Raw genomic sequence first — 120609 nt, 5'->3', positions numbered from 1 at the left:
ACTGCCCAGGCATTTTTACTTTCCGACCTATGTAGGCGCACATAAGCAAAGTACCCATAATGAAAAAAAAATTTTGTAAAATTTATTTTACGGAAATACACGTTTTAAGACCTCCTGATCATATTTTAATTATTGAAAAAAAAGAAATTTTTTTTACTAGTCCCATGTATGAGCGTACATATGTACATATATTATTAATACGATTTTTCAAAATCAAAATACTTTAAGATTGAAAATTAATAAATTAAAATGAGATTCCACTCTTTACCAGTATTGTGCACGCTGTGGTATTTTTCAATAAGAAGAGTTCTTACTTTTATAACATAAACAAAACAGTAGAATTAATAATTGCAGAAATTAATTAATAATGATTTTCCTCGATTGTTTTGAAATAACCGTATCAATTTGTTATGACGAACTAAAGAGAACTAACTAGAAACAAAGGAAAAGTGATCCCGTTTGCCAGTTTAATACAAAGTATGGGTTGTATCTTAAATTTTAAAAGGACATAGTCGAATATTTTTAAAGGTACAAAACATAGCGTTTCATTGTAGAACAGTAACATAAGTTAGCAGGTAATGTCATAAAACTGTTTTTCCCAGCTATATCCGTTTTTACCTGAAGTATAAGGTAAAAAGTACGAGCTACAAGGTACGACTATCCGAAAATCGTTCACATTTTATCAATGTAAATGAAGCGGCCTTTCCATCAGAGTTAGATACAAAATTTTGTTATTTCTGTGAAAACAGAACTGTCATTAGATGTAGGTGGTGCTTGAAATTGTTATGTTTTCACTGTTTTTACGAAAAGTACCATCCAGATTCATGTACTTCGTACATTGAAAGTAACATATGTTAAATTCAATTTAAAAAAAAAAATATTCGAAGGTCAGACAAAAATATAATGTCACATTTAGTGTACGATTAAAATATGATTGAAAAAATAAAAAAAAAGGATTTGTTTTGGCAGGGTTTGAACCTGCACAGCAGAAGAAGCTCGGAACTTGCAGGCAAATACCTTGTCATTCACGCCACGCTGGTTGTCGAATGTATTTCTATTTCTGAAGATAAGTATCTGTAATAACTTTATTAATATCTCAAAGTAAAACCTAACCCAAAATCGGGTACCATTCCAACTTTTCCTTATTAGAACCGAGTTTTCAATTTGTCTTAGCGAAAATCGTAATCACATTTTGCACATTATTCTAAAACATTTGTGGTATTCGTTTTCAATGCGATTTAAGTAAGCATGTAATGTATAAGATTTCATTTAATTTTTTCTTTTCTAGTGAAGATAGAGAAAAAGTTTATATAATTTTTTTTATATGTAAGGCGTCGGGAAAAGGCGAGGCCCAAGCCGAGGCGCTGGCAAGGGACCGCGCCTGGCCTTCGTCCGTCAACACTCCCACCCCTACCGATGGGGGAGAAGGCTGACGACAAAGGCGAGGGTCTAGGCCTAGGACGGGCTCATTTGTTTTTCCGACGCTGAAAGAATGGGAATAAAGCATGTATACTAATACCCTATGTATTTCTTAATTCCTAATTCCATTCTACGCGTCTGTATAACATATATAAAATTTAATTCGCCCTAAGATTTATATGAAACATTTAAAAGATTTTTTATACATTATGCCTATACATATATCGGAACAACTATGAAACAAGAGGTATAATCATTATTATCCATGGACTGATTATAGTCAAAGTCTAACCGGACTTTGAAATGAGAACATAAAACTTAAATGTAAAGTTTCATTTAAATTCATTTAGCTATTTATACTCAATCGTAATAATAATATACATATGTGTGCTCATACATGGGAATAAAAAAAATTTCTTTTTTTTCAATAATTAAAATATGATCAGGAGGTCTTAAAACGTGTATTTCCGTAAAATAAATTTTACAAAATTTTTTTTTCATTATGGGTACTTTGCTTATGTGCGCCTACATAGGTCGGAAAATAAAAATGCCTGGGCAGTCGAGAATCTCGGCTCGAGAATCCAAATCGTATGCCGTTGACGGGAGGTCGGATTTCAGTTGTTTAGAGCGAGAAGGCAAATGTGAGCCTTTCTCTCTCGACTTCCACGAGGCGATCCGAAATTACTTCGGGCAGCTTCGGAGAATCGAGAAAGAGGGCATGCGTCAGTTTGCCTTTGTCGACTTTCCGAAACTCCACGAGCTCACGTACGCGTATCTGGCATGTGTGCGTGCGCACCCGGCGGTGCTTTTCTGGCATCTCTGCTGTAACCAAATAAGTCTAGAGAAATCCTTTTTTTTCAATACCGACGAAATCCCGACGTAACATCATTCAAACAGTTTAACAAAATATTTTATTTTAAGATAATTTTAAACATTTGCAATTATAAAATATATATTATGATTATATTTGTATAATTATATTATGTTCTTTACTTTGTTAATAATTTTTTGTATAAAATGTATTAATAAAAATGTTGACTTTAATTAAAATACGTATGCGATTAAAATGTTAGTATAAAATTATTAGAAACAATTTCTACTTAAAAATATTTAAAATAAAATAATGCAATACTGTTAAAAATATAAAGGTATTTAAAGAACACTAACCGATAATAATGTTCTTTAAGAAATAATAATAGATTATAATAAAAGAGAGAAATATTTTCTACATTAAACAGTTGGTACTTCTACCTAACCGCTTCTGAGTCCTTTTCACGCGGTCCGGATATCGTCAAGGTACACGCGATTAAGATTTTGATTTTGAACTAAAAACAAGATTAAAATGAACCGCAAACCATTAAATGTTACTTTGCATGATTCTTGCAGTACTGCAATCTATTAGATGAATTAAGACTTTTTCTTGGATCGTGCTTAGAAAATTTGATAAAATTGGATTTTATATGATACAACGAACTCGAGATATTTGACAGCATATTGCAATTTGCCAAATTTGTTTCTAAAACTGTATTTTTCTGTATATTACATGTCCTAAATAAAAATTCTATTGTAATTAAAATTATTATGAAACTGAAAAATAATTTTAAATTGATGAACTACACATAAACAATATTTTAACCTCAAAAGTTTTTCTAGATGTTCACGGCTAATGCTAAAATAATAAAGAGTGGTGGAGCTGAACCAGATGCCTTCGAAGCAAGTATTTCTCAAGCTCTTTTAGAGCTAGAAATGAATAGTGATTTAAAATCACAGTTGAGAGAACTTTACATCACTAAAGCACGCGAAATAGAAACTAATAACAAAAAGGTAAAGTAGCATTCTCTTTATTTTTTAACTAATTTGTCGTTACTTATATTATTTTTTTATAACATAGCTTCCTTAAAAGATATATCATCATATTCGGTTAAAACAGGTACTCTGTGAAGTTTAAAATAATATTTGTTACAGTGCATTATTATATATGTACCTATGCCAAAGCTGAAGGCTTTCCAAAAAATTCAAACAAGACTTGTACGTGAACTGGAAAAGAAATTCTCTGGAAAACATGTAATGTTTGTTGGTGAACGTAAAATTCTACCTAAACCAACAAGGAAAACACGTACTAAAAATAAGCAAAAGAGACCAAGAAGGTATGATTTAATAGTGTGATTCATATGGATAATGTTTAATAAACATTATTTACCTATTTGTGCGTAATAATACATTGATTGACAATACATATGTGATGAAAATAATCTTCAGCCGTACTTTGACTGCTGTATATGATGCACTGTTAGAAGATTTGGTGTATCCCGTAGAGATTGTTGGAAAACGCATTCGAATTAAACTTGATGGTACACAGCTCATCAAAGTTCATTTGGACAAAAATGAACAAACAAATATTGAACATAAGGTAAATACAATTTTAGTACTTAATATAGTCTTACTGTATGTTATTTATGAAACATTCTTGCGAGTTAACATTTTTACTAATTAAATAAATAGATCAAAAGCATAGAATAATATAATACTATATATGTATATTTTTTATTTATATTCATTATACCTAATTGTGTTTTCTGTAAATATTTAAATATATTATTCTGTTCACAGGTTGACACCTTTGCTGCTGTGTATAAAAAATTAACAGGTCGGGATGTAACATTCGAGTTTCCAGAAACCTATGTATAATTTGTTAAAAAAATAAAAATATTTGAAATACACTTTTATTTTTTGTCTTTTCTTATCTTAACTATTTGCAATTGGCTGATAATCGATATTTGACAAGTAGTTTAAAAAGCTAGTCATTGTGCCAAATGTAATTAATATAGGTTTGTATGTTAATAAGTTATTTAAAATTATCTCGAATGAAAATTAATTAATTTTATATAATTTTTGAATAACTTTTTTCTCTGTAAAAATTTCCGGTTGGCACTAGCTTCCGAGATAATAATATTTCTTTCGCACCAGACATCGAATTCAGCTTATACGTACGCGTCCGTGACACTCAGCTTGCCTGCTATTTCAAATACATTGTTGCTACATTTATGTTTGTATAATGGATGAACTTAATGATCAAATTTAATTTTTCTTCATGTGTTACTCAAGCTGGTTACAGAATATAATTAAATTATTTAGTACTGCCCTGGTTTCGAGTTTGAAAAATTCTACTGTATGTAAATTTTATAAGTGAGCGCAAGCGCATATAGTCGTAGTTCGGTAACTTCTGGCAATCTGCAAAGTGTCTGAAGTATCGTTTTCGTAAGATACGTTTATAAGACATTGTAAAGAGTTATTTCACTTTAAATGGTTATAAATACAATTGTATCGAACAACTGGTTTGCTCATGATTAAGTATTTAATGTTTTACTCTACATTTGTAATCATTCAAATTTATATCTTGAATTTAACCTCGCAATAGTGTAGATAATACTAAATATTTGTTTTTGATCTCTGATTTAGAAACGTTAATTTTATCTATACAGTAAAAAGACTTTAACTAATTCGAAAAATTATCAGTATTAATAAATTATTGTCCATTAATAAATTAAAAACAAAAATTTTCGTGTATGGATTAAGGGTACCACAAATAATACTGTATAGATGATGTTAACAATAAAGTTGACTTAATTTTAAGGACATACAATTTTTAAGTACTAAATATAAAGCTTAAAAAGTGTTTATGACAAATTTGAATATTTGCTTTATGGTGAGGAGTGAATAATTTGTTATAAATGTTAAACATTTCTAAAATTAAAGATCTTGAAAAAAGTGCTTAAGAAAACCTTTGTGTTATTGTACATTCGTATCTGTCACATCATTTCTTATTCTTAAAGATAACATTGGTAAGTTTTTTTTAAATATTGAATATCATACGTGTGTGTTTGTATTATACAGTATATATTATGCAACAATTATGCAATATATGGTATTACTTATTATATAGGCACTTTTTAATACTAACCTCTTTCATTTTCAGTTCTTAATGACTGTATATACGTACATACATTTCTTTAAAATCTTATACTTTGTTTGATATTAATTATTTTACGTTGATAATAATATAAACACAAACAGCTATAAACAAATGAAATTTATTGTCAAATATAGTTAGATGTATTATAAATATCATGTTTATCTTTTACATGGTATTTAAATAAATAGTATTAGTACTAAATATAATTGGGAATCAATAATTATTATTACTTAAAATGTTTCAGTTTCTCAAAGAATTTACAGTTTAAATTTCATAAATATATATCATTTCTAGGTCAAAATGAGCTCAGGATTTATATCAGAAGCTGAAATTGCAGAACAACGAAGGATACGACAACAAGAATGGGAACGTGTTCGATCGGCAGATCAACCATTAGGTTATTATTATTTATTTTACTCTGTGATACATATCCTTCACTATTTACTTAGAAAATGTTATAATTATACTGTTTGAAAATATAATTTCATATAATTAATTGTTATTAAATACATTTTCTAATTTTTGTAGAAGCTCCAGAAGAATCGTACGATCCAAGATCTTTGTACGAACGACTGCAAGAACAAAAAACTAAAAGAGATGCAGAATATGAAGAAGCACATAAATTAAGTAAGTTAATAATCGAGAAATACAGTTATACTTATATGTAAAATTTATATGTTTCTTTGTTTTAAATAATAATTTTTTTATTTTAGAAAATATGATAAAAGGTTTAGACGATGACGAGGTAGAATTCTTGGATTTAGTAGATAGAACTAAATTAGAAGAAGAACGTAAAAAGAATCTTGAAGAAGAAAAAGAAATGCGTGATTTTAAAGCAGCTGTTGCATCATTGCAAGAAAAATCATTGAATGAAAAATTAAAGCAAGAATTAAAAAATCCCCAAATTATAAATAAAAATGTTTCTTCTGGAAGGTAAAATTTTTTTATATTTCTAATAATTACAATTTTCGTACGATTATATAGTAAAGGAAAAGTAAATTTACACGGTAATTCATAGTTATATTTTATTTATAATTATAATAATTTATAATTTTATTTTATAATTATGAATTTGCCATTATTGTGTAGTTTAGAATGTTGGAAATTGAATTTTATATTTCAGTGGTCGTACATCGCAGTTAAAATTATTGGCTGGTGTTGTAGTCAAGCGTTCTGAAAAGCAAAAACAGGGTAAGAGTATATTCTATTTTTCTTACATTGAATCTTCTATAGTATTGTAAATCATTAATTAATAATGAAAATTAAATTATATTGCAATCCAACAGAATTTGGAAATATTTTTTTGTCTCGATATAATTTCAATGTTGTGTGTCTAGGCGATGTTATACAGGGTGTTAAGAGAAAGTTATCAACTGATGATAGTAAAGATGTACTAGAAAACGAAGACTGTCAAGTAAATGAGCAGAAAGTAACAGAAAATGTTGAATCTGAAGTTAAGTTACTTAATAATGTCTCTTTAGAAAATAAGACCATAATGAATGAAATTGGAGGAATGAAATGTATTGGAATACTCCCTGGACTCGGTTCTTATGAAGATTCTAGTGATAGTGATTGTAGTTCAGATACAGATCAAGATTCAGAACCAAATCATCCCAAATATGATTTTTTAGGACGCGAAGTAAAAATTGTACAAGAAGAAATTATAAAAGAAAAAAGCTGAATACGTAATAGTTGTAAACGCTTTTTTATTACATTGTAAATTACCTTTTTGTTTTACAATTCACTATAATTGTAAAATATAAATATATTTTCTGCAACTATTTTTTAAGATTTTATGTTCATTTCATATTATAAGTAACTATTAAAATTGTTAAGTATATCTCTTACGAAACTTTAAAAAAGTGTTTTATATTGTATGATACATTTTTTTTTGTATGTTTCAAAAATTTGGTGTATTATAATTCATTGAAAGTGTCTTAGGTTTGTTTCAATTTTGCATATACTAAAATTATAGATTTCATCAAGTACAATAACTTCAAAATTAATTCGTCATCAATTTATTATTGTAACTAGAAATATGTATGTGTTTTTAAGTGGACTGTAGAAATATGGATTTAATGAGGAATGTTTTTAGTTGAAATCAGCTCATTCAATTATTACATTTATAGACGTTTGGACTCTAAATACTACGTGATCATTTTTTGCAAAAAAGGCAAAAGTTTATAAGTTTTTGAAAACTTACACAATTACAATATCTTGAAACAACTGTCAGCATATAGTATTGCTAATATTAAAAAAATAATTTCTACTGTTATAATAATTTATTCATAACTTGTATAGTATTGTAATATATGTATACGATATAAATTTCTTATAGATTATAAACATTATTTTATGGCAAGATATGTTAATAAAATCTTAACATTTATATTAATTTATAGTTCAAAAAAACAACATGGAATTTAATACGACATTATAGTTCTTAGTACAAAACTTTATTTCCATTTTTTTAGAATTATATGAAGATCAGATTATTCTTGTATTGAAATTTGTGAGATATCTAAATAAAACGGCTATACTTCGACGTGTCTGAACTGTGTTTTTTAACAGATTTAGGAACAACTTTTACTACAATAATAATTAATAGAAATAAATACATTACTGTATTTTCTGATCAGAAACTTGGTCGGACATCCTAAATATTATGTTTTATTCATGGATTTAAATTATAATAAATTTACTGAAATATATTACAAAATAAACACTGTTTAATATTGCTGTAGAAAATTAAAAATTACATTTTCAAATATTAATTCAATGTTAACTCAATAGTGAATTTATCCATTCATCATTTATATCTTCAGAAACGCTATAATCACTACTTAAAAAATCTTCTAAGACAGTATCTATATTGACACTAGTATTTATTTCTGAAGATGTTATATTTTCTTGACTTGATAAATTACTGATTATTCCAGAGTTGTTACTATTATTTGACATGAAATTTTCATTTGAAATTCCATTTTTTGCACAATTTGTGAAATCACTTTTTTCCACATCTTTTATTGCCGGATTTAACTTCATATTGATAGAATCCGTACTATTATTATTTGTATTAATGGAATTATTTGAGTCAATTTTTTTCTTAATGGCACTAAAACTGAATTTTGCATAATGTTTACCACTAGTTACATTTCGTATTCGAGATATACTTTTCACTTCTGAAATATTTGATTTTGTATTGACTATACCTTCAGTAGTATTGATTTTATAATCAGTTTGTTGTATGCTAGATGTTACTGTTTTAGGAATTGTTGTACTCGCAGGAATTTCAAAAGATAATGTTATAGGGGGTAAACCATCTATTTCCATCATAGTTATGCTCAAATTCGATTTTGTTATTGCTACTTCATTATTATGTTGAATATTTTCAGATGGCTCAGAATTTACTAATTTTTCAGATTCTATTAAATTGTTACCATTTGTTAAAGATATTAATTTTTCTTCTGCACTATCTGCTGACTTATTAACAGTTAAAACCTTTTTATCTAAGTCTTCATGAGTAGAATTTTGATTCTTTGTTATAACATTAGAAATATCAATGCTTGTTTTTTCAATACTTCTTATCTTAGGAATTCCTCTTACATTGCTATTGCATTGAATATTTTTTGTACAAAAATCTTTATCGTCTTTGATGTGTGAGTCTACTGAATTTATAAATTCATTTTCAATTTTTATATTCTTTGTGTTACTATTAAATAATTGCAAATTGTTGGCATTTATATTTGAACAAATAGTAGCTTCTTTACTTAAAATATTATTATCTGTATTACAATGCTCCGTATTGTTCTTATGCAACAGTATATAAGATTCTTTATCATCCAAAGTTTGTAAATCACAAGCTTTTGTTTCTATTGTATTTGAAGTATTATTTATATTATCGATACTTTTTAAATGCTTTGTATCTAAAATAGAACTAGAAATACATTTATTTGACGTGTCTTTAGATGTTGTAGGGATACTATATAATGCTGGTTTTGCTGATGTTGCAACAGCTTCTTTTAATTTTGGCGTTGACTTATAATCATCCCAATAGCAAGACCATATTTTTCCCACTACTCTTTGACAAATTACAAAATCTTCATAGCCAAAAGGCCATATACACTGAAATAGAAAATAAATACTCTAATTATTTAGTATAAATTTGTGGTATAAAAAATATTTATAACACGAGACTATATCGAATTTTCAAAGATATTTTTGTTGTTATATGAGGTTATATCATTAAATAATATAATTCGTAAGAGAAGTGGAAACGCTTATCAAAATACTTAAAAGCAAAATGTGTTCCAACATACAAGGGAATATGAATATTTCATACAAACATTTACCTTTTCTTCTTCACATACCCGGACACCTTCTTGTAAATTAATTTGCAGTAATTTTACTTTTTTCTTTAAGCCGTTTTTTAAACAAATTGGGCATAAATCTTGCATTTTACAAAAATTACTAAACAGCAAAATTTATTAATTTCACGAGTTTGAATATTTTCAACTTTTAAGTAATTGCTTTTTTGCGTAAAAGTCAATTTTTCAAGCAATATGTAGTACGTACCTCCTGTACACACAGGATATCGTGTAAACCAAAATCATGTGACGCGTCTGGACGAAATGGTAAAGGACTATGTTTCAAACATGTAAATACAAATATTATAACATTTATCCATTCTATAAGTTATTATCTATATATGCAAATATCAATGTACCATTTTACACTCTTACAGTGTAAGACATTAATAAGAGAAAATTGTAATGAAATCGAGGAACCGAAAAAATTATTGATAAATATAGCTAAACATATCGGTATTTTCATATAGAGGTCATATCGGTATGTCTATATTTTGGTTTCTATAAGAATCATGAAGGTAAACCGAAACATAACGGTAAAATACCGGTATTTTGTATATTAATATATGTAAGTCCTTGGTTTCATTTGATGATTCTATTGATCTATAACGTTTTAATAAAAGTTCTGGATCTGTTACGCATCGTATATCGTATTCACGGTACGGTACGCTTCTAGTAGTCCTGATCAGAGACGTAACAAACTATCGTCCTTCCATGAGAAGAAGGCAGAGCGTGTTTACATCCCCACTTTTGCTGCAGTGCGCTGATTGGCTGTCACAGATCTTCGTCACCGTTTTCGACCAATACCTGTGAGTCGGCGGACTGCAACAGGAGTGGGGATGTAAACACGCTATGCCTTCTTCTCGTGGAAGGACGATAGTAATTACTTCGTAAGCAGTTAAGCACGTGGGTTGATTTAATCATGCATTGAACGGACTATTATAGTACGTACTTACATATCAAATTTTTTCTGACTCTTTTGCATTTGATTTAAGCAAAACTGTGAAAGGGCGCACTGATTTTTTAAAAGGCGCGAAGTCCTCTCATTACTTGTTATCGCTCTTTAATAAAATTTAATACTTGTCAAATCTGTTTACAGACGACTACATATATGTTTTTTAGATATCGTCAAAAGTAAGGCAAAATTGGTTTCTGTATACCTATATAATTGCTACGAAAACGATTACAGAAAAAATAAAATAAAATTAACAAATGTTTACATTTTGGGATTCAATATGCCAATTGATCAAATACAATATTCTGAAAAATACAGCGATGATAAGTATGAATATAGGTTTGTATAAAAATATAGTTAATTGATGTTAAAATGTTAGATAAATAATTAATATATTGATTGAAAGTTAGAATATTGTAATAATGTTTTACGAATACCGATCCTAATCTGTATATACTTCACTTTTCTTTGATGCATACACATAAAATTGAAATAACTAATGTCTAAACTATGCATAACCAAATTTAATATAATCTATCCATGTTACAAATAATTTGTGTAATGTAAAGATATAAGTAATTATTATTGTATTGTTCGATACACGAATTAGAATTTTATATAATATTATAATGACAAGTATTAAAATTTTGTTTAAACCGCTGTTTGTTCATAGGCATGTTATTCTGCCAATTGATTTAGCGAGGCATGTTCCAAAAACTCATCTTATGTCGGAAACTGAATGGAGAAACTTAGGAGTCCAACAAAGTCCTGGTTGGGTCCATTACATGATGCATGTACCAGGTATACAATCCAAAAGTATTCTTTTTCATATTCTAATTATCAAATGTTAAAATTTGATACAAATGTTTTATTTTCATTTACAGTGGGTGACAAAATTATTAGCTCTGTCGTTAATGCGGCAAAGATGAATGAAATAATCAAACAGTGAAGGATTTTTAAAGCTTTTTTATTTGGATATACATAACTTAGAGTTCAATGTAACAAAATTGTAAAAAAAATTGCAAAGTTTTGATTTATAATTGCAAAAATACAAGTTATAACAAATCTTTATGCTTTTTCACGTCACAAAATTATTCGCTCATTTTATATTAATTACTATTCTAACGAAATTAATATTTAGTGGGATACTCCTTCTGTTTTATAACTTCTGCAAGTCTTTTTGGCATCGATCCCATTATTGTTTTTAAATAATTAATTTCAATGTTTTGCCATTCCTCTTGTAATCTGTTTTGTAGTTCGGTTTTATTTGTAATTGAGTGTTTACGTATTTTAACATCTAATATATTCCATATCATCTCAATAGGATTTAAATCCAGGGACCGAGGTGGAGTTTTCATTACTTTCGGGCAATTGTGTAACAACCATTCTTGCACTAATCACGATTTATGTTTGGGGTCGTTATCTTGGCAAAAGTGGAATACGTCTAAGATCTTCATCTTTCGAGCACTTTGTTTTAAATTTTCTTTTAAAATATTTAAATGCATCAGTTTGTCCATTGTATCCATAATAATCTGCAGTTTACCCACATCATGATAACTAACACAAGCCCCAACCATTATATGACCACCCCCTTGCTTAACAGTACTATGCAGGTTCTTGGGATCCAATTCAGCATTTGGTTTTCGCCTAACTTGCTTTTGCTTTCGTCGCAAAATATGACATTATGCCAAAATTCAAGAGACTTTGAAATATACAGTCAGTCACGAAAGTCTTTGTACACCTCCTAAAATGATCGTTTGATTACAAATGCTATGCTGCTTTTTCTCCATATTTTGCCTCTTCCATCCACTACAAAAATATTATATTTACTTTCGTCAGTGACGAAATTTCTCTCTTCCCAAAATTGTATATTCTCGTTTTCATGTTTTATTGCAAAATCAATTCTCTTAGAATGGTTGATGTCACTGACTAAGGGTTTCCTCCACTGCATATGACTACGATATCCAGATTTACTTAAAATTCTTAGAATATTTTCAAGGTGTACTGTTTTTCCAAAATCATTTTCTACTTCTGCAGCTATTTTTGGAGCACTTACTTTTGGATCTTGGCGAATAATTTGCAGTACATATCAAACATCTCTATTACTTAGGAGTTTAGGATGACCACTATGTGTTTTGTTTTCATATTTTCCAGCTATTTTGAATTATTTTATTATGTACTGAATAGTAGAATGTTTTCTGCCCACAATGTTAGCAATTTCACGTAGAGATTTCTTCTCCTTATACAATTTAATAATTAATTCCTGCATTTCAACGCTTGTTTTTCTCTTAGAAGCACTCATTGTTTCTAAATGATTGTTATCTTTCAACTGAATCACAACATCATGACAACGTAAACAAAACATTGTCGGGGAAGCCCAGGTATTATGTTTCAAAAATTTACTAGATTTATTAGATTTACTACCTTCGTATTTTAGTGTACGAACAATTTTGTGACATACAGATTTCGTTTTTACATTACTTACATATAGTTTTTTCCTTGCTACGCGGCCGTTGTACCCATTTTTCCGTAGTGTTCTTCTTACTGTTTCGTCGGAAACTTCTTTTTTAGCAAAATTTTGCAGAAGCGACTTTATTCGGGGAGCACTTATTTTCGGATCTTCTTTAACTTTTCTCATTACAAAACGCTTTTCTAAGCAATTTAATAATTTCTTCTTATAACGGTCTGCTTTGTTTTCTACGCGTCCCTCTTCTTCGTATCGTGTTATAACGTCAGAAACAAATGCTCATCAAATTTATAGATTACATTTGTTTTAGTTTGTTCGTAGCGTGAGCGAATAATTTTGTGACGTGAAAAAGCATAAAGATTTGTTATAACTCGTTTTTTTTCAATTATGAATCGAAACTTTTCAATTTTACTTTACGATTTTGTTACATTGAATCTAAGTTATGTATATCCAAATAAAAAAGGCATTAAAAAAATCCTTCGCTGCCTGATCATTTCGTTCATCTTTGCCGCATTATCGACTGAGCGAGTAATTTTGTGACCTACTGTACGTTTTAATCGAATAAAAATAAATATTGCTTATATTAATACAGATATAAAGGAATGGTTTAAAAAATTTATAATATGTTTATTCTTTCCAAGAAAAAAAAAATGGTTTTCTTTATATTAATCGTGTATAAATATAAAGTTTCCGTATTAATATTTTTAAATATTCTTAATTATTTGATTATGATGCAGATATTAAATATACATATATGTATAATATACATATACAGGGTGTTCGGCCACCCCTGGGAAAAATTTGAATGGAAGATTCTAGAGGCCAAAATAAGACGAAAATCAAGAATACTAATTCGTTGATGGAGGCTTCGTTAAAAAGTTATTAACGTTTAAAGTTCCGCCCGTACTGAATTTTTTTCTAAAAAGTGGGTAGGATTTCGGGGGTATGTGTATTCACCAAAAATAATTGTAATCGAGCGCCGCAACCAAAAATAATTTTTTCAGAATGATTTGAAATTTTTTAATTTAATTTTTTATTTAACTTTTTAATGAAGCCTTAGTTAATAAATTGATATTCTTGATTTTCGTCTTATTTTGGCCTCTAGAATCTTCCATTAAAATTTTTCCTAGGGGTAACCAAACACCCTGTAAAGGTTGAAAACAGTTATGATATTAATTTCAGTTATGAAATAGTTATAAGAACCAAAATGACAGTGTAATGGTTATGAATGAAAAAAATATTGATTTATAACCATGGTTCTAAAATGATTCTAAAGTGTTCTTATGTCAATTATGAATTGTTTTTGTATTCTGCATGCTCTAAAAAATATATCAATTTTTGTAAAATTTTGTATCAGATTTATTGGTATTAAATCAGTCCATTGGGTATTTTTAATTCATATTTGTTTTATTAATATTAATACTTTATTACTATATCTTATACAATAAAAAATAAATAAATTATACATAACTTTATGCTTATACAATAAGTATATATCAACAAATTTATTTATTTATTTATTAAAAATAGATAAAGTAATAAAATCAATATATGTATAACAAAATCATTTCATAATTAATATAAAACATAGAACCGTTTCAAAACCAATATGGAACGAATATAATAATGGTTTTGTAGAACCATGACCATAACCAATATAAACTACAATTTTTGGCTTGTCAAAGTGTTGTTCCCCCTTGAAGGGAACAAGTTAGATTAATATAAAATTGAAAAAAGAAAAGGTTTTTACAATATTTATGTAGTAAATTTATGATTACTAATATAATATAGAGAAAATAAAAAATATGAGAAATCAGTCTCAGTGTCTCATAACAAATATAAGTATTAAAATGAACTATTTTAATATTTGCAAGATTAAAAAATTTGTCAACACATGTAATATATTAAAAAAACTAATTCACTTATATTTATGAAATTCTCTGAAGCAAGGAGTTAAACATAAGCCAGGTTTTGATGGACAATCTGAACAGTGATAAATTGTATCCAATCTAATATTTTTTTTATCGTTACATAATTTACATCTTCTCCTCATAATTCTGTTGTTTGCTCCTTTGGGAAGTAACTCCGGTAAATGTACTTTAAATTGTGGTGTAAATGATGGAATATTTTGATCTGGCGGAGGCAGTAATGTCGAAACAATTTCAAACTGAAAATCGTGCAAATCTTTTTTTATGGTACCGCAATATTTATTATAAAGAATGTGAGCATTATTGAGCATTATATGCATTGTATGTATGCCCAGTTTTTTATACCACTGTAGAGTTTTATGTGTTAAAGGATAATACGATAGCATCTGATCTTGTCTATCGACTTTCTGCATATGTTTGTTATACTCTATAATAAGTTTAGGTTTCTTCTTCTCCTCTCCCTGTTTATTTTTAACATTCACAAGTTCTCCTCCAAACTCACTTGATATGCTATAAGTATTCTTTCTGTCTTTCCATTTACAACAACAAACTCCTTGTTTGTTATACTTATATACAAACTCTCCAATTTGTAATTTTTTCTGTATTACCTCTGGTGGATTACCTAGCTTCTTTGGTTGTAAACTTCCTGTACAATAGGTTTTATTTGTAAGAAGGTCATTAATTAATGACACGCTACTATAATAATTGTCCATAAAAATTGCATGGCCTTTCCCTGTCTTTCCACTTAATAATTTGTCAACAATTGTTTCGATATGATTCATATCTCCTGCATTTTCGTTGCTTGAACTCCCATGTACATGTAATTTATTAATTATACCAGATGGTTCAGACAAAGTATGTAATTTTATGCCATATTTATGTTTCTTATTTATCATATAATTTCTGGAATTTATTTGCCCTCCCCATAGAACCACACTTTCTTCTATCAAAAGTTCTCTAAAAGGACTATAAATTTTATCCATGTTTTGATTGAAATAATCAATTATAGTAGTTACTTTACTTAAATTATCATCAGAGTGTTGTAACCGATCAAAATGAAGACATCTTAAAAGCAATAAGAATCGGTCACGACCCATAAATTTTCCAAAAGGTAAATTGAACAAATAATGTTTCCTCCAACAATCATTCATACGATTTATTCTGATGAGTCCCATCAAAAATAGTATTCCAAGGAAGATTTTTATTTCATCTACAGTAGTGTCTTTCCAGTCAGAAATTCTTGCTCTTTCTCCACAATCTTGCAAAAATACAATTTCTGCGTATGCGTTAGTTTCTGCCACTAAAAGTTCTAAAAATGTTGATGTAAAAAAGAGGGAAAAGTAAGAAAAAGGTGTCTGTTCTTGCACTATTTCCTTTAATCCAGGATTTCCAATAAATTGTATGCAACTTCTTTGTGGTGGGTCATCTGACCATTCTTCGATGCCTAATGCAATTTCAGCAAGAAAATGAAATTCATCTTTACCAGAATTACCATCTTCTTCGATCGAATCTTCAGAAATTAATACATGTTCATCTTCAGAAAAATTACCTTCTTCTGATTCTCTTTTAATTTCGTCCTGAGAATAGACTTTGCTATCTTTTGATAACTTTCTTTTTTTTATATTTAGTTGAGAGGCACACATAAAATGTTTATCATCAAAAGACATTTTCTGAAATATTAATACATAGTACAGACATTATCACTTAAATTTTTGTAATAATCTTGAAAATTTTACAATTATATTTTAAAATAAAATTTAACTGTTAAACAATTAATAGAATAAACAATAACATCCATAATTAAAAAACAAAATTATTTGTAATCGCAAATTTTAATTTTAAATAGTAATCAAATTGTGACAACATGCAAATTGTGTAAAACTATAAATTTAAAATTTTAAATATTACGTAATTATAAAATTTAGAAATGAATTAAAATTTACAACTTTCGATTTATAAAATTATAATTAGTTAGTCAAGTTTAAACCTCTAAAATAATGTTCAATTAGTAAATCAAACAATCATATGCTTACCAACAGTAATATTGTAATAGTACAATGACATGGAAACACCGTTGCTAAGTTTTTTTCATCACTTGAAACAGTAATTGACATAAATAATATTTATTTATAAACATGTTTAAACTCGAAAAAATATACAAAAGAAAAATTTGTTTAATGATATTTTACATGGAGAATTAGTAATTTTGTCGGGAAAAATCATTAAGAATTTAACATGTAACTAAATCTGTATGTAAAATATTTTTCTCCTCAAATGGAATATTACAGTATTACGTGTAACTATAATACAAGCTCTTTTCACGGCGGGCGGTACCCCTTCTCTTTTATGGATAGTAAGGGCAGTGCTCAACGCCTCCAAGGCGTTGCCCGCCCAGCGCAATTAACAAATTTCCGTAAAACATATTTTATAGTAGATGTATTAACTCCTGCACTATTTTCACGGGTCTAATTCGTGATGAAAATTTTAGGCTAAACTTGAATATCACGAGTCAGGCTCATTGTTTAAGTTCATGTCAAACGTGAATAATTCGTGTCTAACTCGTAATCGACATTTCTGGCCAAACATGAATATCACGAGTCGAACTCGTAAATATCGATATTTCGTCGATCGACATATTGTGTTTCAAGTTTCAATATTCAGTGATTCGGGCGCGTTCCGATTTCCGATCATTCGGGCATATGGGTTAGGCACGGCTTCTTCCCAATTTCAGCGTAGTATAAGGGGTTAAATAAATTTGTAAAACATAATAATAATTACTTCAATTTGATTTCAATATACATAGTCTATTATGATGTAATATTAAATACGGAAATATATCGTAATATGTTCAAAATTGTATTAATTATATTATAATTAAACATAAATTATTTTTAGAACCTCATGTACTACTGTTTCGTAGACCAAGGACCGACATTCTAGCAACTACGAGAACCACATCTTTTCGAAGATTGTACCAAGGTGTAAACTGTATTTAAAATTAATTTATAAATAAATAATCTATAATAAACTTTGGCCAGGTTTAATGTACATATTATTAGAGTATATAGATAAAATATATATTTACAAACTGTAATAAAGTGTCAATGAAAGATAGGAACACAAACGACACATAAGTATAGACTTGTACGAAATTTATATTATTATCAACAAAATCATAAAATATCGATACAATTATTTACTCGATAAAGAAAGTCATTAATATGGAAATTTAATAAAGAAATATCACATGTGTCGCTGATTATTTATATTTATTATATATGTTATCGATTAATTTTACAAAACTTTTTTCAGAGAATCAATTATCTTTTCATAGCTTTGCTCAAACGAGATATTATATGTATTACAAGAAAATAAAATATGGAAATAGTAACCAACTAAAACATGAATTTTATTCTGTTTTTGAATTAGTTTCTAATACTTATACAAAGAAAATATTTTGAAATATTTTAAAAGAAAATGACATCTTTTTTCTGAATATCAACTATCGTACAATGCAACCTTTTTTATTTTTAATATACGTATGATGTATGTTACTCAAAAGGATTTGCTGAATCTTACAAAAGTTTAAGTAAACAGGAATAATAACTGTATTGGATTTTGCTAGAAATAAAAATACATGTAAGATTCGTAAAATTTATTTTTAATTCTATTACTAAATTTTTACCAACACTGACATATTAGTTATTTATTAATTTATAAAAGCACAATAACAGGATATGGAAGGATATAAATAAAAAGCAGTCTGTAGTGTTGTATAACATTAATTCTATGTTTTAAATAACTCACTAATTAATCTAAAGACATTAAAGAGGTGCTTTTTCAATTAGCTTAAACCAATGACCACATTCGCAACGTCGTGGAGTGCCTTCATGTAACCACATCCAATTCACGTGAGCAGCATCTTCTTCACAAACGCATCCAACAATACGACTTTTGAACACACTAGGTACTAAATTTGGATTTTCTTTTGTGCTGTCAGATGTTATTTCTAAGGCTTTCATATGATATGGATCCTACAATAAAAAATTATATAAATTAGACTATATAATCTTAAGAATTTAATATAAAAGTCTTTACATAAAATTTAAAAAAAACACTGACTAGTTTCTATTGACAACTTTGCTCGTAATACCTTATTTTAAATACACGTAGAATAAACATTTTCGTTCTTAAAAATTGAAAATACTATAATGTATGAGAATAAAAATTCATACCATACAGATACTTATCTAAACTTTCTTTTAGAAAAAGAAAACTTAATATCTTCTAATTTAAAACAATATCAAATAAATACATACAATGATATTTAAAAAATGAATATTTTTTCCCCATAAGAAATTTTATGTTGCATTAATTTAATATGTATTGAACCTTTAAAATGAAGATTCATTTTAATTAACGAATGTTGAATTTTAAAACTAATTTAAAGACAATGCAAAAGGTTTTATTATTTTATACACTAAAATTATAGAAAATTTCTATATTTCATAAATAATATAAAAGTACGATAAAAAGGTGACTGATTAAAATTTGAATAGTTTTATTCAGTGAGAGATATAGAATATTACTTAATTGTATATATTATTGTATCGAATACAACGTATATTGAATAAGAAAGAACTGTGTTATTATTTCGAATTTGTTTTACAGATTATGGAAACTTACAAAATTGCCAGCAGCTGCAGCAAGTAATTCTCGTTTCTCTTGTCCGGTTGCATGATCTAGCGGATCAGTGAAATCTATAACGAAAAATGATTATAAATAGAAATTTTACTTGTACTTAATACAAAAGTACAAATATTATGGAAACAATTGTACTATCGCATTACGTAATACAAAGGTGTAAAAAGCTAAAGTTTGACGATTTTCTAAACGTAAGAAGACCATCTATAATTTACTTGTATCGTCTCTACGCGCAATAATGTTTCGAGAAAATGTACGTCTACATGTCTGGAAAACAACACGACCGCATAACCATGCCATTTTTCAAATTGCGCCGTTAATACGCCGAACCCCAAACGTTCTTTCACGGTACAAACACGTTACACGAAAGAGACTAAAGAATGTCACCCTGATAACGCTTCACCATCGATTGATGCAGTGGCGAATTTTCATGACAATTGTGGCGACGCAACAGTAACACAATTTGCCAAGTTTATAGCAATAAAAGTGCAAAATCTTTGCGTATCACTTCTAATATTGCCATTATTTTTAATTGTATTTTTATTTTTAAAAGTATAATAAACAAAATTATTAATACTCGTTTCTTGGCTTAACCACTTTGATAATTACAGGTTCATGTATATTGCGTCCCGAATCGGCGGTCTAGGGAGACAAGGAGGTGGGTTGGTACCCATGGAGCGCTGGCCGCTCTGCTCGGCGAGACGCGCAAAATAAATAACTCGAAATGCTTCGCTGTAACTTCCACTTTCGTTTATTAAGAGTCAACTCTGGAGATGTACAGACTTGTCGGAATTTAAAATTTTGCTCTGCTTTCTCTCAAGAATTAATCTAACTCTAAATTTTTATTTTTTCTAATAAGGAAACCTCGGTTGCCCTACTAAGGTGACAGCGACGAACGTTGCTCACCGGAGAGAGCATTGGTAAAGCCAATCTTCAATGTCATCACCTTGGTACCTTTGGCTACAACAATCCCGCCACTTTGCTGTCTAGCGTCCAGGTAGGCCACGCAAGGATGAGCGAGAACGCTGCATTTTTAATAATAATTTGGGAAAAGCCGTCGTCGGCTCCCCAAGACCCCGATGTTCCGCAGCTGTACGCCAACGCGGGTTTACGATACGTCAATCGCTATTGAGGCGAGGAAGAGCCCCAAGTATTCCAAGTCCTGAGTGGAGTTTAGAGTACGGTTAATGACCGTAACGTAGTTTGCTAAAAAAAAGGTCTTGAAATTTTAATCCTCAAAAATAGCGGAGAAGTCACGACTGTATCGTAAACCCACCAATCCTGAACACAGCCGTTAAGAAAGTTTATAACCCTCGACTTTCCCCGGCTTGATTGCCGGCGTTAAATTTCATACAATAGTATTGTACATTACACATGCTAGTCCGTTTGAATTTCGCTCCTAATTTGAATGCAGCTACATGATCCTACACTCGATGGTGATTAATCGAGCTTCAATTAATTCACAATAACAAAAGTTGGTAATACTGAATGTTACTGAATAGGAATTTTTCAAAGTTGTCCATATCACATGTAATCCATGCAGAGGTGAGGTGCCAGAAAAGCATCGACGGTGCCCTACAGAGGTGCCAGAAGGCATCCACGATGCCCTATTCACACATGCCAGATCACGCGTACGTGAGCTCGTGGAGTTTCAGAAAGTCGACAAAGGCAAACTGACGCATGCCCTCTTTCTCGATTCTCCGAAGCTGCCCGAAGTAATTTCGGACCGCCTCGTGGGAGTCGAGAGAGAAAGGCTCACATTTGCCTTTTCGCTCTTGAACTACTGAAATTCGACATCACGTCAACGGCATACGATTTGGATTCTCGAGCCGAGATTCTCGATTGCCCAGGCATTTTTACTTTCCGACCTATGTAGGCGTACATAAGCAAAGTACCCATAATGAAAAAAAATTTTGTAAAATTTATTTTACGGAAATACACGTTTTAAGTCCCCCTGATCATATTTTAATTATTGAAAAAAAAGAAATTTTGTTGTATTATTCCCATGTATAAGCGTACATATGTACATATATTATTAATACGATTTTTCAAAATCAAAATACTTTAAGATTGAAAATTAATAAATTAAAATGAGAGTCCACTCTTTGCCAGTATCGTGCAAGCTGTGGCATTTTTCAATAAGAAGAGTTCTTATTTTTATAACATAAACAAAACAGTACAATTAATAGTTGCGGAAATTAATTAATAATGATTTTCCTCGATATGTTTTGAGATAACCGTATCAATTTGTTATGGCGAACTAAATATTATATGTTTGATTTGGCTTAACTTTGCATAAAAAAATAATTGTATCGATCCATCAGAATTAATAACGTGCACGATACCGCTCAATGGAAACCACGGGAAGGTGGTGGTCTCTTCCATCAGGAGGGAAATGTAAAAAACTGTTATTTAATTATGACATTGTGCAATATTGAAATGTTTAAACTAATGTAATGAAAAAAGAGCTCGTAGATACATCAATTTTCATTAATGTACATACGAGCTATAGGAACAAAAGTGTTATACAACTGTTTACATTTCTAAAGGAAAGGGTGCGTGAGAAAGGATTGTTCTAAAATTAAGTGCGGACAAGCATTTCCGGGTGAACTGTCTTCGCGCATATACTATACAGTAAGCAAAAAATAAAATACTACTAGCAAGCAACTTAAAAAAGGAGTAGCGCGAGACAGATCGAACAGTCAGTTGGCAATATCCAAAAAAATATATTTTGGACATCACCAATAGGACTGCGGTTACAATGCAATTGTTTTTATCCGATATTACGTCTTGTTGCGCCTACGTCGCGGTTCATAGGAGCGACAAGACAGGGAAATACCGCGATGTCGTGGAAAACATTTGCTCTGTAACCGCAGCCTAGCCCGCGTCATCTGAAGTAGATGAATCTTGAACATCGTCGTTGTATGACGTAGAGGGAATATTCGCGGTACCGTCATCATCTACGGCATGAATTCGTAATTGACATTTCTGCCTCTTAGCAAGTGTTGCATATAAATTTTTGGAACTCATTAGAGATAGATGTTTTTCATCTACCTCTATGGTTTGATATTTTCCCCTTGACGTCTTTAACGACGATTTCAACACACAAATGGCACTCATGGAAGTTGAACAAAGTCTACTACGCTTTCTAGTTTTCACGTCTGGTAATATGGAAAATATTCTTTCAGCTTCGGCATTCGAATTCGGTAAAGATTTAATAGAATTGATTAATTTACCCAAATTTGGGTATTTAAATTCATTGTTTTCATTTCGCGTTAACAAGATCATTTTCCATAAGCCATCAAATTTCTTATCAGAAAGCATCTCCTTTTCTTTAGTATCAAAATCCAGATGTAGGCCAAACCATTCTTTTCGCAAACTCTTTATATCGAAACCGTCGAATTTGTTTGCAATATAGAGAACAACTCTGAAGGAATTGTTTCTGTTTCTATTAATTAATGCCCATTGATGGCTGAATATACGTAGACTGCTGAAAAATTTGTCATTGATTGGCAATCGATGACGAATTTCATTTACAGCTGTAATATAAAAATCCAAACAATGTTTCCGAACGGTTTTAGCAATATCGGATTTGCCTTCCTCAATCAATTTATTGTATTGTTACTAGCGGGAGCGCGAGATCCTGGATTCGGTCGAGGGGCAGTACTCGACCGGTGGTTTTGGGTATGGTTAAGAAAAGAAAGGAGGTCCGGACGAACCAGGGGCTCTATACCCTGGAAGCCGTAGGTGGAGGTTACGTGGACGAACCAGGGGCTCTATACCCTGGGAGCCACGGGGTTAGATTTATAGGGAAAATGAATGGTTTCACGGACGAACCAGGGGCTCTATACCCTGGGAGCCGCTAGTAGGAGTGGACGAACCAGGGGCTTTATACCCTGGGAGCCACGTAGGTTTTTAGGATGTTTTAGGATCTTGCTCTCTGTCGTGATGGTATACCTCGAGCGGTAAAGGTGTACCGGGTTCGTGAGATACCCCTAGCCTTACGGTTAATATGGTTCAGGGTTGCTTTGAGTGAATAATACACGTAAGGAATAATAACTTGAATATATATTTTTGACGATGCTCAAGTACAGCTATGGATTTACAAGAAGTTGTACAATTGCTAAATTGCCTCGAAGGCGAAAGATTTGTTATCGGCTTTTACGCGGCGCGTTCGCGGGAGCTCTACTCGATTAATGGACACTCACTGATAAACCGCTAAGGTAGATAGTCGTAGATAGTTGCTTGAAGGGGATTATAGCCCGATCTTGCCCTGAGTGTCACAGTAACGTCGTGCCAAGAGTTTAGGTAAAACTGAGCTCCCCGAGTAAGAAACCGCGGCCCTTATATAGTTGAAAATGCTCAGTACTAAGGCGGGGCATTACCATAAAAGGCAATGAAAATTGGGCCGGGTGTGCGCATACGGCATGAGTCAACCCCGTTCAAAGGGTTGCTCGCTAGATGCTCGAGCCAACGCCCAAGTCACCAAACGTTTCAGCCCCATGCATGAATGATATGTAACAGTATCTATTTGCTTCAGCAAGTCTGGCTTCAAAAAGTTTCACAGCATGCATTGCAAAATAGATATTGCAGATTGTTGAAGCAAATGGATCCTGGTTTCTTGGCTTTGAAAAAATATATTAAATTTAACGAAAAAGCCAAGAGCATATTTCAAAAAATAGATATATGCTTTTGTGGCGTCGCCTCCCATGCTCGCCACCAGAGGGGTCGCGCTCTCACAAGCGCTCGACCGACCCCTCCGTTGCTATATTGTATACACTCCTCGAACGACTTCTCAATATCCCAGTCGTCTAAGGCAGGGCCTGCTAGAAAGCCTTACTGATGAGTCCACTGGCAGGCCCGGACGAAACGCGCCCCCCTCCTTTCCTTTTCTGTCCTCCTACGAATTCACACGAGATCCTCTACCCGCAGCGAAGCAGCGCCACACTTTTATTTCTAGATTTTGTAACAAGATAAGAAGACGTTCCCCAGACTTTGTTTTCTCGCTTAAGACAAATTCTCGAAGATATGATATAATACAATCCCAATTATCTAATAATGAAGTTGCAGCCGCGTGGTGGGAAAGCCAGCGCGTAGTGCACAATTTTGAAATCTTTCGGCTTTTAATTTGATAACATTCTTGAAACTCGCGGAATATTGCAGTCCGTTTTGGGCTGGAATATATGTATAAAACCTACTGCTTGATGTAAAACTTCCTCACATTCGTCTGAAAGGGTACTGCACGCTGCGCGCACTACCAATGCAGAGGAATGGCAAGGACATCTCAAAGTTAAAAAGTTATCGCCGAGAATTTTTGCAAGAGCAGTCTTAAACGAGCAATATTGCCCTACCATGACAGACGCGTTGTCGTATGATAAGGCAAGGATGTTTTTAATCGGAATTTCTTTTTTCCACATTTCATGTTTAAATGCTTCAAATATCTTTTCGGAACTACAATCCTTCGCGTTGAAATTAATTAATTTTAATAATTCCGATCGTACATCGAAAGTCGTGGGATCGACGTAACGAACTAGAAGCGTCATCCATTTTTCAGTCGTCGAGTCCGATGTCTCGTCAATAAAAATTGAAAATTTATTGTTCCGTAGAACACTAGAAAGACGATCTGTTTCGTAGGGATACAGAACCTTCGTTATAATATTGGTACACTTTGTTTGACTTATTTTCATACTGTTCAAAAGCGGTTTTGGCACAGTTTGAAAGTACTCAAGGATCCAGGCCCGCGACTTTAAACGGGAGATTCAATGTAGCTATTAAAGTTGCATACTGAATCTCCGCGCTATGCCGCTGTTCCTCGAACGACATAGCCGATCCTTCGGATTGCGTATTGAAATCATTCGATCTAGACACGTCTATTCCATTTTTTGCGCAGTTCTTAAGATGGTATTTAGAATCTGCATGGCGATTTAAAATATATAAACGCGGCTTTAATCTTATCTCACAAACTGAGCAATAACAAGAACACGGAACGCTGTCGACTTTACGCAACCATGGTTTAAATTTTTCAATGTTAGAACATTGAAATGTGACAGTCTCCGTCGGATGTTTCGTTGTATCAAGATTTAAATTAGTTAATAAAAATTTATGTCTCGCAGATTCTAAATGCCTCTTAACATTTCAAGATCGACACTTAAAAGTTCTTCTACAAACGGAACAATAAGAAACGGTATTGTCCGCTAGAACTTCGTGTAGTCATGACTTTAAATTTGGATCATTCATCCAAATAGATCGAAATCTATAGTTAAACTTTTTGTTGATTTCCTCAAATGCTGCCATTTTTATTATACAATTTAATTGCACTAATTAAAAAGCAACTATTAAAAACTTACCCAACGGCACGAAATACTGTCACTTTGCACACACACAATAAAATCAACTTTAATAAACAAACATGATAAAACACGATAAAATCAACTTTATTTCTCTGCTGGCAATCGACAACTGAACTCTTTTGCCAGGAGTCACGAGATCCTCACCATCAAACCGTTTAAAAACAAAGGAAAAGTGATCTCGTTTGCCAGTTTAATACAAAGTATGGGTTGGATTTAAAATTTTAAAAGGACATAGTCGAATATTTTTAAAGGTACAAAACATAGCGTTTCATTTTAAAATAGTAACGTGAGTTAGCAAGCAATGTCATAAAACTGTTTTACCCAGTTATATCCCCTTTTACCTGAAGTATAAGGTAAAAAGTACGAGGTACAAGGTACGACTATCCGAAAATTGTTCATATTTTATCAATGTAAATGAAGCGGCCTTTTCATCAGAGTTAAATACAAAATATTGTAATTTCTGTGAAAACAGAACTTTCAGTAGATATACGTGGTGCATGAAATTTTTATGTTTTGACATTTCGTCATTGTAAATAACATATGTTAAATGTAATTGGTTAAATTCAACTTTATAAAAAAAATACCAAAATGGTAATTATGCAGAACAGGTGTTTTCTCACCGATTTCAATTATTTTTGGATATGTTGTCGGGAGCATAATTCTGAACAACTTTTTCCTATACATGTTACCGCCGCTCGACCTTCGTTTCCGAGATATTCGCGAAAAACTGCTGCTACTACTACAATGTATTCTGCCGTATACCTATCTACAGTGCCAAAGCAAATGACGAAGCTGGCCTTTGTTTCCAAGATATTTGTGTAAAACTCCGGTTGATTTATTTCGACGCAACGCATTCCAGTTTCCAACTTGTCCCGGCACAGCCGACTCTAGTACATACTAGCCGTGCTATGAAACGTGGCAACACCGCTCATTTGCGGATCGGGAGTCCTATTTTCAATAGTGGAGTTTTGTGTTCAGGATTATAATTAACGTTATTTTGCGATATAAAATTATACTAATATACAGTATTTTTTATTAATTATGTATAAGGAATATATGAATATCATAACTATAGTAAGTAGAAGTAATACAGAAGTATATTAATATTTATAAATGTGGTATATATTTTGTGGACTGTCGGAATAGTTTGGTGTTGTGATGCATTATATTTGAAATATTTACAAAGATTTCAAGAAAATAGAAATGTGAAACAAGTTAAAACCATCTTTGAACCAAACTGAAGGATTTAAAAATTGATAAAGGTATGTATAAGTTAATAGAGACCTGAAATAGGCAAAATTATTGGTAAGAAGCCAAACAGGTTAAGTGCCCGTGGAAAAGAGGTTAGCATAATTAGCTATTGAAAGGAACAATTATGGAGTTAATTATAAAATCGTGTTAGAGGACAGTATGATAATTGTGAAAAATTTCCTCACCACCCTAGGGGTATTTTCCATGGCGCGTTACCTTTTTTTTTATTATAATGGCTGGTTCGCCAATAGCCATATCATCCCATTTTCTAAAATAAAATTAATATTTTTAAATAGAACATAACAAAAACATAACTTTTGTATTCTTAAAGAAATAAAGTATTACATTTTGAAATAATAATAAATAATTTTGAATAATATTAATAACAAAACATATCAAAACATACTTTGAAATTCTCTTGAAATACAACTAATAAAACTTTGAATCTTGTGAAATAGTATTCATAATAAAAATATACTAAGCAAGTAAATAAAACTCTATTAATGTATTAAAACATATTGAAAGGAATAAGTTACATATATATATATAAAAATTAATGTTTTAAGAAAGATGAAATTAAAAAAAATCATTGAAAATCTAGTTCCTATTAAAAGTTTTTAATTTACGATTTTTAGAAGTGATGTCTGTACGTGTTTCCAACTGACTATTATTTACAGTTTTCACATAATCGTTTAATAAAATATTTGAAAAAATTGATAATAATTTAAACCAAATACTTTGGTAAGCTCGACCACAAACGCATGTATCTGAAAATGCTAAATAATGTATGTCTGATTGAATGCTAATATATGTTAATTTACATAAAATATGTTTATGATTTCCAGATTGCAAAAATTGAGATTCTAAATTGCCATCATTTATTATGGCTTCCATTATTGCATACATATTGTTGCGCCGGGACGAGGTGTTTCGCGCACAACTCATATTAACACGGAACAGATTAACGTAGAACTGAGAACGTGAACCACCTAACAAGAACAAGCTTTATTCGAGCAGTGCACAATTCTAATGCGTCCGCTCTCTATGAGATCTCACGTAGTTCTGATCTTTCGAATCGTTGCCGGTTCCTCTGGCAACCGGAAGGAACGGGCTCTCGCTTCCGCTCGTTCGGAGGAGCTGGTTTCACATCGTTGCGGAACAGTCTTCACGTTGCCGCAGAGATGCCAGAAAAGCACCGCCGGGTGCACACGCACACATGCCAGATACGCGTACGTGAGCTCGTGGAGTTTCGGAAAGTCGACAAAGGCAAACTGACGCATGCCCTCTTTCTCGATTCTCCGAAGCCGCCCGAAGTAATTTCGGATCGCCTCGTGGGAGTCGAGAGAGAATGGCTCACATTTGCCTTCTCGCTCTAAACAACTGAAATCCGACCTCCCGTCAACGGCATACGATTTGGATTCTCGAGCCGAGATTCTCGACTGCCCAGGCATTTTTACTTTCCGACCTATGTAGGCGCACATAAGCAAAGTACCCATAATGAAAAAAAAATTTTGTAAAATTTATTTTACGGAAATACACGTTTTAAGACCTCCTGATCATATTTTAATTATTGAAAAAAAAGACATTTTTTTTTATTCCCATGTATGAGCACACATATGTATATTATTAATACGATTTTTGAAAATCAAAATACTTTAAGATTGAAAATTAATAAATTAAAATGAGATTCCACTCTTTACCAGTATTGTGCACGCTGTGGTATTTTTCAATAAGAAGAGTTCTTACTTTTATAACATAAACAAAACAGTAGAATTAATAATTGCAGAAATTAATTAATAATGATTTTCCTCGATTGTTTTGAAATAACCGTATCAATTGGTTATGACGAACTAAATAGAACTAACTAGAAACAAAGGAAAAGTGATCCCGTTTGCCAGTTTAATACAAAGTATGGGTTGTATCTTAAATTTTAAAAGCACATAGTCGAATATTTTTAAAGGTACAAAACATAGCGTTTCATTGTAGAACAGTAACATAAGTTAGCAGGTAATGTCATAAAACTGTTTTTCCCAGCTATATCCCTTTTTACCTGAAGTATAAGGTAAAAAGTACGAGCTACAAGGTACGACTATCCGAAAATCGTTCACATTTTATCAATGTAAATGAAGCGGCCTTTCCATCAGAGTTAAATACAAAATTTTGTAATTTCTGTGAAAACAAAACTTTCAGTAAATGTACGTGGTGCTTGAAATTTTTATGTTTTGACTGTTTTTGTGAAAAGTACCATCCAGATTCATGTACTTCGTACATTGAAAATAACATATGTTAAATACAATTTAAAAAAAAAAATATTCGAAGGTCAGACAAAAATATAATGTCACATTTAGTGTACGATTAAAATATGATTGAAAAAATAAAAAAAAAGGATTTGTTTTGGCAGGGTTTGAACCTGCAGAGCAGAAGAAGCTCGGAACTTGCAGGCAAATACCTTGTCATTCACGCCACGCTCGTTATTGAATGTATTTCTATTTCTGAAGATAAGTATCTGTAATAACTTTAATAATATCTCAAAGTAAAACCTAACCCAAAATCGGGTACCATTCCAACTTTTCCTTGTTAGAACCGAGTTTTCAATTTGTCTTAGCGAAAATCGTAATCACATTTTGCACATTATTCTAAAACATTTGTGGTATTCGTTTTCAATGCGATTTAAGTAAGCATGTAATGTATAAGATTTCATTTAATTTTTTCTTTTCTAGAGAAGATAGAGAAAAAGTTTATATAATTTTTTTTATATAAAATTTAATTCGTCCTAAGATTTATATGAAACATTTAAAAGATTTTTTATACATTATGCCTATATATCGGAACAACTATGAAACAAGAGGTATAATCTGTAAGGAGTGTATGTGTGTGGCTAGGAGAACCGTTATCGTTTGCGTCGATAGGAGTGTTTAGTCTAAGCTAGAGTAGGTATCGAGTGAGGTGTTTAGGTTTAAGCTGAAATACGTTTTAGAGACTGCGTCTCGAACGTGCGTTTTGTTTAGATCATTATTATAAGATAGGAATAAGGAAGGGTCGACTTTGACTGCAGGAACGTCACTCTGTATCGAACGTTAGTCGAGAGCAATCACAGTTTTACGTTTATGATCTTTTACGTTTACGTTTTATGTCTTTCTTTTATGTTCTTTATGTTAAATAGTTAGTAAATATTAAATAATATAATTACATAGTTACGATTAGTGTTCACGTATTTGAATCCGTCCACACGCCTTTGAAATGAGAACATAAAACTTAAATGTAAAGTTTCATTTAAATTCATTCAGCTATTTATATTCAATCGTATTAATAATATACATATGTGTGCTCATACATGGGAATAAAAAAAAATGTCTTTTTTTTCAATAATTAAAATATGATCAGGAGGTCTTAAAACGTGTATTTCCGTAAAATAAATTTTACAAAATTTTTTTTTCATTATGGGTACTTTGCTTATGTGCGCCTACATAGGTCGGAAAGTAAAAATGCCTGGGCATTCGAGAATCTCGGCTCGAGAATCCAAATCGTATGCCGTTGACGGGAGGTCGGATTTCAGTTGTTTAGAGCGAGAAGGCAAATGTGAGCCATTCTCTCTCGACTCCCACGAGGCGATCCGAAATTACTTCGGGCGGCTTCGGAGAATCGAGAAAGAGGGCATGCGTCAGTTTGCCTTTGTCGACTTTCCGAAACTCCACGAGCTCACGTACGCGTATCTGGCATGTGTGCGTGTGCACCCGGCGGTGCTTTTCTGGCATCTCTGCGTTGCCGCAACGATGCATCTTCAGTCCGTCGCAACAATATGAATAAATGAGGCTATCGCTTCTTCAGTGGGGACAGAAAGGCCCCCTCTTTGTAAGTGATCAAAATATACATCGCCTACAGTTTTACCTTTATCCTCCACAACTAATAAACGACATATATTGCAATTTAATTTTTTAGCAACAGAATGGGACCCATAACCAAAAATATAAATTTTAATGGAATCATCTACAACACAATCGGACAAGTATTCGGTATCGAAGATTCCTGAGAAACAAGTCACATCAGTAGGAAGATCATGAAGATCGTTATTATTGTCATCACAAATTCGAAATTTATTTTTGATTTCAGTAAGAGAAAACGAATTTGCCGATTTTGTAAATATATGTTTTAATCTAATTTTTTTTTCTGCATGAATTATTTCGTTATATGACACATGATAATTACAACCAGATAAAAGTCTATAATTTCCAAATCGTTTTTCTAATTTTTCGGTTGTAAAATGGAGGGTACTACATTCCTTATAAGCCTTGGACATCTCAACAAAACATTCTCTAGTACACCATTGGGCGATAGAATACCGTGGTACCTTTCAATATCAGTTTCTGCAAAATGCAAACTACAGACGGCAGAATATTTTGATGGTGTCCATTTCTCCCGCAATTCCTCATCTTTGGGGAATAAAAATATAGAATTGTAATTATTATCTTTTAAGGTACTATCATAATTTCCCTTGCAATTGGGAACACAGCAACGCCGTGGCATTATTAATGAATATGTGAAATTTGTAAAAAAAATGTATATAAAACAAAATGTCCAAAAATGCTATAGATTATATTAAATAAGTGTGCTACACACCAAAATCAGGATCTGTAGAGTTAATATAAATAAATGAAACACCTGGATTATTGCTCCGTTGCTCACATTTAATGGACTTCAGTACATTAATATTTGAAACATTTGAAAGATAGGCGGGAGACCGGAAGGCCGGTAGATGGAGCCTATGTAGCCCAGCGGCCGGTGGGTAGTGGGAGGCTGGGAGGCTGTTACGGTAGGTTGGGCTAGGTATATCGAAGCCGGACTCCCGCGGTGTTGCTATTTTATTACAGCACGGCTAGTACTTACTAGACAGTGTGGCCAGATCTGGCATAATTGAGTGCATCGAAATCGACAACAGTGACGACGAACTTCCTTAGCGTCTAACGGAATGGTGGGGATAGCAGGCATACACTACCGCACGAGCCACGTGTACGTGAGCTCGGCACTTCGCACAACTTCGGTAAATCGATAAAGAACGCTAGTGTGAGCCTTTCCTGCTTGCTCTTGTAAAAGAGAAACAGCTGAAATACGACCTCGCGATAATCGGCATACGATTCCAAGTCTCGACTGCCCCAGCATTTTTACTTTCCGACCTATATGTAAGGTATAAGGAAATTTATAAAGTATCATAATGAAAAAAAATTTTGAAATTGTTTTTTAGCGGAAATACACGTTTTAGGACCCCCTCATCATATTGTGACTACTACAAAAAAACATTTTTTTTTTTTGTTCCTATGCTATTGACATAATTGCGTCTAAACGGCTGAATGAATTTCAATGAAACTTAACATTGAAGTTTTATGTTCTCGTTTTAAGGTCTCATTATATTTTAAGCGTGATCAGTTCCCATATAATGATGACTATACGTCTGTAGTTTTATAATTATTTCGATACATATACATCATTTGTAACAAATTTTTAAAGCGATTTATATAAATCTTAAGAAGGATTAAGATCAAATATACTTTTCTCCTATCTTTCCTAGACAGCAAAAATTAAACGAAATCTTATTCCTTGAATACCTACCTAAACCACATAAAAAACGTATTCCACAAATATTTTAGAATAATGTTGTTCAAAGCAGTCTTACTCGTAAAGGGTTAATTAAGGGTTAATTAAAATGAAAAACTACTCTTAGCCAGTACCGTGCACGCTACAGAAATAGATTACTACTGACTTTTCCCACTATGTTTTTTAATAACCGTATCAAATTGTTACACACAATCAAATGTTATATATTTGACTTAACTTTACATAACAAAATAATTGTAACGATAGGTAAAACAATAACGTGCACGCTACCGTTCGATGGAAACCACGGGAAGGTGGTGGTCACTTCCATCAGGAGGGAAATGTAAAAAATTGTTATTTCTTTGTAACATTATCACATGCCATATATTAGAACGTCTATATTCTTCTTTCCTTTTTTTTTGATTCCCCTCTAAATTCATTTCTGCAAAATGAAATATATTAAATTGACGTCTATATACTGTTATTCATTCAATAGAACTTTATTTCTAATTATTGCCTTTTAAAAACCTATGGGAACTGGGCTATATTGTATATCTACGTCCTTTCTTCGTCCGGGCATTTCAACGGCCCATCGATGCGCGAGCAGTATAAACAAAACACTATCGCCACGTGCTCGAGCCACTGCTGTTTCTCTTGAGTCAGTTGAATTCGGTCGACGAGGACGAACATCAGGAGAAATTTAAAGGTACGTGCCGTAGGTCATTCTGAGACATTTAAATTGAAAAAAAGCTTTCGCGTAGGTATTCTGTAATTTTCTGTTCTTTTGCTTTTCTGCTTTTATATCATGGAAACGGTTGTGAAATCGAAGAATAAGTGTAAGCGCGGTTTTTTATCTTCATGGATAAATGATCATAGATTTAAATCATGGATACGTGCAATACCCCATGATAGAAGTCGTTTTTATTGTACTTTATGCAATAAGTCTTATTCTTGCGGTTCCTCAAACGTGTATAGACACGGAGAATCTGGGTGTCATAAAAAAAATAGTACTTCTAAAAGGACTTTTGTGCCTCAATGGCTTGAGAATGATTATTTCAAGCCATGGTTGCATAAAGTCGACGGCGACCCTTATTCATGGTTCTGTTCGGTTTGCAACAAACAATTTTCATGTCGATTATCGACGATTTATAATCATGCAGATTCTCAGTGTCACATTGAGAATTATAAAAAGAGTAACGATAACGCAGACAATTTGAATAATAACACTGTTCAACACGAATTTTGTTTTTCCGTACCCACTAGGTGATTCTTGTAGAGCGTTGTACCCTAAACACGAATCTGGAAACGGAATTGCTGTATCACCCTCAGTTTTCGAAAGACACGAGTGTTTGTGAAAACGTACAATTTTGGGTAAAAACGAGGTATTCCGCGAAAATTAAAAACATCAGACAGTTCCAATTAATCTTAAAAGATAGAGGAGAGATTCCTGAATATGCTAACATCGATAGTTATAATATGTTGTGCTTTTGAACGGTTGTAAATGATCGCCAAAGTTTGAAAAAGTGTCGAAGTACATACTTTATACACAATACTTTTGCATATTTACGAAAAGTTGTTTACCTGACACGAAATCTATACACAGGATCTGATTCTGCAGACATTTCTGAAGAAGAAACTGACCAACAGAAGTGTAAAAGCTGTTCTCAATTGTCACAGGTCGAGAAAATGTGTATTGGCAACACGTGCACGGCGTTTTACCGCCACGCGGCCATCGCTAGCCTACCTCGGCTCGGCAGTGCCGTAGCTACGCATAATGGATGCGACACCGATAATATCTTAGGCTCCTAATTCCTGTATATGTTTATCATTTTTTATTTTTTAATCTGTTTGTGGATTTGTACAAAACATTTCTCGATCATTTCCATTACTAAACAATTTCAATGTTCATTGTATATATATGAATGGTTTTTTAAATATAAAGCCGTAAAAAAATAAACAACATTTTATTGTTGGGTTGCCTCACAGAATAGGAATAATATTCCTAAGAGCGAAGTGTGAATAGCAAGGATTTACCCCAGATCTTTCTTAGAAAAGCGTACATGTTCGAGTGATTCCATTGATAAGTTTACATGGATTTTGAAAATATAATTCAGTGATTAGTATCCTAGAGTATACAAATATATTAAGCAATAAAAGTTACAAAAAAAAAATCAAACATACTATATACAGAGTGCATACCCTATTGCACCATTATACCAGTTTCGCTTGTAGGTAGCTACGGCACTGCCGCGCCGAGATAAGCAAGCGATGGCCGCGTGGCGGTCAAACGTCGTGCACGCGTTGCAAATACACATTTTTTCGACCTGTGACAATTGAGAACAGCTTTTACACTTCTGTTGGTCAGTTTCTTCTTCAGAAATGTCTGCAGAATCAGATCCTGTGTATAGATTTCGTGTCAGGTAAACAACTTTTCGTAAATATGCAAAAGTATTGTGTATAAAGTATGTACTTCGACACTTTTTCAAACTTTGGCGATCATTTACAACCGTTCAAAAGTACAAAATATTATAACTATCGATGTTAGCATATTCAGGAATCTCTCCTCTATCTTTTAAGATTAATTGGAACTGTCTGATGTTTTTAATTTTAGCGTAATACCTCGCTTTTGCCCAAAATTGTACGTTTTCACAAAAACTCGTGTTTTTCGAAAACTGAGGGTGATACAGCAATTCCATTTTCAGATTCGTGTTTAGGGTACAAAGCTCTACAAGAGTCACCTAGTGGATATTGAAAAACAGAAAAAAAAATTGAATTTGTAGAACAGTGTAATGTTACGACGCAATCCGAAGAATCGCCTCTGTCGTTGGATGAAAGGATAAAATCCGCGGAAATCAAATTTGCCAAATTAATAGCCGAAAAAAATATTCCGTATCGAACCGCAGAGACGATTCTTGAAGTTTTCAAAGACATTGGGCAAGATCCTGATGTCTTGAAACATATGTCGTTCGGTCGAACAAAGTGTTCAAATATTATATCAAACGTTTTGTATCCTTTAGAAACAAAACGTATTTCTAGTGTTTTACAAAACACTAAATTTTCTATTTATATTGACGAAACATCCGACTCGACCAACGAGAAATGGATGACGTTTCTTGTTCGTTATGTTGCACCCGAGACTTTGGATGTTCGAACGGAATTGGTAGAATTATTACATCTCGATGCCAGAAATTGTGACGCAGATAATTTATTTAAAACATTTGAAATTGCCATGATACAAAGAGAAATTCCGTTCGAAAATATTGTCGCGTTGTCATGTGACAACGCTGCTGTCATGACAGGGCGACACTCGTCCTTTATGACAAAGCTTGCAACAAAATGCAGGGACAAATTTTTGACTGTCCGCTGTCCGTGTCATCTGTCTGCAATGGTAGTGCGCGAAGCGTGCAATACCATTCCAGACATATGCGAGGAGTTGTTACGAAAAGTAGCAACTTTCATATACAGTAGTCCCAAACGTTCGGCTATATTCCGCGAATTTCAGCAATGTTTTCAAACAACCGACAGAAAAATTTAAAAATTGTGTTCTACGCGATGGTTATCGCATTATACATCCGTAGTTACACTTTTAGAGAATTGGGACTCTGTATTGCTTTTTTTGCAAGAATTGACAATAAGCGAGAAATCAGAGTCCGGGGAACGTCTGTTAATCTCGATGCAAAATCCAGAGGCCAAAGCATATCTTTATTTTCTAAATTACGCTCTTGAGTTTTTTTATAAATTTAGCATTTTCTTTCAAACTCAAGAGACAAGAATTCATTTGCTTCAAAAGACTGCGGCAGAACTTTTATGCGATATATTACGCAATTTTCTGAAACCGCAGCTTTTGAAACACATGGATTTAGTAAGAATGATGAATTTTTCTGTAGTCGAAAATCAACTCCCATTTAATAGTATAAATTTAGGAACAGAGTGTCTTAATTTTCTGCATCAACTGAATGCAGAAGGCAAGTCCGACATCGTAGAAACCGTAAGGAAAAATTGTTTAATGTTTTATATTACAGCTGCAAATGAAATTCGTCATCGATTGCCAATCGATGACGAATTTCTTAGCAAGTTGTATGTTTTTGAACCCACTTTAATATTAAATGATACAAATAGAGACATTTCCTTCAGAAATGTTCTCTTAATCGCTAAGAAATTCGGCGGTTTCGACGAAGAAGGACTGCAAACAGAATGGTCAGTATTGCCTTTGGAATTTACAACGAAAGGTAGACAGACGCTTATCGAGATGAAATTCGATGGTTTCTGGAAAACAATTTTATTAACGCGAAATTTGGACTATAAAATTAAATTTCCTGAATTGATGAAATTAGTAAATACAATTAGATCACTTCCAAATTCCAATGCCGATGCAGAAAGATTGTTTTCCATGTTACCTGACATAAAAACAAAGAAACGGAATAAACTTTCTTCGGCCAGCCTCAACTCTATTTGCGTTGTGAAATCTTCGTTAAAGGCGCAGAGGGAAAACTCTCAACCCATGGAGGTAGATGACGATCATCTAGCTCTATTGTATTCCAAAAATTTATATCATAGATTTGCTAAGAAGCAAAAGTGTAATTTAAGATTAAACGCAACATATGACAATAACTTTGAGAATTTTCCCGCTACGTCATATGACTAAAATTAAGGTACCGATTTACTACAGAGCTTTTCTCTAGAGAGATTTTTCTCTCCAGAGAAAAGCTCTTTAGTAAATTCGTACTATTAGGCTGCAATGACAGTATAAACGTTTTCATGCGACGTCGCGGTAGACTGGTCTTGTTACGTCAACGGTACCGCGACGTAGGCGCAACAAGGTGTGATACATGTATGTGCCATAACGTCACGCGAAAGCGCTTACACTGCAACCGCAGTCTTGTTAGTGATGTCCAAAATATTTTTTTTTAGACATCGCTAATATGTAAATAGTCGTTCAATTTGTCTCGCGTTGTTACTTTTTTTACGTATTTCGCTTGCTGTAAATACTATTCTGCTTGCTCTAACTATCATCTTTTTTCTTCATTTATTTGCTTATATTTTGCCGTATATTTTTAGTTAGTGAAATTGCTTGCTGTAGATAGTGTGGCTATGACGTAGAATGTCGCGCCTTGTTACACTTACGTCACGGTACCGTAAGAGCAACAATGCACGACATAACGTGCCAGCTTAATCGCAAACGTCCTATCCCGACATCCCATCCTTTGGAAATGTAAACAATTATATCATTTTTCCATTTTTATGGCTCGTGTGTATATTAATAAAAATTAATGCATTCACGAGTTAGTTTTTCATTATATTGTAATTTCATTACATTAATAAAAACATTTTAATATACGGCATGTGATAATGTTACAAAGAAATAACAATTTTTTACATTTCCCTCCTGATGGAAGTGACCACCACCTTCCCGTGGTTTCCATTGAACGGTAGCGTGCACGTTATTGTTTTACCTATCGTTACAATTATTTTGTTATGTAAAGTTAAGTCAAATATATAACATTTGATTGTGTGTAACAATTTGATACGGTTATTAAAAAACATAGTGGGAAAAGTCAGTAGTAATCTATTTCTGTAGCGTGCACGGTACTGGCTAAGAGTAGTTTTTCATTTTAATTAACCCTTAATTAACCCTTTACGAGTAAGACTGCTTTGAACAACATTATTCTAAAATATTTGTGGAATACGTTTTTTATGTGGTTTAGGTAGGTATGCAAGGCATAAGATTTCGTTTAATTTTTCCTGTCTAGGAAAGATAGGAGAAAAGTATATTTGATCTTAATCCTTCTTAAGATTTATATAAATCGCTTTAAAAATTTGTTACAAATGATGTATATGTATCGAAATAATTATAAAACTACAGACGTATAGTCATCATTATATGGGAACTGATCACGCTTAAAATATAATGAGACCTTAAAACGAGAACATAAAACTTCAATGTTAAGTTTCATTGAAATTCATTCAGCCGTTTAGACGCAATTATGTCAATAGCATAGGAACAAAAAAAAAAAATGTTTTTTTGTAGTAGTCACAATATGATGAGGGGGTCCTAAAACGTGTATTTCCGCTAAAAAACAATTTCAAAATTTTTTTTCATTATGATACTTTATAAATTTCCTTATACCTTACATATAGGTCGGAAAGTAAAAATGCTGGGGTAGTCGAGACTTGGAATCGTATGCCGATTATCGCGAGGTCGTATTTCAGCTGTTTCTCTTTTACAAGAGCAAGCAGGAAAGGCTCACACTAGCGTTCTTTATCGATTTACCGAAGTTGTGCGAAGTGCCGAGCTCACGTACACGTGGCTCGTGCGGTAGTGTATGCCTGCTATCCCCACCATTCCGTTAGACGCTAAGGAAGTTCGTCGTCACTGTTGTCGATTTCGATGCACTCAATTATGCCAGATCTGGCCACACTGGTACTGTCCTCCGCTCACTTGAAGTCCCGCGGAAGGAATGCGGGAGAAGTAGAAGGGGCACACGTATTCCCACGCACACATAGGTCTCTAGCTCGCTATTCGTCGCGGCAGTTACACACACATGTGGACTGCCTGAGAGCAAGTGAGCAAGACAGATAAATGGGCGGTCCGACTACCCTTGCCCCTGTGCCGTCTCGCGGGACTTCAAGTGAGCGGAGGACAGTACTAGAGTCGGCTGTGGTCCCGGGTATTAGTTTGGTTTGGGTTAGATAAGGGTGGGGGCGCGTAAAGCATGTTAGCGAACCGATGTGAGTTGGAGTGTTAACGGGCATCCGCAAGTTTCTGGTTCAAATCTCTAAACTCAGATCGGTTAGCTACCATGCGTTACGCGCCCGCAAGCGGGCGCGCACCCCCCCCGCACTAATCTAACCCAAACCAAACTAATACCCGGGACAAATTGGAAACTGGAATGCGTTGCGTCCAAATAAATAAACCGGAGTTTTACACAAATATCTCGGAAAAGAAGGTTGAGCGGCGGTAACATGTATAGGAAAAAGTTGTTCAGAATTATGCCCCCGACAACATATCCAAAAATAATTGAAATCGGTGAGGAAACACCTGTTCTACATAATTACCAAAGATTTGTGTTAACAGGATTCGACCTGCAAAGCAGAAGAAGCTCGAAATTTGCAGGCAAACACCTAACCATTCATGCTGGTTGTTAAATGTAGTTCTATTTTTGAAAATAAGTACCTATAATAACTTTAATAATATCTCAAAGTAAAACTTAACCCAAAACCGGGTACTATTCCAACTTTTCCTTGTTAGAACCCAGTCTTCAATTACCAAACATTTATTTCTCAATCAACCCTTTGCAAGTGACACCATTTTGCATATTATTCTAAAACATTTGTGGTACTTGTTTTCAATGCAATTTAAGTAAGCATGTAATGTATAAGATTTCATTTAAGTTTTTCTTTTCTAGAGAAGATAGAGAAAAAGTTTCTATAATTTTTTTTACATAAAATTTAATTCTTCCTAAGATTTATATGAAATATTTAAAAGATTTTTTATACATTATGCTTATATATCAGAACAACTATGAAACAAGAGGTATAATCATTATTATCCATGGGATGATTATAGTCAAAGTCTAACCGGTCTTTGATATGAGAACATGAAACTTAAATGTAAAGTTTCATTTAAATTCATTCAGCCATTTATACTCAATCGTATTAATAATATACATATGTACGCTCATACATAGGAATAATACAAAAAAATTTCTTTTTTTCAATAATTAAAATATGATCAGGGGGTCTTAAAACGTGTATTTCCGTAAAATAAAGTTTACAAAATTTTTGGTTCATTATGGGTACTTTGCTTATGTGCATCTACATAGGTCAAAAAGTAAATATGCCTGGGCAGTCAAAAATCTCGGCTCGAGATTTCAAATCGTATGCCGTTGACGGGAGGTCGGATTTCAGTTGTTAAGAGCGAGTAGGCAAATGTGAGCCTTTCTCTCTCGACTCCCACGAGGCGGTCCGAAATCACTTCGGGCAACTTCGGAGTATCAAGAAAGAGGGCATGCGTCAGTTTGCCTTTGTCGACTTTCCGAAACTCTACGAGCTCACGTACGCGTGATCTGGCATAGTGTGGGAGAGTGCCTTCGGTGCACTTCTGGTATCTCTGCGTTAACGTGTGATTCAACGTAGTGGTGTAAATAATAAAACGCGGTGAAATCGTGTGAAGTGTTATGTCATAGAATTTGAAAGAAATCTATAAAAACAAAAACACATTGCAAGGAAATAGTAGGTTTGAATGTTTATATTTTAACAAGATTTTCAAAATACTTGTTGTAGCGGACGGATAAAACTAACTCATACGTCAAATTATTTGAAAGAAAGAAAGTGAAATGTTAGACGACGTCGTATAATTCAAGGTGTTCGTAATACGCAAACTCTACTGTTTAAATTATCGATTTGTAAGCTTGAATCTTTGCTTCAAATACAAACTAAATATCGTGTAACAAGAATTACTTTGTATCGCGAAAAAAGAAATGAATTTCGTTGGTAAATAACAAATGACAAATGAAATTCAACGGAAAATTATGAGTGTGAAAAGCAGACATCACCAAGTGCATTTTATTCTGGGACACGCCGTTTTTTGACGCAAATACGTACGTCGTGACATTTTGAGGTTGTTAAAGTTCTACATACTCTTCATACTGATTTAGTTGATGTTAAGAATAAAAAAAAATGAATGGATTCAGTACCGGTGAAGAAGATTCCAGAGGAGCTGCTGATCAAATTTGTTGCCTTGTAGATGAGGGTGAACGATGCACTCGGCCAGCTGGCAACGCTTCTTACAGCAAACGTATTCAAAAAACTGTAACTCAGCGGCGATTAAAACTTAATCTCGATCAAGTGGTAAGATTAAAAATCAAGAAAAATTTCATTTAAGGTTATTCACAAAACTCGTGCTCTTTTAAGTTTATTTAAAAAATATTGTTCTTTTGTATGATTGTAAATATTACATGTTACTAATGAAGTTTAGATTATTGGATAGAGGGCAATGGAACTTTAGTATCCATAGTGAACAAATCTTTCAGATTCTTCATGGGTAATTAAAGCCATTGAACAATGTCATAGTGATATATACAAATTTTATTTATTGATTTTTGGTAATACGAGTATATGTAATCGAATATTTCTTAATATTATGCATAGCCTACAAATTGAAAATAAAAAAATATAAATTATTATTTTTATATCCATATAATTTGTTCAGAGTTTTTTTAATGTTTTTTGTTTCTGTTTGTAATTACCCATGAATAATCAAAGTTTTAAAGTAAATGTATGAGTACCAAGGTTTGATGATATATGATTAGGTAAGACTCTTATATCATTTTATATCTGATTTGTCAATAGGCGCGTCATATATACATTTGTGATTATCATAAACAAGTAATACAATGTGCAAGATCTAAACAACAGCAACAGCGCAGACGTAAGGATTCAGAAGAAGATTCGGGTGAAACAGATAATGATCTTCCAGAGGTTGATCTTTTTCAATTACAAGTTGGTACATTAAGGCGATACAAAAGGCACTATAAAGTTTCTACGCGTCCAGGCTTAAACAAAGCTCAGTTAGCTGATGTAAGTAATTTAAGCAAATGCATCTGATATGAATAACAGTATATTTTATCTTTAAATATCATAATGTATGTCTTTTTTCATAAAAAAAAGTTTATAAAAATGAACCAGATATAAAATTTGATGGGAATATAAATCTATTATTAGTAATTATTGTTTCAGACTCTTATGAAGCATTTCAAAACCATCCCTGTAGTTGAAAAAGAAGCATTAAGTTTTTTCATTTATACAGTAAAAACTAATGCAAATAAATTGGATCAAAAAAATGGTTTAAGTAATGATACCACATAACCTAGACTTTACTTCACAAATTTTGTTACTGTAATAATATTTTACTAGTGAGATCAAAAGTATATGTATGAATTTTTACTTGTTAATAGGCATAGGTATTTTATAAAATCTATGTATACAATACACCACAAAATATATCTGTAACAGTACATCTTAACATACTAGTTATTTATATTATAGTTTTTAAATTATTACCTAATAAATAAGTATAATTATTTAGTAAAGAAAATAATCAAATACTACTTGTAAAATTGTCTTTTTGTTTATTGGCTTTATTAATTTACATTTATTACAGTATATCTTTTGTATCCAGCATTTCTATTGTTTCTTCTTCGCTATCTTCACTTATTTCTAAAACAGCAATAATTATCAGTTAGTGATTTATATTTCGTACATTAAAGGAATTATGTAGATTAAAACCATGCAAAGAAACTGCTAAATTATGTAGTGGTACCTATATTATCTGACACTTTCTCTTCCTTCTTTACTTGGGTTGTAATTTCAACGGCACTTTCATCTTCCTCGGATGATTCTGACATATTCCACGTATTAGGACCACCTTCACCAACTGATGTGCCCTACAGAAATTATTTGTAAAGTGCATTTAAAGTATTTCAATTTTATCTTTTTCTAATTAAAAAGATACTTACAGTATCTATTATTAATTCAGCAGAACCCTTTCCAGGTTTTATAATTCTATACTTATTTTCATCTTCTTCGGTATAAGCTTCTAACACATTTATGACATTAAATTCAAAATATTTTTATATGAAATGAACCAACTGATAAATGATTGTTAAAATAAAATTATTTACTTTCAGATGCGACTTTTTCTATTTCATCCCATTTGCGTAGTTTAATACTAATGCATTCACTGTACATTGTAGTCAATTTTTTCATTGTTATACATTCTTTAAAACGACTTGTGTTACGGTCATCTTTTTTATACCTTTACAGACGTGCACAAGGTTAAAACAAGTTAGACATGTCATATTAAACTAATTACAAAACAATTAATTAATACAATTTTATAAAGTAAACCTTGCTTCTACATCATATGTTACTGCTTCTCTAATCTGTTTCAGTAATTCAGCAGCATAATTTGCAGCGTAATTAGAAACTGCTGATATAACATCCTCCACCGTCATGGTTTTTGTCAAATAATTAAAATGCATACTACAAACTTCTCTATACGAATTTATACCAAGAGTAAGTTGAGCTACTCCAACTCTTTCTTCTAGATACGTGGGATCCATAATTGTATTGCCGCTAAAGAGACAAAATTTTATTTAGGAAATACCCGTGTCTAAAGTTGCATTACTTAATATAATTAAATTATTTAAAGATATTGACCTTTCGAATGTTATAAAAGAGATACAAACTGGATAATGATACAACGTTAAAGGTAAAGGATCTTTTTCAGAAAATGGATGAATTATAATATCTTCACCAGTCGAAGTTACATCTGGCCTATGAAAATGCGAAAGAGCAGCTAATGTTGCAATCGATGCACAGTCAATTAAATTTCCATCGTGATTAATAATATTAATATCAACTCTTAAATTCCATACCTGTATCAAATTAATTATTCGATTTAATATATTGTTCAATATCATTTTTAAGAAGTTTTCCTAAAATTATTATAACCATTATTCACTAGAATACCTATGGTTAATTCTGAACTATTTAGATATTATAATATACCTTAATAACGAGGCACGTGATATTAGAATTCTATGTAACATTTTTAGTTTTTGGATAATTACTGACCTTTTTATCGGCTACTATACATAAGGATTCTAAATCTATACACTTTGAATCTTTGAAACACTTCTCGAGTTGGTTGCTAATCAATATTGAAGACTCAGATTGTTTACCACCATCAAAATGTTGCGCAGCCATTGGATTAAGTTCAACATTTATATGTAACATTCCTTCATTAGGACGAGAAGTGTTAGGTTGTTGAATATCAGATGTTACTTGTGCTACAGCTCTGTAATGAAATTATCATTTGGTAATACCACAAAATATGTTCATACATGTTGTAAATAATAAATATTTACTGATATTTTATAAATTTTATATTTATTTTTCTAATTAAATAGATAGTGAAAATTATATGATGGAAGATAATATAATAAATATATGTATACTAAAATAATAATTGTTAATGCTAGACGAAAATTTTGAAAAATAAGAAACATCGTATTTAATCTCAATTATACCTAGTTTGCCCAAGTAGAACCATACAACTTCCCCAATTGGATCCAAAATAAATTTTAACAGGCCGTGCTTCCAATAAATTTCTGCCATCTAATCGCTAAAAAATTTGAATAATTTTAATCACGTACTCATTTAATTGAAGCAATGAAATATTAACAAAATCATACCGTTCCTCTTTCCACTGATTTATTTACGAATTTTCTTTCACAATTCGATAACAAAGTTTCCTTCATGATTTTGTATATTTGTTTACACGTGAAGCATGTGATCACTAAAGGTAGAATGCTCAAAATACATATAACCTTAATTCAAATGTCAGAGTATTCTATCATTTATGTTTTATTATGAATACTTTTAACTTATTCATAATCAATGATGGTATAAATTATTTGTTCATTAAATTATTTTTATAAAATATTATATAATTATGAAATACTATTCTAAAAAAGTATTTTAGTATCGATACTTGACAAGCATACATCAATTTATTAATCGATACTTCATTTACGATAGAATCGATATAAAATTTAGATTGTACGCAGTTATACGGTACACAGGTTATACATACACAGTTATACGGTATATGATATACTTCGTCCAAGAAGACTCAGTAAACATAACCACGTGACTTGCGATACGACCAGAGATGCCAGAAAAGCACCGTCGGGTGCACACGCACACATGCCAGATACGCGTACGTGAGCTCGTGGAGTTTCGGAAAGTCGACAAAGGCAAACTGACGCATGCCCTCTTTCTCGATTCTCCGAAGCTGCTCGAAGTAATTTCGGATCGCCTCGTGGGAGTCGAGAGAGAAAGGCTCACATTTGCCTTCTCGCTCTAAACAACTGAAATCCGACCTCCCGTCAACGGCATACGATTTGGATTCTCGAGCCGAGATTCTCGACTGCCCAGGCATTTTTACTTTCCGACCTATGTAGGCGCACATAAGCAAAGTACCCATAATGAAAAAAAAATTTTGTAAAATTTATTTTACGGAAATACACGTTTTAAGACCTCCTGATCATATTTTAATTATTGAAAAAAAAGAAATTTTTTTTATTCCCATGTATGAGCACACATATGTATATTATTAATACGATTTTTGAAAATCAAAATACTTTAAGATTGAAAATTAATAAATTAAAATGAGATTCCACTCTTTACCAGTATTGAGCACGCTGTGGTATTTTTCAATAAGAAGAGTACTTACTTTTATAACAAACAAAACAGTAGAATTAATAATTGCAGAAATTAATTAATAATGATTTTCCTCGATTGTTTTGAGATAACCGTATCAATTTGTTATGACGAACTAAATAGAACTAACTAGAAACAAAGGAAAAGTGATCCCGTTTGCCAGTTTAATACAAAGTATGGGTTGTATCTTAAATTTTAAAAGGACATAGTCGAATATTTTTAAAGGTACAAAACATAGCGTTTCATTGTAGAACAGTAACATAAGTTAGCAGGTAATGTCATAAAACTGTTTTTCCCAGCTATATCCCTTTTTACCTGAAGTATAAGGTAAAAAGTACGAGCTACAAGGTACGACTATCCGAAAATCGTTCACATTTTATCAATGTAAATGAAGCGGCCTTTCCATCAGAGTTAAATACAAAATTTTGTAATTTCTGTGAAAACAAACTTTCAGTAAATGTACGTGGTGCTTGAAATTTTTATGTTTTGACTGTTTTTGTGAAAAGTACCATCCAGATTCATGTACTTCGTACATTGAAAATAACATATGTTAAATGTAATCGGTTAAATTTAACTTTAAAAAAAAATATTCGAAGGTCAGACAAAAATATAATGTCATATTTAGTGTACGATTAAAGTATGATTGAATAAATAAAAAAAAAAAGTTCAAGCAGGGTTCGAACCAGCAGAGCAGAAGAAGTTCGGAACTTGCAGGCAAAGACCTCATCACTCACGCCACGCTGATTAGTGGTGAACATAGTTCTATTTCTGAAAATAAGTACCTGTAATAACTTTAATAATATCTCAAAGTAAAACCTAACCCAAAACCTGGTACCATTCCAACTTTTCCTTGTTAGAAACGAGTTTTCAATTTGTCTTAGCGAAAATCGCAATCACATTTTGCACATTATTCTAAAACATTTGTGGTATTCGTTTTCAATGCGATTTAAGTAAGCATGTAATGTATAAGATTTCATTTAAATTTCATTCCTTTTCTAGAGAAGATAGAGAAAAAGTTAATATAATTTTTTTTATATAAAATTTAATTCGTCCTAAGATTTATATGAAACATTTAAAAGATTTTTTATACATTATGCCTATACATATATCGGAACAACTATGAAACAAGAGGTATAATCATTATTATCCATGGACTGATTATAGTCAAAGTCTAACCGGACTTTGAAATGAGAACATAAAACTTAAATTTAAAGTTTCATTTAAATTCATTTAGCTATTTATACTCAATCGTATTAATAATACATATACATATGTGTGCTCATACATGGGAATAAAAAAAAATTTCTTTTTTTTCAATAATTAAAATATGATCAGGAGGTCTTAAAACGTGTATTTCCGTAAAATAAATTTTACAAAATTTTTTTTTCATTATGGATACTTTGCTTACGTGCGCATACATAGGTCGGAAAGTAAAAATGCCTGGGCAGTCGAGAATCTCGGCTCGAGAATCCAAATCGTATGCCGTTGACGGGAGGTCGGATTTCAGTTGTTAAGAGCGAGAAGGCAAATGTGAGCCTTTCTCTCTCGACTACCACGAAGCGGTCCGAAATTACTTCGGACAGCTTCGGAGAATCGAGAAAGAGGGCATGCGTCAGTTTGCCTTTGTCGTCTTTCCGAAACTCCACGAGCTCACGTACGCGTATCTAGCATGTCGAGTGTGCACCCGAAGGTGCTTTTCTGGCATCACTGTTGCCAGCATATATTTTTGAAGTTGATATATCAAGAACATATAACAGATAATTTTAACATTAGTCATATTTATCAATAATTTTCTTGTATTTTGTGCAATTCTTACATTACTTTGATAATAATGTTCGGATCTCATTTCAATCAATAGAGTTTTGTCCGAAATTATACAAAATCATCCATTCGAACATATGAACTTACCTTAACATTTCCTTGGTTAAGTACACAAATTTTTAGATTTCTTAATTCTAATATGATTTCAGGAATTAAATTCAAAGAAAAAAGAATATTTGACACTAAAATGGAAACTTCAATATTTAATAAAAGAGAATAATGTTATAAATGGTCAGTGGGTATGTATGCACGAGCGCGCGCGCGCGCGCGCATTATGCGTCTACATACACACCGTGAAATAGCCATGCCCGGTCATATCTGCTTCAATTAGTTTGGTTTATACGATCTGTTTTTTAACGTCGACTCCTGTCGTCAATAATCCGCGTTCTATGGTTCAATAACTGACGAGTATTGTATTAGTGAATATTTGGAATTTCAATAAATCTGAATATCAGTGTTTAGTTAAAGTTGCGTTTAAGTATCATACGTGTTCCGTGTATAATGCTGATCACGATACGCGTGATACGTACAGATAGATACGTGTAGATAGAACCGATCTGTAGAATGAATGCTTAATAAGTTACTTTCCGCGTTGCTTATAGTTGCTTTTTACGAACACCTTTGCAACGTTGTTTTTCAATTATTATTGGTAAGTTTAATCACCTTCTACGCGTTAGACTTAATTCTGTTTCGTTTATCACTCCAACATTTTTGAGTAGTGCATCGTCGTAGCTCGTGAAAGGCAGCTTTTATTTTGTGTTGTGTAGTGGCGATTGCCTTTGTACGTCATCTGTAGGTAAATATTTGTTACATTCATCTCGTACTTTCATTACTTGTGTATTTTTATTATATTCGAATGTTTTGTTATTTCTATTCGTTTTCTTACTTTTATCACTATTAATTTTTTTACTTTTGTGATTTTACCGAGTACATATATTCATTTTTTGCAAAAGCATTTTATATTACGAGTGTACCTCTTTACAGTTTGTATCGTAACGAGGAAATGTATTGTTTTGACAATGTTACTTTTTATTCAGAATTTACAAAAATATTATTGAATATATATATATATACATATATATATATATATATATATATATGTACAATCTATTATTATTACACGCGGTATGTAACTTACATTGTGACTCGTAATGCTTGTAAAAGCGACGTATTCGAGATAAATGTACCAGAATTTAGAATAAATTGTTACAAATAATATCAATAAAATTAAACAATAAAATGTAATATATTTATATTATCAATTATACGATATCGAATGAAACAGTGAAAAGTATATTTTACTTCTTCATTCATAATTGAATTTGTTCGTAAATTGTTGTTCTTATACTACAAGATTTTGAATTTTGTCATGTTTGTTCTACAGAGCTTGGGAAAATTATCCATAATGGTATTTAATTAAAGTCGTGACAATAGAGTATTATATGGTTCATATAACTGTATTTGTGGTAAGTAATATTTAATAGTCGTTATAAAATTGTATCCAAGTATAAAAATTAGTATATAAAAGGAAGTATAAGAATGATATAAAACTCATGGATTCTGTTTATATTGTTATTTTATATATGTTTTATTATGACTATATTTAATTTTTAATGGTTGTTATTGTAAACAAATTCATTATTAATTTAGAAATGAGGAGGTAATTATTGATTTTCAAATATTTAAAATATATAAACATATATTTCTTTAATTTTATATTTTAAACATAAACAGGTATTAGTTTGTTATTGAATTCTACGATTTTTGTTTATAAAATGATTTAATGAAGTAAAGTAAAGTAACATAACGTTATTATAGATTATTACAATTTTGGAAACTTTATTGATCTCTTCGGCAAAGGATATTAGACAAGAATATTCTACAACTATGGAATCATCTGATAGGAAAAATGTTTATCTTACAAAGACTGGTGATAATTCTTTGAATACTGGAATGCGAGACACAATGATTGTTGGTCAAACAAATATGACACCAGGTAAAATGTTGCTATGTTTTGAGACATTTATACTAGACACTTTGCAAATTGAGTTATTAAATATTAATGATATATTATAAAAGCATGATATTTTTAAAAAGAAATTTTATTAATTTATAAGTTCATGCATAATTAATTGTTTAACACCTAGAATGTGGTGAACCTGTAATGAAACCTGGAAATGTATCCAGTGTTTCAAACAATCAAGCAAAATGGTCAAATATGCAAAGTAAAAATTTTATTATTAACGCAGTACCAGTAAAGAATGAAGTAAGTTTATTTTAAATAACACCAATGAGATTTTGATAATTAACAGAATTATGTTTCATTCATGGTAGATTGTACATCTTGAAGATGGAGCACATTGCAATAAGAAAATGCATTATTATGATAGACATTATGTGAGCCATGACGAGACAGAGAAACCAACACGTAGGGGAACAAAAAGATACAGAGACAAAGATGCACCGAAAAGAGCATTGTACGTGTCTGTGATGTTGATTAGTGTTTGATGTATTTTTTATAAATATTATTTCAGGTCTGCATTTTTCTATTTTTGCCAAGAATTACGCGGAAAAATGAGAGAACTACATCCAGAAATGGGAGTAGGTGATATTGCTAAAGAGTTGGGTAAACTATGGATGAGTACAGATCTTCAAACTAAATCAAAGTATATGGCAATAGCAGAAGAAGATAGAGCCAGATATGAAAGAGTAAGTAAAATTTGTTCAATTTTTTATTCAAAGACTTAAAAGAAAAATTCAAGATTAACGTTTGATTATTTAGGAAATAATTGCATATAATAAAAGAGTAAAAAATTATGATCCTGAAGAAGTTGGGCCTGTGTAAGTTTTTCAATACATTAAGGAAAAAAGGACAGTATACTTTGTCCTAAGTCAAGCACTCGCCAATTGAAAATATATAACAATTTTACTAATAGTTTAGTATTGTCGATCGTTGTATATATTATGTACACTGATGGCATTAATATCTGAAGAAAATTTACACTTGATATAAAATTTAGTTGCAATCGTGGAAGTAGCATTTGAAAACAATTGTCTTTCCATATTAATTTTATAATTGGGGATACTATTCTTTTTGTGAATAAGGTGTGCTAATATATTTACAAACGATACCTAATACAAGTAATTATATTAATATCAATAGTAATAACAATGAGAACTATGATGCCGATGATAATAATAATATTATTATTAATGACAATGATAATGATAATCTATATTGCTATTAAATATGTTATACAATTGAAGCACAATAGCAAGTAAAAGTCAAGCAGAGTGAGCTTTGTACAGTGCACTTGTCTTGTCTAATAATGCATTATTCATGTTTATAACGAGAAAACTAGATATCAGGGACTATTTATATCCAAAACCCTGTATAGTATACATATTCCATGTATTTTGTTCTTTTTCCAATAAAGGTAAAAACATATAAAGCATCCTTGTATTTCTGTTTTATTTCTCAATTAATTTTGAGATTTTAGTATTTACAAATACATTAAAAAACACATGATATTTGTTATTAACCGATTTTATTTTAATCAATTTATCTCACTTTTTTTGTAGAATTGCACACCAATTCCCTTGATCATAGTATATATCTTTCATTATAAAGCCAACTACTTCCGAACATAATTGTGCTAGTTCATCTTCTTGAAATACATGATAATATCTAAGGAAGTCTCCTCCTCCTTTCCTTTTCCAGGGAACAAGCATATCGGTAGATGTGAATTTTGTACGATTTTCGTGGATTGGTAATGTTACACCATACTCTGTCAATTTTTGTTTATACAAAGATTTATTTTTCTTTTTAGTTGTATTATATTTTAAATAAGCTGTTTGCATAGAATCCACTTCTTGTTCTTTTGCCCATACATATATTAAACACTTCCCATTTGGTCTAAGAACTCGTGCTAATTCAGAAATTGCTTGTTTTCTTCTTTCGTGCGTTGAGAGATGATGAATTACTGCTATACTTATTACAGCATCTAAACTATTATTTTTGTATGGCAAGTATAAACAGTCGGATAAAAAGACTTCAAAATTCTTGTTACGACATATTTTCATTAAATTTTGACTTCGATCACATCCAATCTGAAGTATCAAATTTGTTTTTGTTGTTTTAACAATTAATTAATAGAAACAAGAATGATAATCAATATACATACTTTAAATATATGTTCGTGTTCATGGAGATATTTGCCATTTCCACAACCTATGTCTAAAAGAATATCACCTGGATTTAATGACTGAAGAAATTTTGACACATTCGGCCACTGATTATGTCTTGTTTCATCAAAATGACTTGAAATATTTTCATAAACCTATAAATATTATTTAATAATTTTCTATAGATAATAAAAAAATAATATAAATAGTATAAAATATGCTTTGTAACATACTTCATGAACATAAGAATTTTCTATTCCTCTAGCTGTCTTATCATCAATGAAAGTAGTGTTACAGTTATCTTTTGTGTCACAATATTCTGGAAAAGTGCAACAACAAGAACCTGTTTTCACTTTACGAAATGTGAACGATACCCTTGTGTTGCGTGGCTGTGTTGTAATTCCATTTACAGAGTCTATTACATCATTATGCCTCGGACAAATTCCATGTGACCATGCATATCGAGCTTCTCCTGACAGAATTAGCAATGAAAGCGGTGGTAAAAGAACAGAAATTCTTTTATCTTTTCGTTTAAAATCCATAATACATGCTGAACCCAATGACAAAGATAATATAGTATCTTCAAAGACACTATGTGTATCAATATGTGGTGGAATTCCTTAAATTGTAAAATATCAGTTATTTTATAAAGAAATTTCTGTTATAGAATGCACTGTAAAATATACCTTGACCAGGCAGATAGTGATTAATTGTTAACTGATCATATTCATGTGGAATATCATATTTTCTGAATCGTGCTTGTAAAAATTGATAACTTTCAGGAATAGGTGCAATTGGGTTATCAGAATTTACTTTATTTGAATTGTATTCAAATTCGTATCCAAAATGTTTCACTTTTCTATGTTTTAAGTCTGATGATTTTGATACTAAAAACCAAACAATTGAACTATTATAAATTTCTAACGTTTAACAATCTGAAATACCTTTTCATTAAAAATATATCTTTATAGTACCTTTGTTATTCCAATTCAGAGTATTTAACAAATCCTTTTCTTCGTTTTCCGTTATAAAATTTTCTATCATTCTAAGCCCAGGAGGAAGATCAGAAGATAATTGATAGTAATCTAATTTAGGATCTAAAATGAAATTAAAATATATGAATTTTATATACTATTTCGATTTATCTAAAAATGGAAGAAAATATAGTATAAATTTTGAAAGGAATTACATTGTATACCTGTTTCTGTAAATGATGCATACAAAGGTGTATTTCGTCCTTCAAGTTTAATTTGACCATGAATTTTATTATATACATATTCAGCATCGTTTATAGAATAAAATTTAATAAAGCAATATGATTTATTTGGTAACATTACTAAATCATATTTACTGACCAATGGATCTACAACATTTTGCAATGTTTCTCTTTGTAATCCAGTCATTAAACCAGCATTACAAATCATCATATACTATACAAAAACATACAATAAAACATACATATTGCGTTTTTCTGTTGTTATTATTGTAAATTATTTTATTTTTATAATTAAAATACAAACCTTTGTTGGATTATCACAACATTTAATATTCATGTCTCTTAAAAGCCTATGGTAAGCTCGTTTTTGTTTACGATGACTTTTCCTAGATAACTTGTCTTCCATTATTTTCATAATTTTATTATCTTACATTTCATCAATTCATCATGAATATTTTAAAGCCCTTTAAGTGTGAAATATAGAAAATCATGTAGCAAAGTAGAAAGTGAATAAATTTATTGAAATAATAATTATAAAGTTGTAATCATAAAATAAATAATACAATTCTAAAAATAAATTTCTTTTCTTCTTATTAAATTGTTTTCTTAATGAAATTTATAATGTTTGTCGAGACATTAACTAGGATATATTGCTAATTTTGAAAGTGGTGTAAGTCATTCAACTGTTCAAAACATACACTTTCCCGAAAGTTATTTATGAAATTTAATGAACTTTGATTAATTTTACATTAGCAGAACATTTAATTTTTGATACATTTTGCATTACGCATGGAAAAATATTTTTTAATATGATCAAATACAAACGTTTAAATATCTCAAAACAGGAAATGTGACTTCAGCCTATATAAATGTCCTTTGTGCAAAACTCAAAAACAATAGAAAAATGCTTAAAATTTCTCTCATATTTCAATCACGTTTATTGCATAATACCTATGTATACTTACTTTCGCATATAAAATTACAAAATCGGAGTCAATATAAAATTAAGAATCGCATTTGGATTTGGCAATTTAAATAACGTAAATAGTTAAATGCTCAAATGATATAAATAAATATACAAATAAATATTTACGTTGATATTTTACTACGTATCCGTTTACGTTAACATTTTAATCTTAGGTTAGTGATAACATTTAACCACAAAACCAAGTGCTTTAAATACCATTGCGATCTGTAGTTGACTTATGGAGCCCCCTAAAAATCCTAGAATGAAATGCAACTTCTACACATCGCTAACAGAGGGCAGACATTGGACCCCTATTTATGTGTTCGATTCGGATACTTTTGCGATGCAAGCACTCATATTTGTAAATATCTATTTATGCACTGTTTGAATTCATTCTGTTTGATTTTTAAACGCTCATACTTGCTTATTATAGTTTATTTCGAAACTGTTAACAATTATGAGCACAATAACAGGTTTTTAGAATTCAATTTGTTAACAACTTGTAGGAAAAGATGATTCCCAAATGTAATTTATATTAAAAATTATCAAATGTTATTCATATGTTACAAAATGTATAATTTAATACAACTTCAGTATTGGTTATATTTAAATATTTTAACATATATGTGCATTTATACAATAGAACATGTTTACTTCTTTAAAAAACATATATAGTAAGTACTGGTTGCATCACGTTGGTGGTACTGTAATTTATGCTTTAATATATATAGTTTACAGAATCTAACGCCATCTACGATAATAATAAACCCTAACCTTAATAATTTAAATTATTCGTACGTTAAAAGATACCGTTAATAAACTTAAAGATAATAAGTACGTTTTAATACCAAAAATACATTTGTTCGATTAGGTAAAATGGGCAATAGTTAGTGCAATATCAACAATAGATTGTAAACGGTTTTCCACGCACGATTTTTCCCGCTCTTTCCACCAGCAGACATTTTATTGAGGGGGGGGTAAAAAGAAACGCTTCAAAACATAAAAGGTTGATGCTGATTGGCTTACTTTTTGCGGCTTATCTGAAATAAGCCAATGGTAATACAGATTTTCCCCATACACTTTCATATGCCGCACAAGTGGCGTGGGGTCGCGATATTCGAAGCTGAGAATCCTTTTAGCTGTAGAGGACTGTTCAGGTAAGAAAAATCTAAATATTTTTCTTTTCAAGCGTTGACAGATTTCAACGACTAACAATTGATTACTAGGCTACCACCGCCGTATGATACGCGTAATATGAACAAATATTCGGTGAAGTGCTACTGTGCTGCGTACTGTGCATATACCTTTTATTTCTACACAACCGTCATAGCAAATGGCTGCCCGGAGATGTGTTTAGCAAGAAGGTTCTCGTGTACCTTGTTATCGTTATGTGCTAATATGTGGGAAAATATCGCGTGACAGTTTTTACTATCGTGAAAACATAGATACTTTAGATTTGTAACATAAAATGTCGGCGAGGCTTATATTACGGGTGTTTCGTCATAAATCAACCGTCAAGGCTATAGCCCGCGTACGATCCGTCTCTGTTTGGCTACTTGCGCCATGCATTGGCATATATGGGATCTTGTACTATAGTACCCGACACAGTTTTATAACGAATAATTTGCCATTTGACGTGTAGATTACAATGGTGAGCATCGAGCAGTTGGAAAACTTGTAAAAAATAAGAGCGACTTTTAGTCATCAGTTTGTTTTCTGTGGCGTAATTTACAATATATTGCGTTGCTTTTCATTTCCCGCTCATGTCCAATTCTCGAGACTCTGAGAGCTAGCGTACATATAATCGACAGTGGCATATTCACATTCCGAATTATTTTATATTTTTCTGACGATATACATCTTGTAGAGCTCGAATTACGTAGATTATATTGTTTAAAGTAATTGAATTGGTTCGCGTTAAAGGGGGAGGGGGAAGAAGGAGTGTCATGCACAGTATGTTTAAACGTAAGCGTCTTTTAAGCGTCTGTTTTTACTGTATGCGCCATATCGTCGACAAAATATACATGATACAAGGCGCCAAAATGGTACTACCTTTTTTCTTTAATTTTTTTCCGTTCATACGCTGAAAATGTAATCTCTTTGTTGGTCTCTGAAATTTGTCGACGTGGCTTATTTTATATTTTTAATTTAAATAAAATATGTGTTCATTATATTGGGAATATGTGAAGCTGATTATACATAAAATGGTGGGAATATAATCAATGTATGGAAGACATGTTTGCAATACGCAAACGTCACCGTACTTGTTGTATCTGCGTAATATGAGGTTATATGTAGTCCGGCGGAGATGTATACGTGATGTTATACTTATTTGTTTCTTTTGCTTATATTCAGAACATGTTATCGCAACTGCGATTTTTTTCTCAGAAATATATATTCTTTTTTTTGTTGTATGTAAGATTCTTGATTGCTATCGTTATTATTTAACAAATTTGCAATGTTTGAAATTAAAATGTTACTAGTCAGATGTAATATTTATAGTATGAAATATTTAAAAAAAACGCATAATTATTATTAACAATAGTTTTCTATATTAATTAAATTTGTTTATAAAATTTATGAAATATATGAAAACTCGTTAGACTACATTTCTGTGTCTACTTTAGGTAAAAACAAACTAAAAATACTTTTCAATAAGGTTAAGTTTTATCGGTTATTCCATTAATTGTTTGATCTGTTTATTTAATTTTATAACATTGCCAACCTAGGTATTTTGTTATTACAAGTGTAATGTGAAGCATATTTATAATTACAGTATCAAAGAATATTTGTCATTTTTTAAACGTTTTGAGACTGATGAATTGAAGATAAGATTCATTCATAAGCCACGATCGCATGGTAAACAATATACTTCAAAACCTTTTGATCTTAAAGTTAACGTTATTTTATGATTTCGATTTTATTATTCTTGATGAAAATGAAGTAAATATTTTTATATTATAATTAGATAACATGACAGGCGATTAATGTGGCTATTTAACAAATATATAAAGTCGAATTATAAAATGTAATTAAAAATGAAAAAGTAACAAAATATTTAATAAATTAAGGCATTTTTTATGAGATATTTTTATATACAAATAAAAAAAATTATTAAATGTAAATATTGTAGAAAAATTATACTGTAATTTAGATGAAAATATCGGAAATTTATTATTTTAAATTAATACTACATACTTATTTTTGCATATAGCATGAAAACTGACGAGTTTACGTATATAACAAAATTTAGGTGAGGTATAGCATGCAATATTATGAAATCAAGAACAATTCAGTATTTTGTGTGTACATACATACATGTACAGTGTATCGCGAATTTTGTTCATTCAAATATCTTCAAAACTGTTGATGATAGTGGAAAATGTTTTAGACAAAAATTATATGGTTTTAAGGGGCGCATAATTTGCTGTAATTATTTTTTTCGCGAGAAAACGCGTGGAGGACATATGTGTAAGGATCATTAATGTTTTTTTAAACGAAATTATATATTTTTTAATACAATATTTGAGGCAACTAATCATTTCCTCTAGAAAAGTATTACGCCATGTATAGTGAAAAATAATGAAATTAGAAGATATTTTAATGTAAATATTGCAACTTGCAAATTATTAAGTTGAAATCTTTTAAAGTAATGGTTTTTTGTCATAAATGATGCAGTACTTTTTTGTTGAGAATGGGTAACTGAATCTATTAATATGTTAAAAAATACTGAATACCATTTGAAGGAGACCATTATTTTATAAAATAATATTTGAACGGTATAGTATACAGTATTTACATTCAGATATCTTTTAAACTAATGGTTTTTTGTTATAAGTGACTTTTAATAATTTACTACAAGGAATGAAGAGCTGCATTAAATAGTGAATTAAAGGATATGATTCCTTTAAAAAAAAACATTACTGACCTTCATGTGTTCTTTACGCGTCTATCTACAGAAAAACCTAATTGTATAAAATTATGCTTCTCTTGAAATCATTTAATTCTTCTGTAAAACATTTTTCATGATCGTCAAAAGTTTTAAAGATATTTTAGTGGACAGAGTTTGTGAGGCACCTGTACATATATGATTGAGCGACTATAATTCTGTATTACATGGATACATTTAATATTGCATCTGTATTAAGAATACTAATGCATCGATATTGAGACAATATAATAACTAATTATTGCAAAGAGATTACACTCTGTATATACTATGATCTGAATAAAGCTCTTATACTTTTTCGGTTACCTGAAACATATTTCGTATTTTATATATACATATATGTTTATTGTTTTAGTAAAGAAATTTTGAATTCTCAATTAATTAATTTGAAAATTCGTCTTCTAAAATTGTTAAAGTACGTATCTTAGAACAGGGCGGTTTGGGAACAAATGACAAGATAATAATGTATATTAAAAAATGACTTTTTTCAATGTACAGATTTGATTTTAATTTAATGAACAGTTACATATATACAAGAAAATTCAGTAATTAGCACGGAGAGTCAATACAATAATTTTGAATTATAGAGAAAATTATAAATAATCTATTAAGAAAGTCTCAAATTTCTGGTTAAGAAAATAAGAAATTGAATAATAACACCAAATTTACACGATTAAATTTTATACATGAACTTTAGACATTTCATATGGAAATTGATTTTAATATTAGAATAAATATGATTGTTAATGATGTATTACATATTTTATTGTCGATTATGTAAATAATGTGTTCTCAGCTTTCTACTAGTATAAAATATATATATTTTCAAAATGTAAAAAATAAGTTTGTTACAAATGTGATAGAAAAAAAGTAATGTAATTTGTATTTGTTTAATTAACATGTAAATTTAAAAAAGTTGTATTTAAAAAAAAATGCATTGTATATTAACGGATACGTAAATACATTCAGCTTTTCAATTTTGTATGAAAATTACTTCGTGAACCGTAATTTTATATCAATGTTTATAATTATTTTTAACAAATTAAAAGTTTCAAATGTACGAGTACAATTTGCATGTTTTATAAAAGTAGTTCGACAAAATACTGATGATAAAATTCAGTTTTACATTGTTTCGACGTGATTTAGCATTTTAATATTATTTCAATATACATTTAATGAAGTATCTCTATAAAGTTGTTTAATATTAATATTTGAAATCGCAGATTTTTTTATACATTTTTAACTCTACTCGTTATTTCAGATCCTCTTAATTATTATTGAAGAATACAATTTTGTTTTCGTGTAAAGTGTATCAAATAAAAAAGAATTTATTGGCTTTTCAAACTTTCATATTTCGTTTAAAAAATAAATGATAAAATAACAAAAAACAAAAAGCATATAATGTACGAACGATTACATATATATGTACATATATCGAGTATATTCTGTTATGAGATGTTTTGTGTATTTAAATATTACTATTGAAAACTGCAGTTTACAATCTTTTATTTGTTGTTTTGTATTTTCTATACAGAACAAAATAAATTTATAAATTTATATTTGTTGACATGGTACAAGAAACAACGTTTTTTGGTCGCATATGCCAATAAATTTTAGTTGAACCACTAACGAGACATTTCATAAATTAAATCTGGCTTGAAAAGATTAATCTTTTCATTCAAAATTAATATGTGGTATCATATTTCAAATTTTTAGTTCATGTGATAAAATTAATTTATGAATATAAACATCGAAGAAAGTCTAAAATCAAACATATGAATTATAATACGTTTATTGTTTATGCACGAAATTTGATTTTACAAAATTATGTACGTAATTTACAAATATTAATAATACGTTATTAATGTATATTTGTAGTATTTCTGTAACTAACGCAACTGAAAGGTTGTACACTTATGTAGTAAGATTTTACATAATATATTTATGTTCTACAGTCACAAGTTACATAACGATTTATTTATACAGAATGTTTCATAAATAGTTGGAGTAATATTAACCAACCATTTTGATGTAAAATCATATGAATAGTGCGAAGGAACATTTGATAAATCTTCCATAGCTGATGGTAAAAAGTTAATCTTTTCGAAAGAGTTTGTTTGATACGTCGTATCTATGATATTATACTGACATAACATATATTTTCATATTCTCGCGGTCCATTGACCTACGTAAGAGTTCCTGATATTTCTTAATTGATGTACATGCATTTGAAAATTATAATTTTACAGTAACTTAATGACACTGTTCTAAAGAATTGTTAAATAACGATAGAAAATTTTCTTTCCTCAAGTATTTATATTTTACGTATTTTCATGGTTTTAGAGATTCAATCTCTTAACATTTTAGAAAAACTGGAAAATGTGCTGTTAACATATCCGTTATTATGATTATACATTTAATATTCATATTTTTAATGCATAAAAAATTAATTTTGTAGAGATATTTATATTTATTTAAATTAATATTAGCATTATTAATACGGTCATATTTATTTTATATTTTGGTGAATGATACAGATATTAATTTTGTACAAAAAATGAATTTATTTAGTTTATTCTGTAAAAATACATATTTCATTAACTTTTAAATTTTCACGACAACCGTGCATTTATTTTGTCCTGAACAAAAGGCATAGGGTACATACATCAAAGTTACTGATAATGCGAATAAATAGTATATACAACAATATAAGTAATTGTTTACAGTTTCGTATGTACACCGACATCCTATTTTTATAGTCACTTGTTTGGCCAGTTTTTATTTGGACAATTCCAATGTATTATACGTGTCAGGTATGTGAGTGAAATCTGAAGAATGTTTACGGTAATTGCTAGAACTAATTGAACCTATCTTTCCAACGTTAAAAGGTTTTCTGATTCGTGAATAACGTAAAAATAGTTTTTATGTAATTATTCGTACCATAAAGTATTAATATACATCGGAATAATAGATTACCTTTATATATATTTCAAAAGGTTTTTTCTTTAAATTAAGTTGTTTAGTAGTTATACGCATTTGTATCGTGACAATCATACTGAGCTAATATTTTTTCCAGCACTGTATGTATTTAGAAAAGGTGTACATATGATTACTTACAGATCAGGGTAGAGCAACGTTGAATACTAAAATGTATATTATTTATAAAACACAAATTTAGTAGGTTCACGTTCATTTTCAAAATCGTATTATAGTAATTAATTTATGAAAATGAGATTGTAAGTACTAAATGAAAATTACAAATAAGCATTGTGCTTAAAAACTTGATATACGTAAACAGCTTTTAAAAACATAATACTTTATTCAGGATGTCAGATTATCAAACGATTGCAAAATACATTTTGACGTACATTAGGAATGAAACAAATTTAGAAATAATATAATCATATAGGAGTATTATAATCAATATCAAATTACAATATAGCGTTTTATTTATCAGACTAACATCATGCTAGTTTAATGTTTGTTAACAAAATTTTTAACAATTTATTTCAACATTAATATAATAAATTTAATTAATTGGCATAACACAAAATGTCTACTAGGAAATTTTTGATGCTATCTAAATTAATTCTGGGTAAATTTATGGTATTTCTACGAGATTCTTGCGTAACTCGTCATTTTTGTAAAAGTATTCGAAAGACTGCCATAGTATGTGCTATATGTATAGCATTTTACGTTTTAATGCGCGTATAGCGAAATCTTCTGTACTGTTTGATGTTATACGTGAATATTTTGAAGATAGCATGTAAAAGTAAGAAATTAACTTCAGCTTAAGAATAAAATAGTGTTATTGCATAACTGTTTAGCGAAATATTTTCTTGGTATTACTTTTGTCTATATGTATATAACTTTTGCAATTTAAGAAACATGTGTTTTTATGTTATTTCGGTATCACTGCATTCTCTTAAATCAGTTTCTTTCGGAAATCAATAAATTTTGTGTAAGAATTACTTTTTCAATTGGTATTTATGTTTAGTAAAATTAATATTTTCTAGTTCGTCAGTTAAAAGATATAATTTGTTGTACATAAATTTAAATTATAACGAAACGTAAGAGCAGACTCAAATATAGGAATAATAAAATTGAAAGTGATCTTGCGTAATACTGACAGGCGTACGCTCAACGTTCTATACATGTAGCTCACAATTACCATTTATTCGATGTCAAGAAAAAAGAGGAGAACGTTACACAGGCACGGTGTCGTAAATTCATTCGTAGATGCGGAAAACATATGTACATATATATAAAAGAAAAAATATTAAACATTTTGCATTGTTTCTTTGTACAAGTGCATTAGACAAATGCAAATATAACACTCTTGTATACACGGTATGGGGTATGGATGTGTACTCATTTGGCTTTGGTCCATAGTAGATATATCACGTTTCTTTTCTTACATCGTGCTTTCAAATTTTGAAGCAACGCATGTTTTAGAATCGTGACATGTATCGATTAAACAGAAGAATGCTATGCATAATATGAAATCGACATTATTGTTGAAAAATACATTTTCAAAGCGAAAAGAGTTGTTTTTGCTTCACTAAATTTTGGATAAGCGTATCAAGTATTAAAATAATACCCGAAAAATGACGAAAGGATTTGTATTCTGTCGTTAGCATGCTTTCGTCAATTGTACTTTGTTACTTTCATGTCTTGATCAGTTTCATATAATCATTTATTTATATCGTATAATTCATACGTAGATTTTGTTAATGTTTATAATTTTGGAACACAAAAATATTTTAAATCGATGGATCAATTAGTATCAGTTAAAGTGTTTCAGACAAAATGAATGTTTTGAGTTTAACGCATACATTATACGCACTGTTATTAATGTATGTACAAATTTGAAGTATATACTTTTATTCCTTTTATTGGCATTAATTATAATGTAATACAAAAAAAATATTTGACGTAGTAGTACTTAATAAGGGCAAATGTTGAATGTTTAATGTTTCTTTTTCTTTTATCATAAAGTATACCAGCTCTTTTATTTTAATATTATTTCCTGTTATTGATTTAATATTGAAATACAAATACTGGCTCAGCGATTTGTTGTATACATAGAAAGTGTACATTTATCTGTATATATTTAGCTTTTAATATTTAATGCTATTAAAAGACTAACGTTTTTAGTTGACATATCTTCCCGTAAAAAATTAAAATTGTCGTCGAAGATAAAGTTGCATGGCTTTTATAATTTCATACATTTGTAATTTTTTACATGTTCCAAGTAATATACAAAATTTTTAAATTTAATTACTAAAAAATTTAAAGTTCACGAAAATTGCATAAACAACAGGTTGCTTGTTTTGTGAAAATAATTATCATTTTCTAATCTCATCGAATCGTATATATAGATACACACACACACACACACACACATATATAGTTCTCACACTGACAAACTTTCGGAATTGCGCGTTCGTGGAAGATCGGTTCGTTTCGGTGGAAATCGGCTCGCTTCGCTCGAGCGAACATCGCGGTGCCAACACGAACCGGAGAATTTGAAGCCGGGACTCTCGTTGCCTGCTGTGCCTTTTCTCTTTCGTCGTATGTTTCTTTTTCTCACTCTCTTTCTCCCTCCTTTCGTCATCAGTGCCTCTCTTTTTCTTGCCATTCCACCATTTCCCTTGTTCACCGTGGTGCCCCTTCTTGCATTCGTTCGTTCATTCGTTACGTTGCCTAGCCCTGGGAATGCGCGGTCGCTGTACCTCTCTCTTTCTCCCGCGCGCTTGCTTGTTTGCTCGCTCCCTCCGTTTCTCACTCTCGTTCCATCTCTGTTTCACTCACTCACGCGTCTTATTGACCCGGACCCGGTTCTCTTCTCCTCTCTCTCGATTCGCCGGGTTACCTCCGACTCACCCGCCTCTTGATTGGGGGTTGAGTGGGAAGAAAGGAAGCCCAATGTACAAATCCTATGATATACATTTTCATTTTGTCTTGCCCATGGATGATTTAAAAAAATTGAAACTTTGAAAGGTTGTGCAATTTTGCGTTGTTTCTTGCGCGTTAGACATTTCTTGCGGAGTTCGGTTTTCATGAATAATACGGCAAAATACTCGTTGATTGTTCCCACGATATGTTTTTATATTAATAGATTTGATCTCTCTTCTGACATTAATCAAAAATGTTGATTGTACTTATATATTGGAAATTATAATCTGTGCATAACATTCGTATTTGATGCAAGTCAACTTCTGTTGTTTGTTGTAAAACAGTAACAATGTTTTAAATAATAACAAAAAGTATACGAATAATTTTATTCGCGTATAAGTTTACCTTGTATCATGATAATAAAATATCCTTGTTTACAGTGAAATCCGACTCGGTAATGTTGGTTTTGCTTTGTCTGTAAAATTGTAGAAAAAAAGACTAAAATTAATGTGAAGCTTTGTCCAATATATTAATTGTATATTTATTATGCTTAGTTCAAAGTAACTATTATTATAAAAACATATTTTAAAATAAAATACGGTACGTATTATTATAAAACATGCTATTAGAGAAACATTTTATTTAGACAATGGAGAAGATGTAAATTAAATATTTACAACACTAAAAAATTTATTGATTTTCTAAAAGGGATGTGACAATTATACGAGAAAATATTTAATTAAAAGGTGAATTATTGTGTAACAAGGTTGCGTAGATACTGATACATGTTTTATATGTATATACACGTATATGCATATTTTATGTTTATAATTGACGTGTACATAGAACCAAAGTATAATTTTATGCAATTCAAACGAAATTACCAAGAGTTCTTCTATAATTTGTTTCTTTGCAAATTTAAAAGTTCTTCCATATCGACTGGGCAAGTAACATGGAGTGAGAGTTCTTCAGTCGGTAAAGCCGACTTGACACGCAGGAAAAAGGGTGCGCGAAAAGCAGGAAGTGCCAATGTGGAGCAAATTCCAGTGGCCGTAGCAGTGTAACGAAACTAAGAAGGGTAAAAAAAGGTGCGAGAAGAAAGAGCGCACGGCGACAAGTCAGAGTTGGTGTATCTTCCTCTCCCTTTCGCTCTCTTTCTCTGCCTAAAAGTTGACCTCGAGTTTCAAGGGTAGAGAAGGGTTTGCAGTCGTTTGCCCCTCTACCTTACCAGGGACTACGAGCCATGGCTCTCGAATTCTCTACGAACGGAAGAGAGAAAGCGACGTTGCCTCGACGTCGGTAGTGGTAGTCTCCCGCCATCCCCACCATGACTGTAATGTAGTTCGATTGGTTGGCGTGCTCGGGTTTTCCTTTGTGAGCGGGCGGGTGAAAGCGTGGCTTGGCAACGCTGTACGAGTTCGCCGGCGTCCGCTGGAAGGAAGGCTAAGCTCGTGTAAGTGGAACAAGGATAGAAGAACGCGGAGAAAGAGACAAACAGACAAGTAGCGAGTGAGACTTCGGGCCAAATGGAGGGGGATTGAGTTGGAGAAAGAGAAAGAGAGAATGTACAAGCGTCCAGCCAGGCCGTCCTCGCCAGCTTCGCCCTCTGTGTGTGCGGCATCGCGTGTAGAGTCGGTGGCGAGAGAAGCAATCCGCGCGTAAGCTTCTCCATGTGAAAAAGCTATTACGCGTTCCACTACCACCGTGCATCCATCCAGCGTCGGTGTGCATATGCACGCATAAAAGCATTGCGTCTCTACGCGCGCGTGATGTTGCATAGAGTGCATAATTAGCGACGTGTGTGTCGCGAAGTAGAAGAGACGTCACGTTTCCGAGGAAGAAAACGGCAATATAGATGTATTTTTGCGTAAAAAAGACGACAGTGTACGCGTAAATGAATGAGTATACGATCTTATGCCTGATACTTTTATCGGTACCACCGAGAAGAAACGCTGTGTTTCTCGAATGAAAGGCTCCATGAGTACTTAGGGGAGGGAAGAAGAGAGACGAAGAGACGCACTGTATCTGTCGATGGTGGGGAGACATAGGGAAAAAGAAAGAGCTAGAAGGGGAGAGAGAGCGCCCTCCCCTACTCACCCGCCCGTCCTCCTCCTCTACCCGCCGTACCTACTCACGGAGCTAACGAACGGTTGAGCGTAGCGTCGAGTAGACCGCATCCCAAGTATAACGTACGTATTCACGAGGACCTTCTCCTATACATCGTGGAAAAAGCGTGTATGAAGCCGCCTGTGCAACCGGGAGTACTAGTAGTGATCGTGTAGTGCGCCGGCTGGTCAAGAGAAACGTGGTGTGACGACAGTGAGAGAGCACGGTAGCGCGTGCGGTGCGTGTTGCGTACACGACGGCTACGAACAAGACTCCGTACGAATGTGAGGGTACGCGTGAGTGTGTGTGTATATCTTCTCGTGAGAGTAGGCGAGCGAGTGCGTGCGTGCGTACGCGCGCGCGCTGTGTGTGTGTGTGAGTGTGAGGGAGAGAGAGATTGTGTGTGTGTATGTGTGTGATTGTGTTCCCTGTATGAGGGAGACAGAGGAACGTATGTGTGGGTGAGTGCGTGAGCGTGTAAATTCTTCGTGCGTCCTTCTTTTCGTTGTTGGAGGAACGGTTCAGTAAACGAGGCTGAGGTGACAGACAGACCGTCCGCGTGTACGATATGTCGGAACACCACCGCGTAGCCGGTGGCTGGGGCACACCGAGCCCAGGAAGCCGCGAGGATGCCTCCGGTGGTACCGCCTGGTGGCCTTCGGGTTTAAACACCGTTTCGGCCGAACAACAACAGCAACAACAACAAAATCTACATCAGCACCTGATGAACCAACAACAACAACAGCTATCGCAACAACAAGCTCAGCAACAACAGCATCATCAGGATATCGCGAGGAGTACAGCTGCCGCGGCTGCTACTCAACAGCTTTTCTCCTACAAGATGGCCTCCAGCTTTCAGAACCCAGCCACTACGGGCACGCAGTCGAATCCCGTCTCAACGTCTTCGCCGGTTGGCTCCTGCATGAGGGGAGGCTATGATTATAGATTAGGAACGGGGCCTGGAACAGGCGGTGGTGTACCTGGTACACCATCCGCACCACCGCCTGGTGTACAGTGGTGGTACCCAGGTGGAGTTATGGACGCCGGACAGAACAACCTGCATCAGCAATTGCAGAGCCAACAACAGCAGCAGCACCTCTCGCCCATTACCACACAAACGTCCACGCCCCCCGTTATGTCCCCGGTATGTTGCGACCACGATCGACCCCCTTTTATATGCTTCCTCTTTTCTTGTCGTTGCCTGCTTCTAACAATTTTTTTTATACCCTATATATACATATACAATTTTTCGCTTACTTTTAGTTGCGCGGGATTCTTCTATGCACCTGGAAGAAGAACCTGATCCGGTCTTAATATTTCTTATCAATCGATCTTGCAATGCTTTTTAACTGTCACATTTAAATTTCTAAATGGCAACACGTTGCAGTTTACAATTATTGTCCACATTTTCGTTTCTTCCGTAGATCGATTCGGAGGTTTTTCGACTTTCTTAGCGTTGGTCCGAAATACGCAATCACATATTTTTCTAGCGTTTTATTCTTCTAGAATACCTTGATCGCATATGTAGATTTAACAATCGCAAGTGAATAGTTGGCTTTCATGGTATTGTTATTTCAAAAAATCGCTAATGGATTTTTCAATAACTTGAGCATTTCGCAAACATCAGTATTTCGCTCGATCTTTAAGCTGGATATAGGGAAGTAACAATACAACAGAAATAACAGCAATTATAGCTGTACACACCAATCATCAATTTGTCATTGGATATATGTAAGGTTATCATAAAGTATATTTACTTTAATTCGTACTTCCATTTGTTTCTGTTGTAAATTTTGTTTTGTTTTATATATTGCATTTTGTATAGTTATTTAGTAACTTAAACGGCAATATTATCAGACTTTTGTTTAATTATGGTAGACAATAATTTGTCTGAATGTTGTTAAATGAAATAGTTACTTTGGGGGAAACTGCTACCATTTACCTTATTAATTTAAATATATGATTACATGATTTTTAAGTTAAAAAATACGTCAAAATGGTACATTTGACATGTATTATTTTATATTTTGCTGGGATTATTGTTGCACGTTTAGTGCCTATAGTTATGGCTACGACCAAACTGAATACATATCAGTTTTGTGATGTTTAGAAAATCTTAATAACCGATTCTATCATGCCTGCTTTCGCACTACCGTCTGCGTTTCATCCTGACTCGCGTCTCTTGCCCCACCGACCGTTGTCCGCTATTGATTCCGGGTTTCGTGCAGCCTTCTTCGTATGTACGTTCGTACAGTGGCTCTTGCCGCGCCGGGCCCGGTTCCCTTCCTTTTTTTCGATTCTTCTGATTGACATCTTTTAGACACTCACAATTAGAAATGGAAATTTCGATTAATTGTTATATTTCTGATACAAAAATAAAGGAATTTTAATTTTCTTTAAAAACGAATAGAGAATTTTTTAAGTTTCCAAGTAACTAATCGTTCTTTTCTAATTGTTCACAAAGACGCAATTTTCATTAAATGAAAATGTAATAAAAAAAACTGCGAAAAAAAGAAAATTTCAATATTTTCTTCCCGATTAAAAGTGAGAGAAGTATATCTTTTTCCATTTTTCCAAATTTTGATTGCTCGTCGTAGTTTTGGTACCAAAAAAAGGATCTTTCTTTGATTAAAGATGGCAAAAGAATTCTATTTTTTCGAAGCTTTTAATAGCTCGAAAATTAGTTTTTAAATGGAAATTCTGTTTTTCGGAGATTATGAAGGTTTGGGTATATCCATTCTATGGTAGTGTGGTTTAGTCGTTCATAATTAGATACAAAAATTCCGATCAATAGTTGCCCTGTTTGCTATGAAAAGAAGCAAATTAGTTGAAGGGCGAAAGGACTCCATTTTTCAGGTATTCTAAAAGTCTGTAAATTTACTTTGTGGTAGTTCAACTTGTAGATTGTGGTCATTTTTTAATCGGTTAGAATTCTTAATTGAAAATAGGAATTCTAATTAATGATTTTCCTTTCCTTCTTATTTTGCAAATAAAAAAATGGTTGTCCCTTCCAGATTGTTTTAGAAATCTGATAATTGATATCTTGTTTTCTTCTGCTCTCTATTTCTGAAAAATCATAAAAATGTTGTTTTCTGGTTAAAAAAATATTATTATTTGGACATTTTCAATGTGTAGAATTTTAATTTTTTCCCCCCGTAAGTAAAAGTGGTAAAAAAGTAAATTTAGAAATCATTTTTCTTTATTGAAAATTTAATAAATCTTCTGTTTTCAAAGTGTTTTTATAAACTAAAAATTGATTTTTCAGCTATTTGAAATAAAAACAGAAATTTCAACATTAGCTCTTTAGATACGAAAAGAAATGAAATATTAAATAATTGTTTTATTTTGAAAATGTATTCCAAGGTCCTAACTTTTGATTAATTTTGAAGATTTGAAAATTCATTTTTCGATCGTTGTGATCTATTTTATAATCGTTTACAATTAGAATCAGTGATTCCGTTGTAATAGTTTTTTTCTATCTGAAAAGGGGGAAAATTTTAAACTTGTCTGGTTTATTGTAGGAAATTGAATTTTGTTTCTCAGAGATTCTGAATACGGGTAAATTCTTTTTCTTACTTTTCTGGTCTGTATTTTCATCGATAGATATTGGTATCTTTATTTGTGCAAGAATTACATTCGAACATGTAGAAAAAGCTGAAATATCTGTTTGATGAAATGTTTAATTTCTTTTTGCTACTTCAAATTTTATTTTACTCTTCTATGAAAATAAATTGAATACACATTTAATAATCAGAATGTAGTATACTTAAATTTTGGTGTAAATATTTTCTTTTTCATATTTTTTATATATTGCCGTTGCCTAAAGCTTTTTGTTCAATTGTCTACGCACGGTATAAAAATTGAATTTGAACAATTATCCACCATTCTATCTAATGTTTAACGGTTTCCAGTATTTCGTGGTTACGTTCTAATCTAATTAGAGTAGAACCTCGTGCACTGAGTAATACAATTTAATGTTAAGTCTCTGTACTATGTATCTTGTAATGGAAAACTTAATTATCAGTATATGAATTATTTAAGATGCAGGAATTGAAAACAAGATCCTTATTACACCGTGTATACGTATACAGATTTTGCTAATTAGACTTCGACTGCTTCAAGTCGTAACACTTTTTGTATCTTTGGGAGCAAATATGTCGACCGAATAGAAAAACAGGAGTCTATATAAACATTCTTATCTTCGAAACACAGTCCTGTCACAAGTTCGAATTCATACAAGAATGTCAACAAGTTACTGTTGAACTGCAGTATACAGTGTGCTTTAAAATAAGAGATCACGTTAATCAATGATAATGGTGTTCGCTTCGTCAATCAGTTATTTCGGTTCTCTATAAAATATGCTTCTACGTATATCGTTTGTTTTAATGAAAAGTTTTAAAATCTTTATAGCATCGAATTACGTACATTTTGAAAAGTTTCTTATTTATGCTGAATAATTGTTTCACAAGTATTCAGTATCTGTTAACAGGGTTGATTTGCAGACTTTATCAAATAAACATTTCTTGCATATTTTTGTAGTATATTCTTTCTCAACGATTTTTCAACCATTTTTTTTTTATAACACACAGTGTATACCAGATGTAAGTAAATTTGTCATACTTCGAATAACTGTTCCGTAGTATCAATTATGTTGAACTATGTTTTTAAACGTGGGAAATAATTACTCTAATGCATTATTACTACTTTGCATAAATTCAGTACAGAATATTGAAAATGTATTTGGAGTAATATTAAAAGCAGGACCCAAATGAAAGTTAAGATCGAAGTCTCTATCTATCAGGTGGAGTGAAAGTCTGAAAGTGGTCTGAAAATTTAAGATTATGGTGATAGAGGTAAATGAAAGAGGTAAACTTACATTCTTTCGTGTATATAAGAATAAAACAATTTTATGATTGTTAACAAATTTGGTAAAAGAAAGTCAGATATTTGTCATTCTATTTTAAAAATAATCTGAGTTCGTTCCATCGATTTGTATTCATAAAATTGTATGTATTGTGTGTGTGACTCACTCTTTCCAGAATCGTTCCTGTTTCATAGTACGAGTGATAAATTTCACTTTAATCGAGATATAAAGGAAGGCTATTATATCTTCTATGTATGTTCTTCTATGTAGGCTATGTATCTTCTCTTCTTTTTCCAGTTGTATTATTGGGATTGGTTTTATGAGAAACAGGATCAAAGGAATGTATTTCATATACACTTTCAAATGTGTTACAAGTATTTCAAATTTACAGGCTATGTTTCTTTTTCTTTTTATGATTACTTCAATTTTTTGATAAATTGTAATTTATTTTAGTGTGTTTTTCTTATGTTATTAATGTTTCGCGTAAGGTTGAAAGAATAAGTTATATCTCAATTTGATAAAAAAGAAACTACATATTTGAATGGAAATTTAACGTAGCAATTAATTTCAATAAGATTTTGTTTCAAATCATTGTTTAATATATTTTCAAGTAAAATAACGGATATGAAATAAACACACGGATAACTGATTAAAATTTTATAATCACTAACTATAGTAGAATCACCAAAGAAATAAATTATTAAGACCAAGAGTGATAATTGAACGATTTACTGAATGTACCACAATAGAAAATTCGAAATTTTCGAGTTATATGTACTTTGTATATCGTACAGGGTGCAAACATTAAATTTTTTTAATGTAAGGTATAATATAAATCAGTTCAGTTATGTTTCATACTGACGGATTTATTAAAATTTCATAATTATCAACAATAATACTGTATTTATCGTAAATATCGAGGTCGAATAATTGAAATGAAAAATTATAATTGGAAACTGCATATACTAGAAAAATTGAAAATTTGTTTCAGATGAATATATTTTACGTATTTTGAATTTTTATGTACTATCATATTATTTGCAGATCAATTAATTTTGTAGTAGACCATTTCAATGTATTATAAATTCATTGACATCATTTTGTACCTAATTATCATATACTTTAAACAAGGTCGAAGAATATTATTTACAGTATACGAAGTACATTGTCAGGTACAAAACAAATGTCGTAAACGTTTATAAAAGTTAACCATCTGTTACAACTATTTCTGTATGCGTACATATGATTTCTCTTACACTCGAGGCCATACAGATCATTTCAGTTGATTCTAAGAAGGATTAAGTGTGATTCAAATTCCATTCTGTATTCAAATGAAGACAAACATTCTGACAATTATAAATTTTTCACAATTAAGATTAATTTTTGAAATTATCGAGATTAGTGATCGACAATATAATTTCATCTAACCTTTCATGACACGTATTTGTTCTACTAAAATTTTTATTTTAATAATATTTGATATTTTGTTTAGCCATTGTTGATATGTTTAATCTGAATTATTGAATCTTTTAAATATAAATGGATATTGTTTTAATATTATAAATTTGTAATATAAGTAATATACATAAAACAATGTTAATGATTGAAGTTCATTATTCTCTACGGTTATTATCGTATTAGTTTCTTTAGTACAAATATTTAAACAAAATTACTTCGGTCCTTCAAATCGTAATAAACAAAACTTTTTACTATCTAAATTGATAATTATACCGATAGTCAGTTTGCTATTGCTACTATTTACACTTACTATTGAACTGTCAGAAAGAGAGAACAATTTCTTTCAAGAAAGTGATTATATGATGTAATTAAGCTATCAAAATAATTTAGAAGATTGTCAAAAAATAAGACAAATATTTTATTCTCAAGTTATAATATTATGATATCAATGCATTTATATTGTAGTGAATTTTCATGTATCACAAAATTTTTTATTTTTTTTATTGAAAACAATGTAGATTCACTTTAATCTTATGACAAATATTTCTTTATAATTTAAAAAGATGTGAAATATAAGTTATATTTTAGTGCATTAAATGTATCTACTAATAATACCCTGTAAAATAATAAAAATGATAGAATCTTGGGTCTTACTCTTGGGAATAATTGGAAATTAATATGAATAGAAATGCACTTTATAAATGTAGACATTTATTTTGTAACAATTTCCAATTGATTTACGTTTGAAAATTTGAAATTTTGTCAAGAAACATTTTTTTAATTAAATCTCTAATTATATAGGCAGTTAATACCTATTCGGTCATGCGGGTTCATGTTTATTAACTACACACAGTAATATACAATGAAATAGTAATTTTAACTGCATCTTGATGATATGATGTTACTTAAAGGAAATCAATTTTTAATGCTTTTTTTACAATGTTTATTTATTGGTCATTAATACTAACGACGATATTAAAGTTCTGTTTTTCGCAAGTATCTATGTGTAATGGTTTATTTATAAAGTTCAGTATCTCAATAATAAGATAAATTTTTACTTTTTAATAGTATAGTTTTTAAAGAAACTGTATTTCTATTGTTATACGGTATCTATGCTTAGTTAGACAGCAATTACAAATGTGTTAATATGATTTCTTGCAAAATATTTTCTTTAAACAAATTAATAAATATGTGTACTTATTTAAACAATTACATATATAAATTATATATCAAATATAATAATTATAAAAGAAGTAATTTATTCTGCAAATAACAAATTGAACGTCCTTTAAGAATCTTACACTAGATGCATTCAAAACTATAGTACAGTATGATATTATTTATAAAGTTCTTGCACAATGCTCGCTCCGTAATAAATAATGTTGATAAAAAATCTGTTATGCGATAAATAGTTACGTCTTAATTAGTACGAGAGTAATGCTGTACCAATGTTAATAATTACATTAGATTAAAAAACAACTTGGGGTACAAACTGCGTAAATTTGTATAGAAATTTTAATTTTCGTTTACATTATCTTCAGAAGGCTTATACGTTGCTTTCTTTAATAACACTTTTTTTTAAATCTCGATAGAACGTTTAGTTCAGATACCCTATTTAGCATTATGGCATGTATATTGACTAAAAATTTGTAAATCTATATTAACAATTTATTTTAAACAATTCGTAAAGTATAAATACACAGATGAGACGTGATATATTCAGCTAACTATTTTTTGTATACATTAATATAATACACATATAGTAAAAATTTACATACATATAGTATTCTATCATAATATATTTGCACGCATTGCTGTTATGCGCTAATGTTATTTTAGTTCACAAAGCAACGCTTCGCATATGAAAAGGGAATCTTGTTAATAATACGTACTTTTATTTCTAAGAATATTTTTAAAAGAAATACAGAATATGTTGCTAATATATCGCACGTGATATAGTAGTAATATATGAAATTAATATTAATTGTGTACGTACATCTCTACATGGACTAATTAATTAAAATTTTTGAAAAATTACATTTACTATGGTTCGAAATTGGTAAGAGGCGAATAGAGTTTTAATGTAGTCACTTACAAAAGTGTCCATGAAGCTGTGAACGACTTCAGTTCTTGAATTAAATCGATTATTTGAACATTTCGAAAAGGTCGAGGAAATTCAATTTCGAGTAATTCACAAAAAAATATTCGATCCGTTTGCTTACACGAGTATTAATTCAATACTGTATAAATATAAATATAATTTAATATATTTATAGAGCACTCAAGAAGATTCAGTTTTTAATCAAAATTGCCAAGATTTTAAACAGAAGAGAATTACGTACATAGAAGTTGAACGGAATATAATCACTAAAATTTTACAACATCGAACCAGTGAATATTTTAGTTTCGCGATATTACCAATCATTACGAATTACTTAAATTATTTATTTTTAATGAACATAATCCTAAAGAGATTGTTCTTGGAAATATCCTTTCGATACTGACGTTAAATGATATCTGGCAATTGTAATCACGTCCATTAATTGTTTCCTTTATTTCTTCAATTACAGCACCAGTTGCAGCAGCTAACGCAACAACAAAATAATCTTCAACAAAATAACGCTCAGAGCTTACAACAGCGAGACAATATGCCGAGAGGAAAGGATTCAAAGCCAAGAGGACGGATGACCGCATATGCGTTCTTCGTGCAAACATGTCGCCAGGAACACAAAAAGAAACATCCCGAGGAAAAAATTGTTTTCAGAGAGTTCTCCAAAAAGTGTGCAATGAGGTGGAAGGTAAGCAATCATACTATTATTAAGTATTTATAATATTGCTGCTACTGAAATTATAATTACTATGTATATTGCTCAAAATCACCTAATCAAAGAACTATTGATACTGACTATATCTCAAAAATATTCAATAATTTAGGATTTCCAGTATATCCAATATACGTTTATACAGGGTGTTCGGCCACCCCTGGAAAAAAATTTTAATGGGAGATTCTCGAGGCCAAAATAAGACGAAAATCAAGAATACTAATTTGTTCATGGAGGCTTTGTTGAAAAGTTATTAACGTTTAAAGTTCCGTTCGTACTGAATTTTTTTCTAGAAAGTGGGTAGGATTTCGGGGGTAGGTCTATTCACCAAAAATTATTGTAACTAACCTCCGCAACCGAAAATAATTTTTCCAGGACGATTTGAAATTTTTTAATTTCGCCTTAAAACTTAGGCACCTACTACCCCCTGGTTGATTTTTCTTAAAAATTTGTGTTTCATTTTTAATAAATTTGTTTGACGTCCTACAGAAAAGTTGTCTAATACTTTTTTGTAGGTACCCATGGGCTCTGTTTCAGAAAAAAATTTAAATGAGATACCTTTACTATGATAGAAATTATGGCAGTTTGAAAATTGGACCAGTTTTAAGGGGTTTTTCTCACTTTACGGTGTCAAGGAACAACTTTTTCAATATTGTTAAAATTTCGACATATTCTCCACTAAAATACGCGTTGTTTGCATTTTGAAAAATTTAAATCCTCCAATTCGTTCAAGAGTCATGATGTTTTAAAGATGCGCATGAAATTTCAGGGAAGCATTTCTGACCTCACATTAGATTTTCGATAAAGAATTTTTTTCTCGAAAGCGCGTAGGATTTTGGGGTATGTCTATTCACCAAAAATGCTTGAAATTGACCTCTGTAACTAAATATAATTTTTTTAGTATGATTTGAAATTTTTTAATTTCATCAAAAAGTTTCAGTACTTACTTGAATTTTTTTCTCGAAATTGGGTAGGATTTCAGGGGTATGTGTATTCACAAAAAATGATTGTAATTGAGCCCGGCAACCAAAAATAATTTTTTCAGAATGATTTGAAATTTTTTAATTTAATTATTTAATAACTTCTAAATGAAGCCTCAATTAAGAAATTGATATTCTTGATTGTCGTCTTATTTTGACCTCTAGAATCTCCCATTAAAATTTTTCTCAGGGGTGGCCGAACACCTTGTATATTAAACATTTGATCTATATTTCTAAATTTCCCAAAAATCTTGATAACTTATTAACATGAAATCACAGTCATTTAATATACTGTTTAAGAAAGAAATGAAAATATCTCATTAACTTTATGTGACTTTGTGAAATCGTAAATGAAATAGAGGAGTAATTGAATGTAAGAGCAAACTAAACAGAAAACAATTGTATTTATTATTTTTTTTTCAATATTACACATACATCTAACAATAGTGGTTCATGTTTTTACTCATAAAATGTATCTATGTTTATTTATTATAAGTTATTTTGAAGAAGTACATTATTTAAGTATTCAAATATTCATGGGACTAGTCAGAGACTGTAATGGTGTCGAATCACAAGCATGATAAAAAAAAATTAGTGAAAGCTTCGAGGACATAAAATGACCTTCTGCACCCAATGTACGCAACATTGAATTTCAAAGGTTAGCTTCGAACGAATTAACATATTTCTAATGGAACATCTTAGTACACTCTTTTAAATACATTTTCCTGTAATTAGTTCGTTAAACGCGTTTCAGAAAAAATAATGGTGTCTGGCGTTGTAAAAATGTACTTAATTTAAGAAGTAATTTACAGTTAAGTGACCTCGTATGGTAGTTGATATATGTTGATTTCTTTAAAGATTACTTTCTTGCATATTTTCATATTGAAGTTAATAGACTAAATAAAATCGTTTTAATTGTTTAACATTTGCAACAGTAATAATAATAAGCATTAAGTTGGTGTTTTATAAAAGATCTTTTATAAATAAACGTTCATAAATATTAGTAATGCCTCTAAAGTACTATTTTGAATTGATACAGTACAAAACAGCATTTGAAAACGTTTCATACAAAAATAAAGAGACGGATAAAGCTAATTGGAATATTATACCTGAAAATTGTATTGACATATGGAATTTATGTTTAATTTTTATTGTTGTAGCTTCAAAGCATTCGCACAATGACTATATGTATATACTATATCATGAATATCTAAATCACGTTTGATTTCTAATTATGAGAGTTATACTGAATTCTAGCCAGGAAACTAGTTTAATGTGAACAGATAATATTTAGAATTAACGGTTATCGTATACACTTACTGACTACCGATAATCCCGTCACGAGTAGAATTAAAATCAGGACCGGTTTACAAGAAGATGTTCCATAGAATTTGTTCCTTATGTAGCTGCGCGTTGAAAGCTAATGCTATGCTAGTTACAAGTGTATCTTCCATAAGTGATTAAATTTTGTACATTATTTTATTAACTGTTTGTTTGTACAAGATGTTTCTGAAATAGATGATCAAACTTTTATATTCATTTTGCAGTCAATTTTGTCCATGACAGAATTTGGCGAGAATATTAATGAGACTATTAATGAAAACAAGTTTTGTTAATGCGTCATTTGATTGCATAAAGTTATTGCAAAAAAGAATCAAATGTACGAATACTTGTTTTTACCCATTGTGTGTATCATGAGCTTCAAAGTGAACGAACAAATTCAGACATATTTTTCGGCAAAAGAACTTGGAAATGTAAAAGAACGTCATTATGAACAGGTGTCACTCTAACATCTGGCCATCTTACCCCTCGGAAAGGGAGACACTTTCTGCGTACTTTTCTTGCGGACTTCAGGCCACATGGTCTTTAGAAGGATTAAATACGTTAACCTTCCGGTTATCGTGATAAAATGTCTTAGCAGCTGCAAACTTTTAAGGCGACATTTCATGTGATGTTTCACTCTAAATATATTTTATTACAATTCTTAAAAGGAAAGATAAGACGGCTTATAAGTAATTAAACGAAGTCTCTTTTATATCGTCATATTTAAAATGTAAAATGAGTTTTTCTTTTAATGATAAAGAAAGGTATAACGCAACTATTTCTTCACGCTTATGTATTTAATGATATAGAACATAACGTTTCGACCTAGGATGAGGTTTTTTCAAAAATGGTCCACAAATCAAATGCCAATGTTAATTTTTATTTCTTACTTTGTTCTGCGTATTGATTTTTGCTCAAGTCTTGTGACATTATTATTTACCGTATAGATTTTGATAAATATTGTGTTTCTTTTATTAAAAAATTCGTATGCTTTCAAATGCGATACAAAGTAAGATAAATTTTTTAAACAATTTTTAGATTGCATCTACGCTTCAGTCCTGTCCTTATCGACCAATCCAACTAAACCCGAGGCTCACCCTCCCCGGTCTCCTTGACTCACCGTATATGAAAACCAACCCCCTCTCGTTTATTAGAAATCTACCACTACACTACCAATCCCCGATATCTGACGATAATCAATTCTGTAAGCAGTTCTTAATTCATCAAAGATGGTAAAAATATATTTACCTTCAACTAATATTTACTACTGTAAGAACAAGTATATTTTATTTAAAAAATTACAAACAGAATATTATTTTAGAAATATTATTTTGATGATTTTTTCTTACAATGGCGTATAGCGAACTACTGTCACGCGCGGCTCTAAGTTTTTCTTTGTTAAAATAATTGTTTCAAGCTGTTGTATAAAAGTTTTAGGCGAAACTGTTATGAAGCACTTTTATTCTGAATAACTGTTATGAAGGACTTAAAAGTCGAATTACATCAGTTTAAATTAAAGTTCTTGTAGCAGCTGTCATATAGGTTTTATAACTCTGTTATTTTTTAGCTTCTATATAGATTTTCAAATGATCCTGAATCAATATATACAGGGTGTTCGGCCACCCCTGGGAAAAATTTTAATGAGAGATTCTAGAGGCCAAAATAAGACGAAAATCAAGAATACCAATTTGTTGATGGAGGCTTCGTTAAAAAGTTATTAACGTTTAAAGTTCCGCCCGTACTGATTTTTGTTTTGAAAATGCGCAGGATTTCGGGTGTATATCTATTAACCAAAAACGATTGTAATTGACCCTCGCAAAGGAAAATAATTTTTTTAGTGATTTGAAAATTTTTGTTTTTTGCCGAAAAATTTCCCAACACCCTGTCGATTTTTCTTAAAAATTCGTATTTGAGTTTTAGTAATTTTGTTTGACGCTCTATAGAAAAGTTGTCTAATACTTATTTTTTTAGATACCCATGGACTCTGCTTCAGAAAAAAGTTTCATTGAAATATATTCACTATTGCAGGAGTTATGGCTGTTTGAAAATTGGACCATTTTTATGTAGTTTTTCACATTTTATGGGTTCAAGGAACAACTTTTTCAATATTGTTAGAATTTCTACATATTCTCCACTAAAATACGCGTTATTTAAAACAATAAAATTCTCCAATCCGTTCAGAAGTTTTAACGTTTTAAAGATACGCACGAAATTTTGGAGTGACATTTCTGGTCTGAAATTATATTTTTGGTAAGGAATTTTTTTCTCGGAAATGGTTAGGATTTGGAGGGTATGTGTATTGATAAAAAATGATTGTAATCGACCCCCGCAACTAAAAATAATTTTTTCAGAACAATTTGAAAATATTGAATTTTTGTCTCAAAAGTGCGTAAGATTTGGGGGTATGTCTGTTCACCAAAAATGATTGTAATTGACCCCTGCGACCAAAAATAATTTTTCAGGATGATTTGAAATTTTTTAATTTAAGGTTTCAATAACTTTTTAGCGAAGCCTCAATTGAGAAATTGATATTCTTGATTTTCGTCTTATTTTGGCCTCTAGAATCTCCCATTAAAATTTTTCCCAGGGGTGTCCGAACACCCTGTATAGTCTAAATATTTGTCGTTTTACGTTTTCGATGGCTGGATCAGCTTTCGTTAATCTTTTCGAAATATTCGTGAACTGTGATGGTCAGAAAATTCGAGGATTTTCTTTAGGATGCGTAATATATACTTCATGCAATTCATTAAAAGCTTTTGTTTTCAATTTCAAACCGATAGACACTGATATCATCATTACAGTAAACATTTACATCACATATGTATATAGATTCGAAAGTGTTTCAAAGCCTGTATACAACGTAAAAAATAACGGTTATTGAATCTATGTATGTATATGAGAGCTGATGCAAAAATTTTAACTTACATCGATATAATTCAAAATTCAGGTTCTCAAAATAAAAGTTCTTCATAACTGTTTTAACAATCTAGACCTATATTATAATAATTTATAAGTCCTGACTGTAGCATATATTAATGGCTCATTGACAATCATTGGAATCGCTATGCGATCTGTCTTATGCCAAAAGGGGTACAGGACAATTTCCTAACAATACACGAACTGCATATATTTGGTGCTCATTATATTACTAGAAATAACATACTGTTGGTATTTGTAATTTCTCCTCAGGTTTATTTTGTTTTAAAATATCAAGATATTTAATCTTGCCCGTTGTTACTCTTACGCGGTCAATCGATATGAAATTTGAAGTGGAGGTGAATGCCAAATATAAAAGGAAATTAAGAAATTAAATGATCTGCAAGATATTAATGAAAAAATGTTGGAAATTATAAATGCTGTTAACTAAATATATACTTATGCACGCAACATCTTCGTTGTGGAGTAGTTTCGCGTCGAGCAGGAACTTGATGGACGACGATATAGTTTTTGAGTCTACCAACGAGCAAATTTATATGGCGTTCGGCACAAAATGGGCTTTTATGTCAAATTTTTATTTTATTGGCCGGAAAATATTAGTTTGCAATATACTTTTCTTAATTTGTATAGTATCGAAATGAAAAGTAAGCAAATCTACCCTATAATATCTCGGAAATTATTAATTTCCCGAAGCTTAATACCTATTTCCCTTCACATCTAATCCCTCTAAATTTCATGTCGATCAACCAGAGGTACTATTCGAAAGAAACCCCCTATGATTATTTCTTGTAACTTTGGATCAATATTAGTGTTACGTACTTTATGATTATAGACTATGTCAGACAAAGAAAAGAAACGTTTTCATGAAATGGCTGAAAAGGATAAGAAGAGATATGATACAGAAATGCAAAACTATACACCACCGAAAGGCGAAAGTAAAGGCAGAGGCAAGAAACGTAAACACATCAAAGATCATAATGCTCCCAAAAGATCTTTGTAAGTAAACATATTAGAATTAAATATTCCTAATAATATGATGAAATATAAGATCTTCAAATAATGTATAATTACTTTTAAATTTTGTGTTCCCTTAAATTTATGAAGAAATAATGTGGGGTAATTTATATTTTATTTCGTTTTTTAGATCTGCCTTCTTTTGGTTCTGCAATGATGAACGCGGAAAAGTGAAGATGCTAAATCCCGAGTTCGGTGTAGGCGATATTGCCAAGGAACTTGGTAAGAAATGGTCAGATGCAGATCCTGAAACCAAATCGAAATATGAGGCTATGGCAGAACAAGACAAAGCTCGATATGAAAGGGTATGTATCCATAAATATCACTTTTTATTACTTTGTTCATTTTTCTTTTAAAGTTGTATGATTATAAACTATCAAGTATCAAATTTAAATGAAATTAATTATACTAAAAGTTATTGCAGTGGTTTAATGTTTGTATAAAATCGTATGTGTTAATTATTTTGTATATTACCTAGGAAATGACTGCGTACAAAAAGAAAATGAAAGATGGTGCACCTGTAGTAGCAAATCCAGTGAGTACCATAAAAAGCGACAGTGAAGAAGAATATAAAGAAGATGATGAATAGCGGATACACTACAAAATTTCATCTATCACCCCGTGTCCTTGATCCTGAAAGCATACCTCACCTACTGTACGTACCATTGACCTTAGCGTGAGCGTACTTACACCACTAGGAAAACAAATAACTAATCACCAGTCCCCGATTATTTACAATAATAATTAAAATACCCGCGATTATAATAATTATTTTAAAATTGTATGTATGTGAGACGTGCGAGAGAAGACCGGAATGAGTGACATTTGTATTTTAACATATTGATAGTATCATGTAAAATGGCGTAGGATAGCAGAATGGAAAGATATGGTGCCCACTTTCTATCAGGTGGAAGGCGCAGGGGCTCAATCATTGTTGATATTGTCTCCAGACTATGTTAAAAGCTAACGTAGTTACAAATCGTAAAACAGGATACGGCGGCTCCATAGTTGGGCGGTATCAGTCGATATAGTTTGATATTTATCAGTTCAGTTCATTCGTTGCCAGTTGTAAGAAGACTTATTGTATATCTTTGTACAGAACATTTCTTTAAATCAAATCTGTCGCAGGTGGGGGCATGGGGCTGCTTTGTATGAATGTAATTGATTTAAGTACGTGTCGTATAGTTGTAAGTATTAGGATAAGTATATTTTAATGCAACTTCGATTCTACATCTGCGTCAACATGTGATAGTTTCCACTAACAATGTATTCTAAACCAGGAGATTGAGCCTTATAGCTTATAAGTAATTGGAATCTAAACAAATATCTAATTCACAACTTTTCTAAATCAAAAAATTGGGATGATAGAACTCAGCCATGGAGCAGTGGTATTTTGACGTCCTACAACCATATATAAAACAAAATAATTTCTATTCATAAGAAAACAGGATCGAAACCATCCGATTTGTTTTAAAAAATTGATGCAAATTTTGCTTTTATGTTGTTTTAAGAACTATTATAATCTCAATGTCTTATAATTATATAAAGTACTGACTTTTTGTTCTTATCGAAATCAATGGACAGTCGTTAAAGACAAACCAAACTAGAATTGTATTTTGAGTTTTAGCTGATTCAAGTAGTCCCTGCCCTTACCATCGTCATCCTCCCTCTCATGTTCATTTTTCCAATAAAGGGAAATACGTTAAATCCTTTCAGAATCATGTGATTCCGTTCATTGTTTAAGAAAGTAAGATAGGGCGTGTCTTGTATTGCCTCGAGTCATCTGGTGTACAGCAGGCTGTATTATAATAAATTATTATGGTTTCTTGTAATATTAACATTCCTAGATCCTAGTATGTACAGATTTTAATCATTGAGATTAGAGCCAACTGTGTAAGAAGCATACCAAAAAACAGGCTAGGTAATGCAGATGTGAATTTCGTGGCCAAGATTGGTATGCAAAACGAATATACAAGAGGCTTTGTTACAGTCAGACTGACTTGCACCTTGATTTGGCTCAGCAGGTAACCACTACTTTTTGACATAAAGCTTTTCATCTCCCCTGCACATTGTCATGTAACGGATAATTGTATGATTATATAAGCAAAAACCTGTTTTAGAGGGAGCTAGAGGACGAATACTGTAAAATATGAAATTGTAATATTTTAATACTGATTTGCAGATGTGCATAATTTTAACATAGCTGGTTAAAATGAATTGTACTGATACGAAGGTATCCATTCGATGGAGATAAATAATAAAAACGGATATTGAAAATTACGACAGAATTTTCTGTATTATGATAGAGGAATTATAACAGTTATAAAAGAAATGTTTGTTTTGTATATCTCTTAGGATAAATAAACTTTTCAAAAAATTATGTGAATATGTTTCTGGTACTGCTCCAAACCTGTTTTTAAGCATTTCATATGCCCAAAATATTTGATTCTCAAAGCAGTACTAGACTTAGAGTACTAAAACTTATAATATTTGTATAAAAGTAAGTATATACTATATGTGCATTTGTTTATGACATGAAGTATCATTTTACACACTGCTTTCTTATAATATGGAGGATAATTTCTGCATCTTACACATTTATACTGGTGCTAATCACGTGCGAATTAGCAATTAACCCGAAACTGGAAGTAATGTGTTAACTTGTTTCATGTTATACAGATTACATGCTTCAGCGCAAACGGACATTACTGTACTTTTTTATATGTATTTCATACGTTCAAGCAGTTTTCTATTATTTTATAAGTATCACCGTAGGTTATAAATGTACCATTGACATAGTAGTCTTACCAATAAATCAGTAATTGTTACTCTTAATATAAATTTTTTAATTCGTGTATCTATTGAAACAATTCATTATCTCATAATTACAACTTATGATTTATGTGCATAACACATTCATACATGTAACAAATAATCATTTGTCTTATAATTCCATTGTAATAAACTAACAAACTAAATATATAAACAAGATTTATTGTTGCATTTAGTTGAAATTTAGAGCAATATTTTTACAATTAACACTCTTTTTAAGGCACCAATTATTTTTGCTTTTATTGCAAATTCATGCTAAGAAAACAACATAAGAAAAGGAATATAAGGCATTAAACATTTTTTGCATAATATGAGGTATATATCATTTTTAATATAATACATTAACAACACAAACTAAATAAAAAAAATGACTACAGGAATTACAGTTAAAATAATTATGAAAGTCAATAAAGTACTGACTGTACAATTATTTTATTTAATGTTTAAAGAATTATTTTCAATGATTAATTGTAATAAGCACAGTAAATAGTTTAAATTGTGAGAAAACTCCATTATTTGTTGGTTTTGTTTTCATTCAAAAAGATAGCTTAATACAACATATGGTATATATATATACATACGTGTATTCATATGTATCCTCTTCAACAAACAAGGAGCACACTATATTAACATAATTTTTAAAAATTGCTTAATAAGAATAACAAATCATTTTATTATACTTTAGTATATTTATTACGAAAATAGATCTTATTTTGGAATATTACAAAATAATATAATTATATGATATAAAACATATAAAAGAGTATAAAAATAATAATCTGAGGTAGAAGTAAATGTTTATAATGAACAGTATTTGACATTGTATCTAATACAAAAACAATCATACTTAATGATCAAATCCTTTATCCCAGTTATCAGCTACACTCAAACAAGGAAAATATTGGAACAACTTACATTTGTAACATTCAACTAATGAAAGAAATATGCATGTTAAATTGATGCATTTGCTATAATATGATACATACTACAAAAAGAGATGGGTTCTAAGATTATATGTATAATGAATTAGAAAATAATTTAACAATATATACCATTTTTATAACACATTTATTATAAACACATATCAAAAGTGGCTGATAAAAGTATTTAATCTCTTATGACTAAGATTTCCAAAGATCACAGAATGTAAACAAACATTGCTCAGTTTACTGATAGTACAAGGAAAACAATGTTCAAACTTTCTGTCAGAATGTTCATTATTAATAATATAACAAAATGAATTACAAAAAATCCAAAACAAATCAGTAAAAGAATTAATAGTGATCTAATATTCTAGTGCACTAATTTTGGGTCACTCTGTATTTCTCAAGGTATTATAAATCAGTTATTAAATATTTTAGTAGAAAATTTTGATATCAAAACATGTGGTAGATATTAAATAGTATCAAATATTATCTTGTATGAACAGTTCAAGGACTTGGCATTGTCATTAACTGGAGAAAACAACATTGGAGCTGTGCTATTATATTGTCGCGGTGATGATCATTACCGTTTATGTTATCAACCTTGAGTTAAATAAACAGGCAAAGTAAATATGTATAATCTAAATATAAATAGTCTATTGTTGACTAAAAATTGATATGTAATATGAAAACTGTTATTAGCCAATTACATTTACAAAAATCAACAAAAGTACATAGTGTGTTAAATTTTTGTTGCAAAATGTATATATACATGTTAATTAAAATTGTAGCTATTACTATGCGATAAACCAACATTCTGAGGTATGTCATTTATAAGTTTACATATTATTATGTTATTTGAACAGACAGATTTTTTATATTAAAATTTGTTAAATATTTTAGATAAAAATGCATGTATATGAATCAATATTGGATAAATTTTATTCCGTAGTTCCATTTGCTTGGTCGTCGGTTTAATGAATCGATAATGTATCTAAAATTTTTATTCGTTGTTCGCGAATAAAGTTTGCCCACATCTGATCTGAATTCATTGGTCTTAAAAAGTTAATAAGTATAAATAAAGATATTAAAAAATAATTGTAACATTGTTATCTAATTTGTTAGCATATCTATTTTAAATTAATATAATAAAGTAAGAAAGTACAAGTTGAATGAAAGTTTAAAATTTGAAAGTAACGTTCAGAGAACGAGGCATAAACTTCAGGACAAAAGAAATTCGCTCTTAGTACCATCTATCGACGCGAACGGTTAATTGCAACATTGACCGGGTTCAGAAATTCATAGTTTCGAAAAATATAGTTGTCTTTTTGTTTGCGTTCAGTATTAACGGTTGGAACTCGGAAGAAGGATTTGTATTTGAATATTAAATGTAACGGAGTCAAGGGCTACTGAAAATTGACCATTTGGTTGTGTAGACAATTCTAATAAATTGAGTTTACGATTTTTCAAAGTACGTTGAATGTCCTGTCAAAAGTGATTCTCATATATCTTCGTTTTGTAAGGTAGGTTTAGATTTTTAATGACGAACGCTTTCGACTATTATGTTCTGATGTCCTAAATCTGTTGTTACCGTCAAGCAGAAATTGTTGTATTTTCTTTTGTGTTCTATTAATTACGATCTGCAATAATGTATTAATATTTGTTGAAGCACGTAGAAAATATGCAAACCGTTGATATTGGAATACGTCGGCTTATAACGAATTTATTTACAAGTAATACTATTCAGTTATAATTTTAACTGAATTATAAAATGAGTTTTTTTATTGTATGTAATTCTAGTTACTTAAATAAAATAACAATTTCTAGCTTCTCATTTAATGTACTAATTACAAAGTTTGGAAACAGCATTTAGTATTTGCTCATTTTTTCTTTATTAAACTCTTTTCTTATGTTTAAACATGATAGACGTTTATGAAAAGTATTAATAAGAATTGCAACTATCAATCAAACATGTAAAATAAATTAAACTACCTATCCGTCAACTGTTACTTAATTTATAATGTAAAAATATAATATTACCTATATTTCTATGTAATTGCTTGTACTACGTGTATTTAGCATAATAATTATTTAATATCTGTTAATGTAATATAATTAATATTAAGTATGTGGTTTTGTTAAAGTAATATTTTATCTAAGATATTAATATTCTAGACACAATATAAGGAAGTTTAAAACCCCATAGGTTCTAAAATATGGAACAAAATACAGAGTATATTAAATTACCGTTAGAAGAACGATGTGTGCATAAGGTAATATGTTTTTCAACATAGTTTTTTACTTTTCTTTCTATTCTAATTATATTTTCATTTATTTTTAATAAATGAATTTTATAAAATGATTAATGTTATCGCAGTTATGGAGAGCACGTTTACATGGTTATGAAGAATGCGTAAACACATTCCAATGTATTGACGATGAAAAGTCTCCTGAGTGGAATAAGTATCTAGGATTTATTAAAAAGTTTGTAGTAGATAGCAATGCTGCAGCACAAGAAAAAGGATTGGAGGCAGCATTAGCTTTTGTTGAAAATGCTGCGGTAGCAGGAAAGTATGTTTCCTGTAGAAAAATTGATGCATTGTCTAGTATTACTTTTATGTTAACATAACTTATCAATGTGCATTTTTTTTAACGATGAATAATTTTAAGGTTTTTGATTAGAATTGCTTATATGTAATTTTGTAGGACTGTTGGCGAAGTTATGAATGGAATAGTCTCTAAATGTATTGCTGCTCCTAAAGCTAAGACAAAAGAGTTAGCAGTGCAAATAACATTAATGTACATAGAAATTGAAAAACATGAAGCTGTTCAAGAAGAGTTATTAAAGGGAACGGATGCAAAAAATCCAAAAATTGTTGCAGCATGTATTTCCACTCTAACATTGGCTTTAAGGTGATTATATGTTATTTGTATCATTTACTAGTACAAATGAAATGGAATATAAAAAGAAAATTATTTTATATTTATTGTATAATATTTTATTGTTATTTTGTTCGAATGTTACAGACACTTTGGTCCTAAAGTAATTAATATAAAGCCTTTGATAAAAAAGATGCCTAGTTTTCTTGAAGATAGGGACAAAACGGTCAGAGATAGTGGCAAATTCATGGTTATTGAAATTTATAGGTATTCTTTTGACATTAAGTATTTTTAAACTGTGTCCTATGACAATACAAATATATATTTTGTGTAATTTTGTCTGAAATGTTCAGGTGGATAGGTGCTCCTTTAAAACAACAATTAAATACACTAAAACCAGTACAAATCACAGAATTGGAAGTAGAGTTCAATAATTTGAAAGAAGAGAAAGTTATACCGAATCGATTTTTGAAATCTCATAAACCAAAAGCAATATGTATTGTAGATTCAATGAGTGAGAATGGTGAAGGTATATATATAAAAAATTATCTGTCATTATTTTTGTATTTCTTTTTGTAACAAAACACACTTTGTCATTAAGATGGTAAAGATGATTGCGATGGCAGCCCTATTCCAGAAATTGATCCTTACGAATTATTAGAGCCTGTTGATATTCTTTCTAAACTTCCAAAAGATTTTTATGACAAAATTGAAGCTAAAAAATGGCAAGAGCGAAAGGAAGCTTTAGAAGCTTTGGAGATTCTAGTAAAAAATCCTAAGCTTGAGAATGGTGATTATGGTGACGTGGTGAGAGCTTTGAAAAAGGTATGTATTACATTTACTATATAAAATTTATTATTATTATATTTTTTAAATGTTATGAACAGGTTATATCCAAAGATACTAACGTACTAGTTGTTGCACTGGCAGGGAAATGTCTAGCTGGACTAGCTATAGGTCTTAAAAAACGATTTCAACCTTATGCAACAGCTTGTCTATCGTCAATTTTAGAAAAGTTTCGCGAAAAGAAACAAAATGTTGTTCAAGCACTTAAAGAAGCTGCAGATGCTATTTTTCTTAGTGTAAGTAATTTTCTTAATATGTAATTATTACAAAGTGTACATTAAAAATGTTATATTATCTCTATTCTTAGTAAAAATTTAATTTCAATTAAACATTTAAATAATACAGTAGATACTTTTTAAATGCAGATACAAATACACTTGCAAACATATGTTGAAATAGTATTATATATTTTGTTTATATTAGGTTACTATTGACATTATATTAGAAGACACACTTGCTGCATTAGAGAATAAAAATCCTGCAGTTAAAGCAGAAACAGCTGCTTATTTATCAAGATGCTTTTCTCGCACACCACCACAAAGTTTGAACAAAAAGTTGTTAAAAGCATATACCGGTGTACTTTTAAAAACTTTAAACGAACCAGGTATATTTTGAAATTGATTTTCGTAGAATCTCTTATAATGTACAAAATATATTAAAGAGTGAATTTTATTCTAGATCCAACTGTTCGAGATAATTCTGCAGAGGCTATTGGCACAGCAATGAAATTAATTGGTGAAAAAGCTATGATGCCATTTCTTACTGATATTGATAATTTGAAAATGACAAAGGTACTTTACAATTGTATTTAGTTTTTAATTCTGTAAACAGAAATTGAATTTTTCGTATCGTATACATGATTTTACTTGTACTAATTTTTTATTAGATAAAAGAATGTGCAGAAAAAGCTGTAATACACGTTAAAGTTCCTAGTGCGCCAAAAGTGACTGCGGAAAGACCAAACACAGCACCAAGTAAAATTGAATCAACACAAAAACCTAAAGAGTTAGAAACAAAAACTCTAAAGAGACCTAATACTAGCACAGTTAAAAAACCAGCTAAGAAACCATCTGCTTCGTCTTTGACAAATTTAGGTAGATATTGAAGTTGAATGTGGAAAGCAAAAGTAATATAATGATTGTAATAAATGTCATTTAATTTTTGGTATTTATTGTAGCTGTTTCAAAAAAGCCATCTGTTACAAAACCACAAACAGAGAAAAATTATAGTGTTGAGGAAATAGAAGAAATGGCAGTGCAATTCTTACCACCCGACATTCTATCAGGTCTTGTCGATAGTAATTGGAAGAATCGTTTAACAGCAGTTGAACAACTTCTAGAGGTAATGGAATGTGTTTTTACTTAATTTTTATTTCTGTCTTTAATATAGCAAATATAGTGAAATAAATGTGATAATTTTATTTTTCTAGTCTGTAAAACAAATGGATCCAGCAGAAGGATTTACGCAAGTTATTGTACGGACCTTAGCAAGAAAGCCAGGTTTTAAAGACACAAATTTCCAAGTTCTCAAATTACGATTGGAAATAGTAAAATTCTTGGCAGAAAATTTTCCATTTTCAACGTAAATATTTTGTGTGCTTGATATTTCGTTTTATGATAGAATAAACAATTTATTCATTTATTTTATTAACTGATTTCCTAACAGCACTGTTTGCGAATATTGCCTTATGGACATAACTGAGAAATTAGGGGATGCTAAAAATAGTACAGTTGCTGGAGAAACTCTTTTAGCAATAGCAGAGGCAACAAGTTTTGAACATATGGCTGATGAAATAATGGCGTTTGCCTTTAATCAAAAGAATCCTAAAGTTCAACAAGAAACATTAACATTATTGTGTAAGGGTCTTACAGAATTTGGTTGTGTGTAAGTAATAGAATCATTTTATGCAACATTTACTAATGATTATGTCAAGCAGTAATTATATTGTACACATATATGTTTTAGTATCAATGTCAAATCTCTAATGGAAAATATAAAAAAAGCAGTTGCAGCAACAAATCCTGGTGTACGTACTGCAGCCATTACGTTATTAGGAACATTATATTTATATATGGGTAAACCATTGCTTGTATTTTTTGAGAATGAGAAACCTGCTTTACGTCAACAAATTGAACAAGAATGCGAAAAGGTAATTTTTCGCTATTATAGTAAATTATTATTTACAAATGTGCCATCATAATTATACTCTATTCATCATATATCCCCCTTGATACAACTAAATTTTCATAAAAAGTATAAATAAATAATTTCTTTCTGATGACATTTGTTTTGGAGATTTCTAAGAATATGTATACCTTTTTTTTGTTGAAATTTTTGGTGAAAGCGATTGCTGTATGAATACTTTCTATACTCACTGTAATTAGTTAAGGAGACAAAGTTAAGTGGTTTATGTTGTATATTTCTTTATATAAATTACAATAGTAACAATAACAAGTATAAATATTAACAAATTATTATTGTTTAGCATAACGGTGAAACTCCTCCAATAGCAGTTCGTGGAGTAAAAAACAAAAAGGATAAAATAAGTGATGACGATGATGATGTTGAAATAGATAAGAAATCTAATGCCAATGAGCTTGACATTAATAATCTCATTCCACGGATTGATGTCAGTAATCAAATTTCAGAGAGTCTTCTTAATGAATTATCTGACAAAAATTGGAAAGTAAATATGTTATTATTTGTAATATTAATAAGATAGAACATTTTTTTGTCAAAAGAAAATAAATTAAATTTTTTGCAACATTAGGTGCGAAATGAGGGTTTACAAAAAATAAGTGCTATTATCTCAGAGGCAAAATTCATAAAAGGCTCTATTGGCGATTTACCTCAAGGATTAGCCTTACGATTGGTTGACAGTAATAGCAAAATAGCACAGTCGACTCTAGGCATATGTCAGGTATTGGCTATTGCTATGGGTCCACCAGCAAAACAACATATTCGAGTCCTTTTTCCTGGTTTCATACAATGTTTGGGTGATAGTAAAAACTGGATTAGAACAGCAGCAATCTCGTGTATAAACACATGGGGAGATCAATGCGGTTACAAAGAATTTTTTGACGGAGAAATAATAGGAGATGCTCTAAAATCTGGATCACCGGTACTTAGGGCCGAAGTTTGGAATTGGTTAGCACAAAAATTACCGCTGATTCCTGTAAAACAGATATCGAAAGAAGAACTTCTCGTATGTCTTCCATATTTGTACAGTAATTTAGAAGATCGTAATTCTGATGTTCGGAAAAATGCTCAGGAAGCAGTATTGGGTTTTATGATTCATCTGTCTTACGAAGCGATGGCTAGGAACACGGAAAAACTAAAACCTGGATCGAGAACAGTAGTACTTGCTGCATTGGATAAATCTCGGCCAAATTTACCTATTAAACCTTTACCGAAAAAACAATCACCAGGAGAAAGTAGTCAAAAAGTTGTTAAGAGTGCTGGAGCTTTGAAAGCATCGAAAGCCGTAGTTAAGACTAAACAGAATCAAGTATCATCAAAACCTGGTAGTGCTCGTAAAAAAGACGACGATGTCGATACAAGTCCTTTATTGGCTATTAATAATCTCAAACACCAAAGGGTGATCGATGAGCAAAAATTGAAAGTCCTGAAATGGAACTTTACTACACCCAGAGAAGAATTTGTTGAACTTTTGAAGGAACTTATGACTGCTGCAAATGTAAATAAAACTTTAATAGCAAATATGTTTCATTCAGACTTTCGATACCATCTTAAAGCTATTGAAGCATTAACTGAGGTAGATATTTAAAATATTTTTATTAATATTTTTTAGGAAACATTAACATATTGCCAACCAATTGGGAAAATATCCCTTTTTGTGCCATACCGCATTTTACGCTTACAAATATATACACTGTGTTAAGTGTATATTTTCTCTGTAATTTGCAACAAAGTGAATTTGATTTGTATAAAGGTGACTATGATCTACAAAAGGGTTAATTTGCAGAGCAAAATCACCCTACATATTTAAAATCACTTATGCTGCTAATCTTCTGTAGAGTTTAGCTAGTTCGAACCATAATTAAGTACATTTTATAATAATTCGTAATTATAGAAATAATTTTTACTAACATTAATAAAATTACACAGAAAATAATCTCATTTTATAACTTTATATGACTATAATGAAATATTACTGAACATTTTTATAACCAATAGGAACTAATTATTATATGATATTTCATGAAATTTTGTCCATAATTAGTTCCTCAAAGACAAGATGAATAGTATTACAAAAATTTCATGTTATTAATTCTCATATTTTAGCAGTTATAGAAGTTTAAGTAAAGCCATGTTTTTGCACACAGTTTTCAAAATATGTGTGGTTGGCAAAGTGTTAACACTATATCGTAATATTATTACAGGATACAAGTTTAATAATTCTACAAATTTTAGGATCTGCCTGATAATAATAAAGCATTAGTGTCTAATTTGGACCTTATTCTCAAATGGCTGACGCTAAGATTTTTTGACACTAACCCTTCTGTATTATTGAAAGGTTTAGAGTATTTGCGAATGGTATTCAATCTGTTGATAGAAGATCAATATCATATGTTAGAGAACGAAGCAGCATCGTTTATTCCATATCTCATTATCAAAGTAAATCTTCTATTCTTCTTCTTTTATAATGTAACATATTTATTAACATATAATTTGTATGTAATAAACTTTTTCATAGATTGGCGATCCAAAAGATGCTGTGCGTAACGGAGTTCGGGCTTTATTTAAACAAATAGCATTGGTGTATCCAGTAAGCAAATTATTTTTGTATGTGATGGAAGGTTTAAAATCTAAAAATGCTAGACAAAGAACAGGTACATAATATAAATAAAAATAAAGGGTAGAAAATGTAATTGAGCAGTATATAATTATTTAATTTTCTTCTTTGCTTTTAGAATGCCTAGACCAGTTAGGGTCTCTTATAGAAAATTATGGATTGTCCGTGTGTCAACCATCTGCGTCTGTAGCATTAAAAGAAATAGCAAAACAAATAGCAGATCGTGATAATTCTGTTCGAAATGCTGCTTTAAACTGTATCGTTCAAGCATATTTTCTTCAAGGAGAACGAGTGTATAAACTTATTGGTCAGGTAATAATTTCATAAGAGTTACATTCAGTCAAAAGTATTACAAGTTTTTTGGAAATTGGTTCATGGGTGTTTCAGATATCTGAAAAAGATCAGTCATTATTAGATGAGCGTATAAAGAGGGCTGCTAAAAATCGTCCAACAAAGTCAGCTTCAACTAACAGACTTTCGGCCCCTTCAAGTGCAAACCCAATTCCTTCCAACGAAGATGTTAAGGCAGAATCTGAAGAAGAAAATGAAGAAATATCTGAGCCACAATCTACTCCACCACCGCAACCACCACCACAACAGAATGAACTGTGTGTATTATATAAAGTATACATTCTTTTATTCCTTTCATTTAATTTTTGCATTGTCTTCATTCTCATAAGCAATTTTATTCAAGTCCATAAGAGTGGACTTTTCATTATCTTGAGATTTCAAAAAACACAATGATTATATTCATTTATATGAACATAAAAGCGTTTATTAACACTTACATCACATAGAATCGCGGATAAACGCGATTATTGTTTCATATAGTCACATACTGACACACAAAAACACGATTATTGTCACCTGTGATCATATTTAAACACAGGTAGATTAATATATTTATATTTTGATATCTTTTTATATCATTAGTGTCAAATGATAATTTGAAATAAATTTCAACTTTTAGACATTCTCCAACATTGTCGCAGTCAAAAGTAACAGGTCCATTTGGGCTTGACATGGATTTTTTGAAAAGAATCGAATTAGAAGCACCTGTAAAGTATAGCAATCCTGTTCTTACAGAGGTTAATTTAGATGATCTGTTTGAAGCTCCGAATGCGTTAAATACACCCAAATCACCGTAAGTAATAATTGTATTTCTCTGTTATTGCAATTGTTTGGATTCGACATTAAAAAAAGGAATAGAATTATAATTTATGATCTTCAGTTATTTCATTTTTATTTATTTTCTTACTATTTTATAATGTTAATGTTACAGTTTAAAAATCTAATATTGGAATAATATGGTGCATATTTCAGGGTGATTTCGATTTTTCCTCCGAAATTGTTAGTGTCAAAGTCCGCATCAGCAACACAACAATTAGGTACAGTTAACGCTAGTAAAGATGATAGTCTTGAACGCAAAATTCTTGCAATGTCTAGTTTGGACTTATCTGTTGCAATACAAGCGATGAACAGCATAGACAACGTTTGTATTTATAATATATGTTTTATTGTTTGTTGAATTTACTTACACGTACGCATATAATCTGAAATTATTTTGCAGTTGATAAAATCTCATCAAGTTTTAAGTTTGCAGTCAAAAGAAGATCAGTTTATTGGCTCGATAAACATGCAATTAAAATTTTTACAAACGTATCCTTTACAACAAGAGGGTACAGATATCTCTAAAGGTTTTAGAAACACATTTATGGTTATACTAGCGGTAAGAATCATTACATAAGTACAGTTTTGTAACATAGTTACGCGTAGAATAATGTACGATAGGTACATTGTATTTATTATGAACTTATTTATAGTTCTATGATACTGGAGTTCTTGGAAAGAATGTTCCATTGATACACTTAAAAGAACTTGTGGATCAAATGATTAGTTTGTTGGCTGAGAACAAATTAAATCATCTACATCAGGCAGAAGTGTATTATCGCGTGATCAATAGTATTGTTTGCAAAATAATAGACAATTCAAATCATACTACTATTATATGGTAAAATTCTAAAATTTCGTATCTTCTATTGATATTGAGATTAATGCATATTTAGTAACATTTTCAATTGAATTTAACTTTATTTATATCGTTCTAATCTTTAGTGCATTAATAAAGTTACTTCATGGATGTGCTGAATCAACTGCACCTTCCAAGTACGAAGAATTAGTTATGAAATGTTTATGGAAAATAGTAAAGACAATTCCTAATTGGGCTGCAGATTTAAATTATGATACAATTCTTTTAGAAGTACACCGTTTCCTTAAAGTATGCTATCCATTATACATTATATACAGGGAATCCCATGTAATTAGGGAAAGCTACATCTCTAAAACGGTTAGATATACAAAATAATATCAAGGCAAAATTAAATGACATCGAATGATGCACAAACTGAATGGAATTTTATTCATTTTTATACATTGATCTATCTAGGAAATTATTTAGTTTTGCCTTGTAACATTATTTTGTATCTCTATTCGTTTTAGAGATGTAGCTTTTTCAGTTACGTGTGATATCCTGTATGTATATATATATTATATAAACATTATTTGTAATGAACACGATATTTATGAATTTACGTTATGTAGGATTATCCAACTGTGTGGTGGAAAAAACAAGAGTCTGATACTCCATTGAGGACAATTAAAACAATTCTTCACAGTATGACTCGCGTGAAAGGTAGTACAATACTCAGTCATCTAACACGAATAAATAACACAAAAGAATCAGAATTGCATTCTTATCTCATAAGGCTAATTGCGGTTAGTTTGCTTAAATATTTATATTATATTAATTGTTTTAACAAAAAAGTACGTACAAATTTTAATTAATTATAAGAATATTTAACAGACTTTTAAGCTAGACGAAATTAATACCAATCCGAGGACAACAGTAAAATCCAGTAATAGTGGTAAAACTCAAGAACATTTGTCAAAGTTTACTCATCAACAATTGTCCGAAATATTTAAAAAGATTGGATCTAAAGAACACACGCGAGAGGTATGTAACATTATGAATATATGTATAATAATTTTAGATGTTTAATTTTCTGTTTTTTTACGATGCAGCGATTACATTATGCTTTTTATATAGGGTTTAATGCAGCTATATGATTTTAAACTTCAATATCCTGAAGCGGATGTACAACCTTTCCTGGTAAAGTCTCACCAATTCTTTCAAGACTTTATAGAACAAGGATTAAGAGACATTGATCAAGCACGAAAAAATCAAAATCTTATACCTCAAACCAATAATCAATACTCAACAGGTACACGATTCAGATGAAGTATTGAAATGAAAGTATTGTCGGTTTTACACAATTCATATTCTATCTGTATTACAGATACAGCTGAGCCTGTTGATTCCGATGAAAAATGCCTAATGGATCCATTACATAGGCTCGAAAAACTTCGAGCAACTGAAGCACAATGTAGAACAACTACCAGTCAGCCGAGTCCAACATGAATTAACTTTTCTTAATATTAATTAGGTAACGATAAAACGAATGTGTACATGTAAGCTCTTTGCAGACAGAAATTTTTAAGTACAAATGGTAAATGGGACAGTACGATTTTAGAGAAAATTTCAGAAAATTGTCACGCAACCAAGAGTTACATACGTATTAAGGCTAATATTTCAATTATTATTTCATTTAAATTTTCATATAAATGTGTTGATCATAAATATTTGACACACTTGTTGTTCACACAAACTAATAAATTACATCTTTCAGGATTGCAGTTCTTAAACTGAATCAAGAACCAATAACACATAAACATGATATTAAATAAATAGGACATAGGTCACAAAAAGTAATGTACGTAAGGTTATACTGTTCAGTGCAACATTAACTGTAGCATTTATGTTCAATTTTGTTAGTAGTTACATATAGGTTATGCTGCTACTAATTATATAAAGTTTATGTGTTATAAAACGTAATTACGAACGTGTTATATTACTCATATTTATGGCTATTCAAAAATTGTAATTAAGCTATAACAAGCTAGTATTATGCTGTCTCTTTAGACTAACTTTATTACTAATTTTTACTTCATTACTTTCTTAAAATTAAATCGTGCGATCTTTATTATATACTATAATCTCATTTTTGCGTTAAATCTATATTTATAAACAAAAAAAAATATTACATCAATATTGTTATTTAATTAATTAAAATTTAATCGTATTATGAAAAACATGTTTCTCCGTACTTGTAATCCTGGTATACGACTATAGATTTAATAAGTTGATTTTTCGTGATAAAATGATTTAGTGTTAGACGGATATAACAATAGTAATTTAATATGAATGTTTTTAAGATTTTTGGAAAAATCTTAACGTAGTGTAAATAGATTGTTTATATATTCTAACATTCAAATATTCAATAAATTATGTCTTACAATACTACTGATCTGCTATTTTGCTACGTTATAAAGGATTAATATTTTACGTTATAAAGAATCAACTTTTTGTTCAATTACTTACTGCTTAATCCTTTCCACTTGTATATCGCCATACTGGCAACATTATACGTTTAAAATTTTATTTTATTATTATATATATATTTACATTAGTAGTTCATTCTAGAGACCCTTGTTACAATGTTTTCTTTTAGAGTCTTCTTAAATGTGTATGTATATTATAAAATAAAATAAATAAATAGATAAATTCTCAAATATAAATACGAGTGCAAAGGGTTAATTTTCGGTACATTTCATTGAGTTGTATCGTAGCTTGTATTGCTATTGATATTTTAGTTGCATCGATATTCAAGTACCATTATACGTATCGACACTTTCGATCTGTATTACCTATACCCAGTGTTACTGTGCTCCGCTAACTTGAAGTCCTACGGGATGACACAGGGACAAGAGGAGTCGGACCACCCATTTATCTATCTCGCTCCCTTGCTCTCAAGCAGTCCACATATGTATGTAACTGCTGCGACGAATAGCGAACTAGAGTTCTATAGTAGTGGGAATACATGTATCCTTTCGACTTTTCTCGTATTCCTGCCACGGGACTTCAAGTCAGCGGAGTACAGTACTGGATGCATCGAGAAGTCCTTATTCTATTTTCGCACACTACTACAAGCATACGTATATACATATATTATTAATACGATTGAGTCTAAATAACTGAATAAATTTAAATGAAACTTTACATTTAAGTTTTATGTTCTCATTTCAAGTTCCGAATAGATTTTCGATAATAATGATTATATAAGCTCGTCATAGGAATAGTAAACGATTTTATTTTTTTTTCAATAGTTAAAATATGATCAGTATGCTGTAAGCTTTCGGTTTTTCTGCTGAATGCTTGGCAATGAAAATGGCAGGTGATTATGACAACCTGGACCACACCAAATCTTATTTTGTTGTAACCTAAAACCAAATATTTTATATTAAATCATAAAATTATCATAAAAACATATTACTCATCAATTAAATTTATTTATAAGACGTGCTATCAAGATTTCGAAGCATGTTTTTATTTAATAGCGTTAGAAATGTGTAAAACATTCCTTATATTTATATCAATCAAAAATCAAAATCATAGTACATATTTTTCATGCTTTTTATTTACATTCTCCTCTATCTCTCCCATTCATTTCTTAATTTTTATATATTCTAATATTTTATAATCTATTATAATTGCTTCAAACATTTTTCGAATCTAATTAATATCTAATTAAGTTTTACAACAATTTGCCAACACATTTTTTCATATAATTATGTAATTAGTAATAAACTGTTACTGGAAACGATAATTATTTAAATCATCACGCTAAAAATTTTGAAATACGTGGTGCCATCTATGAATTGGGATTCGAATTATTAAAAAATAACAGTATCATAGAATAGGAAAGGAGGTCGATGGCGTTAGAAAGAGAGCAATCCTGTGCAAGAGAGACAGAGAGATATTCTCGCCGATTATTCATTAATTACTCTTTTTCTGTGATTAAATTGTGAACTTTTAGAATCTAATAATATAGCAGATCCTTGACAATGTAACATCCGTGTAGCGTACGTCTCCCCACTCTGGCCTCCCGTCCCTATATTATGTATAGTTAGTTACCAGATAACAAATAATTAGATTGTGGAAACCGCTCTTAAACTTTACCAAATATTATATTCAAGTTGGTTCGAGGATTGACCGTTGTATACATCGATAATTTTTATGTTCGGACGTTAATTATTATATTTAATGTGTTAATCAATTATCTATTATCCATCGTTAATCACTACGGTTAGTAAAAGTTAGTTAATTAATGTAATAGAGTTTAAGCATGCGTAGGATTAAAGAAAATAGATTTTATACCTTTGAAGCGAGTTTTGAAGCGAAGTCTCCGCTGGCGAGTCTACCGGGCAGAGATGCCAGAAAAGCACCGCCGGGTGCACACGCACACATGCCAGATACGCGTACGTGAGCTCGTGGAGTTTCGGAAAGTCGACAAAGGCAAACTGACGCATGCCCTCTTTCTCGATTCTCCGAAGCTGCCCGAAGTAATTTCGGATCGCCTCGTGGAAGTCGAGAGAGAAAGGCTCACATTTGCCTTCTCGCTCTAAACAACTGAAATCCGACCTCCCGTCAACGGCATACGATTTGGATTCTCGAGCCGAGATTCTCGACTGCCCAGGCATTTTTACTTTCCGACCTATGTAGGCGCACATAAGCAAAGTACCCATAATGAAAAAAAATTTTGTAAAATTTATTTTACGGAAATACACGTTTTAAGACCTCCTGATCATATTTTAATTATTGAAAAAAAAAGACATTTTTTTTATTCCCATGTATGAGCACACATATGTATATTATTAATACGATTTTTGAAAATCAAAATACTTTAAGATTGAAAATTAATAAATTAAAATGAGATTCCACTCTTTACCAGTATTGTGCACGCTGTGGTATTTTTCAATAAGAAGAGTTCTTACTTTTATAACATAAACAAAACAGTAGAATTAATAATTGCAGAAATTAATTAATAATGATTTTCCTCGATTGTTTTGAAATAACCGTATCAATTGGTTATGACGAACTAAATAGAACTAATTAGAAACAAAAGAAAAGTGATCCCGTTTGCCAGTTTAATACAAAGTATGGGTTGTATCTTAAATTTTAAAAGGACATAGTCGAATATTTTTAAAGGTACAAAACATAGCGTTTCATTGTAGAACAGTAACATAAGTTAGCAGGTAATGTCATAAAACTGTTTTTCCCAGCTATATCCATTTTTACCTGAAGTATAAGGTAAAAAGTACGAGCTACAAGGTACGACTATCCGAAAATCGTTCACATTTTATCAATGTAAATGAAGCGGCCTTTCCATCAGAGTTAAATACAAAATTTTGTTATTTCTGTGAAAACAGAACTTTCATTAGATGTAGGTGGTGCTTGAAATTGTTATGTTTTCACTGTTTTTACGAAAAGTACCATCCAGATTCATGTACTTCGTACATTGAAAATAACATATGTTAAATGCAATTGGTTAAATTCAACTTTAAAAAAAAAATATTCGAAGGTCAGACAAAAATATAATGTCACATTTAGTGTACGATTAAAATATGATTGAAAAAATAAAAAAAAAGGATTTGTTTTGGTAGGGTTTGAACCTGCAGAGCAGAAGAAGCTCGGAACTTGCAAGCAAATACCTTGTCATTCACGCTACGATGGTTGTTGAATGTATTTCTATTTCTGAAGATAAGTATCTGTAATAACTTTAATAATATCTCAAAGTAAAACCTAACCCAAAATCGGGTACCATTCCAACTTTTCCTTGTTAGAACCGAGTTTTCAATTTGTCTTAGCGAAAATCGTAATCACATTTTGCACATTATTCTAAAACATTTGTGGTATTCGTTTTCAATGCGATTTAAGTAAGCATGTAATGTATAAGATTTCATTTAATTTTTTCTTTTCTAGAGAAGATAGAGAAAAAGTTTATATAATTTTTTTTATATGTAAGGCGTCGGGAAAAGGCGAGGCCCAAGCCGAGGCGCTGGCAAGGGACCGCGTCTGGCCTTCGTCCGTCAACACTCCCACCCCTACCGATGGGGGAGAAGGCTGACGACAAAGGCGAGGGTCTAGGCCCAGGACGGGCTCATTTGTTTTTCCGACACTGAAAGAACGGGAATAAAGCATGTATACGAATAACCTGCGTATTTCTTAATTCCTAATTCCATTCTACGCGGCTGTCGAACATATATAAAATTTAATTCGTCCTAAGATTTATATGAAACATTTAAAAGATTTTTTATACATTATGCCTATACATATATCGGAACAACTATGAAACAAGAGGTATAATCATTATTATCCATGGACTGATTATAGTCAAAGTCTAACCGGACTTTGAAATGAGAACATAAAACTTAAATGTAAAGTTTCATTTAAATTCATTTAGCTATTTATACTCAATCGTAATAATAATATACATATGTGTGCTCATACATGGTAATAAAAAAAAATTTCTTTTTTTTCAATAATTAAAATATGATCAGGAGGTCTTAAAACGTGTATTTCCGTAAAATAAATTTTACAAAATTTTTTTTTCATTATGGGTACTTTGCTTATGTGCGCCAACATAGGTCGGAAAGTAAAAATGCCTGGGCAGTCGAGAATCTCGATTCGAGAATCCAAATCGTATGCAGTTGACGGGAGGTCGGATTTCAGTTGTTAAGAGCGAGAAGGCAAATGTGAGCCTTTCTCTCTCGACTTCCACGAAGCGGTCCGAAATTACTTCGGGCAGCTTCGGAGAATCGAGAAAGAGGGCATGCGTCAGTTTGCCTTTGTCGTCTTTCCGAAACTCCACGAGCTCACGTACGCGTATCTGGCATGTGTGAGTGTGCACCCGACGGTGCTTTTCTGGCATCACTGGTCTTCTCTTTCAAGTCGACTGCACTGCTACCCGGCGCCGAAAACAGCGTACTATTTCTCTACAAACGTGAACATTCTATCGTAATATTCGTAATTGGCGATGCAGTCCAAGTAGAAAAAGAGAACAGCGTGCTACAGCTACGAAGAGAAAGAGATCATATTTCCGCCATTTTGATAAATCAAGCCACCGCTTGATAATGTAGTAATTAGTCTTTTTCTGGGATGCTTCGATTAAAGAGAAAGAATGTGAGAGAGAAAGAGAAAAAGAAAACTTGAAGTCGCGAGATTACTGGGTAAATAGATATTTATCAGTCACAATATACGAGGATGGCCGCGATTTTGTTAACACGTCACATGTCCAAATCTAGATATTAAATCCCAATGTTACAGATGGATTTATATTTAATGAACATTTTAAAAATTGAGCAGAATTTAGATTTTCTTTTGAAAGTCTGATCATTTTTAAACTATCAATTTGAGATCTTGAATATTTTCTTACGAAAGCTCCTGCGCAGGCGTCGGACTTTCGTTGTGAACAAATAATCACAAGATTTCCAAGATACAAGATACCAAGTCAAGTGTGCTTAGAAACGTAGCACGCGCTACGCGCTTTTATCTTTGAGCGTGCATACATTTAATATCTAACGAAAAACAATGGGATCCAACCGATTTGTAGTAAGACCCGAACACTTCTTGTACGTATGCATTGCGAGTATATATCTTTTATCAGTAGTTTCAAGCGAGAACGAACCTCGATATGATGATAAATATCAGAATGTTATGACGTCGGCGGTAAGTATTTAATTATTTTTTTTTCTATATTGAATAATGTGAGTATTCATGACAAATTTTAGAAACCCGATGGCATGATGACATCACAAAGCAAGGACAACTTTAGTTTTCTACATGCATTTATAGCTTCCTTATCAGTCATTGTCGTTTCCGAGTTAGGCGACAAAACTTTTTTCATTGCTGCTATTATGGCAATGAAACATCCTCGATTGACTGTTTTTGTAGGAGCAATTAGTGCTTTAGCTTTAATGACTGTCCTTTCAGGTATTGCCATTCATAAAACCTTTAAGAAACAATTACTAGTATCTATGTTTAAAGTAATACACTTATTTTGACGATCTTAAATTACTTTCTAACTATTCGTTGTACGATAAAATTGGTTAAATAAGAATTTTGTTGTATCAAGAGGAATATGGAATGTAATAATTAGTCATTTGTAGGCTTATCATTTTACAGAAATGTAGAAATCATTTTCTGTTTTGTTTAAAAATTACAGAGTATCTGATGGTAAATAAAAGCATATTATAGTATATGTTTAACCCCTTTGATATAAGTGACAGCTGTAGCCAGTATTATAATGGCTGTGTGACCCATGTGCTGTAGAAAATGTAATGAGTGATCAACACCTCTGCCACTGGGGTTGCTGTACAATCTAACCAACCCATATCAAAAGGGTTAATGTTAACAGGTACCAAGTTATTTGCAAATTAAATTTTATTTGTATATCATCTTAAATTTCACTAACAAGTATAAATATAGGACCTTCGAGTCATCAATTTCATTGAGATTTTGACCACTGATAGATCTTGTTACTCCATTTACAAATATATACCATTATAGGGTTAGATACTCAATATTTTTCGAGATATTTACAATTAAAAAGCTTCTATACTCCTTGAAAAATACTTGAATAGATACCACTAAGCAAGGGGCATGGCTCAGGTATTACGTGTCAGACTGCTGACCAGACAGGTCAGAGAGCGATTCCCTGTCCGTGCAATTTTTTTTTAATTCTTTGTTTTCTTTTCTATATTTGTATATACAAAATATTTTATATAAAATTAAAGAAATGTATGAAAAAATATATTTTCATGAAAATATTTTTATTTGATATTAGCTTTAAATTTTACTTACTATACAAACAATTACATGTGAAAAAATATTTCTATTTATTGTTACTTGAAATACATACATTTTTGAAATTTGAAATTAAAATATTTTGTATATGCAAATACAGAAAAGAAAAAAGAAAAGAATTAAAAAAAAATTGCATGTATGGGGAATTGAACTCTGACCTGTCCAATCAGCAATCTAACATGTAATACTTGAGCCACGCCAACTCTTGGTTACTGGCATCCATTCAATTTCTTTTCAGGAGTATCGAAACTTTTTAATTGTAAATATTTCGAAAAAAAAATGAGTATCTAACCTTATAATGGTATATATTTGTAAATGAGGTAGCAAGAGCTACCAGTGCTCAAAATCTCAATGAAATCGGTGACCCGAAGGTCCTGTATTTTCCTTGTAAGCAATGTGACAACTAAGAATTAACAATATCTGTTCACAAACTAATAGGATAATGTTTGATACATTTTAATAGAGTGTTTTATTCACTGATATTTTTATTATTCTATTGGTAACATAATTAATGGGTCTGTTATAGTACAGTGTGTAATAAGATTTTATTTTTCTCTCAGCGTATGATAATTTTTCTAATCCTTGACAATCTTTTTAACCCAGCACTTAAAACATACTTAAATTAAATTTTAGTATGAGTTAAAAATGATTAATGTATTGCATTATGTATTCCTCTTAAACGAACAATTCACAAGTATTTATAATTATATAGTTGACATTATCATTACAGTAATTTCCTTAGAAAGGAAAGTCATAAAAATTATTAGAATATTATATTTCATAGCATTATATTTCAATTTAATTTTCAGTGATTTTTGGATATGCTGCAACTATAATCCCTCGAGCCTATACATATTACATTTCTACTGCTCTTTTTGCTATATTTGGTTTGAAAATGCTACGAGATGGTTATTACCTGTCCACAACAGAAAGACAAGATGAATTAGAAGAAATACAAACTGATTTAAGAAAACGAGAAGATGAGGTATTGAATGAATTATCATTTAAATTGTTTCAGAGGTTTTTTCTAATGTAAATTTTATTGAATGATTAATACATAGCTATTCCTATAACAATTTTGCAAGAATGAAATAATTTTTAGATATATACTTTTTAGTACGAAAAGGAAACAGGAAGCACTCGAGTACAAGATCTAGAGACTGGTATTATTAAAAAAACAACAAAAATCAGTGCATTGATGCTCCTCTCTAGAATATTTCTTCAAGCATTTACACTGACGTTCCTTGCGGAGTGGGGAGATCGCTCGCAACTTACAACTATTATACTTGCAGCCAGAGAGGTTACGAATAGTCATATTTAAAGATTAAAACTGTAACACAAATATAAAATATAAATATAAAATAGTCATCATCATCAGTTTCAATTATTACTTGCAGGATGTTTATGGAGTTGTAGTAGGTGGAGTATTAGGACATTTATTCTGTACAGGATTAGCAGTATTAGGAGGTAGAATGATAGCTCAGAGAATTTCAGTACGAACAGGTAAAATATTTTTTTCTAACATTAATAAATCACCAGATTCTAAGAAATTAAAATATTATGACAAGTTATCAAATATTTATTTATATAAAAGTTTGCTAAAAGGGTGTAATACAAAAGTAATGAAAAATGAAAAAATTTTTTATTTTTAGTGACCATAATTGGTGGATTAGTGTTTCTACTATTTGCTTTAACAGCACTTTTTATCAGCCCCACAGAAGATATATGACAACAATATAGTATTTATAACGCTTGCTATAGAACAATATTCAACTGTTAATAAGTCTCGATTGTTAATATTTAAAATTTTAAAGTTATTTGTTCAATACGTTAAATGTTCAAATTTTGTAAAATAGTAATAGCTTATATTTTTATATGTAGGATCGTAAAAGGAAGATGGAATTTCTGGGTCGGTTGGCTTAATATAAGAAAGGGAACAGTTAATATGAACAACAACGTGATATTTAAAATAAACGCTCCCTTCTCGCGCGAATGCTCGATGCCGACTTCCTTGTTCATTTTCTACGAGACTCACATTTTTGAAAACATAATAATAACAATAACGGATAACGGTAACGACGACGATTGCAAAACTTCAGAGCTATTTTTTTACTGTTTCCACACTTGGCCATCCTGGAATCGGCATCGATCCCGATACCTATCCCTTCATTTTGATAATCTTCCACGGGTAGATCGATGTCTAAATCTAGTCCCCGATGTTAAGGCCAAAACTTAACACATTGAGCGCCTGCACCAACAGCATGTAAAAATTTTTTATATTTTATAATGTCACTATTGAACTCAATATATAATTTAAATGCATTAAACATTGTACAATCTAAAAGAAACAATACTGTTCCACGTTTTCGCGGGCCCGACGCTCAAGCGACAGACTCGGAATCCCGTGTTTTCGCGGGGCCGGCGCTCAATGTGTTAAGATGATCGGTGGATGTGCTAATTTGATTCGGGCCTTCGTGTTCGCCCAATTTCTTCACCAGGTAACGATCGTTCCTCAGTACTGTAGGATTAAAATTGTAATTTAATCACTTAGTCAGAACTCGCGAATTAACAAAACATGGAACAAGGAACTTTATTAACACCAGAACAAACACCAAACAAATAATATTCACTAAATCGTTACAATCGTAATCACAAAACCGTTATAATCGTAATGACCGTCACGTACAATCGTTTCGTCGTCGAATCGACCGGCAAAAGACCCCCTTGCCTTCTCGACGCGTCCTTTTTAACCCTTTCCCGTCCCAAACATCCGCCGATTCCATATCCGGAGAAGTTTCCAGAACATTCTCGTCGTTTCGCAAGAACGTTCCGTTACCATACTTAATACATTCATACATTCATACATCCAATCATGCAATCGTTCAGGGTCGACACATTCACGCAATTCAATCCTTACCAGTTCCACATCCGGTAATCTTTCCCGAATGTTCTTAACATTTCCAAACATTCCATCTCTATGGCCAACGCACTCATACATTCAATCGTTCAATTAGAGTCGACACATTCAGATCACTCAGCCGTTCTTCACGATCGATACGAAACGACGGAAAACACTCGTCTCCTACAGTACCGTCATGATTTTGTATGGTCCTAACTATATTGGACAAACTTTTAGACCTGGTCCAAATTGGGTCCTTTGGATCGCTACATTTCCAACTTGGTACTTAGCAAGTTTCCGTCCTTTATCCAATGTTCGTTCTCCTCTTGAATTTTGAGAATATTTTTTTTCGCCTCATTCCCCAATTCGATTCTATCTTCCTGGAATTCCACAATCGCTTCTTTCCGAATGGCATTACGTAGCTCGAAATCATCCTTCAGATGTAGCTTTCGGCCTATGAGAAGTTCGAATGGGGTTCTTCTGATGCGTAACTCTTCTTCGTTGAAGGAATCGGACCCAAATGGTCCACGTGGTAAGTGTCGAAAGGTCGATCACTCTTTACTAAGGACTACAGAAGTCCTTCGGCCTTGCCCCGCTTCTTCTCGGCCAAGTCTGTCGAGCTGATCCTCTATTAAAGGGAGAGAGTAACGGTCTCTCACAATCTTATTTAATTGCCAGTAGTCCACGCACAGCCTCGGATCCCCGTTCTTCTTCTCCATTAAAACAATCGAAGTAGTGTAATCAGAGATACTGGGGCGAATGATACCTTTTCTCATCTAATCACGTTCACCACGGTTCGTTGATTCGCAGATAGTCATTGAGGACTCTGATAAATATTAACTTCGTCCTTAAGTACGATGCGCATTTTCACACTGCAGTCTCTCATTTTCTCCGGATTGTAGCTTCTCACCAGGTCGATTCTTCGTCATTTCGTGTATTTATGCACAACACTTCGAACCATCCAGTGTCGTCGATTTTTGTCACTGTGTCTTCAAGTTTCGACAACGTTGCTTATTTTTAGATTTTCGAATTTTTTTTGGGACACACCCTGTAATTGTGACACCAGATGAAAAAATAACCTATGCAAAATTTGAAATTGATCGGACAACGGGAAAACGTGGCACATCGCAGTTGAAAATTTGGTATTTTTGTAACCCGATTTTCTCTGTAAAGTATATCGTTATCACACACTTTAGCACCTCTTTGAATTCGTCTTTTTACGCTTATTAAGGATATAGAAACAAAATTTTGAATTTTTTGTTTTTTATAAGTTGCGGTTTTCAAATTTCAAAAATTTATTGCGGGGAAAAAATATTTTTTTTTTGCATTACATTTACTTCGTTAAATAGTGCTAGTTTTACTTATAACATTTTTTTTCTATGTTTATAAATAACGAAGATATTTATAGTGATTTTTTAAAGCGTTTTTACGTTTTTGACTTCATATTTCAAAAACGTATGTGTATATCAAGATTATAGTTTCTTAATTATTTAATATTACAATTAATTGGTACGGACAAAATAATTTATGTAAACGCGTGTGAAATAGTATTCAAAGTCTTGGAAGTAGACATTTTCCTCCGGCTAGCTGCTATAGTATAGTACTTTAATATCATTAATTGTGGTCAGTTAGGCTACTATCTGTTCTGAACAAAGGATCAGGTACTCACTTGAAGTCCCGCGGAAGGAATGCGAGAGAAGTAGAAGGGATATACATATTTCCAGTTAGACACACATGCGGACTGACTGACGAGGAAGGCAACGAGATAGAAAGAGATAATGAGAAACACGTGGCGGACAGAGCCCTATTATACAAGTTATATCTAATACAAGACAACAATATGCTAGGAAAGTATAGGTTATGTAATTACCAATGGAAGTATAATACTGTTATTTAATATTTAAATCGGATTATCTGAAACAAAATATTTGATTCCATTAAGGAAAACTAATTATATCTCAAAATCATCTTTGTTGCTCCACTTATAAAAAAGTGCTAATATTACATATTGTTCCTTGCTATTGTTAGAAACGTAGAAAACAAGGAATGCCTGAAGCAGGCCATGTGCTTCTCCTTGGCGCGCCTCCCCCTCCTAAAGGAGGATCGGCCAGAATGTTTAGACAAAGAAGGACCGTACTGTCAAGGGTGCCCTCACGACCCTGGTTTTCTGTCAGGGTACAGAACTGTATTGGCTTTTGCTGTGAGCAGATATATGCTACAGTTTTAGAAAGCAACTCGTGTCGATTTTATTTAAAACGCCCGACTGCTATCCAGATCCTGATATCGAACTTTTCTTATACTATATTAACACATTGCGTACGGGTGACGAGATATCTTGTTTTCATGTTTTTTCGACTCAATCGATGTCTTAAGGAACTAAAAATAGATTTTTTATGAAACAGCATACCCTTGAATCAATAATAGGCAAAGGCAAAAGGAAATTCCCAACAAAAAAATGTAAAGTCTGCTTGTCCAGTGGAGAAAGGAGCGAAACTAGATATAGTTGCAAATTGTACCGAATACCATTGCACAGAGGAGAATGCTTCACCAGATATCATAGTCTAAAGCATTACTCAAGTGTATAAAATAAATAATAGTTAAAATGTAAAAAAGTTTACATAATAAATAAATGTATAAAAAATATATAGTAATATTTAAGAATATCTTATGTGAATATAATACCGAACGCGAATCAAAAAAGTACATACAGTGAGTGTAAAAAGTATTCGTACACTAGTCAATTTGAACAAAAACTTTGCAGAACTTTGTTTATTACAAAAGTATGTTAACAAAAACATGCATACATATTCTTAGAAATCTCTGGAACAAATGTCATTAACAACAAATTATTTATTTATATTTATTATGAAAATATTAACAAATTTCCAGAAATTGGCGTGAAATATACGCGTAATAAGTATTCGTACACTTCTAATTTTACAACAAAAACTATAAATTTTAGTACATAAACGTAACAAAAATCAGTCTATTTGCTATTTTAGTATCTAGTGGGATTTCCTTTAGATTGTATAATCGCTTTAAGCCTTTGCGGCATTGAATTTACTAAATTTTTGGTTATAGTACTAGAAATTTTGTTTCATTCCTCTAAAAGTGCATTTTTTAAATCTTGTTTCGAAGAAATGTGATGGTCTCGAATTTTTTCTTCAAGATGACTCCATAAGTGCTTTATCACATTTACGTCTGGAGACTGTGGAGGGATTTTTAATTGCTGCGGCACATTATATAGGATCGACTGACGTGTATTATAAGCATTTTGCTTTGGATCATTATCTTGCAAAAATATATAATTGCCCTGTAACTGCATTTTATTTGCACTATCCTGAAAATGCTCTTTTAGAATATCGATGTACATTTTGTGATCCATGATACTATCGATAAAATGGAGAGATCCAACCCCGCTCGCACTCATAGAGCTCCAAACTGTGACTGATCCTCCTCCATGCTTTACGGTCGGCTTCAAATTTCTTTTTTCGTACTTGGTATTTTTTTTCCGCCATACTGTACATCGTCCATCTGACCCAAATATGTTAAATTTACTCTCATCAGTAAATATAATACGGTTCCAGTGCTCCATAGGAACATTAACGTACTCTTTCGCGAATTGCAATCGTTTCTTTCTATTAATTTCATTTACGAAATATTTCTTACGAGCTACTCTGCCGTGATATCCTCTATCCCGTAAAAAATTACGCACTGTGCTACTGCATACATTAATGTCCAGATCATTTTTAAGTTCAGCTGTGATTTTCACCGCACTTATCTTCGGATTTTGCTTTATTTTTCGAATTATCCATCGGCCGGTATACTCATTTATTATTCGTTTACGTCCGTTTCTTGGATTATTTTTTACAGTTTTTCGATCGCCATATCTGTCAATGATTCCTTGAATCGTGGAACTCGGTCTATTTAAAACTTTAGAAATTTCACTCAGTGTTTTACACTTATTATGTAAATTTATAACAATTTTCCTTTCTTCTTCAGAGGTTTCCTTGCGTTTTCGTCCCATTTTACTGATAATTTCGTTGATAATGTTTGAATTCAGGATACTACCTATACCGACAGCGTCTCCAGACATACTGATGCTAAGTATGTTTACATATCATGGATTATCTTGTAATCGTTCTATGTGGAATGTTACGAATCAAAGACTTTACGAATACTTATTACGCGTATATTTTAGGTCAATTTCTGGAAATTTGTTAATATTTTCATAATAAATATAGATAAATAATTTGTTGTTAATGACATTTGTTCCAGAGATTTCTAAGAATATATATGCATGTTTTTGTTAACATACTTTTGTAATAAACAAAGTTCTGCAAAGTTTTTGTTCAAATTGACTATTGTACGAATACTTTTTACACTCACTGTATATGCATCGTATAGTCTCTAAGCTTTAAAGTATACATAGTTCAGTCAGTGAGGTTCGACTCTGGGACTCCGTGAGCAACGGATCACCCCTGTACGGAAAGCGACTGAACAGCGAAAAGCGTAAGCGATAGTGAATTAACATCAACGAAAGAGCCAGCCCAAGTGAAGTGCCTGAACCATTCTGGACACAAGCCTTAAAAGGCTACACTAGGAGGTCTCCTCCAGGATAAAGCTGACCAAATAAGGGGCCAAATAAAACAAAGCACCTCCATCATCAGGCAGCGCGATGGGAAGGTAAACCATATGCGCCATTAACAATCAGAAGGAGAGCAATCTCGCTCTCAGATTCAAGAAGAATAAATCCAACCACCACTGTCGACACCCCAAACACGAGCATGGACACAACAAGGGCATCAACTTCAACGCACCCCAACATCACCACGGACGGATTCATCCAACCCCGAGCAAGGAGGGCATCTAAGGAAACAACCGCCGACGATGCCGGAGCATCGACGCGCCCCGCCACGAAGCCAACGCCCACCACCAACAGATTCGCAGTCTTGGCGGACATCTTTGATATAAGCGACGACGCCAACTCGCAACCCAGCCCCGCGGAGAAGGTAACGCCCCCTAATGAACAAACTTCTACTACAGTTCAAGGTAAGCCGCCACCAATTTTCATACATACACACATCAAAGACCACAGCGGGCTCTGCAACCTAATTAAATCCACCACAGACAGTAAATTCGAGGTGAAATACGTCTCCAACCAAGCCAAAGTCACCCTGGCCACAACACCTGACTACCTAGCCACCAAAAACCTCCTGAATACCAATAAAATACAATACCATACACACTCTCTGACAGCGGAAAAAACAATAGCTGTAGTACTCAAAGGACTCCCCAGACTCCCGACGGACGAAATCCTCACTGAAATTCAGGCCAAGGGACTAAACGCCCTAACCTGCACAGAATTGAAACGCAAATCACCCAGCTACCTCGCGACATATAAAATAGTTTATGCTAAAGGCACCACCCTTCAGCAAATTAATCACGTTAGGAACGTAGCATACACCCGAGCATACTGGGAGAAATACAACAGCTCCCGCCCGTACATACAGTGCTACCGATGCCAGGCATTCGGACACTCCTCCGCGAATTGCACCAAAAATCACAATTGCCTAAAGTGTGCGGGCAAACACAGCACCAAGGAGTGCACCAAACCCTCTACAACCCCAGCCACATGTTGTAACTGTGGAGGCTCCCACCCGGCCAACTATAGCCAATGTCCTTTCCTGTTAGCATTTCTCAAGAAACGCACCGTTTCACAGAACTCCCCACCACCAGCAAACAAAGCACCACCAACAGTCAACCTCACTCCCTGCAGCTTGCCCCCACCAACAATACCCACACTCCCCCAGCAAAGGCAACCCACCGTAACCCCTAGAAGAACCTACGCCAGCATTACCTCCCAAAACAAACAAACCACACAACCAGACTTCTCCAACCTATTCGCCAAGGTACAAGCAATCAACGAAATTCTAGACATTAACAGCATGGCCGCAGCCCTCAACTTCCTGTACACAAAGCTAAGCTCATGTCAAACTAAAGTTCAGAAACTTCAAGCTTTCCTTGAAGCCGCCGAACTCATAAATGGCTAACTTACCCCCCAAGATACTCCTCTGGAATGCAACCAGCATCATCAACAAAACCTTTGCGCTTCAAATATTCCTTGAACAACAGCAAATTCAAATAGCCTTAATCACCGAAACCTGGCTCAAATCCACCGATGTCATCCGCTTCCCCAGATATAACGTAATCAGGAAAGACTGTCACACACCACATGGAGGAGTAGCAATCATTATTCACCAGAACCTCAAGTTTGACACTCTCCCCCAACCCTTCCTGGACAGAGTAGAGGGCATCTTCATTAAACTCACCACCAACCCAAAAATCATTCTCGGAGCAGCTTACCTCCCTCCAGACAAACGTTTTTCCCAGCATGACCTGGACACCCTAACCTCCCACAACCAAAAATTTATCATCCGGGGCGACTTCAACGCCAAGCACCCCTGCTGGAACAATACCACCACTAACAGTAACGGCAAAGCATTGTACACCCACATGACTAAAAATTCCTACCACATACTCAACAGTGATACCTACTCCCATAAATAGCCTCACGCTAGACCATCCATCATCGACATCTTCCTAACCAACTCCACGCACTACTCCGAATGCCACACAATTCACGACCTTCCCTTCAACCACCTCCCAATATTCCTACAGCACACCAACAATCACACCCTCTCACGAACTGCACCCTCTCCACCACTGACTGGCACTTATTCCGCTCACAGGGGAATAACTACCCCATAAACCCGCACCTAAACTCCACCCTGGAAATAGACAGAGAGATCACCAAAATCCAAAACACAATAAAGAAAAACTTTAAAATAGCAACCACCACCACTCACGCCTACCACAAAACAATCAAACCAGACTCCGAGCTACTGAACCTCATAAAACTATGCAACAGATACAGACGCAAATACCAAAACACAGCCAACCCACTACACAGACATCTCCGAAACACTCTCACCAGCCAAATCCAATCCAAGATTCGAGAACTCAAGAACACAGCATGGCAGCACAAAATCTCCCAAATAGCAAACAATCCCAACAGGCTCTGGACGACATACAAATCTCTAAAACAAACCAAAACCACAATTCCACCACTCAATGATGGCAACACCATAGCATTCACCAACGCAGACAAAACAGAATCACTCGCCAGAGCTTTCCACCTCCCACCTAGCACACTCAACAACTCTTCCATCGAACAGGAAACCGAGCATCTCATCAATACGTTAAACAGTACCAACACCCTCCCTCCAAACATCACAGCCATCACCCTCCAACTAATCCTCAGACTGATCAGGAACCTGAAAAACAAAAAATTCCCTGGCCCAGATAAAATCACAACCATTCAACTAAAACACCTTCCTCCCAGAATGACCCTTCAGCTGTACTACATTTTCAGGCAGTCATACCACCTAGCATATTTCCCCAATGCCTGGAAAACAGCACGCATCATTCCTTTCCCCAAACCCAAGAAATCCGGACTAAACCCAAACAATTACAGGCCAATCAGCTTGCTGAGCCTACTCTGCAAAATACTGGAAAAAATAATACTCATCCAAGTTAACGCACACCTTTCCTCCAACAACATCCTAATACAAGAACAATTCGGTTTCAGAGCCAAACACTCCAACATCCAGCAAGCCCTAAGGCTACGGGAGGACATTGCCTTGGAGGTGAACAAGAACCGGACAGTGGTTCTAGTTCTACTAGACCTCCAGAAGGCCTTCGACACCATCTGGCACAATGGCCTCCTCCTCAAACTGCACCATATCAACCTTCACATCTGCCTAACTAAAATAATTCAAAACTATTTCATGGACAGGCTCACCACAGTCTCCTACAATGGTTCCGTTTCCTCACCCAGACTCCTGCACACCGGGGTACCACAGGGATCAATCCTAGGACCCATCCTATTCAACATTTACATCAATGACATTCCCAAAAGAACCAACACCAAACTAGCCCTATATGCAGACGACACAGCCATCTACTCCTCCTCATGACAAATCAAACAAGCAACCAAACACATACAAAACCACCTTGGCTACATCCTCCGATTCACCACCACATGGAAACTAACACTAAACCCGACCAAAACAAAAGCAATAATATTCACCCCAAAAAGGCTAAACAACCCAGACAAACTCATAGTAAGTAACCACCCTAACAACTGGTCCTCCAAAGTCAAATACCTAGGAATTTGGTTTGAAAACAATCTAAAATGGCAACACAACACCAAAGACAGAGCCTGCAAAAGCTTAGGGATCCTCTGCATTCTCTATCCGTTCCTAGCATGAAACAGCCCGCTTCCCATCTCATTGAAAATCCGACTATACAAAACTTGCATCCGCCCCATCCTAACATACGGCGCACCAGTATGGTGCACTGCCGCAAAAGCACATATAACTACACTACAAAAAATCCAAAACAAATACCTCAGGATTATACTTAACAAACCCCGATCCTACATGCCAGAAAAGCACCGTCGGGTGCACACTCACACATGCCAGATACGCGTACGTGAGCTCGTGGAGTTTCGGAAAGTTGACAAAGGCAAACTGACGCATGCCCTCTTTCTCGATTCTCCGAAGCTGCCCGAAGTAATTTCGGACCGCTTCGTGGAAGTCGAGAGAGAAAGGCTCACATTTGCCTTCTTACTTTTAACAACTGAAATTCGACCTCCCGTCAACGGCATACGATTTGGATTCTCGAGCCGAGATTCTCGACTGCCCAGGCATTTTTACTTTCCGACCTACAGTTACTCATAAAATTGAGCGTACACCTATGTAGTTAATAAAAACTTGTGGGAAAATGAACATAAACAGACATATTTAAAAGTAAAAACGCATTATACATTTTACTTGTACATTTCAGCAGATAATGCGTGAAGAAATTTTTAAACAATATTGATTGTTCATCTATGTTTAACAAAAACTGTAAAAGTATGCTTACTTTTGTAGTAGTCTTTGTTCCGGGAAAGTCAGGAATGAAGCACTAATGTAATAATAGGTGGATATATATGTATATATTTAGATTAGAAAAACACAGTAAGTATAAACGTAAAGGGTAGATGTACTAAGCTGGCCCCACGGCCGTAACATAAATGCATAAAATACGTGTTCGCACACCGAACGTTACCATGCGACTCTCCTAATATCTTCGTTGTCCGTATGCGTTTGTTTTCTCCGACGTTGCCGGCGTCTCGCTACGCTCGTCGGTCGAACGCAGCAAACTCGCCGACGATTCCCCGATACATTGTATACATATACTACACTTTATCGTCACAAAATTGAGCGTACAGTTTATTAGTAACTAGAAAACTAACTTTTGTAAAACTTCTCATGGTTTACAATTCATTCGATTGTATCTAATAACATAGTTCCGTTGCTATGATACGTTTGATTTTTATTTGTCATTGTTTATTAGCGAAAATTTGCGCTATGGCTTCACAAAGCTCAGAAACTGATATTTCTGTGCGAAAATTAGTTGTCAAATTGTATTGTCAAGGTAAATCTCTAAGGCAAATTGGAAAAACAATAGGTAGAGCCCACTCTACTGTACAAAAAATTATTAACAATTACAAATACAATGGTACACTGCATAATCAGCCAGGACGCGGAAGGAAAAAAATTCTGACTGGAACTGACGAACGGTACATAATACGACAAATTAAAATTAATCCAAAAAGTAGTGTACCAAAATTAACAACAGATGTTTCATCGAGGATTAGAAAATCGATATCGACAGAAACTGTTCGTAGGGTGCTATGCGATAAAGGCTATCACGGTAGGGTAGCAAGGAAGAAGCCTTATATTTCTAAGGTGAATAGAATCAAGCGTTTGGAATTTGCAAAAAAATATGTAAGTTGTGATATAAATTTTTGAAAGAACGTAATATTTTCCGACAAAGTTAAAATTAATTTATTTAATTCGGATGGAAAAATAATAGTATAGAGACAACTGAATTCAGAGTTCAATCAAAAGAATACGGTTCCTACTGTAAAACACGGCGGAGGTTCAATAATGCTGTGGGGATGTATGGCAGCAACTGGAGTTGGTAATAACGAATTTATTGAAACAACTATAGACAAACTAAAATATCTTGATATTTTGAAAAAAAATTTGAAATCGTCAGCTCTAAAATTAAACATGCCAGCCATATATTATTTCCAACAGGACAATGATCCTAAACATACATCGTATATTGTTAAAGAGTGACTGCTATATAACGTGCCAAAATTATTACACACTTCACCACAATCGCCGGATATTAATCCCATTGAGAATTTGTGGCGAGAATTAAAATTACAATTAAATAAATGTAGTTATAGTAATAAAACAGATGCTAAACGCAAAATAGTAGAAATATGGAATAATATTCCGTGTTCGACTACAGAAACGTTAGTCGAGTCTATCCCAAAACGTTTGAGAGCAGTTATAGATGCAAAAGGATTTGCAACAAAATATTAAAATAAAATCTGTTAGTTATTTTTGTTTAATTTGATCTGCTGTATGCTCAATTTTGTGACACTAAAACAAGAACAGTTTTGTTGCTTTTGCTAAATAGAAATGAATAATTAATTTTATTTAAGACTTTTTCCACTAATTGTCCGTCAAAATATATGAACAAAATAAATATTATATTTTTACTTTTAAATATGTCCGTTTATGTTCATTTTCCCACCAGTTTTTATTAACTACATAGGTGTACGCTCAATTTTGTGAGTAACTGTATGTAGGCGCACGTAAGCAAAGTACCCATAATGAAAAAAAAATTTTGTAAAATTTATTTTACGGAAATACACGTTATAAGACCCCCTGATCATATTTTAATTATTTAAAAAAAAGTAATTTTTTTTATTAGTCCCATGTATGAGCGCACATATGTATATTATTAATACGATTTTTGAAAATCAAAATACTTTATGATTGAAAATTAATAAATTAAAATGAGATTCCACTCTTTACCAGTATTGTGCATGTGTGGCACTTTTCAATAAGAAGAGTTCTTACTTTTATAACATAAACAAAACAGTAGAATTAATAATTGCAGAAATTAATTAATAATGATTTTCCTCGATTGTTTTGAGATAACCGTATCAATTTGTTATGACGAACTAAATAGAACTAACTAGAAACAAAGGAAAATTGATCCCGTTTGCCAGTTTAATACAAAGTATGGTTTGGATCTTAAATTTTAAAAGGACATAGTCGAATATTTTTAAAGGTACAAAACATAGCGTTTCATTGTAGAACAGTAACATGAGTTAGCAGGTAATGTCATAAAACTGTTTGTCCCAGTTATATCCCTTTTTACCTGAAGTATAAGGTAAAAAGTACGAGCTACGAGGTACGACTATTGTAGGATAATTAACTAATTTGTCGGACACACCGCTCGCTCACACGTCACAAACTCGAATAATCACCAAACGCTAATCGCTCTTGTCTTTTTAACCCTACCACTCATGTCCCGCTCGCAACCCCCCACTCTCACACACGATCCAAACCACGGACATCGTGCACTATGTCCCACTCCCCTACACTATCCGCAAATCGTTCACATTTTATCAATGTAAATGAAGCGGCCTTTCCATCAGAGTTAAATACAAAATTTTGTAATTTCTGTGAAAACAGAACTTTCATTAGATGTAGGTAGTGCTTAAAATTGTTATGTTTTCACTGTTTTTACGAAAAGTACCATCCAGATTCATGTACTTCGTACATTGAAAATAACATATGTTAAATGTAATTGGTTAAATTCAACTTTAAAAAAAAAATATTCGAAGGTCAGACAAAAATATAATGTCACATTTAGTGTACGATTAAAATATAATTGAAAAAATAAAAAAAAAGGATTTGTTTTGGCAGGGTTTGAACCTGCAGAGCAGAAGAAGCTCGGAACTTGCAAGAAAATACCTTGTCATTCACGCCACGCTGGTTGTTGAATGTATTTCTATTTCTGAAGATAAGTATCTGTAATAACTTTAATAATATCTCAAAGTAAAACCTAACCCAAAATCGGGTACTGTTGGGATAGGTTGTTGTAGGAACTACACTTCTTGTGGGGTGACAAATCTTTCTTTATTTTCCGTTGTTCTCGGATAGAGCGCGCAAAACCAAGTGTAGTTATTCCTCGCTCGGCTCCGTGTCGACCCCTCGGTTGCACTGGCAAAATTGTTAAACAACCCTGATTGGTTAACCCCACGCGTTGGGCCTTTCCAATCAGGGCCGTTTATTTTTCCCAAATCACCGCCTATTTCTTACGCCCACGGCGTGCTTGTTTTCGAAACGGCGTGGTGATTGAGGGGGACGACGTTGCGCCCTCACTGCAAGATTTCCTTCGGACCACCCGCGCTGGGCCCACTTTGCGAAACTCCGATGGGTACGCGTCGAGTGTCCTCTGGAAATCCCTAATTTACGACGGTCTCTATTTGCTGTTGAGGGACTTAGGAAAAGAATTTACTAAACGCATTCGATACGCGAGTCTGGAAAATATCTTCCTCAAAAACAGCTTCGACGAACGAGAGTCGTAAATTACGTGGGCCGTTTGCACGAGAGAAAAACTTTCCCATGTGCGCACGACCGGTCGCTACAGTACCATTCCAACTTTTCCTTGTTAGAACCGAGTTTTCAATTTGTCTTAGCGAAAATCGTAATCACATTTTGCACATTGTTCTAAAACATTTGTGGTATTCGTTTTCAATGCGATTTAAGTAAGCATGTAAT

The 120609-nt window shown here is 31.9% G+C and overlaps 13 protein-coding genes across 28 annotated transcripts; 8 read left to right on the top strand and 5 right to left on the bottom strand.

Moving 5' to 3' along the window:
- The first annotated feature begins 2662 nt into the window (after nucleotides 1-2662).
- LOC122403552 (40S ribosomal protein S7) lies at nucleotides 2663-4139 on the top strand. The gene is made up of 5 exons (XM_043407142.1): nucleotides 2663-2715; nucleotides 3073-3243; nucleotides 3385-3566; nucleotides 3679-3829; nucleotides 4030-4139. Exons 2-5 carry the CDS (start codon nucleotides 3073-3075, stop codon nucleotides 4105-4107), a joined length of 582 nt encoding a protein of 193 aa, XP_043263077.1. The 5' UTR covers nucleotides 2663-2715; the 3' UTR covers nucleotides 4108-4139.
- Nucleotides 4140-4635: 496 nt separating this feature from the next.
- Nucleotides 4636-7160, top strand: LOC122403548 (PSME3-interacting protein). Of its 9 annotated transcripts, none has more exons than XM_043407134.1 (7): nucleotides 4636-4770; nucleotides 5253-5261; nucleotides 5687-5789; nucleotides 5921-6019; nucleotides 6106-6325; nucleotides 6516-6583; nucleotides 6730-7160. In XM_043407134.1, the coding sequence occupies exons 3-7, from the start codon at nucleotides 5693-5695 to the stop codon at nucleotides 7071-7073; spliced, it is 828 nt and encodes a 275-aa protein (XP_043263069.1). In that variant the 5' UTR covers nucleotides 4636-4770; nucleotides 5253-5261; nucleotides 5687-5692; the 3' UTR covers nucleotides 7074-7160. The 9 variants fall into 9 exon arrangements, with proteins under 9 accessions (XP_043263069.1, XP_043263067.1, XP_043263070.1 ...); XM_043407132.1 differs by having other exon boundaries at nucleotides 4639-4725; nucleotides 5176-5261; XM_043407136.1 differs by having other exon boundaries at nucleotides 4654-4677.
- A 1013-nt stretch (nucleotides 7161-8173) lies between these two features.
- LOC122403556 (myb-like protein D) lies at nucleotides 8174-10173 on the bottom strand. Its single transcript, XM_043407147.1, has 3 exons — nucleotides 10145-10173; nucleotides 9745-10094; nucleotides 8174-9517 (listed from the first exon to the last, which is right to left on the bottom strand). The coding sequence occupies exons 2-3, from the start codon at nucleotides 9847-9849 to the stop codon at nucleotides 8174-8176; spliced, it is 1449 nt and encodes a 482-aa protein (XP_043263082.1). The 5' UTR covers nucleotides 9850-10094; nucleotides 10145-10173.
- Nucleotides 10174-10629: 456 nt separating this feature from the next.
- LOC122403555 (cyclin-dependent kinases regulatory subunit-like) lies at nucleotides 10630-18154 on the top strand. Its single transcript, XM_043407146.1, has 4 exons — nucleotides 10630-10703; nucleotides 10882-11053; nucleotides 11388-11515; nucleotides 18005-18154. The coding sequence occupies exons 2-4, from the start codon at nucleotides 10995-10997 to the stop codon at nucleotides 18103-18105; spliced, it is 288 nt and encodes a 95-aa protein (XP_043263081.1). The 5' UTR covers nucleotides 10630-10703; nucleotides 10882-10994; the 3' UTR covers nucleotides 18106-18154.
- Nucleotides 15087-17338, bottom strand: LOC122403536 (piggyBac transposable element-derived protein 4-like). The gene is made up of 2 exons (XM_043407101.1): nucleotides 17143-17338; nucleotides 15087-16779 (listed from the first exon to the last, which is right to left on the bottom strand). Exons 1-2 carry the CDS (start codon nucleotides 17221-17223, stop codon nucleotides 15100-15102), a joined length of 1761 nt encoding a protein of 586 aa, XP_043263036.1. The 5' UTR covers nucleotides 17224-17338; the 3' UTR covers nucleotides 15087-15099.
- A 726-nt stretch (nucleotides 18155-18880) lies between the features above and the next one.
- Nucleotides 18881-20245, bottom strand: LOC122403554 (cytochrome c oxidase subunit 5B, mitochondrial-like). The gene is made up of 3 exons (XM_043407145.1): nucleotides 20029-20245; nucleotides 19796-19869; nucleotides 18881-19143 (listed from the first exon to the last, which is right to left on the bottom strand). Exons 1-3 carry the CDS (start codon nucleotides 20111-20113, stop codon nucleotides 18934-18936), a joined length of 369 nt encoding a protein of 122 aa, XP_043263080.1. The 5' UTR covers nucleotides 20114-20245; the 3' UTR covers nucleotides 18881-18933.
- Nucleotides 20246-41127: 20882 nt separating this feature from the next.
- On the top strand, nucleotides 41128-42991 carry LOC122403553 (histone deacetylase complex subunit SAP30 homolog). Its single transcript, XM_043407143.1, has 3 exons — nucleotides 41128-41853; nucleotides 42355-42582; nucleotides 42742-42991. The coding sequence occupies exons 1-3, from the start codon at nucleotides 41683-41685 to the stop codon at nucleotides 42868-42870; spliced, it is 528 nt and encodes a 175-aa protein (XP_043263078.1). The 5' UTR covers nucleotides 41128-41682; the 3' UTR covers nucleotides 42871-42991.
- Nucleotides 42992-43116: 125 nt separating this feature from the next.
- On the bottom strand, nucleotides 43117-48236 carry LOC122403544 (exosome complex component RRP45-like). 3 transcript variants are annotated; one of them, XM_043407119.1, is made up of 10 exons: nucleotides 48199-48236; nucleotides 45261-45364; nucleotides 45096-45190; nucleotides 44641-44863; nucleotides 44224-44441; nucleotides 43912-44139; nucleotides 43686-43819; nucleotides 43521-43600; nucleotides 43325-43448; nucleotides 43117-43221 (listed from the first exon to the last, which is right to left on the bottom strand). In XM_043407119.1, exons 2-10 carry the CDS (start codon nucleotides 45324-45326, stop codon nucleotides 43160-43162), a joined length of 1230 nt encoding a protein of 409 aa, XP_043263054.1. In that variant the 5' UTR covers nucleotides 45327-45364; nucleotides 48199-48236; the 3' UTR covers nucleotides 43117-43159. The 3 variants fall into 3 exon arrangements, with proteins under 3 accessions (XP_043263054.1, XP_043263053.1, XP_043263055.1); XM_043407118.1 differs by lacking the exon at nucleotides 48199-48236 and adding an exon at nucleotides 45662-45691; XM_043407120.1 differs by lacking the exon at nucleotides 48199-48236 and having other exon boundaries at nucleotides 43521-43597; nucleotides 45261-45505.
- A 180-nt stretch (nucleotides 48237-48416) lies between these two features.
- LOC122403549 (high mobility group protein B1-like) lies at nucleotides 48417-51560 on the top strand. 2 transcript variants are annotated; one of them, XM_043407138.1, is made up of 7 exons: nucleotides 48417-48760; nucleotides 49496-49577; nucleotides 49930-50107; nucleotides 50259-50377; nucleotides 50446-50588; nucleotides 50646-50820; nucleotides 50894-51560. In XM_043407138.1, exons 2-7 carry the CDS (start codon nucleotides 49554-49556, stop codon nucleotides 50954-50956), a joined length of 702 nt encoding a protein of 233 aa, XP_043263073.1. In that variant the 5' UTR covers nucleotides 48417-48760; nucleotides 49496-49553; the 3' UTR covers nucleotides 50957-51560. The 2 variants fall into 2 exon arrangements, with proteins under 2 accessions (XP_043263073.1, XP_043263074.1); XM_043407139.1 differs by lacking the exon at nucleotides 48417-48760 and adding an exon at nucleotides 48797-48907.
- A 118-nt stretch (nucleotides 51561-51678) lies between these two features.
- On the bottom strand, nucleotides 51679-54785 carry LOC122403537 (alkylated DNA repair protein alkB homolog 8). Of its 2 annotated transcripts, none has more exons than XM_043407102.1 (8): nucleotides 54478-54785; nucleotides 53817-53976; nucleotides 53495-53726; nucleotides 53271-53393; nucleotides 52983-53183; nucleotides 52530-52915; nucleotides 52296-52451; nucleotides 51679-52221 (listed from the first exon to the last, which is right to left on the bottom strand). In XM_043407102.1, the coding sequence occupies exons 2-8, from the start codon at nucleotides 53925-53927 to the stop codon at nucleotides 51679-51681; spliced, it is 1752 nt and encodes a 583-aa protein (XP_043263037.1). In that variant the 5' UTR covers nucleotides 53928-53976; nucleotides 54478-54785. The 2 variants fall into 2 exon arrangements, with proteins under 2 accessions (XP_043263037.1, XP_043263038.1); XM_043407103.1 differs by having other exon boundaries at nucleotides 54696-54753.
- A 10391-nt stretch (nucleotides 54786-65176) lies between these two features.
- LOC122403543 (high mobility group protein DSP1-like) lies at nucleotides 65177-84179 on the top strand. Its single transcript, XM_043407117.1, has 5 exons — nucleotides 65177-67576; nucleotides 75325-75552; nucleotides 81649-81812; nucleotides 81961-82135; nucleotides 82309-84179. The coding sequence occupies exons 1-5, from the start codon at nucleotides 67001-67003 to the stop codon at nucleotides 82417-82419; spliced, it is 1254 nt and encodes a 417-aa protein (XP_043263052.1). The 5' UTR covers nucleotides 65177-67000; the 3' UTR covers nucleotides 82420-84179.
- Nucleotides 84180-86848: 2669 nt separating this feature from the next.
- LOC122403529 (protein mini spindles) lies at nucleotides 86849-98215 on the top strand. Its single transcript, XM_043407084.1, has 31 exons — nucleotides 86849-87108; nucleotides 87761-87858; nucleotides 87963-88156; nucleotides 88292-88498; nucleotides 88613-88732; nucleotides 88819-88994; nucleotides 89067-89290; nucleotides 89353-89547; nucleotides 89735-89915; nucleotides 89990-90102; nucleotides 90198-90405; nucleotides 90489-90652; nucleotides 90741-90892; nucleotides 90977-91195; nucleotides 91277-91460; nucleotides 91797-91997; nucleotides 92082-93086; nucleotides 93746-93949; nucleotides 94029-94164; nucleotides 94246-94439; nucleotides 94515-94735; nucleotides 95098-95271; nucleotides 95451-95619; nucleotides 95698-95856; nucleotides 95951-96138; nucleotides 96243-96405; nucleotides 96729-96906; nucleotides 97034-97140; nucleotides 97234-97408; nucleotides 97484-97630; nucleotides 97874-98215. Exons 2-30 carry the CDS (start codon nucleotides 87802-87804, stop codon nucleotides 97603-97605), a joined length of 5790 nt encoding a protein of 1929 aa, XP_043263019.1. The 5' UTR covers nucleotides 86849-87108; nucleotides 87761-87801; the 3' UTR covers nucleotides 97606-97630; nucleotides 97874-98215.
- A 4888-nt stretch (nucleotides 98216-103103) lies between these two features.
- LOC122403547 (transmembrane protein 165) lies at nucleotides 103104-107197 on the top strand. 4 transcript variants are annotated; one of them, XR_006259627.1, is made up of 8 exons: nucleotides 103104-103313; nucleotides 103411-103812; nucleotides 103875-104076; nucleotides 105759-105934; nucleotides 106067-106249; nucleotides 106347-106452; nucleotides 106602-106741; nucleotides 106831-107197. XR_006259627.1 is itself a non-coding variant. In XM_043407127.1 (7 exons), exons 2-7 carry the CDS (start codon nucleotides 103675-103677, stop codon nucleotides 106676-106678), a joined length of 882 nt encoding a protein of 293 aa, XP_043263062.1. In that variant the 5' UTR covers nucleotides 103104-103313; nucleotides 103536-103674; the 3' UTR covers nucleotides 106679-107197. The 4 variants fall into 4 exon arrangements, 3 of the variants coding, with proteins under 3 accessions (XP_043263062.1, XP_043263060.1, XP_043263061.1); XM_043407127.1 differs by having other exon boundaries at nucleotides 103536-103812; nucleotides 106602-107197; XM_043407125.1 differs by having other exon boundaries at nucleotides 106602-107197.
- The last annotated feature ends 13412 nt before the right edge of the window (nucleotides 107198-120609 follow it).

The sequence above is a fragment of the Colletes gigas genome, unplaced genomic scaffold (assembly GCF_013123115.1).
Source record: "Colletes gigas isolate AHSC1104 unplaced genomic scaffold, ASM1312311v1 Colletes_gigas_Sc00059, whole genome shotgun sequence".
NCBI classification, from domain to species: Eukaryota; Metazoa; Arthropoda; class Insecta; order Hymenoptera; family Colletidae; genus Colletes; species Colletes gigas.
The sequence above is the reverse complement of the archived record's forward strand: the minus strand, read 5'-3'. Positions and strand labels throughout refer to the sequence as shown.

Excerpts from the sequence above, each read along its gene's own strand:
- LOC122403536 (XM_043407101.1), bottom strand. The coding sequence starts at position 17,223 with ATGTCAATTACTGTTTCAAGTGATGAAAAAAACTTAGCAACGGTGTTT. Across the intron at positions 16,780-17,142 it reads CTATTACAATATTACTGTTG|AAAATGTCTTTTGATGATAA; the intron begins GTAAGCATATGA and ends TTAATATTTCAG.
- LOC122403544 (XM_043407119.1), bottom strand. The coding sequence starts at position 45,326 with ATGAAGGAAACTTTGTTATCGAATTGTGAAAGAAAATTCGTAAATAAA. Across the intron at positions 44,442-44,640 it reads GTATAGTAGCCGATAAAAAG|GTATGGAATTTAAGAGTTGA; the intron begins GTCAGTAATTAT and ends AATTTGATACAG. Across the intron at positions 44,140-44,223 it reads TCTTTTATAACATTCGAAAG|CGGCAATACAATTATGGATC; the intron begins GTCAATATCTTT and ends TTGTCTCTTTAG.
- LOC122403529 (XM_043407084.1), top strand. The coding sequence starts at position 87,802 with ATGGAACAAAATACAGAGTATATTAAATTACCGTTAGAAGAACGATGT. Across the intron at positions 88,995-89,066 it reads AATGAGTGAGAATGGTGAAG|ATGGTAAAGATGATTGCGAT; the intron begins GTATATATATAA and ends TTTGTCATTAAG. Across the intron at positions 95,857-95,950 it reads CATTTATGGTTATACTAGCG|TTCTATGATACTGGAGTTCT; the intron begins GTAAGAATCATT and ends ACTTATTTATAG.
- LOC122403556 (XM_043407147.1), bottom strand. The coding sequence starts at position 9,849 with ATGCAAGATTTATGCCCAATTTGTTTAAAAAACGGCTTAAAGAAAAAA. Across the intron at positions 9,518-9,744 it reads GGGTATGTGAAGAAGAAAAG|TGTATATGGCCTTTTGGCTA; the intron begins GTAAATGTTTGT and ends TTTCTATTTCAG.
- LOC122403547 (XM_043407127.1), top strand. The coding sequence starts at position 103,675 with ATGGGATCCAACCGATTTGTAGTAAGACCCGAACACTTCTTGTACGTA. Across the intron at positions 103,813-103,874 it reads AGAATGTTATGACGTCGGCG|AAACCCGATGGCATGATGAC; the intron begins GTAAGTATTTAA and ends GACAAATTTTAG. Across the intron at positions 106,453-106,601 it reads GAGAATTTCAGTACGAACAG|TGACCATAATTGGTGGATTA; the intron begins GTAAAATATTTT and ends TTTTATTTTTAG.
- LOC122403543 (XM_043407117.1), top strand. The coding sequence starts at position 67,001 with ATGTCGGAACACCACCGCGTAGCCGGTGGCTGGGGCACACCGAGCCCA. Across the intron at positions 67,577-75,324 it reads CGCCCCCCGTTATGTCCCCG|CACCAGTTGCAGCAGCTAAC; the intron begins GTATGTTGCGAC and ends CTTCAATTACAG. Across the intron at positions 82,136-82,308 it reads ACAAAGCTCGATATGAAAGG|GAAATGACTGCGTACAAAAA; the intron begins GTATGTATCCAT and ends TATATTACCTAG.
- LOC122403553 (XM_043407143.1), top strand. The coding sequence starts at position 41,683 with ATGAATGGATTCAGTACCGGTGAAGAAGATTCCAGAGGAGCTGCTGAT. Across the intron at positions 41,854-42,354 it reads AACTTAATCTCGATCAAGTG|GCGCGTCATATATACATTTG; the intron begins GTAAGATTAAAA and ends ATTTGTCAATAG. Across the intron at positions 42,583-42,741 it reads ACAAAGCTCAGTTAGCTGAT|ACTCTTATGAAGCATTTCAA; the intron begins GTAAGTAATTTA and ends TTATTGTTTCAG.
- LOC122403537 (XM_043407102.1), bottom strand. The coding sequence starts at position 53,927 with ATGAAAATAATGGAAGACAAGTTATCTAGGAAAAGTCATCGTAAACAA. Across the intron at positions 53,394-53,494 it reads TGCATCATTTACAGAAACAG|ATCCTAAATTAGATTACTAT; the intron begins GTATACAATGTA and ends ATTTCATTTTAG. Across the intron at positions 53,184-53,270 it reads TCTGAATTGGAATAACAAAG|TATCAAAATCATCAGACTTA; the intron begins GTACTATAAAGA and ends TTTGGTTTTTAG.
- LOC122403548 (XM_043407134.1), top strand. The coding sequence starts at position 5,693 with ATGAGCTCAGGATTTATATCAGAAGCTGAAATTGCAGAACAACGAAGG. Across the intron at positions 6,326-6,515 it reads AAAAATGTTTCTTCTGGAAG|TGGTCGTACATCGCAGTTAA; the intron begins GTAAAATTTTTT and ends TTTATATTTCAG. Across the intron at positions 6,584-6,729 it reads TTCTGAAAAGCAAAAACAGG|GCGATGTTATACAGGGTGTT; the intron begins GTAAGAGTATAT and ends TTGTGTGTCTAG.
- LOC122403555 (XM_043407146.1), top strand. The coding sequence starts at position 10,995 with ATGCCAATTGATCAAATACAATATTCTGAAAAATACAGCGATGATAAG. Across the intron at positions 11,054-11,387 it reads GATGATAAGTATGAATATAG|GCATGTTATTCTGCCAATTG; the intron begins GTTTGTATAAAA and ends GTTTGTTCATAG. Across the intron at positions 11,516-18,004 it reads TTACATGATGCATGTACCAG|AACCTCATGTACTACTGTTT; the intron begins GTATACAATCCA and ends AATTATTTTTAG.
- LOC122403554 (XM_043407145.1), bottom strand. The coding sequence starts at position 20,113 with ATGGCATGGTTATGCGGTCGTGTTGTTTTCCAGACATGTAGACGTACA. Across the intron at positions 19,870-20,028 it reads TGCGCGTAGAGACGATACAA|ATTTCACTGATCCGCTAGAT; the intron begins GTAAATTATAGA and ends TTTTCGTTATAG. Across the intron at positions 19,144-19,795 it reads CTGCAGCTGCTGGCAATTTT|GATCCATATCATATGAAAGC; the intron begins GTAAGTTTCCAT and ends TTTTTATTGTAG.
- LOC122403552 (XM_043407142.1), top strand. The coding sequence starts at position 3,073 with ATGTTCACGGCTAATGCTAAAATAATAAAGAGTGGTGGAGCTGAACCA. Across the intron at positions 3,244-3,384 it reads TAGAAACTAATAACAAAAAG|TGCATTATTATATATGTACC; the intron begins GTAAAGTAGCAT and ends TATTTGTTACAG. Across the intron at positions 3,830-4,029 it reads AAACAAATATTGAACATAAG|GTTGACACCTTTGCTGCTGT; the intron begins GTAAATACAATT and ends TTCTGTTCACAG.
- LOC122403549 (XM_043407138.1), top strand. The coding sequence starts at position 49,554 with ATGGTTCATATAACTGTATTTGTG. Across the intron at positions 49,578-49,929 it reads TTCATATAACTGTATTTGTG|ATTATTACAATTTTGGAAAC; the intron begins GTAAGTAATATT and ends ACGTTATTATAG. Across the intron at positions 50,589-50,645 it reads GATGCACCGAAAAGAGCATT|GTCTGCATTTTTCTATTTTT; the intron begins GTACGTGTCTGT and ends ATATTATTTCAG.